At 39.8% G+C, this 143,502-nt stretch overlaps 4 protein-coding genes and 1 long non-coding RNA gene across 9 annotated transcripts; 4 read left to right on the top strand and 1 right to left on the bottom strand.

The window, feature by feature from the left end:
- Positions 1-3,624: 3,624 nt before the first annotated feature.
- Positions 3,625-37,402, top strand: LOC127477065 (putative threonine dehydratase). 4 transcript variants are annotated; one of them, XM_051800889.1, is made up of 12 exons: positions 3,625-4,023; positions 8,094-8,120; positions 11,357-11,699; positions 16,788-16,904; positions 17,807-18,048; positions 22,589-22,754; positions 23,209-23,305; positions 24,204-24,279; positions 24,987-25,112; positions 26,337-26,504; positions 26,810-26,867; positions 34,753-37,402. In XM_051800889.1, exons 1-12 carry the CDS (start codon positions 3,926-3,928, stop codon positions 34,849-34,851), a joined length of 1,617 nt encoding a protein of 538 aa, XP_051656849.1. In that variant the 5' UTR covers positions 3,625-3,925; the 3' UTR covers positions 34,852-37,402. The 4 variants fall into 4 exon arrangements, with proteins under 4 accessions (XP_051656849.1, XP_051656847.1, XP_051656850.1 ...); XM_051800887.1 differs by having other exon boundaries at positions 3,625-3,829; XM_051800890.1 differs by lacking the exon at positions 8,094-8,120.
- A 909-nt stretch (positions 37,403-38,311) lies between these two features.
- On the top strand, positions 38,312-49,103 carry LOC127477120 (uncharacterized). The gene is made up of 4 exons (XR_007906851.1): positions 38,312-40,844; positions 44,697-45,810; positions 47,084-47,145; positions 48,295-49,103. It is a non-coding gene; the product is annotated as an uncharacterized LOC127477120 (long non-coding RNA).
- TMEM254 (transmembrane protein 254) lies at positions 42,478-49,391 on the bottom strand. Its single transcript, XM_051801022.1, has 4 exons — positions 49,235-49,391; positions 47,651-47,754; positions 46,389-46,448; positions 42,478-44,015 (listed from the first exon to the last, which is right to left on the bottom strand). Exons 1-4 carry the CDS (start codon positions 49,328-49,330, stop codon positions 43,895-43,897), a joined length of 381 nt encoding a protein of 126 aa, XP_051656982.1. The 5' UTR covers positions 49,331-49,391; the 3' UTR covers positions 42,478-43,894.
- An 834-nt stretch (positions 49,392-50,225) lies between these two features.
- LOC127476576 (uncharacterized) lies at positions 50,226-63,871 on the top strand. The gene is made up of 5 exons (XM_051799595.1): positions 50,226-50,611; positions 51,783-51,897; positions 60,164-60,215; positions 61,307-61,695; positions 61,784-63,871. The coding sequence occupies exons 1-5, from the start codon at positions 50,226-50,228 to the stop codon at positions 62,723-62,725; spliced, it is 1,884 nt and encodes a 627-aa protein (XP_051655555.1). The 3' UTR covers positions 62,726-63,871.
- A 2,478-nt stretch (positions 63,872-66,349) lies between these two features.
- BMS1 (BMS1 ribosome biogenesis factor) lies at positions 66,350-90,045 on the top strand. 2 transcript variants are annotated; one of them, XM_051800850.1, is made up of 23 exons: positions 66,350-66,459; positions 66,896-67,138; positions 67,502-67,692; positions 69,093-69,172; positions 70,697-70,885; positions 71,386-71,528; positions 72,763-72,884; positions 73,421-73,617; positions 74,330-74,466; positions 75,022-75,851; positions 76,640-76,741; positions 77,696-77,853; positions 78,395-78,476; positions 79,432-79,508; positions 80,545-80,727; positions 82,260-82,448; positions 83,095-83,275; positions 83,797-83,855; positions 86,192-86,314; positions 87,341-87,488; positions 87,982-88,157; positions 88,644-88,805; positions 89,516-90,045. In XM_051800850.1, exons 2-23 carry the CDS (start codon positions 66,963-66,965, stop codon positions 89,750-89,752), a joined length of 3,942 nt encoding a protein of 1,313 aa, XP_051656810.1. In that variant the 5' UTR covers positions 66,350-66,459; positions 66,896-66,962; the 3' UTR covers positions 89,753-90,045. The 2 variants fall into 2 exon arrangements, with proteins under 2 accessions (XP_051656810.1, XP_051656811.1); XM_051800851.1 differs by having other exon boundaries at positions 66,375-66,459; positions 66,843-67,138.
- The last annotated feature ends 53,457 nt before the right edge of the window (positions 90,046-143,502 follow it).

Here is a 143,502-nt window from a genome sequence, read left to right on the forward strand (position 1 = left end):
TAGAATAGATTATTGGATACTTTCATGAATCTGCAATGCTAATCCACTGCCTCTGCATATATTAAAAATGTTATCCTACCACTTGAAACTAAGATAAGCAGATATCACAGAGCTAAATATCTCAAATAGCAACACAAAATGTTTTCATGGTCCTTATCAGTTATTTAGTCTCAGTAGTAGAGAATGAGGGTTTTTTGGTAAGAGAAAAACATAAGCTTTGTGCTGGAATTCCCAGTTTTTGCTCATCTGATGCTGTTGGTCCAGCATCTTAGAATTAGATCTCTTATGGATATAAATACTGATTTGAGGACATAATTTTTGGACCTCTAATGTAAACTTTTGCTCTTTGTCTCGAAAAGTATCTGCAAAATGTTTACCTGATAAACAGACACAGTCTGTCCCACATAGTAACTTTAGACAAAGCACACCCAGGCTTCCCTCTTCCCTTTTGCTCCAGCAAACATGTTCTTTGAATTGATGTGCCTGCCCTTTCTTTCAACCACTGCAAAATATAGCTTGAGGAAGCTAAATCTGTTTCCACTGATTTCAATCTACCTTGTCAACCTTTTCTCAGCTCCCTACAGATAACAAATGGAAATGTGAAATTCTGCTGCCATGGGTCAACTGCTATCTGACAAATACAAACACTGGAGGCTGAAACTCTGGTCTACTCTATAAATATTGATTTATGAAGAATCTGAGATGGAAGTTAAATTAGTATCCTAAATTAGAAGGAAATGTGAAGCTTTTTGGTGTCTATTCCTTTTTTCTTTTTTTTTTTTAATTGGCAATTCTTTATGAATTGTCTGTATTTATTTATCCATACTGATTATCATAGTGGTTTACCACTGCATTTACATCAATACATTGCATAATCCTAAATGATCATTTTGGTTTTCTGAGTTGCTCTTCTCTGAGCAACTTTTATTGCTTTCCTTGGCTTAACTGCAGACTGTCTCCACCCTCTTTCCTTCTGCAAATGATCAAATTCTGTAAAGAATTCTCTACTTTGGACAGACTATCGCTTCCCACCCATGCTGTTCTCACTGAGGTTGGAAATGTTATTAATCTAATTTAGTGTGGGGAAAAACTTGGCTAACCCTTCAAAATAGTCTTTCAAGTCCTGTAATTCAATAAAGTCCTTATTTACAATGGCAATAGCTATTTCTCCCAGTGCTGTCCAAGCTGAGTTCTCTCTTGTTACAAGAGAACGAAGCATTGTTTTCCATTTTCACAGCAAAATGGTGCTATTTTATTTTTCAGTTTGGGAAAAGTGCAGCATAACAGGTTTTCTAATGAAAGAAGCAGCTGTTATTTTCCACATTATGCTATCTTTTAACAGCTTTTGCACCAGGGACCAAGAGAGGAAGGCAGGCAGTCATATACAACCTGATGAGTGTAAAACTGTTATTCTGAAACTTGGATTTTCCACTCCTTTCCAGTTCTAATCATGCTTGTTCTTACACACCAACACTGAATTTCAGTTTTCTGCATTGATTAAAGTATGTGATTTATTTCTTTCTTTGGACTCAAAATTCTAAGTACAAGATAATGTTGTGTGATGATGTGGATAAAAGCTCTTCTCAAGAACTGCCATTTCAGATGTATACAGTGCTCCTGAGCAAGGGTGGTTTTACTGAGGTCTCTGTTAGGTATGTCTAAAGCTGATTTCCTTACGCAAACATGTAAAAGTGTGAGTAGTGGCAGTATGGAAGTTGTAAATGAAACTTTTGGAAAGCAATACAGCACTGAGGTGTTGACTGTCTTCCCTTAGGACCACCAAAGAGCAGGTGGGAGGAAGTAAGAAACTCTAGATTTGAAAAGAAATGTCATCTGGGGTGACCTGTAACTTAGTGTTGTCCTTGATGGTTTCATGGCAATTTTCTTGGATATCACTTGACCATACCAGCAATGCAATTATATCTTACCTATCCCCTCCTTCCCTCCATATAAGAGAAAATGTCAAAGCTGAAGGGTAGCTTTTCCTTCCTGTGGTGATTCTGGTGTTTTTCAAAGCACTGTGGACATGTTTGGAAGCGATAAGTGTTTGACATGGGCCTCAATCTGCAGCAGAAATTTCCAGATATCCTTTTTCCCTAGTGGGCTGCTTGTTTGGGGGTATTTTAGAAGGACAGCAATTCAGTGCTTCATATACTTCTGTCCTTCACCTACTTGGTGAATTTTTTACCAACTACTTGATGAAATGATCCCCAAAGTAATTTTCCTCATTCTGCATAGTCTGTGAGTGTCAATCACAGATCAGAGCCTCATTTGTGAGGAACTGAATTCATGTCAAGACTTGAGCACATTGGTCTGGACTCCCAGATACCCAAAATCTAGGCTCTACCATTTTCAGTGCTTTTAGGTTCCATTTCCTGCCCACCATTGCAGTTGTGACATTTATGAACAAAGTGGTAGCTCCACTCGCCTTCTCTCTGTGCTTCAAGGCACCAGTGACTTTGGCCTGAACTTAACTCAGGAGTGGGGCTGTAAGCACTGGCAGCAATGTGCTGCTGGGCTGGGGACATTTATAGTACATGGCATGACCACAACCTGTCCATCTACTGCCTGGAAAGGGAAGAATTAAAAGGGTTTTGGGTGGGAGAAAGTAGAAAAAATTGTCAATCTGGGGCTTCATCAGTACTGATGAAGTCAGGGGAACATGGGCCTGCCTCCCACATCAGCGTAGGGAAGGCTTCAGCAGCATAGCTCAGACTTTTCTAGAGATCCCAGAAGACTATTTGATCATTTATTCTGACTCCCCCATATAAATCAGATTATAGTATTTCTCACGATATCCTGTGGGGAGGGTTAGGTCACAGCTTGGGTTAGGTTTTATTACGTGTCTGTTCTCTGTCTTGGAGATTAAGATTTTGTACTGTACTGGCAGAAAGCAGAGGGTACTGAGGGTACACTCATTCCTGGAAAGGGACACCTGGTCCATCTTCAAGCAGCCTGGAGCCTGTGTTCCATCAGGACTATATTCTAGAGGAATAGTTACCACAGAAGGACCCCCTGCCCCACTCCCACTGCACAGCCATTCTGCATCTGGAATCGTGCCTTTTGCTAGTGCACTCTCAGGGCAATGAAAAACAGATTTAGATGGGGCTTTACATACATATATATACACACACACACACACACACACACACATATATATGTTGTTCCAGTCTTTTCCATAGATGGTCTTTTGTATCTGTATGATCTTGGTATCTACGTTTCTCTGCTACAAGGACCTGTGCCAAGAGAAGACCCAAAGGATTTAATCGGTTTCCTCTGTGCCTCAGTCATGAAGACCCGTGTCCCTTGGTGCTGCCTTACAGGATCCCTGCAGTGACTCAACCATCACAAACCTGGCATCCCTTTCCTGCCGCTTTGCCCGTCCCGGTGCCTGCTGCTCGGTCGCGGGCCCCGCGGCAGGTCGGGATCATGCTCCACAGCTAAGCAGTAAGTAACTAAAGCTTCAAGTGCCCTGCTAACAGAGCGTCACCCAAGCATAATCCAGGCCCTGACTCAAATCGACAAGGACAGGTTGGGCTCTGAAATAATCTCTTTAAATAGCAGCAGCCATGTCTTTCAAAGGCACTTCCCCCCCAGCCAGCGCTGAGAGCTGCTTACAGCACGTCACCTGCTATTTCCCACCCAGCCAGTGCAGGGCTGACACTTCTCACAGGCAAGTGTGTCCCCTGCCAGCAGTCTCCCAGCTTTGCTTTGCACCAGGAATTACAATGAATTTTGCAGCACAGTTTCTCTACTCCAGGGTGTTAAAAAACAGAAGTCCCAGGGAGCGCTTCAGGGAAGATGAAGACTACGACCCTTTCTGGCAAAGGTTGGAGAATATTGCTGTCTGACTTAGAGCTAGAGCTCTCCTTTATCCCCCTCAGGGGTCACGGTCAGCCCTTGGGGTCCACCCAGGGCCAGGCCAATGGACATGACAACCCCTGGACCCCTCCTGCCTCCTTATGGTGTCGTAGTTGGAGTTTTGCTTCGCCTCGTTGTTTATTTAGTCGCTCTGCTGTATAGGTAATGCTTTCTTTTTCCTTTCCTTACTTTCTAAAAAAAAGTAAAAAAAAAAAGCAAACAGGAAATTGTTTGTGATTTTCCAATATCTCCAAGGGTTCTGTGGGTATGAGTTGCTCTTGCAGTCATCCACTAGAAGAAGGGGAGATTTGAATACTTGTAGCCCATGGAGCTCAGCTTTTTTATTTCTTCATGAGCACAGTATCAGAAATAATCTTAGAGAGGCTAATGGACTGCTGAAAATTCATCTTGGGTTAGCCTGTGTCAGATCCTGTTATTACAGGTGTTCTGTGGTTGTCTTTGTTACGGTGCTTATGGTGGTCTTGAATTCCTGTTTTCAGGAGGATGCAGATGGAATTTAAGAGTCATTTAGTGCCCTTGTGTAGCATGAACTGAGGGTGTGCATCCACATGGCACGGTTGTGTTGTGCAAACTCATTCTTAACCTTTTCTGTAGTTGTTTTCTCACCCAATTTTATTATCTGGACATCACTAGCAAGATTACAACCTGCTTTTGCCAGATGTAGTACAGATAAGAGACAATTCTTGTTTCCTGCATCCTCCCAATAGTCACAGATGTTGCTAATATTTAGAACACAAATTGTTTCAGTGCTGTTAATAAACCCTCATGGAACACCAAATGGGAAGACAAGACCACATTTCTGCACTGCCAAAATGGCTTGCCCAAAGTTGCACATGATGTGACCTGTTCTGCAGTGAACTGAGAATCTTAAACCAGTCCTTTCAGCATAGGACCACTCTTTTCTCTAGTTTGATTTATGCTATTTGTTCTTTATTACAAGTGAATTATGGAGATGTGTTAGTCACCAGAAAAACCTCTAAACTCAGAACACATTCAGCTTAGGGAAAAAGTTTAATTGCTGCCAAACCTTAGCTGCCAAACAGCGTGCAGTGTTTGATAGTGATCATTTGACATTCACAGCTGTGAATGTCCTTTAAGAACTTTCAGGAGGGATGGGTCTGTGTGAGGGATAGTTGGTTACCTCTGCTTCACCACCTTCTATGAGGGGTGGCCTTCTGATTTGTTCTTGTTCAGATTACTTTTTCTAATGTTATGTATTTGGCAGCTGACACCCAGTTGCCATTGCCAGCAGTAAGCAATGACATTTATATAGAGTATACAGAAGACTAGCAATGGATTATGACCACAGATGAAGGCAAATACAGTGCTATACTCAGGCTCAGGCTCTGCTAAACCTGACAAACTAAGGAGAGATTTTATCAGAGGTGATAATGCAGCTTGGTTATTTCTTGCATGAGCCTGAGCTTGTTTTGTTGCTGGTGTAGCATCACATTGTTTTGTCAGACCTGTGTACAGGGAGTAGAGTTATAAAGGCCTGCTCAACCTCAAGGCTTGGTTATTATGCACCCATCTGTGCTGGATGGTCCCAGTGCACACACTTTTGTCATACAGGCTGGTTACTAAGCCCTGATCTCTTTGTCTTTAAGACACTCTAATAAGTCACCCTGCGGAAGTCTTAGGCAAGTCACTCGATCTGTCTGTGCCCCAGTTTCTGTCAATAAAGTTGAGCTAATGTTTGCTGAATTTGTCTCTCTGTTAGAGGAAGATGTTGGTGATTCCTGTGTGATTTAGGAACAACCACTTTGCACAGGATTTGGGGATATAAACGTCAGACATGCATTTTAAATTTCCATCCAGTTCGTGCCACTAGTTGGAGTGATGCAGCCTCGAATGGGTGTTTCTAAGTACTAGTGTTACACAAAATACTGATAATTCAAGGAAGTAATGTTTGAGTGCAGTGTTGCCTTTGATTTGTTTTAATTGTACTGTCAAAGAGAGATCTAGCATATTTCTTCCCTGTTCCTGCAGGGGTGTACTTGTCACCCTGTAGTGCTGTGGAGGGTACTCAGACACTATTCAGTGCAGTAACCTAGAATTCCTGGCAGTGAAGATGGTATCTGTTATGAAGCTCCTTGCCATTTTTATCTCAGCAAGCTTCAATTTTTCTACTGTTTCTCTTTCATAAAGTCCCACTTGCACAAGCTGCTGAGATGCTTCTAATAATTGCTGCTATTGCAGCATTTGAATGTGTTTGGGGACAGAGAGAAAGGTAGAAGTTAGTATGGAACACAAATGTTTAGGAGCTCTGGGGAAAGGGGATTGCAACAAACAAGGAAGGTACCAGAGGAGTGCTGGGACATGGAATTATAAGGATTAATGAAGCTGGGGAAGTTCTGGGTAAAAGGGATTTGGATGAGGGAAAGGGTCCTCTCTGTCATATCCTGGGATTACCTCTTCCTCACTCCTTTGAGAGGAGATCCCAGCTGCAGTCACATTGCAGTCATAAGCTGAGCAGGCTGCTACCTGCAGCAGGCTGCTCCCCCTGCCTCACCCCCCCTACATGACACACCTCTGCTCAACACTTTGAGGAAAGAACCAGAAGTGACTTTAAAGAGGTCACCTTTTGTTGTAATAAGTATTCTGAACTTGCAGGCATAAGACCTGAGCCCATTTATCCAGAAAGCAGATGACCAATATGTCTAAAACTGTATCTTACCAATGTCTGTTGGTCAGTGTGCTCCAGGAAGGTGTTCAGGGGGCCTGAAGATGACAGCAGCATATAGGTATGAGCTTAAGAAACTCCTACACTCAAAACATAAAAGAAGGAAATAAAAAATCCACGTATAGAGAACATGTGTATATGTGTGCTGATGAGTTAATTACAGGCTAGCCCCCGTTCATTGAGACAGTTTGAAGGGGTATTCAAGCTTAATATTTTGCCACTGACCAGCCCAAGCCAGGCATTGGAGTTAGAAATTCTTGTAATTGCAAATGGATATATACTTGTACCCTACTGTCAGTCCCTCTTAATGGTGAGTATCATTGTGAATGCAGATGATAAAAGTTGCTGGAGAAATGACAAAGAAATGCCAAGTTTTCAGTCTTACGCTAAAATTTGTTTCCTTTTGTGACAATTTCATTGCCATCTGCAAAGCAGTACAGTAGCATGAGAATGTATGTCCATAATTCCAGCTCCATGTCTGCCTGAAAATGTGTTGTTGTCTGAAAGAGGTACAGAGGCTGCCCAATGGGCCAAATGCTGATGTTGGGTTTATCTGCAGTCAAAATGGCAACACTGGTCAGGTCAAAGAGCAATCTACCTCTGTGTGTCCTCTAGTAGTGACCAGTAATGGGAGCTGGGAGAAAAACAAAAGCCACCTAAGATGCCTTCTCTCAGATGCTTTCGTGGAGTCTGCCAAGTGAGTGTTTAGGGGCTTCCTGACTCTCGGATTGATTCTTGAATGGTGTGTCTACTGGTCACTACTTCCATGTAGTTGCACAATTCTTTTAGGAGCCCATTTATATTGTTGTCCTTCATAGAATCCTCGGTCAATGAGTCCTGCGAGGTAATTATTTTCCCTAAGAAGGCAACTTTTAAGTCTTCTGCCTGATACCTTCAGGCATTCATATGATCTCCTCCCTAACATTTATATTGGGAGAAACAGTGACTAATCCTTCACATTTGTTATTCCCTGGACGACTGTGACTGCCAGTTTTTTGCTGCTTCAGTTTTAGAAGTTGAGGGGATCCAGTATATTAGTTTAACTTGTTTAGTCTGTGTCATGGATCCTGAGGAGGCAGTCTGCATGTGCTTTACTCAATGGGGACAAGTAACTGTCCCTCATTGCAGGATAACTGCTTGGACACTTCTTTCTCTGTATAACAAAGGCAAAGGTCTTTAGGTATAGCATGCACTACTGCTTTTTATCTTCCTGAATTATTTTTCCTGGGTTTATTATTTTCTTGATTTATTAATATTGTTATTTTTCAAAATTTGTTTTCCCTAGTGCTGTTTAACTTGATGAAAATTTTCAGTATGTTCAAAAAACCAAACTGGAAATAGAAAAATTATTCATTCTGAATTGTTGCTTTTTTTCATTCTAAGAGCACGTTCCAGTACACACTGTCTTTGCATTGACTTTGAGACTTTAAAATATATAAAGCTATCTGCTTAAACAAATGATATTTTTTCCTGTGCCTTAATTATTTATGGAATGTCAGCATTTGGATTGTCTCTTTTTTTTTTCCAGTTATGCTGAGCAGCTGTTCTCGAAAAAGTAGGTTTATAAACTGTATTTTCATGTTTGCTTTTACTAATCACTTTAAAGGTAAAATGTTGCAATTTATAACCATGTAACTAAGCTTACCAGCTGGGTATTTGTCTTATGGCTGGAAATAAACAGATTTTTTTAATGAAAACTTTCCTAGACAAACTCCAAAAAAGGAAAAGCTCCATTTGAAAGGAGCAATGTTTTATAACGCTGTGGTTTGTATTTATGTTGGCTCAGATCTTCATCTGGTGGGCATGATTGCTGGAATAGGGGCTATATTTTGTTACTGTGCATGAGAAGTCACATGCTGCCTTTTTGTGAGTACTTGCATGGTTTGCTGCCTGCTTTGGCTGTTCCTGCAAAAGAAATCCATACTGAGTTAATCTCTGCCAAATATATGAGCTGCTTTTGAGGCAAGAAATTCTTTTGACCCAACAGGAGTTTTAGGGCTCTAGGAAGATCTGTGGCAGAGCCAGGTGGGCTCAATATGGAAAACCACCATTTACTAATGTAAATGAAAGATATGGGTGTAGAAGGAGAATCAAAATTATTCTGAAATAAATACATACAATACCTACATATACAGTAGCATGATGATATTCCCTTGGTAAAGAGGCTGCTGACCTTTCAGATGCAAATAGATGAGGGTTTCCATATTAAATATTGAAATGGTAATATTTCAGATGTCCTTTAAACCCAGCTCAAGCTTGAGAAGCTGTTTGACTTTTGTTCTTCTTCTCCAGTGGTCATGAGGTGTTGTCCCCATCAAGGTCCTGAGCAGATACTTACTGTTCATGAGAGTGGTGCTGCAGATCAAAGACCAAGAATCTGATTTACTTCCCTCCTTTTTTAATACCAAAAAAAAAAAAAAAGAGAAAAAAAAAGAATTTCAAGAGTAGGACCAAAAAAAAAATCAATATCCCATTTTGGTCTTTCTTTTCACAGATAAAAATATTTGGTGGCACTAGGGTGGTGAGGCATTACCCTGTCGTTTGTACTTTCTTGTTTGTTTGAAGAATCCTGCTTCATCAGTAGAGCTATCGTGGTCATCTTTGGCTAGTGTTTTTAATGGGCTTTTCGTAGTTGTTGCAACAGATACAATGATAAAGTGAGACTTTTTCTCCCATCTCAAGTGCTAGTCAATAAAATTAAGAACTGACCCAGAAAAATCATGATTTTTTGATCTGCCTATTTTTTTTTACCCTACAAACAGCCTTTTAACCCATTTCCAGTGTAAGAAATATAATTCATTGCTAATGCTTGCTAAACATTTTAGATAAGATGTTCAGAAATAAGATGTATATTTTCTTCTTTTTTTGGAGTGGTTATGGGTTACTGTGATATGGAAAATGGGGTTTTTGGAGGGAGAGGTAGGGAATGAACTCTAACAGTGCTGTGGCCTCCTAGATGATGATGCTGTTGTTTATGCCAGGGGCTGTGCTGTAGCTGGTCTGTTACTTTACTGTGATCTTTACTGATCTTTACTGTGTAAAGCTGATCTGATTCTCAGCTTTGCATTAACCTGACTAATATGCACCAGAACTAACACTGGAAGCTTAACATCTTTATGAAATGTTTCAACCACCTAACCCCAGTGGAGCAGAAATGCAGAAAAGTATAGAGTATAGCTACTTGATAGTTATTTGTTTTGAAGATAGAATGCCTGCTGTTTGGGTGTGTCAGCTTGAAGATACAGTATGAAGAAAATATTTTAAATCACAAGTTGCAATATAAACAAGTTACGTGCATATACTTTATGTATCTAAGAATATTAGTGTTCTCATTAATTTTGGAGAGAGAAGACCTTGCCACGAATATTGTCTCCTGTGAGGGTATACAGAATGATTGATGCTACTTGGTATATTACAAAATAACAAAACATTTTATGCTGCCCATATTGTTATGTGAATTCCTCTGTCGAACAATTGGAAGTGTAATAGGAAGCACAGCTACTGGCACAGATTATTCAGACCATTAAGAAAATGTATGATACTGCCCAAAGTGGGGCAATTGCTCAAAACCCAGCTGTTTCTAAATATTTAAAAATTCTCTTTGGAATTATAACAAAGGATATTACAGTACTGATCGCTGCTGTAAAACTAGGATAGCATTTGCTTTAGCCAGCTCTGCTGATAAATTTAACTGCATAACTTAAACATAAATTATTTTATGAAGAAGGTAAATATTTTTCTGTGGGAGATAATGGTGAAATCTCTGACATAATTCAACATGTTTGTTTTTTAGAAAACACTTTCTACCAGGTGGATTAATACTGAGTCATGTAGAGGGGCTTATACCATCTGTGTAATCATAGCCACAGACCAACAGTGGTATCAGCTCTTCTTCAAATCAGTGATCTTCTGCTTAATACTCCTTTTTCTCCACATTATTCTCCAAATTCCAAGAATTCCTAGAAGTTCTACATTTATTTCTTAGTAAGGCTGCAATGTCCTGCACTACAGTATACTGTGCACTGTGGACCACAGAGTTAAGCATTGGAAGGTTGGAAAACTGGCAAGTTTTTGTAGCAGTGTTGTCTCTCCTAAGTTCCTTGGGGAAGGAGGTTTGTGTGGCATCACACTGCTGTCTTATCTACATGTGTTTTTATCTATGAAGTGTTAACTCAGAGATCAGGGCACCTTATTCTTCAGCTCTGTACTAGGATATAGCTGTTATCCCTTATCAAAGTGATTTCCTTCCTGCCATGAGGCGGCCGATGGCTGTCAAGAGTGTGCTCTGCAAGTATGCAAGGGCAGAGCAGCAGAACCTCTTGTGTACAATGTAGTGACATTTGTTACTGCTATTAATAGTTTATGGGAATGGTCTGCACAGCTATTTTGCCTTTTTTGAAAAAGATAGAGCTGCATACAGAAATTCCAGTTGGAATAATTCCAGTTATTCCAAAATTTCTGGAAGCACTGAACTAGGATCATTGCCAGTCGAGTGCTGAGTACTAAGGAAGGGTCTGGCTGCCCAGACAACACAGAATATATATTTGTTATTTTCTTGGGTATGACAGTTTCCCAGTTTGTCCACATGTCAGGTTATCTGTGGCTTTTCTAACAGCTGAAAAGTTACAGTAGCTTTCAGTGCACCCACAAGATAGGTAATATGACAGTAATAAATTCAGTCTATTTAAGGCTTGCAAAGAGCAACTGAGATGTATATCCTTCTTAAATGCTAAATTGTCAAGCCTTTAATCGTCCAAGCTGTCCTAACTAGTTTCTTTAATTTGTTTTTAGGGATGACAATAGAATAAAGAAACAAGATGTCCCAGGACTTTGTGATCTTCACCGCTGTAAGGATGGGTTGATGAGAAATGGCCTTATTGCACAGAAACCACCCTCTATCAACCCTGAGAGACTGAAGGATTTTGGTGAGGAGGATTACCTGAACGGGGATGTGAAGACCTGGGAAATGAAGATAGTGAGCCGAAATGAGGAGTTACTTACGGATACCCTTTCCCGCATCCCTCCGTCAAGCAGTACAACCATCCTGTCAAGCTGTAACAAGCTGATTCGATTTGAAGATATCAGTGCAGCAGCCTTCAAAATCCAGTGTGGTGTTCAAAAAACCCCCTGCATGGTAGGGAGTCTTTATGGCTTTGCATTCTCTCAGTGTTTCTTTTCTTGTTCCTTGTGAAAGCTGATCTGAAATGAAGGAAGAGCATGTGTGAGCTGCAGCAGATAGATCTGTGTAAGAAGACTCATGTTCATATTAGTTGTATTTAACTGTCAATTTTCTTTCTACCTGTTTACACTAACCTAAATCCTCAAAGATATCAACAACCTGTAAACAAAGGATAAACCACATTAGGCATAGACTTAATGCACTGTGGTATTATGCTCCCAGTGAAAAACTCCTGCTACAAGGAACCTGAGTCTGTGATGATGGACTACAGGTGTTTGGGTAAAGAGTCTTGTGGGAGGGTCTGCTTTGGAACCAGCCCTTATATTTGGAGATTTTGAAGGTACAGATTTCCCTTCTCGGCCTGGCCAACCTGGCGAGGCTGGATATGTTCTGTAATGAGGTGGTTCTGCCATCTGTGTCTTCAACAAAATAAGGGTGTGAAGATGGACACACACAAATGTGTGCACCTGGGATCAGTCTAGGAACAAAAATGACTGAGGCACTCCTATCAATGTAAAGCTTTTGCTAAGGCATAAGAGAAGTACAGTGGCAAGCTATATAATTCATAGTGTATTTCTACTATTGGGAGCTCTTCAGAAAATCTACTCTGGGCACTCTGTGGCTAATCTCCTCTGTTCCCTTTGGTGTGTGACAAGAGTGTCTTTGCCAAATGGCAATTCCTAGCAGCAGCCCCAGATCGCTCTCTCAAATGAATTCTTCTCTGTTGCTGACCAGGACACCCCACCAGCATCAAGAGCTGTGGATTGTTTTTCTGGCATGCACAGGGAAAGGACCTTGCAATCTTGGTCCCTGCCTGGGGTTAGCTGTCCCTGGAGTGAAGTGGTTGGGTCCTCAAGGTGCAGCAGTTTGCCCTGGTTCCCAGATAGTGCCTGCTGATCCAGAGATATCATAACTACTTTCAGTGTGATTTTTTTAGCCTAGAGTTCCCAAAATAAGGATAGCTGTGCTTTTTGTAGCACACTACTGAAGAAATGTGTCTTGTGACAAAGGACATGACACAAGACCATTTGGGACAGTAAGGTGGCATAAAAGGCTTGGCTGGAATGCAGGGAGTGAAAATGGAAGCATTTTGCATTCATATGCTGCCTGTTTAGAGTGACACGAGAGTAAACAGTCCTGCCAGCTGTACCTGGGTTTCGTTTCAGAGTGGAAAAGTTGGCTTGCTTGGGAATGCAGCAAGGTGAGCGAGCCAACATGTGCAGCAAAGGTGGTTGGGGGGGGTCAGTGCATGGGTGAACAGGGGGAGTGTACCAAACTCTTCATATTGCATCTTTTGTCACCAAAACTCTCACTGTCATGCTTGAGAGTAAGACAGAAGTGTCAGTCTTCTCTTTTTGTGGAGAGACTTCCCAGGAAGAGAAGATTTGAACTTATATTGCACTACCCTTCTCTGTATTTGGCAACTCTGGTCATATTTGTTAGATGGGTTTAATCATGCTGTAAAAAATTAGGTCTATGGGCAGGGAGTGGGAGAGTGTCATGGCTTAATTTGGAAAGCAGAACTATCTAACACTTTGCCCTTTGATAGCCATCTGTTCCCTGCACCTCATGGCATTGTGCACTTCTGCCAAGCAGTTACAGGATACTGCCTGTGTACATCTGCCAGTGTGAGACTGCAGCAGCCTTGGCCATGTGAACTGCTGAAGGACCACATTCACACCTTCAGCTCAGATGCATCACATCAATAGCTCAAAACTAGTAAAGTTTGTCTTGGCCCCATCCCTGAGCCATCTACTTGCTCCCAAGGTGTGACATGAAAATGGTTGGTATGAAAATTAACCAACCAACACATCCTAACGCAGGCAGGACTGCACCATAGAGTCCAGTCCATCAGGTGTCTGTGTAACATGAAACTTTTCATAAACTGATGGTGCTCCTGCTCACAAATAGTTAAGCTCACTTTGGCCAGTTCACACCGTTTGTTCTCAGACAGCTTTGCCCCTTGTGCTGGTTTTTGCATAGGGTAGAGTTCATTTTCTTCACAGTAGCTGGTATGGGACTGTGTTTCAGATTTTTGATGAAAATATTGTTGATAATTCAGGGATGTTTTTGTTACTGCTGAGCAGCTCTTACACAGAGTCAAGGCCTTTTTTGCTTCTCACCCCACCCCACCAGTGAGAAGGCTGGGGATGCACAAGGAGTTGGAGAGGACACAGCTGGAACAGCTGACTCCAACTGACTCCAGGGACATCCCATCCCATGTGACATTGTGCTCAGCGACAGAATTAGGGGGAAAATTTGCTGGGGGCCTGCTGCTTGGTGCCTGGCTGGTCATTGGTTGGTTGGTGGTGAGCAATTGTTTTCAATTGCATAAATTGTCTTTCTTGGATCTTATTTACCTCTCTTTGTTATTGCTTTTAATGACATTGTTGTTGTAGTTGCTAATACTGTTATTATTATTATTATTATTACTGATTTTATCTCAACCCAAGAGATTTCTCACTTTAACCCTTCCAATTCTCATCTCCCTAGCAGGATAGGGGGAGGGAAATGAGCAAGCAGCTGGATGGAGTTTAGTTGCTGTCTGGGTTTAAGCTGATGCCCCTCAATGTAAATAGTTCTTTTCTCTTGGGTGTCCCTGGCAAATTTATGCAACTCATTTGTATCCCCTTTCTGCATTAACTGTGCCAAGCTAAATAGGCTCACTTTCTTTAGTCTCTTTTTATGAATATTGTTTTCTAAAATTATCAGAATAGTGGAAAACATATATCCCCCCCTTATTTTATTGTGAAAATAGCCCATGACTGTTGTTATTCAAAGTAATGTTCCTGCAGAAGTCATTAGTGCATTTCATGCATTGATTCAAAAGCACAGAGTGGTGTCAAGAAAAACACAAATAACCTTTATTTTAACTCATCGTTGAGAAGTTAGAGCCCCTTTCAGGGACATTTGTTTAGATTAAAAAAGTGAGCATGACTCTAACCCATTCAGTTAATTGAATGGAGAAACACATTGCAGGGTGATTCCTAATCTATGGGTAAGACCATGGATGCAGCATCCTGGTTCCTTATGCAGGAGTTTGCCTGGAGATGAGATATGGCATCATGAGTGAATTGTAACATATCAAAGAGGTAGTGAGTATAGGAAAACAAGGAATTGACATTAATTTGGACACTTGGTTTGGTTACTGATTTAGGAACTTTAAGGGTTGTTTTATGTTAGCTTTGTGGATGCCAAATGGAGGGTGTGATGTGTGTTGTACCTTAGACATGGTGTCTGTAGTCCTTAGAAGATCACAGTGACAAAAGGGAGAACTTACAGGCTGGTTCAGTCAGTCTTACAAGGTCACACATGAGGTCAGTACAGCTGTAAATAGCACAGACACCTGATTTGTTAGAAGTGATTGCTATATTTAGGCTATATGAAAAAAAAGGCTCAGCTAAAGGAAGCAGAAAAGGATAACCTGAAGAGTTAAAACACTGAGTATCAAAATTAAAGAAAAATAACAATCTAAAGTACATCACCTCTGTGGTACAGAATGACTTAATGACATGATTTTAATTGTAGACTTAGCAACTTTACAAATTCACAGGATTCATCTTAAATCCTTTTTTCTTATAGTTCACTCTAGGATCCAAGATTCTGTACAAAAACAAGTACAGTATGTGAAGAACTAGTAGTGTTTCTTGTGTAGTGTTCTTGTTCTATTTTGCATAGGCATTCTCTGTAGATTAGGCTGTTTAGGATATAAACTATTATCCTATTAGTGTACTAAGCACTTTCCATTGTTTCAGTTCTGCAACCAGATCTGCAAAGGGGCAGCAAGTCGTAGCTCCTGCCAGGATTTTCAGAAGCAAAATAGAGAATTTGGCCCCACCTATGGGTGAGGAACTTAACACATGCTTGTAAATCCACTAAAAAGCCTTGAAACATTCACCTGAAATATTTAGTTTAACCGTATATTTTAAAGCAAATATCTGTTTCAGATATATTTAGTTTATATAAATTGACTTTGAAAGTCCCACAGTCTGAAAAATTTATTGGTACATATTACACTGTATGCCTGACACTGCCAGATACTGTTTGAGATAAATATTTTGTCATAGTGTCTTTTAATCTCTCTCTCTTTGTGACTTATCATAAATGAGTACTTGATCCTCTAAATCCCCAAGTCTTTGTTTGCTTTGGCAGCCAATAGAGGACATGGAGCCAATTAAGAAATAGAGATACAGTAAGCCCAGGGAGCTGGAACCCACAGGCTTACTGCAGCTCTATTTCATAAGTTATCTTGTTTAAAACTCTTGGCTTAGTGAATATGGTAATAGGAAATTAATATGTTGATGCAGTCTGGGAGTATCTTATTATAAAACTTAATAAATATTTACCATTAAAAAAAATATTTAAAAAATCATGCACTTGGGCACTGCTTCACATGTAATGTGCTTGCTAATTCCTCTCAGCTCGGGGATCCTTTCTGTTCCAAACAATAAGCTTTTTCAAACAGCTGCTGCTCACACTTGCAGTCCCGGGAAATAATTTTTTAATTATTTCCATCATTCTTTGGGTAAGAAATGTCTGTACTAATGTTGTACTGGCCTTAGTGTGCAAAATAGGCAACAAGCAGTAGTGCATCAGTGGCAGAAAACATAGCAGAGCCATAATGGGGTTCAAGGAGGAATTTTCTCATGGCTTTTCTATCTGTTAGATGACAACCTTATTTTTTTGAGTATTCAACATCCAGTTCTGGCAAGTGCTGGAAGCATGGGCTTTTAAATAATTGAAAATACTTATTTTAATATCTGTATTTGAACAATAAGACCAAAACAAGTGCTCTTTTCAGAATTCATAGTGGCACGTGGTCCATATTTCGCTGCTGTGAGTTTGAATATGACTTCCATAAGCCAGAAGAACCTGGTAGGTAACAACACACTGCCATGTATTTCTAAAGAAACAGATGACAAATTTTACTTTTTAGAGCTCACATATAGCTGTGGAATGCATGCCTCACCAGGCAGCTGATGAGGTGTGGAAGATTTTTCTTAATTTTAGCTACATTCCCATAATATTATTTATATCCTCCAGTATTCTAGGCTATCCAAGCAGTATGGAATGGACATCTACCTGAAGAAGGAGTACCTCCAATACACAGGATCTGTGAAGGAACGAGGTGTACTTTACCTTCTGACATCATTGCCTCAGGTATAACAAAATGCCAATGCTCAAAAAGAAATAGATTAGTTCTGCTTCACAAAAATGGAGCAGAGTTGAAGATAAATTTACCTGTAATCTCCATGGAATCACAACGTTTCTTGCCAGAAACCATTGTACTGAACACAGCATGTAAACACAGATAGATCTGCAAGTATCTGAATGTAAAATACTACTTTAGTTATGACTGGCCAATCTGCTGGAGAAATGTTGGAGAATACTTGAAAGAAAATCTTGCAAAAAGCAAACAGCAGCATTTTTCCGTGGCATTTATGTGTGGGTGTTTCTATGTGTACTGTGGTTCTGACATGCTGAAACCGCCAAACTCATGACTGATGATGAAATTGAGTTACAGTGAGTGATGTGAAGGATCTAGATCACCGATTGATTTTGTAATGAATTTCAGTATCATTACAGAAATAGCTTGTTTATCATTTGTCATAGGAGGTTATTGAGTCTCTGCAGCAATAATAGTCATAACTGGCATGATACAGCAGCCCAGAAAAGTGACTATTCCTGCACTTTTATAATAATATAAATGAAATCTTCTGTTAAAAGGAAACCTGAAATGAAATAATTTCATACAGGCAGGGAAGAGTTATCGGTTCTGAAGGGACCAGATATGAGCTCTTCTGTGATCAGCTGGATCAGCTATTCCCAACTGAACAAGAATTAAACCCAGAGGAATGCAGGAATGGGGATTGATGTTGTGCTATTTTAGCTTTGTGTGTAAATCTTGAAATCACACCTGACATGCACATAGTGTACCATAATATCGTGATTTGATCAGCTAGTAGAGGGGAAAAAAGGAAGTCAGATCATTAGAATGATCCATATTCATATGGGACAACTGCGTGACAATATGAAGTGCAACAAGCGACCCTCTTTTTTAGGATCAGCAAAGAAAAGGAGTGATCGTGGCTTCGGACAGTAACTTTTCCATGGCTGTTGCCTACCATGCCTCAGAGCTCCGCATTCCAGTCTTTGTCATCATGTCAACCAGCACATCTCCGGTCAGGGTGAAAATGTGCCGTGAGTACGGAGCCATGGTCATATCCTATGGGACCACAGCTAAGGACTCCCAGATACACGCAAGGAGGTTGGCCCAGGAGAATGGTTACCTCTACCTCGAAGAGTAAGTGGAAAGCCAGGCTGATTAGAATAGATTAGATGTTTGCACAGCTCTGCAAAAACAATTAGTTTTGTTAAACTGTGGTCACAGGTCATCAAAATGTTCCTATTACCAGGAATATAGACTGTTCCCAGGCACAAATCATGTGTCTTTCTGTTACAGCTGGGGATGGAAACCAAAATGAAACATTGTTCTCTTCCCCCAGATTAGGCAAACTTCCTTATTAGGAATTTCTATGGGCAAGTATGACAATGGATATATGTTAATTCTTTAGGAACTCTGTCAGAAAGCACTAAGGCTAGTGTTCATTTTTGGTCTCGCTGTTTGGAGTTAGGTGGGTAAAAGTTAATCTTTAATGCAAAGGGTTCAGTGGCATAATGTAGAGCAAGAGAAGGTTAATACTGTAAAATTTTCACATATCTGGTGTGAGAGACAAAACTGTGATTCTGCCTTTAGAAAATATGATTAAGAGGCTACTTCATACATATATATTTAAAGTAATTAAGGATGAGCATAAGGCTAAGTTTGAACTATTTGAGGCCAGTGCACAAGTCAGATCTAATAAAAGCATGATTAAAATGAGAGAAGACAGGCAAAAATATTTAGAACAGATAGATTTTCCCTTTTTTCTCTGCAGTCTCTTCTTCCTTTCCTTTTTCCTTTTTCCTTTTTCCTTTTTCCTTTTTCCTTTTTCCTTTTTTCCTTTTTCCTTTTTCCTTTTTCCTTTTTCCTTTTTCCTTTTTCCTTTTTCCTTTTTCCTTTTTCCTTTTTCCTTTTTCCTTTTTCCTTTTTCCTTTTTCCTTTTTCCTTTTTCCTTTTTCCTTTTTCCTTTTTCCTTTTTCCTTTTCCCTTTTCCCTTTTCCCTTTCTCCTTTTTCTTTTTTCTTTTTTCCTTTTTCTTTTTTCTTTTTTCCATTTTCCTTTTTCCTTTTTCCTTTTTCTTTTTTCCTTTTTTTCTTTTTTCCTTTTTTTCTTTTTCCTTTTTTTCTTTTTCCTTTTTTTCTTTTTCCTTTTTTTCTTTTTTCTTTTTTTCTTTTTCCTTTTTTTCTTTTTTCTTTTTTTTTCTTTTCTTTTTTTTATCTTCAAGTAAGACTTCCTAAAGCACAGAGGATTGAATCATTAACATGAGGTAGCCAGCAGCCTCTCTGATGCACTGAGCAGGGATGTTATTCTCCCCCCACCATCACCACCTCTGTGCAGGCTTCATCCACCCTCTCATGTCTGTACATCATCTCCTGCAGTGAGCACCCATTTCCCTTTGGCTCTTGGGCACTGCTGTCTTAAACATGGTGATAATGAGTAATGTTGCTTGGAAAGAGGATCCCAGAACGAGCAGAACAGAGGAAGTCCTCACTTCTTTCCCAGCTGATGTATTGGGAAGGCCATATTAAAACCTGTACTGCTCAAAAGGTGCTGTTAGCTCTGCCAGTGACACACGGGGCTGGTTCGTGTGCCCTGTCTGTCACCACGGGCACAACCTTGTCCCAGACTGGGACTTTCAAAGAAACACGTGAATGAGGTGTCCTAGATCCCAATTAATTTTATACCCTTTTAGGCTCCCTTGAAAACCACAGCTTTCCATAACTTTGTGATTTCCAAATTTCTCGCAGCCATTTTTCAATGTGTTAACTCCCAGCTGGCTTCCATCAGCTATCACATTTGCACATAAGAACTAAACTGTCTTGCTGTAACTTCATCTTCAATCTTTCCCTCCTCCCCAAATGATTATTTTTTACATAAGGTAGATATTCTTCAGTGTCCTGAAGCTCCAGGGGCAACACATGTGAAGGACTTCAACATCTAGCTCTGAGAAACTCTAAATGTACATGCTACCATTAATAATATTAAAGCACTATGATTTATTTCAGGTTTCAGATTGCAAGAAACAGAGTTATTCAGTCTGTTACTATGTTTAACTAAAACCTCTCAGATGCAATTTTTCACATTTTGGATTAAAAAAAAAATAAGAAAAAAAAATCCCACAACAACTGCAAGCCTTTTCATGATGGGATGTCTGAAATGTATTTTGTTCAGTGTAGACTGGGAGAGATGTCCCAGAAAAATGTATGCCTATATGCATGGCCAGTCTTCTTCAGTGTTTGTCTGACACACACACTTTGTCACTTGCCAAAGCTGTTTGTAAAACAACAGCTGATCTCCCATGCTTTAGAATGGAACTTCTGAAATGTCATTTTGTTTCAGTGTGATTCCAGCTTCCATAAAATCCCTAGCAATTTGGTCTCTGGATCTCCTTACCCAATAATTCATTCTTCCCTTCCTGAAGTAGACATTATGTGACTGTCCTTGGTTGTACCTGCATGGGCAATGCCCTCTAGCTGGGTGTGTCATTGTCAGTTCTTCCCATTTCTTGAGTGCAATTAAAACACTGTGTTATGCAAATCACATGCAGTAGTTCAGTTAGAGGTAGGGCACCTTGACTGCAACTTCCTGGGAAATTCCAGGAAGGGAATGTGATTTTTCAAACTGGAATTCAATCATTTAGTCTGCCTAATTGCTGCCTAGGTGACATGAAATTGTTCCTAAATATAGGGGTTCAGGACCTCATTATATGTGACTATAGCCAATAGGTAACTCAGTACCTCTGCAATGATGTGAGAAAGATTCCTTTGTGAATCAGAGAGGTAAGAGTGCTGCAGATTGAATCACACACCTTCCTTCCTTGAGAGCCCATTTTTTTCTTGTTTAAGTCCATATTCAAATGCTGATCAGACCTGATTATTTGTGATTTGGTTGGTCTGTTGCTCTACCCGATGGCTTCTGAGCCCTTTACTTGGAATGGATGGGAACACTGCCTTCTAGCTGCCACACCAAGATTTTATTGGGAAACTGAAGCCTGACAGCCTGTCTTTGATTGCTGATATATCACACGTTTCAGAAGACAAATATCCAAATTTCTAGCTCTGGCTCAAAATGCTTGTTTAAATTTACAACCTTTAGATTTATCTGCCCTTTTCCTTCATTTTGCTTCAATGGCATATGATACTCGAAGAGGTATGTTAGCTTTCACAAAACAAAAGTAATCAGCCACAGTGCAAAGAAAATCACCCATTTTATTATGAAAGCTGAAGGCTGATCAGTGAACTGGTGTTTTCACTGGATGTTCACAAGGAACACGTTGTTATCTGAAACATTGATTCAAACTGCTAATAGTGCTCCATGCCCAGAGCAGTCTCCTCCAGACAGTTTTCAGTTGTTAGAGAAGCTTTACTCCTAAATTGAATATCCCAGATCCTCATTCATTTTTGCAGGTCCCTGTGGCTTTCTATGTAACCACAGTAGAGGTAGCTCCACAAACTCGATTCTGAATCTTATTTGGGAATAAGACTCCAGAGTTGTTCAGGAAACCAGTGATATATTCTGTTACATACAAGAAGGAGGAGAGAACTTCTTCAGTATCTTCATAGAGGCAATGAATGCAAAGGTTCAGTTACCCATCCCACTACTATTTCTTGCCTTTGTCTTTAGCTGTGCTACAGGAGTGAAAGTTCTTTACTCCCATCCTTTCTTATGTAGTTATATAGTCTCTTGCCCTGAGGAATTTTCTGTGCTTTGATATATATGTGAGGTAACTTCGCAAGGGCCTTGGTCTCTACCTTGCAGACATTCTGTGCTCCTGAGCTGAGCCTCTCTGTACATGTCTAACAGTAATAAAAACACAGCTTCCTAGTACCCAAACATCCTTGGGTCAAATAAATCAAGTGAAGTCATTGGATCTATAATTCTGTTTGCATGTCTGTTTGCCTGAAAAAGCAGACCGTACAGAGAGCTCATATTTTTTTTCTCATATATCATTCTACATTTACATCATTGCTAACTTATAAATAAAATGCAAAACAGCTTTTAGAAATAGATCCAAGTCAGTTGTGTGACTGTATAGTGGAGTTTTCTTCAATCTTTTGACTCTGTCCCTGTTCTGCTCATGATAGTGTTTTACCAGTGAGTATTTTGGCACGACCAAATACTTCTCTTACCCTTCCACAGTCTTTCAGAGTAATGTGAAGATATCAGATACTTGCCCTGGACTGTGGAAAGACAACTCTAGCAATCTGTTTGGAATTTGTGAGGCTGAACACAGTGCTTAAATTTCATGAAAATGTCTATTTACCACAAACACTAAATGCACTGATAAATAAAGAGAACGAGATTTCCTTTTGGGACTTTGCTTTTAGTTTGGACTGCAACACTTAAAATTTGTGAAGCTGAAGGAAGTGACAGCAATGGAAACATGACTTCTGCCCACCAGCTCTGTAATCACCTGATGCTGGTAACAACAGAGTTAAGTGCTCTTCAGCCTGAACTCTATTCAAGGGACTTGTCAACAGCAGGAGTTTTCTCCCAGTAGGTAACAGCATGTGATGGTCCTTCTGATGGCACCTTTCTGTTGTATCCCCTCCTCCCCTCATGTGCTGGTGATTTACTTTCACATATGTGCTCTGCTGAACAATGTTTTGAAAGTGGTAGATTGAATTATTATTGCACTGACAACTGTGACCCCTGCTGATCTGTGCCCTTCCTTCCCCCAGGGAGGACAGTGCTGTGTACCTGTCAGGCCTGGGGACCGTGGGGCTGGAGGTGTATGAGCAGGTGCCAAAGCTGGATGCTGTGATTTTCCCTGCAGGAGGCCACTGTGGCTTGCTGGCAGGGTCGGCTGCTACACTCAAATACCTCAACCCACATATTTCTGTAATTGTAAGTTTCCTTTTACCTTTTAAGTGTTGCATTTGGGCAGCTTTCACCACAGATGCTTTCAAAAGGCAGTGGTATCTAGTGATACACTTGCAGAGACTGTGTATGTGGGAGACAGGAGCTATCTGATCTTGGGGGGGTTGCCTAGGAGAGCCTCTGAGAGCCAGGGAAGCTCCTGTCTCTTGGCTACTTGGTTTGATTTCAGAAAAAAAAAAATATGGAAAGATGTTTCCAAAACAAATGAAATCCAGCTCTGTGTTTTGAAATAATTTCTTACTGGAAAAATTTGGTCCTAAGTAAGCTATGGAAAAAGTTTATTGGTAGCACAGTTGTTATGCAACTTGAAATTAATTGTTAATTTGAAGAGGAAACTTTCTGTAGGTTTTGGTGTCTACTTTGGTGGTGACCTCTATTATAATCCATTCAATAAAAAAGTGACAATACTTGTCTTCCTCAGGGGGTTGAATCTGAAAGTTTCCCTGTATTGCAACATTCCCTAAAGGCTGGCCACCCAGCTGAAGACCAGGCCTGCAACAATCATCACTTTTATGGAGGTGAGAAAATGTGTTATTCTTTTGGAGGTAAAATAAAGGTTGTAATAGATTTCTTCAACTTTATTATTTTCTCCTTCAGATCAAACATATTTTAAGAGAAATCTCTGAAATCTCAGAATTTAGTTCAAGCTGTGAGAGCAACTTCTGCCACAGTTTCCCCACCACCTCCCTGGAGTACAATGCTATTTCCAGTGCACACGAACACTTAGAAATATGAGAGTATTTGTCTGACCATTGTGCTCACAAGCAGCATCTAAAACAGTGAAATCAATGAGAAAGCTCTTGTGCAAAAGATTGAGTTGTGAAAAGGCAGGAAAATGGAGTGCTTAAATATTTAGACACACAGAGCTGTTCTCAGAACAACAGTGTTTATAAATGACACAGTTTTTTCCACATCATTTGCTCAAAAAAATCTCAACTGTTAAGCAACTTAAGAACATTCTGTTTACCTGATGTTCAAATCTCTGGAAGTTCTGGGTTAAATGGGAATTTTATAAAAAACTTCTTATCCATCTTGGTAAGCTCTGCCTGTGTCTGCACCCCTTTGCTAACTGTCCTGCTGTAGCTAACAAGCCCAGTGCCATGCTTGGGTCTTCTCTCCTTCAAGCCTCATTGAACAGTGAAAAGCATTGGGCTGCAGGGTCACTATCACAGTGCAACAGAGCCAGTGAAGTAACAGAATTTTCTTGGAGGGATCCAAAATGGCAAAATCTTCCTGTAAGATTTGGTCTTTCATTACCAAATGAATTTTTGTCATATGAAAAAAAATCAAGCAACCTAAGGTCATCTAACAGCAGTGTGCTGCATTCATTAAGGGCACAAACCAGCCAGGACTCCAAAAAACCTTGAATATGTCTAAAGCAGCCAGCTTCATAGTTTTTTCTTTTGAAATCTGCAGATGTGAGTGGAGTTTGCTTTGGCAGCAATTCTTTGCAGCTGACTGGGAAACTTGTGGATAAAGTTGTTGCTGTGAGGTAGGTGAAGAAAAGCAGTGAAATGAATAGCATTAGATGAACATTGTTGTATATGAAAAATGCAGTGTACCACCAGGGTATGGTGGTTCTGCTTGGGCGGTGGAGAGCAGGTTGGCAGGACATGCCACCTTGCATACACTGTGAGAACATGGGAATGGGGTACCTTTCATTTCAAGAGGGGCACTGAAGACATTGAATCCAAACCCACATATCACAGAATCATAGAATATCTCATACTGGAAGATACCCATGAAGGATCATCAAATCCAACTCCCTGCTCCTCGCAGGATTACCTAAAACTAAATGATATGCTAAAAGCATTGTCCAGACTGGCCCTTTGGCCAACACTTCACCTGCTGCCAGTACCTGACCATGCTCTGGGTGTAAAACTTGTCCTTGTTGTGTTCTACAACACTTGAAGGCAGCCCTTGGCAAAACTCTTCGAAATCTTCACAGAAAGACCAAGTTTGTGGAATATACTTACTACTAGAATTTAGTTAATATTTATAGTAAAAAACCCATCCTGTCTTTCAGTTAATAATGATTCTGAGATGTACATTCACCCCCAGCAGCACAGTGTTCTGTAATGCTACCTTGAGGTCATATGTACCTGGGAAAATGGAAAGTACCTAGTTACACATAAATGTATTATCTTCTGATTTTGGTAGCTCTTCTGATTTGTTTTGACACAACTTTCCTGCTTTCAGGGAGGAGGATATCCTCATTTCCATGCTGAGATTGCTGGAGTATGAGCGAGCCACGGTTGATGCAGAAGGAGCCATTGGACTTGCAGCATTGGTGGCAGGGAAACTGCCTGAGTTGAAGGGTAAAAGGTACAGCAGCTGTTTCAAACAGGGAACCATGGCAGAAGCATGGGGCTGAGCACTTTGGTCCCAGGAAATGGTGAAAAGCTACTTGTTCTATGAGTGACAAGGCAGTTCCTGCCCCTGATCTGGCAATGGGCTTGTCAGTGGTGCATACTTCAGGCTGAATAGATCAGTCACAGGTCATAAGACTGTGCTGAAGAAGACAAATGTCAGCCAGGAGACCTGAAAAATCTTGTAGTTTTCCTCTATTTTCAAATGGCTGGAGGAAAGGCAGTTACACACAGCTCCACGAGGAATGGCTGCTCCTGCCAGGACAGTAACCTGCTCTTGTCAGCCTGTTGCCTCCCATTCCACTTGGGAAAACCAGCCCTGTCTGTGGTGAGACAGGAGCTAGGCTATCTTCTGCAGTCACCCAGTGGCATCTACCTTCCAGTCATGAGAACTGTCCACACAGTCAGAGGGATTATCCCTGTGCTTGGTGTTGAACATGTGGGTAAGTGCTGCCTTGCCTCTCAGCTTAAGGATTCAGCACTTAAGTGGATTGAGCCTTGTCTCAGGACATAGTCCAGAATGTATTCAAACATACATGCCCTCAAGACAAAATTTCCAGTGCACAGCATTGTACACTAAAATACTGCTGAGGCAATCCTTCAAAGAGGCTGACAGAGTACATAGAGCAGCAGTGCATTCCAATTCAGTACAGCTAAAATAAAAGGGAAAATGCAAAGATTCGGTTTTAAAGAGGTCAGGTTTGACTCTGCAGAGAGATTATCGTGGACTGACTATGTGGCTCTTCACTTGCTCTTCAAACATTTCTGCACTCATTTTTCAAGTCGAAGTGGATTTAATTAATGGGTACAGAAAGCCTTGACATATATGTTGTCTGATCATTAAGAGGCTGAAACTTAGAACTTCCAGGGGAAAATTATGTCAGACTTCAAAACTTGAAACAGACCTAGAATTCTCCAGCTAATTACCTCTAGCAAATGTCAGATCTTCAGGAAATGCAAAATGAAAACATTTCAGACCAACTAATGTAGCCAGTTTCTAGGCTCCCCCTGCCTGCTCACAGATGATACTGAGCACCAGCAGCCCCTCTGACTTATAACACATATTTATTGTGGTAGGTTCTAGCAGACCTTAAGCTGATATTGAATACAGTGTCTGTGATTTATGGTTCCTTTACAGACAAGTGCTAATCAAAACTCCTATTTTTCTCTCTGTTTTCAGAGTGGCAGTTGTTATATGCAGTGGAAACCTGGAATTACATTTGCTGCAACAGTGCATAGCTCGTGCCCTGACCCTTGACAACACAGTGTGCAGATTTTCCCTTGTGATTTCTGACTGCCCAGGAGACATGTCAAAGCTACTGGAAATTTTGGCTCGGGAAGAAGCAAGGTAAATCAGACTAGTAGTAGGGAAATCTAATCATACCACAAAGATTATTAAAGGTTTGGAAACCTTTCTAAATGTCTCTGAAGGTAAGTGTGTAAGTAACTAATTAATCAAAGGTTTTTTCTTGTTATATTTCAGAAAGGTTTTATTTCCTTCATTTTTGTTCTGACCTGAAAGCACCTTTGTAGCATTGAATTGTGTCTAATTCAGAAAGAAGCAAAGACAGTTGCTGTCTAAACACTTACAGAAGCTATTTTGCAGTGACAGGGGATTGTTGTGATCTCTGATTTGTCCTTTATTTGATCTAGAGTTTTGGATATCAAACAAGAACGCACATTTGTGACGTCTGAGCTCTTCACTGTTGAGGTAAGATGAGATGCAATTTCAGTTTCTTTAGTAGTACTGGCCTCCCCTAGTTTACTCTGTTTTCCTATGTCTCTTTATGCTATGTTGAAGGAGTCTCATACAGTGTGCACAGTGATTTGGCGAGCAGTGTGAGAGACAATTTCTTCTATGTTATACAGCACCCTGCCAAACACTTAGCAGGCATGTAAAGAACACAGGACCAGTTTTACCTGCTGTTGTGAAACACTCCAGCTGTCATATTGCAATGTTTCTCTTGCAAACCCTCCTTGCTGGTGTGGGCAGTGTGCCAGAGGTGGTGAGCAACCTGCAGCATCCGTCCAGAACCTGAAGAGCCAGCTATGTGGGCTGCTGTAATTGTCTGAGGTGTTCGCCTTAAAGTGATGTGGAGAACACCCTTACTCTTAAGGAACCCTCATTTTTAGCTAGGGCCTCAGTTTTATTCCTTATCCACAAAGAGCACAGAGCAAAATAATTATTCCTTTGTTGAGTGTTGGATATAGTAACAGTGAAGAGGTGTTAACTCGGCATCTCTTAAAAGGACCATTTTTCTCATGGCATATCTCTTACTTCAACTGGTTTGGCAAAGGTGTGGTCCTACTGATTTCATGCTACCCCTGTCCAAGTCCAACCTGACTCAGTTTGTGAAACCACAAGTCAAATCAAGGATCTTTGCTAAGCAGTCTCATAGCTGAGATGCATTAATGCTATTGAGTAAGCTAGTTCTTCGATTTTGGCCTTTATATCTAATTTCCTGCCTGGATACAGAAACCTGTTCTATATTTTCACTTGCAGATATAAAGAAGAGGTAGATTAAATTTCACTTTAAGAAGAGTACAATAAAGTTCATGAACATTTTTCAGAACATGATATCATCAGTTCTCTGAAGTTTTAATCCCAGACACTTGATTTTTCCCCAATATGCCATAATGACAGGCCAGCTTACAGCTTTGGGTAACTTGGGGATAGCATGACACTGCAGGGGTAGATAAATCCCTCTGAGTGACTGACTTAGCTCTGAAAACCCTTTTCACTCAAGGTGAGTTTCAACAAACTCTGTAACTCTTCTAAAAAGTTGTCAGTGCAAGTTTTTTGAAGTGAGGCTTGTAGTTTTTGTTACTGCTACTAAGTAAAATAAATGACATCCACTGTCTTGGTTTTCAACTGAGAATGTTAGAACAACTTTCCATTGCTCTTGCAACCTCTCCCAACGAGGCAATTGTATCAGAAGATGTAGTAAATACAGGCCCTGAATGAAAACAGTGCCATGTGCTATTCTCTGCCCTTTGAATACAGTGTGCTTTCACTGACTGTCCACTTTGAGAATCTAACAGTGTTGTACTACAGAAGGGTGAAAGGGAGGAATTTGTGTTCCTGAATATTTTAATTGGATGTTGGATTTGCATGATGTCTTTTAATCAGTCTGGGAGAGGCTATTGGATAATCAGATGTGAAGAACAAAGTAGTGACACAGACATACAGACCTCAGTGCCTTTGGAGGCAGCTTTATCTGGTGACACCTAGTGAACTGGAAGGCTTTTCTTTGAAATCTAAAACAAGTGTAATCAAAAAGGACAAAATACAGGATTTATCTTTCAGCATCAAAATGAATTTTCTCTAACCAGACATAGAAAAAATACTTATTTTCATAGTAAAACTAATACACATGAGGGAGGTTTTGCTTTTTTTTTGTTGTTTCTAAGAACCAAAGCCCTGTGTCATCAAAGCATTTTAAACATTTGTTACTAAAGCAAACCTGAAATGAACTTTAGCATTTTTATCAGTGTAAATCTCAGCACATAAAATTAAGCATGCATTAAAATCTGAACCAAGAATCAAAATGACCATATATTGAACTGGTGGTAATAATAAGGCATTACAGCTATACCCACTCCATTCTAACTTTAATGCATACTTTTGACTGTGGATATAGATAAAGTGTTTGACAGAACAGAGCAGTAAGTGTAGTTGCTTATTCGAAGCACTAAATCAGTCCTGTCAAGATTGTCATCTCAGTATTTAATAATTTTTTTAGATTTACCCCTTCATTTCCAAAGAAGAGAAACTTGGCTTCTAGTCACTGCTTATCAGGAAGATAGAGCTGCTGGTTTATTATTTTTTTTCTCATTCTAATGAAATGCCTTTCTCAGTTAGTGTTTATTCATCTAATGCATGCTTGGAACACTCTGTGGGAAGATCCTTGCTGATAGTCTGACTTCATGGAGGAGTAAGGACTTTCCAAATGAAACTTTATGTTCAAATTGCACTTCTGGAAAAATAACTTTTGAAATGTTTTACTGGCAAAAATAAGAGATTTTTTTATTAAAAAGAAAGGAAGGAATATGGCTATATTAGATTAAGCTGATTCTTAATGAAGTGCCTTATACAGTGGGATCAGCTGGTCATGTCCTTTGGAACAATATGATAGTTTCTGTAGGATTCTGCCTGCTCATTCCTCCAGTTTAGATTCTCTTCCCTTGTGACTTGTGCTGGATTTCTTCCTTGCAGAGGACTACACCCTACTTCACTCTTACCTGAGCAGTTAGGAAATTACTTTCAAAGTCCCTATATTGAAATAGATAACTCTTAGCAAATCATACAAATAATCAATCTGGTAGGCTTCACATTTTATAGCTATTGAAGCAGGTTAGATGACTGGGAATATCTAGACAGAAATAAAAATCAGAGCTAATGAAAAAAATCAGCTAGTGTCACCAGTTAACTGGATGCAGACGTCTAAAGGATTATCCAGTTCATGGGAGGAAGCTACAACTTGCCTCTGAGAACTTTCTCTATTCTCTATCAGTAATATTCCTCAGATTAAATTGGGACAATTTATCACTTAAATTGCTTCCATCTGTAAACCTCTTTATAACGATTTCAATTCCTTTAATTTCATATTATTATTATTGACTCAGAGAGAAGTCAATGAGAAAAATCAATAAACACCCTAATAAGGTAAGGACAGTCTTTGCTATGAAGCCATGCAAGGCTCTGCTGTAGATCAGCATCTTGCCTGCTTAAGGGGTGTCTCATTTTTGGATTCAGGCAACCCAGTTGAAATAAAATATCTTTGAGCTCATCAATTTTCTAGAAAAGTCTCCTTCTCACCACAGAAACTGTAGTGTAATCAGACTGGCAGGTACAGGAGCATCCTGGAACAGAGCAGTGAAGGCCTGCAGGGTCTTGAAGTGCCCCAGGAACTTTGTGGAGCAGCTTTGGTGGCAGTGCTCCCTCTGACCTCCCTTCTGTCTCATGCTGTGGGCTTGTCTGGTCTGTTCGCTTCAAACCTCTAGGGAGCATCACTCTGCCGTGGTTTTAAGTAACTCAGAAGAGATTAGTTGTAAAAAGAAGATCCATCACATCACTCCTCCCTCTGACTGGGCAAGAAAATTCTAATGCATAAATCAAATGTTACCTTTTCAGTAACATTGCTCATTATCCCAGTGGTGCTGAAGTTCCTGACTTGCTCTGTGTGGTGTAATACCTTTTCTTTCCACATAGTTTATTCACCTCAGGCCAGAACTCAGTAAATATTTTAGTCTGCTCTGGTCAATTTGAGTAAATTCCTTTGGGCCAACTTGTATTTTGTAAAAGGCTGGAGGGGAGTATTTTGGGCTAGAGTCCCCAGTTGCCAACATATTCCATGTTTTTGCCCTGTGAAGCAAATACAGAGGAGCAGGCAGCTGTACAGCTATGAGAAGAATGCTATCATTCCTGAAGCATTTCCTGCATGACCCTGGGCAAGGCTGTGTTTCCATGCTTCACTTCCCCAACTACGAACTGGAGACACTTGGAGTGGGAAGTTCAACAGTGCATTTCTTCTGAGGCCTCCAAAAGAATTCGGTCATGGTCTTTAATGGCATTCCAGAGCAGACTAACAAGGCACAGAATATCCTGCCCTAGTTGTAGAAATTAGAGCCCTGCTCTGGGGAGGGTAAGAGCAGACCTGTTGGATTATTATCTGACTTACGTAATGTGTCAGTCGCTGGTTCGTGCTCCTGCTCACCAACCCCACTGCACGAATATGCCAAAAGATAAGGGCTCAGGTTGCACAACCAAGTGACAGCTGTTACATTCTTTCTCAAGCGTTCCATCACTCTGACCTTGGGGACTATCTGGCAGCTGATCCCCAAACCATAAACCGAAGTGCTGTTACCAAATAATCTGTAATGTTCAGTAACCTACACTGGGTGTTTACTGAATAAATCAGAAAATCGCCCAGTTGCTAATTTTTTTAATAGAAATTAAACCCCTTGCTTTAAATATAAAACGGAAACTAGCCTATATAAATAAAGTTTTCATTCCTAACTCCAGTGATTTTCATTCAAACAAACCTATAATATTGCTAAATGTGGTGTATCATGAATATTAAGTTATGTGAATTCTCCAACAACAATATCTTAGAAAAAGATGATGAATATGGTGTCTAGGACTGAAGAAATTAAGGTTCAAAGGATGAGTCAAAGACATAAAGAACTGCACTAGCTAGTTAGGATCTACCTTTACATGGAGCCCAGAAAAGAACAAAAGACTGAAACCTCTTGACTCAGCAATACTGCTCACATTCTCTCTAATCTCTAACATTGGCTAAGTATGTCCACCCAAAATCTTTATTTGCACACACAGCCTACAGATAGGAGGCATCAGGGAGCCAAGAGGCATGCCCAAACTCTTTTTTAAAAAAAAGGCAAGGTGCCCCGATTATGAAACTCACAGTTAAAAGGAAGTAGAGGTGCCCACTATACTCAGCACAGAACTTTTCAAATTTCTTCCCCTTGTGAAGTTATGAACTTTCCTCTCTTTGAAATCAATTTAATTCCTATAAGTATGTGAATTTATACATCTGGACTTTGGTGTTGCACAGTAATAACTTGTGACCAATTTTTTGCTTTATCTTTTTTTTTTTTGCCTTTGTCCTACTCTCTCAATTATTCCCGGTCATTAAATAAAACCCACAAGCCATCAATATTCAGTGAAGTCTCTTCTGTCTTCAACTACTTGTAGGCTTGCTACAAAAAAATCCATCAGGCTACCTAAACCCTTAGGCTGGAATCAATCTTCAGATTACCTGACACAGGGAGCGGAACTCTAAATACAGTACAAGAACCATCTGGTTGGTTATTTTAGTGGTCTTACTGGACCAGACAATTTTATATTTATTTATTTAATCCAGCAGGGATATAATATATGGGAGAGAAATGCATAAAATGTACTCTGTTGTTGGTTTTGTGGGATTTTTTGATACACAGGAAAGAAAGGTCTACTGTGCATAGGTGGCCCTGCAGCCAATAAGAGCTCTGCAGGATCAAAAATCCCATGTATAGTTCTGAGGGCTACTGAGTTTGAAGTAAAAGTAAATTTTAAAGTAATTTTTTTCTCTACTTGTCATAGGTTATCTTGCCTGGAGTACAAGAAACATCAGGCAATAGGTTTTGTCATTTGTTCTTAAATAAGAGCGCTTTGGAGCACTTTTAGCTTGTCAACAGACAGACAACCTCCTGTAGCAAGTAGTACCTGGGTGACTCTTTATCCTAGATAGATATAAACTCATATACCTCCCCATGAATATGAGGATTGCCCTGTTGGTCACTCATGTAAATTATACGTCCCAGGTGAAGCAAGTAAGAGAGAGCAGTTCTGTGAAAATAAAACTGCAGTGTAAATTGGCTTAATCTGAGCAAGAAAATAAATTCTTGCCTTCCTTGCTGTTGAGATCTGTAGCTGCTGTGAGGTAGAGTGTGATTCTCTCTTCCCTCCTGCTGTGAGCAAATGTTCTCTGTTCCTCAATTTGACAAGTGTGAAAAATCAGGTAAATTTCTGGAGTTGTTTGTTGTCACTGCTCTTGCTCTTACTACTTTATGATACACTGCAAGATATTATCTCCCAGATCACATGTTGGATGCAATGCATGCACAGAACAAAAGGACAGTATTTGTCCAAACTGTTTACAAGGTCTCTGACTCTGATCTAGCCAAGGCTATCTGGCTTCAATCATTAGCAGAAAGGAAAGGGCAGAGAGGATAGTTAGTTCTATAAATCAAAATGCCTTCCCATGCTGGCACCCAGTGCAGAGCAACTGCTTGCTGCCAGACATTCAAGGTTGAACCTGGCAAGTTCAGACTGGTTCCAAGAGCAGCAATTGATTTACTCAGGACAAAGCAGGCATGATTGCTTTGGCAGAGGGAAAATGTTGCTTTTTTTAATTACAGACTCCATGAGAGATGAGTGTGTGCTCTTGAAGATATGGTTGCAAAGCTTTAGGGATTTTATGTGAACCAGGGAGTGGATAATGGGTATTGGTACATCGGTGCCTTTAGATATTTTTCCCGATCTTCGCGTTCTCTCATCTTCCCTCATTATTAATTGTCCTCTATGCCTGTCCTTCTCTTGAGACTAAATCCCACTTTTTTTGGAGGAGGAAGAAATTAGCATCCAATTTGCATTCCCAAGAACCAAAAGAATAGAACCATGTTCAGCACAAGAGGCAAAGAATTACAAGACCAGATCAGAAATGTGGCTTATTTCATGATGGATATTTAAGAAGCTGTAGCCAATTTTCTAATTTAGTGAGCTCATGGCTGTTTAGAACAACCTGGAGTGTTAGTGTTCTATCCTTTCATTCAACGGTTTTGCTAAAGATTTATTGTTATTTTAAGATCGTTCCAGGAAACATGAATTCACAAAGTTCTTATTTAGAAATCTGTTTGATCAGATAACATTTTGGTTTTTGCCTTGTTACTTTCTGAAAAGGATGCAGCTCTGACAGCAGCATTATACAGGGCATCTGTCTCTAGCAGCCCACCATCAGTTGTTTCTCTATTCTCAGTAGATTTGCCTGTTATAATGAACTCTCTGTACTTGCACCATGACTCATCTTGGATCTTTCCCTGCTAGATTTCCATGTTTCTGTGAGGTCTTTTTTGCCACATGGTACTTTCAACATCAGTGATAATTCCGGTAGGACCAGCTGTGATGGAAGTTAGCAGTCTAAAACTGTGAGGTATAATTTTCCTTCTGCACCTTCACATTGGTGCCGCATCTTTGGCAGCGCCCAGATTTTCAAGTGATGTGGCAGAGATGTGAGTATGTAGAAAAGAGAGATTATAGAAGAATTGAAAAAATGACATTGAAGTTATTATCTTCAGTGGCTGCATGACAGGATTGCCAACAGTATTTGTGGAGGCAAGTGAAGAATTAAATAAACTTTCAAGATTAGTTCTGCCTGAGATTAGTTTGAGTTAGCAGCAGAACACCCACAACAGAAAACTAGAGGTTTTCTGTAAGTAAGTAAGTAAGTAGTAAGCAAACAAAAATCAGAATAAAGCAAGAAGGTGCATGAGGAGATGAAACTAGTCAAAACACTGAAGAGATTAAAAAGTACAGGAGAATAACTCCATGAGTGAGAAGAGGAGGAGGAGGAGAATATAAAAAGCTTGAAGGATGGAGGTACTGACTAAAACAAATACTTCCTAGAAATATGGACATGTGGTGAGGTAAGAGTCAGAGGTGGTGAGGTGGCAGCAGTGCCACGTACATACCCCAGGGAACAGAAAAGAGAAGCTACTAACAGATGACTTCAGGGAGGCCAAGAGCAGACAAGCATTCTTGCCCAGGAGCCAGCAGAGGATCAGCCTGTCTTCTTTGAACTTTGAAGGCAATAAAGTAGGGCTTTTGGAAGGTTTTATGACCACGCAGAAGGACTGGATGAGCCCCAGATATCTGCAATGTCAGTTTTCTTACCTGCGTAGACAGGAGATGTGAGGTCCAGAGGTTTTATGTTGAACTGATTGTTGTGTTTTTACGACTGTATTTTAGGATTAAGTTGGAAATGCCTTTGTCTGAGATTGCTGCCATGCATCAGGAATGGTCCTAATTCTTTTTCCAGGTCATCTGCACTGTAGAGACCAGAGACAAGATCCACACGGCCCAGCTGAGGAATGCGCTCTTGGAACGCTACCCCACAACGACCTGGACTCAGCGGTGATGGGCACAGCCCAAGGGACAAGTATTTTACAGAGCCCTAATCTTGAGGCTTTCAGAACACATGTTATCTTTCAAAGCTGAACAGTTAGCAAATAGTTTCAGGATATTTATTTCCTGCTCAAAAGGTAGTGAACGTCTTTGGGAAAAAAAAGTTAAATGCAAGACTTTAGCTTAGCTAAGGGAAACTTCTAGTCTCTGCTGGTGTTGGAATTCAATAATTCTTTATCAGCTGGCTGGCTGGATTTTGGCTAGTGTGTAGAATCCAATGATACTCAGTAAATAAACAGGGAGAAGGCATTTCTCTTTACAGCTGAATATAGATCTCTCAAAGGTCTTCTGATTTTGATGCTCCTAGTTAAAGTAATACAGCTCCTTCTGCTGGACTTTGCCATACTGCTAGTACAGAAATTTTCTGTTTCCAAGCCAGAAGCAGTTTTCCATTTGATGAATCTGCTTCAGGAGGTATATACATGTGTGTTTGAACACACTTCTATTCTATCTTTGCTATCATGTGAGGAAAAATTATGCTAATAAAATGTGATTTAAACAAAAGCAAAAAAACTCATTGGAAGATAAAAGCCAATATTGTATTTTTTTTCCCAAGGGAAAATGATCCAATTTACAAAATAAGATTCCAAAATATGTTGCAGAAATAATAAAAAAAAAAAGTGTTCTGAATACAATTAGACCTGATACACAGAACACAAATGTAATTCTCTCCTCAATTTTTTGGAGACTCAGTATAAAAAATAGCATATAAAATGGCTTGTGTTTTTATATAAAAAGGGATCTCTCCACCCATGTGAATTTTGTAACTAGCATTCCACTGATCATCTTAGTCTGTCTAAAACAGACTCTATCCATCTCACCTGACAGATTAAGTACACAGTTAAGAGTGAAATATATTTAAAGACCACATGTTAATAGCCAGAGGCAGTGCTGGGAAAAGAGGAAGCCTAAGTCTTAGGCACATGGCTAATACAATTAACAAAGAACACATTGACCTAAATACCATTTCATCACTACAGGCAGAGACCTACTGATAATATAACAGAGTGGGATGGTAAGAAATGTAACAGAAATTCAGGCTCACTTCCAAATGTGTGTACAGTGGTTGCTTTTCCATTTGGGCAAAATTTTATTTAAGCCCAGCTACAACAGAGCAAATATGCTGAATTTAACTGGGATTTACCAAAATTTTGGGTATAGGCATTTTAATGAGAGATCTTAATCCTGCTTCTAGCATCAAGTTTATAAATAGGTATATAGAATAAATATTATGTATTTAGCAGTGCCCTAGCAAAAGCTCAGGGGAAAATCCAGCAGAGTGAACATCCTCACAGGCTGCAGGGGATCAATACTCTGTTCCTTCTTATTGTGGCTCATGAGGAAGCAGGAGTATAGAGTCTCGCAGTGGTGGACAAAAAATAGAAGTTCACTGATTTGGTCTGGATTTGGAAGAACCATATTGGTTTGCACATGAAACTGAAAAGTATTGATGCCCCAAAGGTTAGTTTTGTTCCCTTCTTGCCATCCAGTATGATGGGTATAGGCTTTGGTCCTGCAAATCAAAGCCTGTCAGACACAGCTCCTCTCTTCATGGTCAGAAGAGTTTAAGAAATCTGTATGGAAATAGATGACAGACTATATATTACATAATTGCTACTTCCATTGAAACAAGCAACGAACAACATCATCAAAAATGTAAAATCACTATAAATAAGGCTATAATTACCCCCTCATGTCTTTTGCAAAACTCTCAGGAAATTTTGAGGATGTCTCAGGTATCCACATGAGAAGAAAATGGGACTTAATAACCATTGTTCTCAGTAGTGGTTTCTGCTGTCTGAGTACTTGGTTTATGGTCTTGTATTATCCTGGACTCTTTTTTAGAAGCTCAGAGCATTAACGACTTCCTTTCTAATCAGTCTTCACAAAACTGGGGCGAGAAGATGTAGCAGACAGAGGAACCAAAAATCGATGCGCTCGAAATCACCACAGGATTTTGAAAGTGTGTTGGGGGGGGGGAAGAAAGGAAAGTGATGTCTAGAAGCTACTTAAAATGTCAAACTTGATATGTGCAGTTTGGTTTTATTTTTATTGTTTTAAGCATGAACATACATAAAAGTCTAAATCACTCTCCAGTGATAAACACTTTATATGTGAATATAATGAAACAGAATTGATTATCATTCTGTATTGCCTTTATTCAAGTCCATTGGCTTCAAAGATAAAATTAATATCTTCCAAGGGGAAAAAAATATCAAAATTAAATGTTTAAAGGAATGTATGCAATTGGAAAGAGTAATGAAATAGCTGTGCTACTAACCTTTTTGCATTATAAAATACGATAAGATCTGTGGCATTTCAAAGATCTAATAATGTGGTTTTGAATGTTTTATTTAAAGAATTTTTATAGAATGCTCTTATGTACCTTGAAAAATTAACTTTAATGGCTATGTAAACATTTCTCAAATTATTAAATCAGCAAAACATAAATATAAACATTGTATTTATTCGAAAAATAATTAAAATTGTGCTCTGCCACCTCAGCAAGGAAAGATTTGTCATTCTCTCATGGTACTGATAGCAGTCTCATATTAAAAAAATCAGAGTTATTTTTTTTTCCCATGTCTGTCCTTGACATTGACACAAAATCCCCATCGTTTGTGCATCGTTGAGCTCTGAGCTGCCAAGGAGGTGAGCACAGCTGGGCAGTGTGGCTGCTCTTGCCCTGTGGAGTGCGATGGGAGATTTCTGGGGTGCTCCCCAGCATGGCTAGGTAAGGATCTCTCCTCACTGGCTTGGAAGGAGGTTGTGTTTCATGTGTTAGCCCAGCTGCAAACACTGCCTCGCTTGTACCTGGCTATGTTCCTGGGCAATGTGTAGAGTCTGGGAGCAGAGGTGCCTTGGGCTGGGCTTGTGTGGGTGAGTGAAGTCTGTGATGTCTGGTGAACTGGGCCTCGGGGATACTTACAGTAAGTATCATGAACTTTGGTAAACCAGTTCCTCAATTTCAGGGTGCAGCAGACCACCAGCTAAAATGCATGTACTTATCTTCAGTGGAAGAAGATGCTTTCACCCAGGTAATTCCACCAGTGCTAAGCTTCTTAGCTTTGGGAGCTGCCCTATGCTTTCACAGTTTGCCAGAGGCACAGCATGACTTCTTCCAAGGACTGATGCAAACAAGGTGTACCTTTAATTGAAACAAAATCTCTTCCCACACTGATTCCTTAATTTCTTCAGCCAGGTCCTGTTAGCTCTGGATTAACATCTAAAGCTCTGCCAGTACGTTTGTGCAGCATCAGGAGCATTTCATCTCCCCATGCAGGTGGCATGTCCTCACAAGCAGCAACTTGCCTTCTAGAACACTGCTTATGGAAGATCCAGAAACATGTGTTAGATCTTCCCATCCTAAAATGCAGTAAGTGCATTTGAGGTGTTAGTATTGAACTTTTGCTAGACCCAAACCTAGGCATGTGGTTTAGTGACTGGAAAAGGAAACTGCAAGACTGTGAGGTTGGGCTGTAATTCCTGCCAGTCATTTATTTGATGGCCTTGGTTCTCCTGTCACCTTCTTTGCTGTTTGTTTAAAAGCAGTCTGCCATGTATGGGATATTGAAGTTTGCAGAGTTTCCTTCTATTACAAACCTTTGCTTTCATATGCTTCCAACTTTTTGCTACATCTCAATCGAGGGGGAATCCTTCTGAATGCTGTACCCCCCTGAGCGGGTGAATTTCCCGTGGTTCAAAAGCACTTATTTATTTTAAATAAAGCTACAGCAAAAATTGGTGGCTGTGGTTGGAAAATATTCTAACAAAATATGAATGTTTTGAAGTATGTCAACAGTGATCAACAGGGTCCCTAAGCCTGTACAGCTTTTCAGTCTGAAGAAAGGAAGAGTCCTTAAGGGGCAGAGCTGGATCAATCACACCTGAATGCATCCACCAAAAGGATACAAGGGGCTTGCCCTGTGCTGTTGATGTCTGAAAACTCTTCTAAATGCAGGTATTCTGGTTTACTTGTTTGTGGGGGGATTTTTGCAACTATGAAAAAACCCCTTTTTTTTCACACTTTTGAAATTTTGGAGAAGAATGTGGTTTTCCTTCTGATAAGAGGTCTGGAGAGTCTTTAGAAGGACATTTTATCTTGTATGGTTCTAGACTGGGTAAATTGGCTCCCTGTGTATTCCCTCAAGAGGCACCTAAGTGGTTTTTCTTTGTGAAATGGTCTCAAAGAACACTGATAAATGATACAATGATGTTCCTTATACCTCTTTTCCTTCTCTCCTCTCCTTCTTCCCAGTCATGCATGTGCTGTTTGGACTTGCAGAGGCTTTGTAAAGTCTAGTAGAGTATGTGAATTGTGCCATATTATTACTTCTCTTCTGAGGAGCAACAGTAAAGGAAATGTTGAGGGATTTTTTTGTTTCTTTTGCTTTCAACAAATGATGGTAATTCCTTGAGCTGTTCATGCAGGTCTTGCATACAGGCACCAGTCTGAATAAACATCTTGCTTACAAGGTCAATTGAATGTATAGGCTGTTGGCCATACAGCAAAAGTTTTCATTAAGTCCTCAAATGAGTGGAGTCACTAAAAAATCTCTAGAAATATCTCTTTATTTTGTATGTGAATATCACCTACTGGGAGGCTGGGGAATAATTTTTATTTGTACGAAAAAATTTCTTTTGATCACCAATGCAGGTCAAGCTTGTAATGAACAAGTAAAAAAGCAAAGCATTTTTTAACTGGGTAGCCTTGTAAATAATGAAGTGAGACTGACAGCCTTGTTAACGAGGGCTCATATACAGCAGTACTGTAATTAAAAAATGGAAATTGATGTTCCCCTCTCTTTATTCAAACATGCAGTATAAACAGAGAAGGAACCTACAGTTCAGATTCATTCATGGAAGCATTGCTGCATTGGTTAATTTTTTCTTTCTAAAGTTCATTTGCCTGGAAACCTTAAAATCAGTGAGCTAACAGTTGCTTTCCATAACTTTCCTCTAAAATCTATTGTATTTCTGTGGAAGGTTTGCAACTCTGACCCCCATCCCCTACCATCAAAGACATTGCCTATAGTGGTCAAATTTACTGCAGACTCTATGACAGTGACCATGGAGGCCCTTCCCTCAGCTTTAACTGGGCTCTGTTGCTCTTCAGGAGCCCAGTGCCTGGCCCCAGAGGAAATTAAATGTCCTTAACTAACCAACACTTGGGTATTTCCAAAGGCTGGGTCATTTGACTCCTGTTGTGTTTAGAAAAGTCTAGGTCAGCATGGAATAGAGGCAAAGCAAGATAACATATTGTGATTCTGAGAAAGATTCCATCAGTCCCTCACAAAAATGAGCTACAGCCCTGAAGGCTTTGGAAATAGTTCTTGAAAACAGGTGGGAAACCTCCTACTGTCTCTCTTCAGACTCAGCAAAGTTTCTGAGCTGATGCTGCCTATCCTGATCCAGATTCTCCTCAACAGAGCTTGATTTGAGCAGTGATTTGCCAAACATGCCGATCCGGATTACCTGCCTTACTTTAAGGAGTACATTACACTCATTTCCATATGTTCCCATATATTATGACTTAAGGGTGAAAAAGGACCTGGGTAGTTTCTTTGTGTTTTCTTCTTCAACAAAGCTACCAAGAAATCACAGCAGAAAAGTACTGTTTTAAGTGATGTGGTTATTTGTGACTTGTATGAAAAAAATTCTTTTGACCACCAATGCAGGTCAAATAAATAATGACCTTTTTTCTTATATATGTCTAGAAAAAACAGGCATGATTGTTTTAAATCTTTTTGGCATCTACTTTACATTATTAGTATAATGCATACCCGGTCTTGCACACAGACTTTCATAGCAAGAGTTGTTTTGTTGTTTTTTTTTTCTTGTTGCCAATTTGAAATGGATGTCTAAACAGTATTTATTTCCCTTTAGTGATGCCAACAGCCTAGCTGGCAGAAATACCCATTCTGAAAAACCTTCTGAAGCCCTTCTGTAAGTTTCCTTTCAGTGGGAAGTAATATTTTGAAATATTTTGTTAAGTACTTACGTTTGCAAGTGTTTTCTTTTGGCAAGCAGGGCGGGCTGGGTGTTGGTGTGGGTGGTCTGACACTCAGCCCAGCCTTTGGGAACACACTTCTGTTGCTCTGCCCCTCTGTTGTGGAAAGGGCATTTTGATTACAGTGGAAAGAGTTGCTCCATGTGATTAAGAGTAATCCTTTGTTGCTGCTATTAGGATAGCCTGGAGCTTAGCTTACACCTGGTGTAACCAGCACCGTTTTTCCAAAGAGCCCATCGTAGCCAGGCACGTTATGTCTCTCTGAGCTGTGGCAGGTGCTGACTCAATTCGTGCTTCTGCTGATTCTTTTTAACTAAAAAATTTTGTGAGGTGTTACGGTGTGTTTATCTTACTGTGATGCTAGAAACACTACAAACACCTATTCAGAAATGGTATCTCAATATTATTTTGAATCTTGTCATTCTGTGGGTTTCTTCCTTTTCCTCAAGGCCAGTCAGCATTGCTTATCCCCAGCTGCTCAGACATTCAGCTGGGGAATCTCGTCTTGGAACCTGAAAAACAGGCCTCTGGTCTGCTTAGGGCTCTGGGACAGAGAGTGAGAGTAAACACTGCTTGGTTTTGTTTGGTTTATTTTTTTACACAAGTGTGAAAACTGAACTGCTGCCAAGCAAGGGTTGGGAAGAGAAAGTGTCTGAAGGGTAGATAAATATCTAGTAGTTCTATTTCTAAAAAGTTTGATAAGCAATGCCCAAAAACCTCCATGCAGAAAGCTGCTGAAATCTGTCATGCTAAACAAAAATCCCAGAGAAGCTTAAAAAAAATGCTGCTGAAGTCAGCGTCTGGTTAAAACTTGTTCTAACTTGGACATACTTTTTAACCAAGGCAGTTATAAAATTTTTCTACTACAGCTTCCTTGGGCTCCACTGAAGAAGCTTTTGCCATTGCCACTCTCAAAGGAAGCCCTGCTAATTAAGTTGAGTCTAACAGCACGTAGACAACTTCTCAGAGCTGTGATTTACCTGCAGCCATTCCAGAGCCCAGGTGGAAGTGCTGGGAAGGTCAGCATGACAAGTGCTTGGTGTGCAGGCTGGTGGTGGGAGAGGAAGGTAGTGGAGTAGTTCTGACCTTATTTACAGCCTCACTGATGGAAAGTGAATAGTGGGAAACAAGAACAGACAAAAATACCTCTTGAGAAGAAAGAAGTATTTTGCCATTTTTCTTAAGTCTTGAACTTCCCCTCAGCATTATTGTTACACCTTTACCATTGTACAGGAACAATATCATGAAAATGCTAAACCAAAGTTACTTCTTTTATCCCTTCATATTCTTAAGTTAAGGCTCATTAAGAGTCAATTAGAATTCATCTTGAAACAAAGAATATTATACCAATACCGCTTTTAGTGCCATGGAAACTTTTTTTTGGTAGGGATAAGCCCCATCAACACCTTGCCCTGTTAGAAATGCTGGACTGGGGTGGGACTTACTCTGTAAAGCATAGAGCCAGCTGATCCTGTATGTTCCAGGTGTGGATACTGATATTTGCAGGTATAGAAATTATGTATTTAGTATAGGCATTTATTGCTAGGATAAATTAAAAAGAAAAACAACTTCTTCACTTTTTTTAAATCTTTATTGGGTCAGAGACTATGATAACAAGTTACACAGTAAAATGCAGCTCAGGCTTTTGACACTCCTGTTGGATTTCTAGGCACTAAACACGAGTTTCTACTTCTCTACAAAATGTTAACCAGTTTACCATTAAACAAGAAAAAAATCCCTGAAACAAACCACCATTTCAAACCCTTCAGCTCTTCATGCTTTCAGTATGCACTGAAAGCAAAAACTTTATGTACCTGTGCTTGAATAAGACTTCTTCATCAGAAGTGTTAGTCTGTAGGTACTGCACAAGGCACAAGGTTATTTGTTACTGCCTTGTGGAGCTCTTGGTTAGAGCAAGAACAACCTATTCTTATCCTTTTTTCCAGAACAGCAGCACAACAAGTGGCATGGTAAAACTTCTCCGACACCAGTTAATACTTTAAATAGTTATTACTTTTAAAAGTGCTAAACCTAGACAGGCTAAATTCTTGTTCAAATATCCAAAAGTAAAAGATAGTATGATAAAAGATTCACTACACATACAGGAAATACTCTGAGGGTGCTTAAGATGATCTCCCAACAATAGATTTCATAACACCAGCACCTAGGAAACAGTGGTATATGTTTATTCACTACACTTAATTTCATTCAGAAATATAAACTTTTCAGCTGGATTTTGGAATGATAATTTTTTTCCTTAGATAATAAATTTCTTCTCAAAAAAGCTGCCCTCCAAGCTACTTTATATTGTAATAGCTCATAGTTTAAAATCTTCATTCAAAAGATGAGGTCATGCTGCATGAATTTTAAGGCACATGTATTAAACCAAGTTAAAATGGTTTATGTATCCAAGCTCACTGCACCTCAGCCTGAGCTGAGACTTGGTCTTTTTGATGTGCTTGCAGCAATATAGTGGTCTGTCCTTTGTGGAATAAAATAAGTTGACAAAACAAAGTACAAAGACTGGGCTTTCACAACAGCAACGCCAGTACTGTAGAGGAAATATAGTAAACTTAAATCCTATTGCAAAACAGGTGCAAGTTGCCTTGTAGCTTCAATTAGCTGTAGAAGAAAAATCCTCCTCATGGAAAGGTAATTTATCAACCACTACTACCAGCTGTCAGTGACAGAGTATACAGCCTGTGTCACAAACTGCAGAGAAGCAACTTTTGCCTTATTGCATAATAAATAGGATTAAACTTTGGCAGTGCCAAGACTGAAGGGCTGAATTTCTACTTATCTATCCACAGGGGCCTGTGAATTTTAATTGTTTTGCTTAGTATGAGGAGAGTTGCTTGGGTAGAAGGGCACTGCATCATGCAGCAGGAATGTAAATTAGATAATTACAGCACCTAGACATGTAAGTGAGGATCTTTTCTGAAAAATGAGGATGAAGAATGTGAGAAGTGACGTCTTCCACTGTCTTCTAGTACTGCTTCTTGGCTGAAGGTTTGTAAGCCACCAGAAGACCAAAGGAAGCATACCCAAAAAAAAGGGTCTGAACGAACCATTGGAACTGAACTGATGGGTCAGTGATTCCTTTAGATCTGCAACATTAACAAAAGCAGAAAATGGGTCAAAAAACTTATGTTCCTGCAGACTAGACTGTGATACTCACAAAATGAGGTCAGATATCTCTACCCATCCTGGATATTCAGACTTGATTAGAACATTTCAACTTAGCATCATTAATTCCAATCTACTGAGACTTGTTTCCTGTGCTAACTAAACATACCAGTTCCTGTGACTTTAGTGGATTTTAAGCTACCTACAGAAAAAACTTCTTTCAGACATTTCATCCTTATAATTTCCTCAACAATATACAAATTGCAATCTCAGTGTATGCTATTTGAAATTACTTATCCTATAACAAATCCTATAAGAAACTGGAGTAGCTTAATCCTAATCTTAATACACAAGTCTGAATATAATTTCTTGTTGACTGTAGTCATTTAACTAATACACAGTAATTAAATATATATTTGCTTATTAATAAAACAATTACTACATAATAAATAAGTCAGTTAATACATACTACTGTATACAAGCAGGGCAGAGACCTGACAAATACTGTGCAATGCAGGATGGAGAAGCACTCTTATCTAAATTTGTGGCTAGAAAAATACAGGTAACAGGGCTGAAGACACCTGACTTAATTTATGAAGTAGAAGTTTTCCTATGTTAGTTAGTTTTAAGTTAACATGTATGAATTTTTTTGTCTTTTACAGAAAATGTCACTTTTTTCTCCACTTCATTGTTCTTGGGAAATACTACTACTGAAAGGAACACGTACAAATATAACAACAAAACCAAAGGATTTCACATTTCTAGTAAACAAACACATCAAGCATAGCTGTGCTCCAGCTCACCAGCTTACAGGGAGGCTCCCTCTACTGACCTTGTCCAGAACAGTTCAGCTGTCCATAGTACCAGAGCATCACACACACAAAATGATTGTCTAGCAAGTGTTAGCACAACATTTCTAGATGTTCATTCTTAAATTGTCTTACCAGATGTGAAAAACTTTTTTGTTTAGAATCACAGCTGCAGTGTTCCCAAATGAATGCAAAAACTGGAGAACTAAGGCTTAAGGAATTTACCTGTTTCTACAAAGCGAGCTTACTTGAATAGACCACATGCAGCAATACAGGCCAACAGCCAATGACAGTACTACTGTTGATTAACAAATTTGTATCTCCTTCCTCACTAGTTTTCCCTTCTGCCTCCTTTGTGATGTTGCCAAGTAGACATTACTTTTACATCAGTAAAAATGAATGGTGTTTGATGCTCACAGAAGTACAACTGCTGGTCATGTACAGCAGGGTGCCAGAAGAGACAATGATGGGCAGGCCATCTGTGCTCCTTCTTTCTTATGGGCTTTAACACTACTCTGTAAAACTTCATTAGTTAAACTAATTACAATACCCTGATGTGGTATGTTCACTGGTAGTCAAGTGTCCTCATACTTAAAAGAGTCACCTTAAGGCTTTATACCCATCTATCTGCAGAACTAGACTTTTAACTTCAAAGCTACATAACTTAAAACCAGAGCCTCATAAAAAAAATATTACTAACTCTCATTCTGAAGGTGGAAATCATTAATCCATATTCTACTATCTTGAGAACCACCTTAAACAGCGTTCTGTGAAACAAAATCCCTTTGCTTCCAAGAGCCATTACTGGAGAAGCCTGGGAGAGACAGCTGTGAACTGAACCACATGAAGTGGAAAACCACCATTTTTATGATGGCAAACAGACATTTTGCCTGCATTCTTCTGAAGTACTACAAACAAAATTCAAATGATCAGAAGGACCACGTGTTTGGACAGCACACCTTTCCAGGTAAATTGTTACCCTATTGTAAGAATTAGTTGGCCTTGCTTGTATAGTCTGATTGTTCCAAGTACTTTATCCCACAAACCTGCAGATACAAGTAGATCTTAAATAGTCCCAAATGGAAGTGTCCAATTGTATTCTTACAATATAGATGCAATTGTTAAAGTGTGTAATTAGCAGTATTGAAATTCTGATGAGGTAAGATCTGATAAAGTTGTAACACCCGAAGTTATCAGACTATTCCTACACTATCTATTGTTCCCTCTGCTCCCTGAGGAGCAGTGGTACCCCATGAACAGGGAGCTCAGAGGCAGACAGACAAGCTCTGGCAAACCTTGCTGCTGCCAGTTCTGCAAGTTGCCACCCCTTGGTTTTGCCTCCCTGTACAAAAGTAACCACTAGAAGAATCTGCAGTAACCAGTTGTGGAGGTCAGCAAACTATCACTGCAGCCAGAATTTTATCAGTATGCTCTGAATTCATACTGCTGCTGAGAACCACCAAAATCAGTCTATAGCTTCTGTCACTTGTACCAAAGATCCTTTTCAGAGAACCTATGTTGGAATCAAAGGAGGGAACAACTTACTGGCATAACTTAATACCGTAGAGGGCTTCTACTATGTGAATCAACCAGGATACCCAGAACCTAATGGAAAGAAAACATGTTTTATTTTGTTGAAAATGAGGGAAAAGATGGTTGTATCCAAGATGCATTATGCAGAGAATATAAACCTGGAAGCATAGAAGTGACATCTTACTTTAACGTAGAAAGGGAGGGGTATTTTTTATCTTAGAAAAAAATATGTGTGCACTTAAAAGAAACTCAAGTCCACTCAGAAAATCAGAGGAACTGTAGCTCATGTAATATCCCTCAACCTGCTATTTCAAGTATCCACTGCAGGCTTCCAAAACTTTCAGCACTTAGATTAAGCCAAAAAGACAAATGCTTAGTGAAAGCAGTACAAGTTAATCTTAGCTAAGCATGCAAAATCTATCCTTTTACTTACATGAGTATTTTTAGTGGTCCTAAGGAGCTACTTCAGTTTTTATAGATTTAGTTCTATGAAAACAACTGTGTGTATAGATTCAGAATATATAATATGACTCGATGAGTCAAACTCGGTCTACCAATTTTCACATGGAAACTTTTAAAAATAAAAAGTTACACAGGATATTCAGTTAAGCTCAATTCAATACATTGCTAAAGCAAAGATGAAGGTTTATCTTCTACATGATGCATGGTAAAAGAAGTGAGAAAGCCCTGCTGATTTGTCTTTACAGGAAGTCAGCAAGTGACAGACCTGCTCACAAGGAAATATTTTCCAGCTCTTATGTTAATTAAGGTAACGAAACCTAAGTTTTGTAACCCAGCAAAACTCAACGCTATGCAGTTTGTCCAGCAGGTTATTTCTCATGGGGACAGGATCAGGATAAGTGAGTATGAGGGTAGAAAATGTTCTTTAATTCAAGCTGGAAAAGAAGAATCCTAAAGAAAGAACTGGACTACTCAAGTAACAACTTGAGAAAAGAACCACTTTTAGGACGTGGTACAAATATAACTTTACAAATGGACAAACAACTGTTGTAAAAAGTAGTATCTTAACATTTTTTCCCTTTCTTGCTATAACATCACCGATGCCAAATTCTAAGCTGAATTTTTAAACTTTCATACTGGTCTTAGCCTATGTAGTCTTCTACATACTTTTTATCCCACATCCTTAATTATAATGAGCTTGAAAGGAGAGCTCTTTAAATCTAATTAACGATTGGGTTACAGGAAAGCTTGTTAACACAGACTAAGCACAAGAGACAGAGACAGGCAAAATAATACAGTCAAATATAACTTACATGTAGCATACCCACTTGTGGTGGTGTTCCACTAAATAATTAAGGAAGGTACCAAATATTCCCAAATAACTATAAGGTATAGTCGAAGGCCAAAGTGTTACCCACTAAAAAAAAAAAAAAAAATTTAGTTAGCTTACTTCAAAATAGAATTACTATCAATTTAACCTTTAATGAGCTTTCTTTTTGCTCTCCCCACCCCCTATGTCCATCAAACGTGGTTTAGGGCTTATTTATTCATAGTATTTAAACTCTTTCATTCCATTAACCTTGTCCAAGATCCATATTCTTCAACAAGGCAACTGGCCTTTGAAAGCACACTTACTTAAAAAGATTCAAACTATGAAATTTCTTTCTCTTGACATACAAGATGCCAAGGGATAAGCTTAAGGTTGCTGTCTGGGTACCAAGAGTGCGTCTGGACATTAAGTGGCATTTCAGTTGTAAGCTCATTACCCATTAGACATGGCAGCTGCAAAAAACACATTGTCTCTGTCCTGAAGAAGACAATTTGAGGAAACTGACCTGAAGAATTCAAACAATGACTAAACTGTTTAGTGGGAATAACTACCTAAAACTAGGGGATCAGTCTTTCTTCTTTCGTCCCTTAAAAAAGAAAATGCCAGATTTTCTTCTGTTTTGAACAGGGTGCAGAAGATGACTGCTGTCCCAAGACCCATGGTTTGCTTCCAGGTTTCTTTCCTGTCGCTGAGCTGTGTGCAGTGTTTGCCATTGTCCAGCTGCCTTTTACCAAGCCGTGGAGGAGAAGCAGGCGGTCAGGGAGCTGTGCCCTGCAGAGTCCACTGCGGATGTAAGGTGAACGCCAGGCTAGACCAAGGTTCACACTCTGGTATCAATGCTCCACTTTCTAACTACACTTAAACGTAGCTATGCCAAGGACGTGGCAAGATGATGCATTTAAACAGGGAATTTGCTTAAAGCGCATTCTGTTTCTTGAAACAGTCCAAAAGCTGTTCGGTGAGCTGCCTGGCCCACCTTGACCATCATTTTTTCAGCGGTGGTTCTTAGGTTTAGAAAACCCAAATAGAAGGAAAACATGTGAAAGGATGACTTTGATAAACTTGTCAGATATATCAAAACTGCCGTTAATATCCCTGCTCCAGCAATCCGACTTAGCTTAGTTGATGTCTGGTTTCAGAGACTCGCCAATTTTCCAACCACGCCGTCAGTTCGTACAGTCTGCAAATGCACTTTACGGACTGACGTGCCCCAGGGCTGTCCCGACCGAGCTGTGCCGATCCTCGGCGCGGTCACTTTTGGGAACGCCGGACCCCTCTCCCAGGGCACCGGCACCGCCAACCGCGCCCGGGATGTGGCCCCACCGCCGCAGCCAAGCCTCCCAGTCCCACTGCTTTCCCCCTCTGGGCTCCCTCCATGGCTCCCTCCAGCCTCCTCACTGCCTGGCCTGGCCAAAGTAGGACGCTTAGTTTCCTTTTTCTGCCGGCTTCTTTTCAGGAAGAGCCCTTCCCGCGGACACCGGCACGGCGCAGGGAGCCTGTCCCACGCACCGCGCGGCTTCCGACCGACGGCCCGCCCGCCCCGCTCGCTCCCCCCCCCGCTCCTTACGCCGAGGACGACCATGCCGAAGATGATGGCGACCATCCATATGAGGCGGGAGCGCTGGAAGTGGCAGCTGCCATCGCGTCCCCGCTCCGCCGCCATCGCTCGGTGCGTGCTCTGCCCCCGGCGCGGCCCCCGCGCTAAGGCCGCCGAGGGCGGGGCGGGGCCGGGCCGGGCCACCGCGGGCCGGGGGGGGCGGCCTCGTCCACCCCCGTTCGGGGAGGGGAGGAGGGACACGGTCCCTGCCGGGGGGGCCGCGGGTTCGGGGCTCGGCACCGCCATGTGCCAAGTGCCACACTTTGGGTACAATAGCCCCCTGCAGCGCTACAGGCTGGGGGCAGAGTGGCTCGAAAGTGGCCCAGTGGAGAAGGACCTGGGGGTGCTGGTCGACAGTGGCTGGATATGATCCAGCAGTGTGCCCAGGTGGCCAAGAAGGCATCCTGGCTTATATCAGGAACAGTGTGGCCAGCAGTACCAGGGCTGTGATTGTCCCCCTGTCCCACTGTTGAGTCCACATCTTGACTGCTATGTCCAGTTCTGGGCCCCTCACTGCAAGAAAAACACTGAGGTGCTGGAGTAAGTCCAGAGAGGGGAAATGAAGCTGGTGGAGGGTCTGGAACACAAGTCATGTAAAGAGCAGCTGAGGGAGCTGAGGTTGTTCAGCTTGGAGGAGACTCAGAGGTGACCTTAACTCTCCCTACAACTACCTGAAAGGAGGTTGTTGCCAGGTGGGGATCGGTCAGCCTCTTCTCCCAGGCAACAAGTTACAGGACAAGAGGACACAGTCTTAAGCTGCACCAGGAGAGGTTTAGGGTGATTAGACATTGGAACGGGCTGCCCAGGGAGATACTGGAGTCCAGCCCTGGAAGTTGAAGGAAAGACCAGACACAGTACTGAGTGCCATGGCCTAGTTGACATAGTGGTGTTCGGTCATAGGTTGGACATGATGATCTCAAGAGGTCTTTTCCAACCCAAGTGATTCTGTGCCGAACGCGGTATGGAACAGCACAGAAGCTGGAGAGAGCTTTCCAGCTTGACGCTTTGCCGCTTCACCGCAGCGCTCCGCTTAGGGGTGGAGGAAAAAGCAGGAAATGCAGGAAACGGGACAACCTCAGCAGGTGCGGCCCGAGATGCACCCGCTGGTGCGGGGCACCCCGCAGGGACCGGGCCGCCCTCTCGTGGCACCGGGAGCGACCGGCACCGGGCGGGATCGGGAGGTGCCTCCCGCGGGAGTCCGCGGGCCCGGGAGGGCGAGGGATTGTCCCTGGGGCGAGGGCACAGTGTCCCGGGGCTGTCCCTGCGACAAGGGCACGGTGTCCCCGCCGCAGCCCACCCGGGGGTCACAAACTGCAGCAGCGCTCGCTACGGGGCTAAAATAAACAGGTGTTGCCCTTCTACAACACTGAGCAGTTCAGTCATTATTTGGAACAGTACATAATACCTTTTTGAAAACTACCAATTCAGATTATATTAAATCCAGCATTTTCTACTCTATGCCCTTTTGGGACACTGGACTTGGAGATGAACTTGTCCAGAGAAGTCACCAGGACCTTGGGAAAGGTTCCCACGGGTAGAACTGTTGGTGGATGGGATGAGGGTTCATGCTTTCTTTTGAAGTTTGCTACCTTTTTGCTTGACAGTGACTTTGACAGTGTAGAGACATGTTGACTATGCTGTTCCCTCTCCTCGCCTGAAGCTAAACACCTGCTCTTTTAACTATGTGTTAATGACGTGCCTGTAAAGCTGTTCCCTGCAACAGCTAATGCAGCATGTCCTGACACATCCCCAGCATGAATCCTGTGTTTCAGAAAATGGTCACTATAGAAGGGTTAGTTTTGTTCTGTCCTGAGACTGTGCTGTTTCCCTGTCTCTATTTCATTCCAGGCTGTTCCTTCCCAGAGCACCGTACAGGGGTTTTCTTGTTTGTTTGTTTGTTTGTTTTTCTGGAGTGTTTTTTGGAGATTATAAGGGGGTTTGGTAAGAAATTCCTGCAGTGGTAAAACTGTTCCTGGGAGCCCATCTACAAAACTCAGTGAGGTTGGCTATGTGGAATTCCACCTGCTTAATAAATTTCCCTGGTTTGCTTTGCTGATGCAGGAGAGCAGAGTGTGTGGCCCCACTTACATCTTAGTATCTGGCAGAAATTTCTAAAATTCTATTATTTTTTTATATTTTTTTTTGTTCCTCTTTAGAACATTCTACACAGACTTCTGCCTGCCTGTAATTCCATGTCCAAAGGTTGTGCTGAGATCCTGAGATGGGCCGAGCTTTGTGGTAGAAGTGCCTCGGAGTGCCCCACACAAGGAGAACCCACCTTGCCGCGCACCAAACACCTCATCTAAGGAAGTAAGGCAAGTGTGCGAGAATGAAATCCAAAAGCAACTCAGTTGGCGAAGGGATGGATGTGCTGCTGCGCGGAGGTGACTGGAGAGGGCAGTCAATACACAGGAAAGATACAGGCTGTCAGCAACTGTGATATCGTGGGCGGAGGAGGGGGAGCTGGCCTCCTCTTCCTCCTCTGTTGCCAAAAATAATTGATTTATCTTTTATTAAGCGATATTCTTCCTGGGCTGGAAGAATGGTCACAAAACAGCTCCATGTGTGACAGCAGCCCCCACTCGCTGCCAGTGACACAGGCAGCTCCACCAGCCCTGGGCACGGACTTGAAAGTGAAATAGTTCATGAAGACAACCCCCTGCTCAGACCTTTTGTGGGGGTGGACTTCTGGAAGTTACATTTCAAATCCAGGACAATGGCTTTGACCTGACTTTTTTAAAAAGGCTCTTTCTTTTGACAAATATATGAGTCTTCAGAGTATTTAAGAAGCTGCATAGAGCTCCAGTTTTAAAAATTTAAAGCCAGAAGTCCTGTTGCATCAACTGGTCTGGCCAGCACAGGCCATTCAATTTTATCTTGTTTCTCTGAATTGACCTCAGTGAGTGACTTGCTTTTACTTAAAGCATACTTTTCAAGGGACATTTTATCTTACTTTGAAGGTGACAAAAGACAGAAAATCCACTGCTTTCAATGATTATTCTTTCTTGTGTTTCTTAGGTTAGATGTACCTAACAACTACTTTTGAGGGATTAATTTTCCAGAGTAGCTGAAAAGCTTGCTGTTTCATATTTTGCAAATATTTGCATTTCTGCCCTCATATTTTGGACAGACCAGCTATCTTTGTGGCTTCAACACTGGAAATCTTGTTTGTCAGTGAATTGCTTTTATTGGCAAGTATCATCTAAACTGGAAACTACAAATCCCAAACACTGTTACGTGAATTATTGAAAAAAATGCAGAACAAATTCACTTTGCCAAGTTTACAGGAAGTAAAACTGTTTTACCACAACTTCGGAGATTTCTACTTTGGTTTCCTTTCCTTTTCTCTTAATCAGTGCCAGAAAGTGACTGAATGAAGCCCTGGCATCCTGTTATGAATTGGCAGCATGCTACACACCAAAATATCACCTGAGCACAGACAGTGGGAAGCTCTGGCCGTGCTTACTAGAAGCCAGATTTAGATTAATAGTTTGGAACAGACATGTCAGTTGTGACAGGATAACCACAGCTCCATGTTCTTTCTCAGGCCTTTCCTGTGCTAGAGAACATGCAGATATTGGTAGCTATCAATTGGCACAGCTGCCATCATGGTGACAGAGCTCTGTAAGCATTTGAAGAAGATGAGCTATCCTAGCTTTGCCTGGCTTCAGGCTGCACAGATTGCTAAACTGAGTCTATTTTGACAGTAGTCAAGGCCATAGAAAAGAGGGAAAGCATAATCTTAAAAACAAGCTTGAAAGGAAAAAAGCATATTCCCTCATAATTTCATACAAACATTTTTCTTTCATTTGCATCACTTGGTTTAGATTTCAAATTAGTTTGGTATTAAATCCATGAGTACTTATTAAGAATCTAAGATTAAAAGACATGTTTGCTACAAGATCAGCAGATAAGGTTACTAACCATATGATACCATGAGAATGGGACATGTGATCCTCTTTGACATTTCAAAGACAGCTACATTAATTTTTAAAAATGTTTTTTTCACTGAAGCTCTGTCCATAGGGTCCTGAGGTCTCCATGGTGACTGGGTGTGTACACTGAGGTGGGTTAGTTCTGCTGAAAACAATCGAATGGACCTGTGTATTCTTTCTGCCTAATCCCTGAGAAACAGCTACCTCATTTCCTATGATGTGTATATCAATAGATCACTCTCTTCAATTTTCAAATACTAAAGTTTCTGCTGCACCTAGTGGTGGAGAAAACTTGTTCCCTCTTCGGTTTAGAAGCATTTGCTATCTCTAACTTAGAGATATTGACTATCTCACTTTCATTGGGAAGTACAAAGGGTATTTGCCAGGTAGTCTGCCTCTTTTGTTTGGTGTTCCTGGTAGATGCCAGAGACGAGATAGAGACATGTTAGCTCTTCCCTGTCTTTTAAAATTCCTTAAAATAAAGGGGGAGGGAGGATTAGTCAAATTCAGACCAAATTTTAGGGTGTGAGTCATTGTACTGGAGTCAGTGAGGTGACTTCTTTAAACAGCAACTTTCTTTATAGGTAAGGATTAAGGGACTGGGCTTTTTTAGGAAGTTACTTGAAAATGAACTGCAGCCAGTTTTAAACTGGATTTGAAGCTGGTATAAAAGAGATGAGATGCATTCAGTTACCTAAGTTACCTAAGGACATGGAATTATCAACAGGGCTTTTTATTATCAGGGTTAAATGACAAAATACTATAATGAAACTAATGCAAGTAATGTCTGATTCCTAATGTAACTAGTTAACATGGCTGTTCCTCTATAATTTTTAATTTTTAATGGGGACTTAAAATTGTATCACCTTAATCTTTTAGTTCTAAGACCAGAGAAGCTAAGGAAAAGTATGGTCTTTAAAAGTATTTCATGTTGCAGTTTGACAGGCATTACACCTTTGAGTTAATGGTCGAGATGCAAAAAAAAATGTGAAGTGTAATGAGATGTGCATTAGAAGAAACAATGTAGTGTGGTAATTCTGCTTCTTCTTGTAGTGAATAGTCTTTGCAACATGGAAGTATGTGTCCTTCTCATTTGTAGTTGGATTCCTTGGATGTTTGATAAAACTAGTTCTCTTCTAACACACTTATTACATAATTGTAAGCATAATTCAAGCACTGGAAATTGTCAGCTATAAAGGTTCCAGACAAATACTTTATTCTTTGTAAGGACTAAGAACTAGGTAACACTTACAAAGGTATGAATTTCTCATTGATTTTACTACAAATCCAGTCTGTACATTTTAGAGGCAAATTTTTGTCAGAGTTCCATATGCTCATCCTAAAAATATCACTGTAGCAGTTTTTTTGTTATTAAAATGGAAGAGAAAGGTGAAACAGCTGCTTTTGTCATTACAAGCTTTGGCCAATGTTGTATTAATAAGCCTTTGTAAATAGACAGCCAAGACTCACAAGTTTGAAGTCTGGGTTGCACAGAGATCTTCAGTTTTGGGCAGCTGTGCACTTTACAGTTCTGTATTTGTTTTTACCAATATCTGCTGGAAGTCAGTAACTCGAGTCCTACTGGACTATCTGGGAGATGAGAAGCAATAGGACTGACAAGGGAGGTTAGAGAAATAGTTCTTTGAACAGGGAGGAGAAGACTCCAGACAACTTGTCTCCAGTCCTAGCAGACTAGCCTTAAGGCCAAATTCACTCATCTTTAGGCAACTAGTTATCATAATCAGGTTCAGCAAGCCATGATGTTGTGGTTTGTTGTATTTCTATGGTATCATGTGGGTGCTTGTATTCTGTCAGCACAAGAAAAAGATAGTCCTTTTCCTAAAATGTCTGCAGTTCAGAGATCTGATCCTCTCAGAGTCCACAAGTGTTTCTGGAGCTGATCAGTCATTGAGTATATGGTGACAGACACTTTCTTACAAAGGAAGGGAGACAGGGAAGGAGATGGCAGAGATCATGAGGAAAAGTATTACCATAAAGTAACATAGACTGTGAACCTGACTCTACTGGGCATGAAATACTGCTACATTTAAATGAAATCATATTTATCTCAGTGGTGCTGGAGCAAGAAACAACTTGCCAGACTTAACTGAACTCAGTAATCCTCTGGAGGCCTAGGCTAGATATCTGGAGGATATTTTATACACTATTTTATGTTTCTTGAGGCAGAATTTTAGTGGCCACAGGTTTTCTACTGCATGAGTTCCTGTGTGGCTTTCCTACTCTGTGCTCAAAGAGGTCAAGAATACTCATAATCTGTTCATTAGGCTTATTAAAAATAGAAATCCTACTCCAGGCTGTTCCTGCACTGGTGTGGACTTTGCTCTGCTAATTTGCCCTTCCCTGTGGTCATCCTAATCCTTCATAGGCTCAGGCTCAGCCTGTCCAAACTCCAGATCAGTGCTCTGTGTGGCTGTGTGAGGCGGGTCTGTCTCACAGAACAGAGGTGTCCCTCCACCAGAGTAGGAGACATTGTATTGCATGAGACTGGGGGCACATCACTACCTTCCCAGCTATCTTACTTCCATCTCCTAAGACTTTTTTTCCACTGCCTAGAAAAAAATGACTAGTGTTGAGCACCACCAGGCTACCACTTAATAAAGACAAAATGTTTGCAAATACTTTGGCTTCAGTTTTACCTGGGGTCTTATTTTCTTTAAAAATTAAGGCAGCCTTCTCTTTGAAAGGGATGACAATTTCTTTCAGGATTGTCACAGGACTAAAAAAACTCACCAGTAGGCAGCATAGTGACAGTACAAATAAGGAACTACTCTCAGGTTTCACAATAGATTACCATTACAACTCAAAAATGAGATCTTGGAGTTTGACAGATAATTCTATGAGAATGCAAGCTCAGTGAGCGTCAAAAAGACAAAGCAAGTGTTAGGAGCTAATAGGAAAGCAAAGGAAAAAAACCTGCACCTTATCTTCATAATAGTTAAAGCACCATGATTCCTTTCCATCTTAAATTCTGGCAGTCATTCTATCTTCTTGTCTCAGGAAGGACACTGTACCACTGGAAAAAGCTCTGAAAAGGGCAATGTGAATGATCAAAGGCATGGAGCAGTTACCATAGGGTGAGTAATCATGGACCAGCTACCACAAGTAAGATGGGAAAGAGGTGGTTGAATGTAGAAAGTGATGGGGTTTGGCTAAAAAATGGGCAGTGTGAACTGCTGGAGTCAGTGAAAGTCACTCACATCTTGTGTGGGAGGCAGTGAGCACAAATGATTTTAGCAGGTTACATGTTCAGAACACATAAAGGTAAGCATTGTTTCATGTAAACCATGGTTAAGTCCTAGTTAGAGGATGATTAGGAAGCTAAAATTTTACATACGTTCAGAAAAAGACTGAATAAATTCACAAAACAGAGACTCTCATCCATGTCAGGAAATCTCTGGGGCCAAAATGACCAAGGTCATCATCATAATTACTAAGTAAAAGTACCACTACGTCACTTACTGAACTGGTTATAGATCCTAGACTGGCATCTATTTTTGGTTATCACTGAAGAGTTAAATATCAGGCTAGTAGACATTTAGTCTTAGCAAGTATGACCCTTTTTTACCACTTCTCTGGATTTTAGATAATTACAATCAGTTCAATGGATTATTTTAAGAGTTAAATTAAGAAACACTTAAGTGTGAGACTATTCCAAGTTATGTGAAACTAGTCTAATGCCTTTTTCACCTTGAAATCTACAGATTTTAGTGGGAACTAAGTCAGAGCAAGACTGGTAGGTCTCAAAAGTGAATGGTGTTTTCAGCAATATTGTTTTCCTCCACCCTGAAGTGTTAGAAACAACATTCATTTCACATAGGGGAAAAGGCTAGAGCAATGCTTTGACATAATAAAGATGTTTACTGTAAGGGAAAGCTCAGTGCAGGTGATAGCTCTCTCAAGAGCCAGTTTTGAACTGGGGAATGAATTCTCTTGGAAAGCAAAGATTATCATAAATTTCACCCTCTTTTTGCTCAAGGTCCAAAATATGCCTCTACCCTGCTTTTCCTGATGACATATCATGGAAGTGTGCCTGTCTGTACATTGAATTGTTTTTCAAAACAAGAGAGGCTGCTGTAAATGCCCCTTTCCCCAAAGAGCAGGTGAGAACACAACATCACTTGTCTGCTCATGTTCTCTGGAGGGTTCCTGGACACATCTGGCCGTGACAGTACTGAGCATAGGGTGAAATCTTTGTGGATGAGAACCCATGTTGCTTTGCTGAATTCTACCATTTTCCATTTGAACATGAAATCTCTTTGCAGTTCTCCGGGGTTGTTTTGTAGCATTTTTATTTCAGTAAGAGCTGCTTTTTACTGCCAAGCCCATAATTAAAGCAGTGGTAAGTAATGGGCTGCAAAAGGTGTACCAAAAGATAATTGAAGATGCACTGCAGAGCATGAGCATCCTTTTTATGAGGTGTTAATGTCTGAAGACCAAGTAGTGAAATTGATTTTGCCTCCTTCAGGATGAAAGTTCTGCTCAAACATCAATAGCACTGTACTGCCCTAGAAAACGTTTGATGTAGGAATTTCCTAAAGGGTGTTTGTCCTAAGACTCCCCAGGCAGGCGCCTGTGACAGCCCATGCTGCACTGGGTAATTCGGCATCCCATTCATGCTAGCAGGATTTTGGGGTCACCTTTGCAACTCCTAACTCAAGAAGGGCTGCTCTGGAGGGAGACAAGTGAGGTTCTCCCAATGCCCTGGATTAAATAGATGCAACCCTTTTTTTTTGAGAACCATTTTAAAGAGCACTGTGACTAGTCATTGTCTAACAATGATGTTGTCTCTCCCAAATGCACTTTACACACATATCTTCCATTTCTGTTCTATTTTGAGTATATCCCACATGTGATTTGGACTCCTCTGTAGATGTACTTATACCACAACTGGCATAAAGGAACCTTGACAGAGTGGGTTTCCACACTTGGACTCTACTTCAATCTATAGCAAAATGCCATGGATTTTTGTGGAATTCTGAAGACAATCTATGAACTAAAGAGACACTGGTTTTGTTAAGCATGCTGCTTTGGGTATACCTATTTCTTTCCCCACACTCATCCCATTCCCATATTTGTGAAATGAATCAAAAATAGGTGGCAGAATACTATTTTTCCAATAGAGTTTAGAGAGGAGATGCAAGAGCTCACAAACAGTTGTTTTGATTATCACTGACATGCAGCAGCACAACGATGCCAAGGGAACTCGGGCAGCAAGAGCTGGTCCGTGTTGTTGCCTGGATTAGTGTTTGTGGCAGAAATTAGCTCTTGTGTTAGGCCAAGTCCATAGGTCTCAGCAGAAGAGGGTCGAGAGGAGGGGGAGGAAAAGATTGCTATCTTCTTTCCTGGAATGCCACTTAATAACAAAACTCGCAATCTCTCAATTAGCATTGCAAAGAAAATCTTTGAAAATGATGGGTGCAAAGAGGCTGCCTGGCAGAATGCCTGAAACAATAACTCCGGGAAGTGTGAACTGCTCTCCATAGCTAGAGGATGTTAACAAAAGCCTAGTCTATTTGACCCGAGCTAATAGTCGTGGACAGTCACTGTTAGCAAGCAGTGCAAGTCGGTACAAGTCTCTGCTGGCTCCTTCTTATCTCTTCTGCACTGGTTGTGTCTATAAGGTGTGTATGTGTGAGTGGGAGGAGATGATTTCCCTGTTCTTTTGAGATCGGTATTGCAGGCTGCCTGCAGGGGCAGTTTTATGTTGTAGTTATCTCCATGACATGATGTTCTCTGCTGTGAAAATTAAAAATCCAGAAAGAAAACTGAAGATATTTTTTCTAGTTTTCCTTGTGGCCAGACTGAATGAGTGAAGTATCTTTGTACCCTGGAAATACCCTTGGTATCCTTGATCCAGTTTATCAGGCACCCCATGGACAGAATTGCAGAGAGATGGAAAAGTCATATGCAATTCCATACTTTATTGTGCCAATTCAAATTGAGGCTCCCCCATTCTCTCTTACCCTCTGCTCCTCCATCCCATGCTGGTGCTTGCCAAAAACTACACTGACCAAAAAGAAAACCGTTGTCTTTTTTTTTTTTTTCTTTATGCAATGGGCAGCTCTGTGAGCTCTTGGCTCATTTCTAGGCAAATGTACACTGAAGATGGTATGTGCAGGATTGTGTGCAAAGCCATGTGGAGGCTTAAAGATAGGTAGAGTTGAACTCTGCATGCTCAGAAAAAGAAGCAATAGCTGAAGTTGGCTTTGCTGTAGAGAAGACTGTCAAAAAAACTATGCCTCCAAGCTTTATGTCTGCTCGTTGTGTCTGAGCCTTTGTCTACACATGTCTCTCAATAATAAAAGTGAAATAAAGCCAAAGGACTAGTAGCACATCTTGACTCTACCTACAGCTGCTGAACCACTTTGTCACCCGACACTTTTCTCCTTTCTCCCACATAACAATGCTCACTTAAATACAAATTTTACCTTCTATATGGACAGGAAAAACTCCAAACTATCCTGGAGCTCTGGAGGAGAAAAGAAATCTTGTGGGATGTATCTGTGCTATGACAGTTCAGGCTTATGGGGATACTATGGTAGAAGAAAGGGGAGAAGTACTGAGAAATTGCTTCAAGCTGTTGTTTCCAGATGTTTTGGACTACTTGGTGCTATCATCCCTCTGGAATTCTCACTGTCTTCACATGCACTTCTGCTTGAAAATATTATTAAGGTAAAGTGATTTCTGAGGGCATTTACCTTGCCTTATGGATAGAGTTGCTAAAGGAATCCAGTCTCTGAAGTACTAGATTGACAGGGGCTGACTGTCATCCCTGTCTGGAAGGTCATTAATTTTTTGTTGTGAAGCACTGCAGTGGTGTGGGTAATGTTAAAACCCTTGTGCAGCTCAACCCAAAGTGGCTGCATGGATGGTGGATACACTGGTCCCTGCAGAACGCAAACAGTATGTAACAGCTCACAGACTTTGTCCCTGTACCCTTTAGCTTCAGAGCAAGCTGGACAAGGTCCCAAATCTGAAAAATGAATGGGGACATGGTGAGATGAAAAACATATGAAGTAATGATGCTGCTGTTCTTGAACACCTTCAGTGATAGCCATTAATGGCCTCATTTGACAAATTATTACACTGACTGATTTGCTGCTGTTCTGACATCTAATCCTTTGCAGCGTTGCAACTGTTGCTCCCTGTAAGTCCTTTATGTCACTCTTGGCTCTCTTAAACAATATTTCTGGACTCTCTTTTAGATTAATATGTCCGTCATGATTTCACCTTGGGCTGATAGCACAGACCTTGCTTGTTCTGTACCTGACTTGGATGAGCAGAGCTGTCTAGAGAGAAAAAAAAAGCTGCCATAGGAAAGGAAAACCTTGTGCTGAGCTCTTCAGCATGCACTTGGGAAGGAGCCTGCTCCATCTCCCCTGGGTGATCCCCGAGTGTGCTGGGGGAGGGCTTTGTCCTTTATTGTGAACAGCGGGTGTTAATGCAATGTCTAGTAAAGCCACCAGCATTTTATTTACTGCAGTTAAGTCGATGAGAAATGTCCCATGGATGGAAATAGGAGCAGGGTAACCAAACGGGGAAGACAAGGACTTGTCACCCGGGTGTAGTAAGAGCTGGGATGGTTTCCCGTTGGGAGAAGGGCAGTGTGGAGGCCTCCCTGCATCTGGAGGAGTACTGGGTTTCCAGCAGAGCCCCGGGCCCGCGGTACAGAGAGAAGGGGAAAGGGGAGCACTCTTAGAGTGCTTAGAGAGCTGAAGCAAAGGTGAAAGATTCTTTCATTGAATTATCCACTCTCCATTTGAATTAAAAAAAGGTGGAGAGGCTGATGGTGACAGCGGGGGCTTCGCTGGGAGACGCTTTGGCTCCTTGTATGGGGCGAGCCCTTATTATGTGTATTTTGGTGATGGGGTGACAATGGAGGTGTGGGAGACGGCTCTGAGTCACCCGCGGAGCCCCGGCGGCTCCGGCTCTTTGGCGGGGCCGGGCCGGGTGGGTGGGGGTCGCTCAGGGCGGAGGTGAAGGGCTCATAAGGCGCGGAGCGGCCAGAGGCGCCCCACCGCCCGCACTCCTCGGCCCCATGGAGCTCGCCAGCCTGACCCCCGCCAGCCCCGGACTTGGCGGTGAGCAGCCCTGGGGCGCGCAGAGCAGGCGGGCGGGCGGCCGTGGGCTTGGTGGCGGTGTTGGTGGTGGTGTTGGTGGCTGTGTTTGTGTCGGTGTCGTTGGTGTTGGTGCCTGTGTTTGTGTCGGTGTCGGTGGCTGTGCCGGGGCCGTTGGGGCAGAGATCCGCCGCCCGGCCCCGCTGACCGCCTCTCCCCGCTGTCTCCCCCAGGAGAGCCCCGGGCGCGCCCCGCCGGTCCCGGCGCGGGGCGAGAGGGAGGCCGGCGCAAGAGAACCACGTTCAGCAAGGCACAGCTGGAGCTGCTGGTCCGCGCCTTCGAGAAGGAGCCATACCCCGGCATCGCCCTGCGGGAGCAGCTCTCCGACCTCACTGAGATCCCCGAGTCCCGGATCCAGGTGAGAGGGGCGGGCCGGGAGGACGGGCGGGCGGGCAGCGGGGTGGCTTCCCGGTGGTCCGGGCACTTAGTCTCTGCCGGTCCCGCAGGTGTGGTTCCAGAACAGGAGAGCCCGGCAGCTGAACCACAAGAAGAGCGAAGCCGCCGCCTACCCCAGGCCGGGCAAGGCAAAGCCGGCTCGGTGCGGCGGCCAAGAGCGGCCACGGGCGCCGCAGGGTCCTGGAGCGGAGCGGAGCCTCCTGTGCCCGCAGCCAGGCCTGCCAGGAGGGAGCCAGAACTACTGCGGACAGCCGCCGTCTTACTCGGGACAGCCGTACTCAAGGCTCGACACGCATTTCAGGAGCTTGGATAACACTTTTGGAGCTCAGGGTCAGACCTCAGCTCACTTCGGTTTGGACTGTGTGGGAAAAGGGGTCCCACTAGGTGCGGAAAGCATGGGGAGTCCCCCTCAGTTCTCGCTCCCTGTGCAGCAGGCACAGGACTATCCGCACCTGAAGAAATCTTTCCCTGAAAACTACTACTCAGATGCGGATGTTTTCCAGATTTGTCTAGAAGATCACCAGTACCTGGCAGCTAAAGAGAACGTGTACAGGAGGCCTCTCTTTAACTACATCAGTGCTAACCAGGGCCTGGGTGTTGAGAACTATTCATGTATCAAGTCAAACACTTCTCCCTTTGCAAAGGGCTTCGCTTTCAGTTATGATGAAGGGGAACCTAAGCTTGAGCCAGAGCAGATGAGACACAGTTCGCCTCTGTTTGAGGCTAGTAATGCTTGTCCTCCTTTGATACTTCCAAAACATGAAGGGGGGTATCAAGGGACATTTGCCACTCCAGCCACATCATATGGGCAGCAGGTGCTGGAGACAGTAAATGACTACGACTCTCATTGGCTGGGGATGAGAAATGAAATTTTGGGAACAGGGTTAGATTCACTGTTTGAGAATGAGCAAAATGCAGAGCAAGATGAGCAAAAAAGTTTCCTTTTTGCTTTTGGTGGCCAGAGTTCAACCTGTCATTTGAGTCACACATGAAACTGGCATGCTTGCCTGATGAAGAATTAATGTGATTTTTTTGTTCAATTGGCAGTGTTGTCCTAAGTGACTAGAGGTTTTGCAGGTCTAAGTGTGGAGTGCTTGCTCTGAGTTTTGTGCCCTGTCTGGAAGGGAAAGAAAGCTAAGCCATATTTGTAAGGGCTACAGGGGAATAAACTGCCAAATGTGTCCCATCCCAGGGGAACTGTCACCAAGCTGCTTGCAGTATTCCTGCACGTTTGGTTATTGGCAGCCTCATGTTAACTTGCATGCACAGACTGATCTTCACAAGTATGTCAGTACTGAAGATTTTTCTGTGTTCAGACTGTGCTGGATTAATTCTGCCAGGAGGATTGGGACTATGGTGTTGCTTTTGTGGCCTTACTGCACTGAGTTTTGTTTCTATTCTGGTCATAATTCACTTACTTTAACTTAAGAAATCTGTAGAAAACAGACATTTATAGCTTTTAGTGGAGAAAGCATTAACACGAGAAGGGAACAAGCATGGGAAAAACAGCACTGGTGGTGGCAGGGGATGGCTCACTGGGTGTGTCTGCATTTTAGGTGTGCTCCTGATAGAGAACACAGATGTTTTTCCTGGATACTTAATGTGTAGTGTTTTCATTTAAAAATGACCACACGTGTAGCCTTTTAAAGGGCAATATTTTTGTGACTTCCTTTTGTATAATTTGTTTGCAGGTTGTATTCTTTTTTTTTTGGTTGTTTTCAAATTGTAATTTTCTATTTGCCAAATGAAGGTTTTCTGCCTTCATGAACTTGTAGAATTGCACTCAGAGAAGAGAAAAAAAAATTAATTTCATCTTTGCATTTGCACATTGAGCCTGTTTTTAGAACTCTCAAGATCCATGGCTGTCTGGAAGAGCACTGTAATCATGGAAGTGTTCTTCACATGTGTCTCGGGAGACTGCCATGGTTACATGTTAAAGCAATGTCAGACCTACAATGCTGAAAACTCTACGGGTAAATCCTTTTTTGTGTTTAAAATGTGGCTCTTTTATATTTGAAGTATGCCTAGATCTAAATACATATGTTATTAACTTAATTACTTTGTTTATAGAACAAAAGAAACAATGAAAATAAAACTTAACCACAGACCATTATTTTATTAATAAAGTTGATATCCCTGAAGAACCTGTCTAAGGAGATGTGTATACAAGAAGTCCAGAAAATTAGGTCTGACTTTTGTCAGTAGTTTTTAGCTGTGCCTGTAACTTTTCTGCCTTGACCTGAAGGAATGTGGCACACTCGTGTATCACAAAAGAACCATGGCTTCAGACAATAGCTGCAAGGCACAAGAAATTGCATCTGAGAGCAAAGGCTAAAGAGGTGTTTATATTTATGATTGTATATATGACTCCTTTAGTTAACTTCTTGAAAAAAAATTTCATTCAGACTCATTTCTTTATTTACATATACCCTCTCCCTCATAAGACCTTCTTAATGAGAAGGCACAGACAGAAAAGTAGTAATTTTACCCATGAAAAAGACAAGAAAGTGGTGCTCAAAACTGTGTAGCAAAACAGCCTTACTTCATGAAGGGTGAGGTAAAGAGGAAGAGAAAAAAGCACATCTGAAAGAATAAGGCTGGGATTTGGTTCCTCTCTGGGGTCAGTGGGCACCTGGCAGGTAGCACAGGGTCTTCCCATGGTATCCTCCCTGCTGATCTCAATGTGTGGTAACCAGCACCCTCTTATCTCATGGGGTCTCAGGCAAGGAATGGGAAGGTCACTGTTACAGGTCTCAGGTGAGGCTGGTCCCTGCAGTGCATCCAGCTGTTTCCCTGTCACTCTGTAGGCATCCTATTCTGTCAAAGCTGCACTGAGGCAGCTGTGGTAGGTGTTTGGTGTTGAGCTGTCAATCCTGGCTGCTCTAATAATACTGGGTATTCCATTATAACCCCTTCATCTGGTATTCACCTTCCCTTATTAGCAAACCCACATTTCTACCGCTGAAGTCAAACACACTCTGAACACTTCCTGTGAGCAAGTACTACAACAAAAAAAATCATTTTTCATCACAGAGCTACCTACTGCTCAGAGTAGAGCTCTTCTGTAAACTACTGGTTTTCTTTATTTTGTTACAAGTTGCTTTTAGCACACCTACCCAGCATATATTTCACAAAGAAGTAAAAACTGTGCAGAGTCATTGGATGCTATACTCTTGTGATGTTCCTGTATACTTTCTCTCCTTGCTGTGAGGTAGAGAATGCCAGAACAGAAATTATATGCTTATTCAACACATAGGAGGCACTGTCACAACAATGGTATCAGTACCTTCCCCTGGACTTGCATGCCAACAGCATCTCTGCTGTCATGTTAGTATGTGATGCTAAGGAAGAGGTGGAGCAGGAACCAGGTGTGTTCAGTATTGGACTACTCTTCTGCCTGCAAACCACTCCTGTTTATATGAGAAGAGAGGATTTTGCATGCTAAATATTGAAAACTGTATTTTCTTCCATATAACTTATCAAAAAGAGATATTGAGGACCCAAATTCACCAATGTGGTTTACAGTCAGCCTGGGCCCTACCCCACTGCTGGGTGTTCCGAGTTCCTCATGATTCAGGATTCTGCAAATCACATTCCCTTCTTCTCCAGCAGCAGGACCAATGTGACAGCAGCAAGTCCTCACTGGAAGCCACCTGCCTGGGAGACAGGATCAGGCCAGCATCACAGAAGGAGCAGTTCACGACCTGGACACCTCTTTAGCAGACCTGAGCCTTGCTGCTGGTTCATGCCATCTGGCAAATCACCCCAGAGAAGGCTCTTCACTTCATTAAGCAGGGTCTGTACCTATAATTATCTTCAGGGGGACTCACCTTCAGGCATGGGCACAGACCTGAGATAAAACAATGACCCACTTCTCACCCAGGGTACCTTGCCCCGGCATGTCTGGTCCTGTCCCTGTGGGTGGAGGGCTTAATGCCTGCAAAAAGCCCTCATCCAAGTGCGTTAGTGATAGGATGAGAGAATGTAAGCTGCACTAGGAGAAGTTTAGGCTGGATATAAGGAAGAATTCCTTAGCAGAAGGCATGATAAGGCACAGGCATGGGCTGCCCAGGGAGGTGTGGATGCCACCCATGTTTATACCAATTTAAGGACAGACTGGACGTGGCACTGAGTGCCCTGGTCAAGGTTGTCAAGGTGGTGTTCGGTCACAGGCTGGATTCCATGACCTGAGAGCTCTCTTCCATCCAGCCTGGATGTTTCTGTGATTCTGTGGCTGCGTTCGAGTTCACCGCACTTAAAAGCCTTTCATAGGCTTTTACCCTCTGACCTGTTTGCCCTCCCACGGCCCTTGGCAAGCATCCGTTTTTTTATCTTTTTCACACGCATTGCTGGGGCCACACCAGCCGCTTCACACGGGGGCTGCCCCGAAACCCGGGGGAGCAGTGGACGGGGCCCCCACGCCTCGGTGCTGTGGGGCCGGCCCCGCCGGGCAGCTACCCCGGGCTTGCGGGGAAGTCATTTATTCACAAACAAGCGAAGAGGGGCCGGTTCCCATGGCTGATTCCCTGTCCCCTGTTCCCGGCTCCCGGGGCCGGAGGGACACCGTGTGCGCCGGTAATAGCGCTCCGCCGCCGCCGCCGCGCCCGGAACTCGGCGCGCAGCCGCTGTTTCCGGGGGAGCTCTGGAACGGGCCGGTCGGTGGGAGCACACGTGGAGCGGGCGGCGGGACCGGAGCGGACCCGGCCCGGGCTGACCCCACAGCGGTGTGAGTGCGACGGCATTGCACAGCGGTGCGGGTGGGACACCACTGCACAGCGGCGTGGGGGGGGGACGCCATTGCCCAGGGGTGTGGGTGGGACAGCACTGCAGCCGGCAGGTGTGCGGTGGCAGCTCGTGGGCAGCGGCCCCGTGGGAGGACCCGATCCCACACTCAGGGCCCGCGGTGTGCCCGGCATCCCCGTGCCGCGGGTACGGGCCGTGCCCTTCGCCCGCCGCCCCGCCGGGGCACTGCGGCCTGCCCGGAGCCCCGCGGCCCCGGCGCGGAGGGCCCCGGTGCTGCCGTGCGCTCTCGAGGCCGCGCAGTGCGAGAACGAGCTCCTTTCCCGAGCTGGTCAGGTGGCGCTGGCACGACGAGCCCTTCTCCCGCAGGTGTGTTTTGCGCGTGTGCTCTGTGTGCTCACTGCCCGGTCTTCCGGTGCCAGCTGAGCCCAGAACCGCACAGAGGAAATCTGCGTCTTATCGGTTGTAAACAACTGCTGGAAGAGTGAGATGGAGGAAAAAGAGAAGAAGAAGCATCGTGCGAAGCACAGCGGGCCAAAGGCAGAGAAGAAAAGGAAGCGTTATCTCAACGACCTGGGAATAGGAGATGAGGAGGATGCACGGAAGAGAAACCCCAAAGCCTTTACGGTGCAGTCTGCTGTGCGGATGGCCAGGACCTTCCATCGGTAGGAAGTGGGAATTGGTTATAGAGGATGCAGGGTCAGCTGGATGGACAGGTGTTGGCTGGGGTTACTTTGTTGCTTTGTCTGGAAGCCATTCTAATTCTAATTCACCAGGTTGTGTTGTAGTCTATGCCTGTGTCAGAAGCATGATGCTTTCTCCATCTGTGTTACATGGTACAGCTGTGTTGATCAGTGATAAAAAAAGGTGTAGCTCCTTAGACTCCATTGGAGTTCCACATACATTTCAGTATCTGGGCTGAGGGTGAACCTTTGTTTCCAAGATTTTGCAAATACTGAAGGCTTTCAAAGAATAAACATTGCTGTTTATTACATTCCTCTATTTATTTATTACAAATTTCTTCTCAGAACTCAGGACTTGAAGACTAAAAAACATCACATTCCTGTGGTTGATCGCACTCCTTTGGAGCCACCTCCAGTGGTCGTGGTTGTAGTCGGCCCTCCCAAGGTTGGGAAGAGCACTGTGATAAAATGTCTCATTAAGAACTTCACAAGGCAAAAGCTGGTTGAAATCCGGGGTCCTGTTACAATTGTTTCAGGTGAGAACAAAGAAATGGAAGTGTGTATTTTGTCTTACTTTTAGAGCTAGGATGTGTCCATGTCCTTGTAATTTTTGGTCATTTTGAAAAAATCATTTGGATGTGTGATCAGGCATACTTACTAACAGTAAGTTATTACTTACTTACATACTTATTAACAGTAAGAGTGAGATTTGGGCGGACTTGTCACTCTGAGCTTGATTTTCATTCTGCTGGAATCCCAGTTCTCTTTTGTTTTTTTTGGTTTTTGTTTCTACCTTTCTGACTTTTTTCCCAGTTTCTTCCACCCCCCAAACCTTTCACAACTTTGCCTTTTCTAGTGGTTTCTGTTTTCCCTTTTGAACTGTTTTTCTCTGGCTTCATTTTAAGCTCTATATGTTTCATATACTTTCAGTTTCGCTGTCCTTGTATACCTTTCTTTCTTAAGCCAAGGATTACTTTGCCTAACCAGTTCCACTTACATTTCTCCACCTCACCTCTTGTCAGTTCCTTCTCCTTTTTGTTAAATTTTCAGTCCCAGTTTCCATTTGTCTTGGTTTGTTCCCTTCATGTGTTTCCCTAAATGTTACCAAAGGGATCACTGAGGTTCTATGCACAGCCCACAGCACTCAAGGCACAAATTTGTAAGGGAGATCTTGCTTGAAGACAGATAACTGTATGTTTGGTGCAGGTAGACTCTTCAGAGACTTTAACTAACAAGTCTTGTTTTTGCAAGGAATGATTGACAAAAATGGGAAAGAAAAAATGGAAAGAAAATTCACGTTTCATTTGATTTCCTAATTGGTCTACTGGATCTCAAGTGTTGAATTTTTCAATTGAAAAGATTAAGAAATAACCCATGATACCTGTTGTCTGTGGTTGCTTGAAGTTGTTACTAATGTTGTCTTAAGTTCAATTACCTGACTTAAGTTAGTCAAGCCAAGTTATCAGTGGGTACTTTTTTTCTCGTTTGAATACATGTTAATAAATTTTTTGCTGTGTTAATCCTCTCTTTTTTTTAAAGGCTAGAACAGATTTTTTCCTAATAATATCCAAAGAGCAAAAATATATGGTAAAATAAAATTCACAGTGTTAAGTGGGGTGCTAAAGACAAAAGAAGCAGAGATTTTTTTTCCCAAAGGTAAAAAACCCCATTTTTTTGCTATTAGTGTTGTTTTTGGGAAAGCCCAAACAACTCATTTAAAACCATCAGGTTGAGTACATATTTTCAAACAAAAAATTGTAATTTAGCAAAATTAAAAGCTTGTAAAACCAATTCTACAGTGGTGCATGTTGGACGATCTACATGTTAGACAAGAATTTGAGTTCCAGATACCCTTCAGGAATGTGACCATTGAAAACAATGTCCTAATTGGTTTGCTCCCTCTGTTTCAGTTTTTGATTCTTAATTCTGTTTTCAGGTAAAAAACGCAGACTAACTATTATTGAATGTGGATGTGACATCAACACAATGATTGACCTGGCTAAAGTTGCTGATTTGGTAAGTTAGTATTGCCACGTGATTTTTACTATAATTATATTGAATATACTACTTTTGAGTGAACTGCACCAATGTCTGATTTCTCTACCTGTTGCTATCAAAGGCATAGCTGTTTTTGGTTTCAGAGGAACAGGACTTAAGCTTGTTGACAAACCTAATATTCTGGAACAACGCCTAGGACTTTCCTCATCCTGGGAGTGGGGGAAAATAAAGTGTGTGTGGTGATGGGGAGCATGTGAAAAAAGGGAAATGCAGCTGAACTTCATTGCTAATGCAACTGTTAAACTTTTAATGGAAGATCTTATAATGAGCCAAGGTCATACAGTGACTTTTCAGTAAGGGATTTGGTTAAACCATATAAATCTGAAAATTATTTTTAGTCAAGAAGTTTTCAACTAATGTCTAAAGCAATATGTGTTAGTTTTCTAGTTGGTTTTGGTATTTTTATGCACTCCAATGTCCCCATAGTTAAAGATCACTGTGTGGCAAAACAACTGATTTCAGTGCAGTGTGGTCACCATCGTAATTTACTTATAACTTTTGGGTCAGGGGATTACATCAACTGATCTTGGGGATCCAGGGCACAATCCTTAGAATTTTACTTTATGTGTGGATTTGGAGTGTATTACTGATAGCTGATAGGGGTTTGGGATCCTTGTCTGAGTATTAACTGTATTAATATCTAAATACATGTGCACACTGATCTAGATATTGTTCTACTTACATGTTTTCTGCCTGAGTAAGGGAGATGCATTAATGCAAATGCAAAATTTTTCTGTTAGTAGATGTGACAGATGTTTGAGGTTCTGTGTGCACATGGTGATGCTGAGACTCTATTTAGTTTTATTGTTGGGGGGCTGAGATTACACAGTTGCTTGAAGATCTCTGTCATCAGTTTCCCTGTGTTTTAGTTCTTTATTGTTGAGACCGTGATACGACTTTGCTTCCACTTTCATGTGATTGTTGGTTGCTGTTTTCCTGTGTCAGTGCATTTTAGTGATGCTTAACAGTAATTGCAAGGTGTGAAGTTAGTTTGTCTCATTTTACCAAAAGAGCCTAAAGGGCATTGGTGCATCCAAGACAGAGATATAAGAATTTTATTAATTTTCTAAGATGTTCCTGAATATATTGGAAGATACTCAATTTTGCATATTTTAAATTTACAAGGGAAACACTTCTTCAGATCTTATTACAATACTGTATGTTATTGCATTCCTAGACCAGCCATATTCTTCTATATTTTTTTTTAGAGACAATGAGCAAATCAAGTCTATATAAAGGAGATTTGATTGACTGGGAGAAGAGATTTGATTTCCTAAGCCTCATTAACTTCTAAAGCAGCTAAAATCCATACTTTAATTAAAAACCAAAGTGAGTTTTCAGGTTATATGAAAATAAAATACAAAACCTATTGCAAGATTTTGGTTCCCAAGAAGCTTATGACTTTAAAGGTGTGGTCTTTGAAATTGGCTCATGTGGGCCCCATGGAACTTCTGTAGTGAAATGTGGATGTTGTGTTTTCAGGTTCTAATGCTTATTGATGCCAGCTTTGGATTTGAGATGGAAACATTTGAATTCCTGAACATTTGTCAGGTACATGGATTTCCCAAAATTATGGGAGTTCTTACCCACTTGGATACATTCAAGAACAACAAACAGTTAAAGAAGACTAAGAAGAAGTTAAAGCACAGATTCTGGACTGAAGTGTACCCGGTAGGACGTTTAACATTAATTTTTTCATATATTTTGCTTTATGGAAGCTAAATTAAAAATGGGGCAGTACTTAAGGGTTTATTATGTTCTTATATTTTTTAAATAATACCGTCAGTGAACAATGTGGGTATTGTATCAGAGTATGTCATCTTTCTTCTATTTGCAGAAAGACTTGTGTGATTATTCTTTATCCCAGTGTGGTAAGCTACTAAATATGCTGCCAGTGAAAGGTCTGTTACACAGGTGCTGTGCAAGAAGGATCTGCTTGTAGGTCTGTACGAGGTCTTCTGGATGTGAATGGTTTTTTCCTAAGATTTAGGGGGCAATTTTCCTGTTGAAGTAAACTAGTCAGTTTGATCTCTAGAACCAGTTGTAACCTGCAATATCCAACTATGCTTTACAAATTAGAATTGGTTTTTTTGGTTTTTTTGTTTGGTTTTTTTAGTTTATTAGGTATTAAACAGATGTTTAACCTTTTTATGCCTTTTTAATGTGTTTAGGGTGCTAAGTTGTTTTATTTGTCTGGGATGGTTCACGGAGAATATCAAAAGCAGGAAATTCACAACTTGGGGCGTTTTATCTCGGTTATGAAATTCCGACCTCTTACTTGGCAGACGTCTCACCCGTACGTTCTCGCAGACAGGTGTGTCCTTTTCTCTCTCTTCTTCAACCTCAGTGCAGGTAGCACCTGCTGTTTGAAAAAAAACTGTAATATTAGACCTCAGCTCTGTGGGTGAATGGGTGTTTAGTGTTATCTGGGTGGCTTTGGGAAGTGAAAGCCTCCTCTGCAGGTTTGTGCCGTTAGCTTTAGCCGTTCAACTTTCACTTGTGTCAGACCATGTATATATCTCTGGCACATTGTAAATACTTTTGAAACACAAAACCAAAAGTTAAAATAATCCTACTTGTTGATGATTATATTGAATGTATGTGGAAAAGGAACAGCATTCCAGCAATTAAACAACAGCTGGCGAATTAGTCCCTTCTACTTCATCTCCACGTCTGGTATTTAATTCACAGTCTCTTTGGAATGTGAAACTAATCTTTGATGGTGGCTGTGGCTATTTGGGACATTACCTCACCTTTCATGTTTTGTTACCAGAATGCTTACAATTATGACTAAACTCCCACGAGAATCCAAGGAGTCTAGAATGAGCCTCTTTCAAAGCTCTAATTCTTTCGGAAGAATTGTCATGAAAAGGTCCTGCAAAATGCACAAAGCAAAGTGAGGGAAAACATAAAAAAACAAAAATTGGGTGGTTTTCCAGTAACACTGTTTTAGGCTGTGTAACTGTTACAGTTATTATGATTGTTGGGTTAGTTTACAGCTGATCTACAGCCAGGACGCCTGTCCCATTCTCTTCCTTGACTGTGTGTTTGTGTTGCCTCCCTTTTGCAGTGTTGGAAGGAGTTTCCCCCTCATCTGCCTGCAAACAGTCATTTTCTGTGGTAGCTTTTGTGTTGCTCACTGATATTATTAGGGAAAAGAAGATATTGGGTGGCTGCAGGGAATGTGACATTCAGCTGTTTGACCTCTAATGACAGAATTAATTTGAGGAGAGTTGTGTGTGCAAAGTATATGAACAGTAGTTAAAATGTGCTAAGAAAGCAGTGCACCTTTAGTGAAATGTCAGTAAATCTTCTGGAAATACGTTATTGAACATGATTGTACAACTTCTAAAATACAATTTTAGAAAGCTTTTGGAAGATCTTTTTCCGTGAATTTTTTTTCTTTTTTGATTATGATCATTCTATTTTGATTACTGGAGTCTGCAGGGCATGCAGTGGCAGCTGTTCTCTTTTCTTAAATTACCTTTTTTCAAAAGTTACTGTTGCAACTGCTGGATATTTTAACTTTCGTTTTTGATGTTGGGTAGAATGGAAGAGTTGACAAACCCAGAAGATGTTCGAATCAATCCCAAATGTGACAGGAAGATATCACTTTATGGATACTTGAGAGGAGCACATCTGAAAAACAAAAGTCAAATCCATATGCCAGGTAATTTATCAGATTCTAAAAACTCTTTCTATACTGATCTATGAATAACAACATGAAATGATTTGTATCTTTAAACTGTATGTTGTAAAATAGATTTTCCACATTTCTAAATATGTTATGCTCTTGGAAATTATTTTTCATAATACGAGTTTTTGTGAAAATAAATCTTGTAATTAGGTTTGCTTTTAATTGGGCAGTTTTGTTGCAGTGTTAAACACAGTATTCACAGTGTTTAAAGCTTTTCAGAAAAGTGAATTGCTGGTTTTCTCATTTAAAAACAAGGAAACAAACAAACCCAAAACTTGGCAGGATTCTGGCAAATTTATGTATGCTTCTCTAAGTTCAGTAGTAAGACAGAAGAGTTGGGTGTTTGGTACAGAGCTTGCTATTGATAAATTACTGAATGCCACAGTGTTTTTGTTTTGGTTTGTTGGTTTTTGTTTGTTTGTTTGTTTAATCTCTTCATGGTGAGTTGCACATATTTCAGAATTAAAACTTTGTGCAAACCTTGTTACTTCCTTTGTCTGTTGCCCCAGGTGTTGGAGACTTTACTGTGAGTGATGTGAGTTTCCTACCAGACCCCTGTGCTCTCCCTGAGCAGCAGAAGAAACGTTCTTTAAATGAGAAAGAGAAACTCGTCTATGCCCCTCTTTCAGGAGTTGGGGGCATTGTATATGATAAAGATGCTGTTTATATTGACCTTGGTGGAAGCCATGCTCATGAAAAAGAAGAGGTAAGAGAACGCTGGTGGTGACTTGAATTCTTGTGCAAAAGGTAGTTTTTAATCCTTAGAGTCAAAGTAAGTGTCTAAAAATAAACTGCTTTAAAATAATCAATCCTTATCTATCCATAGTGGGTAATTACTTTTTTTTTCCTCCAAGGATTTCAGAGAAGGGATATTTCAATTATCTGCTATTGTGCAAAACATTTGGAAGATGGGTTAATAATAAGTACTAAAGTTTGTGTAATAACTTTCCAAACATTGACATAAGATATATGAAAACTCCTGGTACTGGGGTATTATCACCCAGGGCATGGTGATTGTGGGAGAACACTTAGAGGCTTTGGCTGGTCAAAGGGAGAGATGGAAAACATTTACCTACAAACAAATTGAATTCAGCTTTTTTTTTTTTTCCTGTATTCTGCTAAATGTTAAATACCTTTGGGTCTGTGATAATGTGTGCTTGCTGTATTTACTGTAGTGGTTGCATACTGTGAAGGAGAGTCCCTCTTTAATTTTTCCTGATCTGGTATTGTATATATTCTTGAAATGTGAAGCGGAGAAGGGAGACCTTGCTAGTCTGAGAAAATGTTTATATAAAATGCTCTGCATTCTTTTCTTACATATGCATATTTCTGCTGGTGTAGGCAGATAGACTCATAGCTGTTTTTTAGACATTTGTTTATTCATTTTAATTGAGAAGTAAAAAATCTTGGCTTTCCAGGAGGAAGTGAGACCAAATCACGAACTCGTTCAGAGCCTCATCTCCACACATTCAGCCATTGATGTTAAGATGGCATCAAGCAAGGTCTCTCTCTTCATGGACTCTAGACCCTTAGGTTCAGAAGATGTAGGACAAGAGTAAGTTTTGAATGCTGAGCAGTGTTTGAGTGTGAACGAATCTCTAATTTCAGGCTCTAGTTTAGGAAAAATTCTCAATAGAACATAGTTAATAGAATGGCATATTGTCTAATTCTTCCTCTTCTGAGATTACTCATATGCTACATGTGTATTTTGAGATAGAAATAATTGGTACTAGAAAGTTTTACAAGCAATATAGTCCTGCCTTCCAAGAATTTCTTGCTGATGTAGCCCAAGTAGCATATTTCTGTTTTTCTTCAGAGTTTTAGAGAATGTCAGTCATAATCTTCAGTAAAATTAATTGTATAACCTATTTTCATTCCATGGAAAATGAAGAAATTTCCTGGAATTATTTATGGCTACAGCACAGGGTGTATTCTTGAATTAAGAGGCACTCTTACTTAAAAAACACCATTGCCTTTCTGAATGTTCTCCATCACCTCGCTTTGTTTGAAAAAAAAACCCTAAAATTGTACAATTATTTAAAAATACCGTATCATTAACATTTTATTGTACTTTACCATCTTACTCCAAATGTGATCTTTGGGAAAACAGGTTTGTGATGCCAAAAGAAGAGAGGCAGCTTGATTTGAAGACTGGAAGAGTACGTCGAAAGGCCGTATTTGAAGAAGAGGAGAAAGAAAATGATGATGCAGTAAGTGATGAGGAAGATGACCAAGAAGAAGAAGAAGCAGCAATGTCTGAGGATGGAAGTGACGGTGATGATGAAAATGATACTGAGGAAGAAAGTGAGAGAGAGCTGTTAAGGGAAGAGATGACCATTAGGAGAGCCAAACGTATGAAAACAGAGGTGCCCAAGGAAGAAGCTGTGAATGAACTGCCAGCATTTGCAGACAGTGATGATGATCTTGAGATGAGTTCTGAAGAAGAAAGAAAAACTGCCCCTGAAGGCAGTGAGATAGAGGAAGAAGAAGATGATGATGAGGAGGAGGATGATGAACAAAGGACTTGCAAAGATGAAAGCTCAGATAGTGAATTTGAGGCTGCAAAAAAAAGAGCTAAATCCAAGCAGTATGATGTAAATAGTGGACATACAGAAACAAAATCACAGACCTCAGATCACAGTCTGAAAAGAAAAGCAGTGCTCACTACAGATTCAGGAAACTGCACAGCAGAAGAGGCATCAGAATCTGAGGTTGAAAGCTCTTCCCTTGATGAGGGTGATGGTGAAGGAGGATCACATGATGAATTAGAAGTTGAAGAGTCAAATAGCGATGGGTTTCAGCACAGTCAAGCAAAGAAAGCTCATAATGTTAGACAGACTAAACTTAAAGCTGTAGAAGCTGAGGATGATGATGTGGAGAACCTCCTGAGAGAGGAAGAGGAGTATGAAGAAAAAATAGATCTTTCTGCTGACACAATAGGTAAACTATAAATGTTCAATTTTTACAGTCCATTTTTAATTGTATCAGTTGGAATTAGTTGTTAGTAAATACTATATAATCTTGGCTCTCATATATATATATATATATATATTTACAGTTGTTAAGTGGCAAATGTCGAGTTAGGAAAACTGGGAATATCTGTTAGTAAGCCTTTCACTTGTAATGTAGTGTGCAGGTCTGAGGTTTCCTTTCTCTAAAACAGAGGTGATTCATTTTATAAACTTCATTGATTTTGCATATACTTCTCTTTATAACTGTGTGTGTAAAACAAATTAGGATGGTCTATTACATCTAGAAAGATTAAAATATTCTGGGAGGGGTGTTACTAAAATACATTAACAACTCATTGAACACTGGAACAGGTTGCCCAGAGAAGTTGTGGAATCTCTATCTTTGGAGATACTCAAAAACCATCTTGACATAGTGCTGAGCAACCTGCTGTAGGTGACACTGCTTGAGCAGTGGAGCTGGACAAGATGACCTCCAGAAATCCCTTCCAGTCTCAACCATCCTGTGAAGAAGATGTGTATCATCATAAACATAATCAAATCTGTCACTATTGCCAATAAATTCTTAAAATTTTGTCCTAAAATTAGGACTTGTCATAAAAAAAATCAGTGATTTAATTTGCTAGCCACAATTTATGTTTTTGTGTATATATGGAGTATGAGAAAAAGAAACTGTGGGTTGTGTCTACACTCCCTAAACCTTTTGTCATATCCTTATTTAAATTATTTTTGTAGCTCCTAATTCTTGTTTTTATTCAGGTGCACTTAAGTGGAAGGAGGACCTTACACAGAAGGCAGCTGAGGCCTTTCTAAGACAGCAACGTTCAACCCCCAATCTTCGTAAACTTGTATATGGAACAGGTACAAATCTGTTTGGAAACTTGTCTTCATATATGGTTACTTTTTAGCTGTTTCCAAGTTTTCAAGTCTGAATATTTGAGCACTGTGTTTTGGTGAGAGGCTTGAGGAGAGTTAATTGACTTTTTAATTGTAGACACTAGTAATTGAAATAAAGACAGTTTTTTACTTTTCCAATAAAAAAACATTTTGAGCTCATTTTCCAGACTATTCAGTTATTACTCATGTTTTCTGCTACAGTTATTTCAGTTTTACAGTTATTTCTGCTACAGAAGTGTGATCATTTATATAATTGTCTGCTAGATACTGTGCAAATCCATTGTGGTAATTGTGTTTCATAAAGGGATATTGTTTGTTGGCTGTTTTCAGGAATTTCTGTCTCACAGTGACTGGAATATTCTCTTAGGCATGACTTAGTATTATCATATTGCTAATGAGGTGTTTGCCAAGGAAAAAAATAGCTAGCTGGCTTAAAAGGAAGAGAAAATGACTATTTATGTGATTTGTCCAGTTTAATGCACAACTTTTCCTGTCATTGTATGAGTGTACAAATCTCGTTATGCAAAACCTTGTAGATCACAATGAGAATTTGGCTTTTTTAAATCTTCCCTGGTACAGGAGTAGGAAGATTTTCTGACAGATTCTTGATTTACAGACAAGCTTAATGTCCTTGCTCTTCACAGATAATTTTGGTATTGTTCCTATTTATGATATTGAACAAACATCCTGTGTTGACTTACTAGGCAATGTTTTTTTCAGATGATTCCAGTTATGCAAATAACTGGATCAGTGTACCTTTTTCTTCGGGCTTTTATAATTAAAATTATTTTTAGTTTGCATCTTTTATTTCCTCAAACTACTGCAGGTGTTGTGAAACATAAGACAGAAGAGAAGTGGTTAAAGAATGTAATGCATGTGCTGTGGGGGAAACCATCACAGGTTATATGTTTGATTTAGTTGTAGAGGATGAGGATCATGAGAGCGAGGACGCAGACGATGAACTTGGAGGTTTGTTTCGTGTCAGCCGTCCAGACAAAGAATCCAAACAGAAGGCTAATGCTCTTGACTGCTCCAAATTTCTGATAGAAAAGCCGCAGGATTGGGATTTAGAAGAGGTAATACCATTGGATAATTGTTTCTGCATATCCTGTGGTGGTTATGTCCTGGCTGTATCTCATGAAGTACTGCTGAGTTGTCATTGAAACAGACCTATGGGAGCTATGGCCAGAGAGTCTTATATTACGCTATTTGCTGTCATTAGGAGTAACAGATTCCAAGGTCTGTGCTTACAGGAGTGGAAAGTTGCAATAAATCAATTCAGTGCTTGGCTGTCTTGAATATTTAGTGGATCACAGTTTGCTGTGTATGTACCAAAAAGTAAAGAGCAGAGGAATCCTGAGTGAAAATTCAGTGTAGGGTAGAGACCTTGTTAGTGTAAAGACCTTTGTGCAAGAGTTAAGTTGGTTTCATATTCCTGCTTTTGCTGAGGCATTGTGTAGTTTTGGTAGTGGTGTCTTGGTGTGGAGCTGCATGTGAGAATAACAGATTGTCTCAGAGGTGGTATCTCTGATGGGGAAGTGGGGAATGTATATTGGAGAAGGTTTCAGCTGGTGACAAGCTGTAGCTGTGCAAGGCAATGACACTGTTATTTTGCAGGTTATGAGCAGTATTCGCGACTGCTTTGTTACTGGAAAGTGGGAAGATGATAAAGATGCAGCAAAACTGTTGGAGGAAGATGGTATGTGTAAGACTTCTAAAACTGATTCATAAATACAGGATTTTTAAGGAAAGTATGACTTTTTACTTAGGTATGTAGAGTATTTTGCCTTAGCGATATACTTGCAAATCTCTTTCAAACTATTATATAAATTATTACACAGATACTAATATAATTACACATTGCTGTAAATCTCTGTATAAACAAGTGGCAAGTACCACATTCTGAAAATTTACTTTCTGAAAAATAGAGTATATAATTTCAATTATGAAATGGAGTCCTCGGTCAACACTTGGATTCGCCAACTTTGAATTATGTGTCTGAGTTAAGCAATTGATCCTCCATGTATATTTTATTCTTTTGGATAGTCATGGTAGAAATAAACAAATTTTTCTTTAATGGGAAGACAAACTTGCCATTCACGTTTGGCTGAAAAGTGAGATCTATCTTCAGATGTTTTATAGGTGGTTTTTTTGTGTTTTGTTTTTTAAATTAGGAAATATTTAGAAAATTTTAATAATGTGGCTGTATCTTGCATGCAACATAATTGTGATTAGACAGGTTTTTGTAAGCATTTGTTTTTAACCTAAGAATTGTCAGCTATATTGATTTTTTTTTTTAATTAAACAGGAAACTCAGTTGCTCTGCTGGTGTCTTATGTCATTAGAGTGCTAACTAATGTGCTGTGTGGTCCTTTGGGATGATCTAAACTTTATTTACATTTTTTAAATCATAGAAGTATTGAAAGGAAACAGGAGGCAGCACTGGAGTTCAGCTGAGAGCTTTCAGCTGAAGCTCTAGAGAGGGCAGAACAGACTTATAAAACTGTTGATGGGAAGAAAAAATATGTGTACTGAAACTAATTTACCGAGCAGTACTGAGAAATACACAAGACTGAAAATATGAGAAATGGTATGGAACAACAAAACAGAATGGCTAACTAACAGTCAGATGTCTTGGGTGTTTATTGTTGCAGAAGAACTGTATGGAGACTTTGAAGATCTTGAAACCGGTGTTGTGCACAAAGGAAAGGGTGCTGCTGAAGGAGATGAGGTCTGACCTGCATTTTTATGTTCTTTAGCAACATACACATGTATGAGTTTCTGATCAAGTGATAGGCATCCTATGTAATAAATTCAGTTTTCATAGAATCAATAGGAAAGAAATCAGTGGTAACGAGGAAGAAAAGATGAGTATTACCAACTTTGGAACTTATAAATATCTAGAATGGCAAGTTTCTAGTCTGAGTCAGAATTTTTGTTTAAAGTTAATTATGTAGGAGAAGTCACCTCACTTACTTAACAGTAGGTGTCAGGCTTAATCAAGAGCTGGAGGATCTGGAGGCATGAGAGAAGTATTTTAAAACCAAATGTAATCATAACTGTTTGTACTGTGTCATTTCATCTGATGCAGAAGATTATAGCACTCTCTTTAAACACAAAATTGTGGGAACTTGACACAATTTCCTAGTCATTCCTCTTATCTGCATAAAGGAGGCTGGTGGAAGCAATTTTATACTGTGGCTTGGATATCTTCCAAGAACAGAGCTGTAGTTGTCTGTGAAAATACAAACTGAAAAATCAATTTTTTTTGGACTGAACAACTTGATGGCTTTGCATTTAATTGTAAAATTAAGGGTAATGGCATCATTTTGGCAGTTTTCAAATGGTCTGTGAACAGACTTCCTCCTCTCTGGCCTCTAGAGTGCTGCCTTCCAGCACAGTATTACTCAATGCTATCAACAATTATTTTTGATTCTCTTGCACTATGTATGCTTATATTAGCTGTAGAATAAGAGGTAGGTCAGTTCTAGGGTCTGTTCCCTTATGTTAAAATGAATGTTAAGTCGAAAAATTTTTCTCAGTGAAAAGGGATAAAATTAGATCATGAGATCTTTTGGTCACTGCTGAAGTTACGTCTCCTTGTATGACTAGCTTACTAATTTCTGTCTCAAATGGAAATATTTTTCAAGTGCCTAATAATTTGCATTATGAAGAAGTATTGCTTAATAGTGTATATTTAACTGTTGATCAGAATGGGTTGTTTTCTCTGAACCATGTCACGTGTTTGACAATTTACTGTTGTTTAGTCTGGAAGTGAAGAAGAGGAAGAAGATGAAAAAATGTCCAAACCAGAACCGGAGGAGGAGGAAAAGAAGAAGGAGCGCATGGACAAGAAACGGAAACTGAAAGAAATGTTTGATGCAGAGTATGATGAAGGGGACGCCACATACTTTGATGATCTTAAAGAAGAAATGCATAAACAAGCACAGGTACAAGGTGTTAACTTGACAATTTATGTGGCTATATGTCTTCAGAAATACCCCGGAGAGTTTGCCCTCCAGAGGTTTTTTTCGTGGAGACACATGTGACGCTACTTCAGAAAGTACACACAAAGAAATACTTGCTAGTGATTTTTTTATGCTTGAACTTTTTGATTCTGTTAGCTGGAAAGAAAAGCCAAACAACTGGAAGCTTAATTTAAACTGAGGGCAGTAGTTAAATCACTGAATAAACCAGGATGTGTCATCTAAACTTCATCTACTTTAAAAGTTTGCAAGTAAAAAAGAAAAGGCATCCTTTTTTGTGTAGGAAGGTGAAAATCTTTCCAATACTAATTTGTGCCATGTATTTTCCTGGTATTATTTTTAGTGTGATTTTTTGCAACGTTATTAGTGGATAAGTAAGTTCTGTGTAACAGTCTTTTTCCTCCAACTGTCAAGTTATTTTGAGGAAAAAATAATTATGACTATTGCTCTGTTCGTGTGGTAGAAGTTGTCAGTGTAACTGCATCCAGAATTTGAGGTGTTGATGTTGTTCCAGGCCTTTCTTTTTTTAGATAAGAACTTGCAACCTTAAAAGTAGCTTCTTTCTTTGACTGACTTGGAAGAACATTGCCTTCTATTGCTAATAACTTCAGTGTCTTCTCTGCTGGCAAAATTTTGCCCTAAATAGTCATTAAATGGATTGTTACCTTCTTGCATTAGCCTCTGTCATAAGTGATCATATGAGCTCTGGTATGCAGATTTACTAAGAGCTTTGAAAGCATAAATAAGGACATTCCAGTTGAAGAATAAAAGAATTTACAACTGTTCACTTGAGGTCTGTTACAGAAATGCATATCAGCAATACTCCTGCTGTGAGATGGAAGGGCAAGGATCTCAAAACTGAGGATATGCAAAGGCTTCTAGAAAAATAAACTTGAACAAATTTGTGCTGTATCTCAATACCTTGAAAAGGGAAATCAGTAGTTATTTTGCTGAAATATGGTGTCTTATTGGTATCTGGGCATCAGAAGCTAGAACCTCCTTGTTATTCACGATATCTACATTTGTATGGTACAGAAGAGCTTTTGATGATGCACAGTGTGAGGGTGCACAAAAATATTTTTAAGCTGCTGAGTAAGGTAGGAGCCCAGCCTCCTCATAAAGTGACACCCTAAAGATGAGGACATGATCTTTAAAAGGTACTTGGGCTCCTAAATAAAAAATGTACCTTTGGCAGCTGTATTTTTAAAACCCAAAGTCATCGTTATGAAAGGTATAACAGAAGTCACTCAATCATTTGCTTCTCTTGGGTACTGTCTTTCAAGTAGACTTAACAGGCCCACTTGGGATTTCAAATTGGAAGGAATTCATGGTGGCAGAGATCTTGCTCTGAATAAAAAGTCACAAAACGTATCAGATCTTTCCCAAAAAGATTTATATAAATGTTAGCATGTTTTAAATAGAACTGGCACTTCATGAACGAGTTGTTAATACTGGAATTTTGTGAAACACATGGTGACTTTCTCTTTGTCACATAGCTTAATCGAGCAGAATTTGAAGATCAAGACGATGAGACCAGAGTGCAGTATGAGGGCTTCCGGCCCGGGATGTATGTTCGAATAGAGATTGAGAATGTGCCATGTGAATTTGTCCTGAATTTTGACCCTCATTATCCTATTATCCTGGGTGGTTTAGGCAACAGTGAAGGAAATGTCGGATATGTGCAGGTATGTAGCCAAAGATGTGAGTGCATTTTGTATCAAAACAGGTGTGCTTCAGAGTGTCTGGAGTTACTATTTTCTGTTTATTAAAAATACAGTAAACCCTGAGAGAAACTTTGATCTGTGTCTCTCAAATAGGGGATTTGCTTTTGACACAGACTGTAACTCTACAGTAGCAGATACTGGATTTTTACAGGCTTAATTGGATAGCCGGAAAGGATTACTGTTGTTTAATGTTAATCTGCAGAGGTGTCTCAGGACTAAGGTCTGATACTGTGATTAATGTTCATCTGCAGAGGTGTCTCAGGACTGATACTGTGATTGTTAAATTGCAAACATAAATTGTACTCTGAGCTTCATAGTCTATATATAAGTGACTATAGAAAAGTTACTAGGATATTTATAGATATATTTTTTTAATACAATAATTCCTTATATGCATACAAACATGACTTCAAAGTGAGTGAAAAACTGATTAATCTTTCCAGTCAACCCAGTGTTAGTGAGAATGTTTGAAGATAGAAGGCCTACTGAATAAAAAATTCTAGTGTAGATAGAAGTTGCTTTCAGTCATTGCTGAAAATGAAGGCTTGAATCTCAGAATTCATGTTGCCATCCTGTACTAGGATTGTTCATCTTTTCTTCTAACTAGCTGCGCCTGAAGAAGCACCGATGGTATAAGAAGATACTGAAGACACGCGATCCCTTAATCCTCTCACTGGGGTGGAGGCGCTTCCAGACGATCCCCATGTTCTACATCGAGGATCACAACGGGCGTCACCGGCTCCTGAAGTACACACCACAGCACATGCACTGCGGGGCAGCCTTCTGGGGTGAGGGCATGCTGGGGTTACTGCCCTGTGTCACTTCATCACTGTCAATGGCTCAAGCTTACGGGATGTATCAGGAAATACAACCAGTAGCTTTTGGAATAGGAAGTCTTTAAGTTTCCCCATGGAACATAAAGTGACACCAAATAGTATGGGAAAATAGGCAGTTGCCTAATATTTGTGAGTTATTTCAGTGATTTGTGAATTATTTGGCTTTTAATCAAATTCTGAGCGTTCTCCTAAGTTGTATCATATCAAAGAGGATCCTGAATTGTTGGCTGTGTGCAGAGAAACACTTGCTCACATTCAGGGCCCAGCCATTGCATGAGTAACTTCGTGTTAACCATTCCTTTCACTTTCATGGGACTTCATATGTAAGTAATACTTTGAATGCTTTAAACTTTTCTTTGGTTTTATTTATTGAGAATCTTTGACACGTATTTCTAAGTTTTCTGACTTTAAATAGAGGCTAGATGTTGTGTAATAAAACTTTTCAGAGGTTTTTTAATTTAATTTTCTTGCAGGGCCCATCACTCCTCAGGGGACAGGATTTTTGGCAGTTCAGTCTGTCAGTGGCACAACGGTATGTTTGTTATCACAAAATGCTGGTTACTGCTGTCTCTGGGTATTTGGGTAAAATACAGATTTGGGGAAGAAGGTTTACATGTGGTAGAGCAGTGTAGTTGTAGGAACTGAGAAAGTAGGTGGACTCAAGCTTTTGAAAGGTGTATTGTGATAAGATGGGACACTGTATGGAGAGGGGTTTTTTAAACAATTTTCATCTGCTACACTGAAAGAAATATTGCTTTATTATTTTCTGTGGAAGGATTTATACCTACTTGGTTTTAAGGTATACTGTTGAAAAAGTTTGTCCTCGGTGGGATTTCTCTGCGTCCTGTGAAAATGTTTGTAGATACCTGAATAAAGCTTGTGAGGGACTTCTTAAGAGACCATGTACTCACTAGATCAAGGGCTAATGGCCTCAAACTGGAAGAGAGTAGGTTTGGATTAGAATTTAGGAAGAAATCATTTAGTCTGAGGGTGCTGAGACACTGGCACAGGTTGCCCAGAGAAGGTGTGGGTGCCCCATCCCCAGAAGTGTTCAGGACCAGGTTGGATGGGGCCCTGAGCAACCTGATGTCATGGAAGGTGTCCCTGCCCACGGCAGAGGTTTTGAAACTAGATGATCTTTGAGGTCCCTTCAAACCCAAACCATTCTATAATTCCAATTTAAATAGTGTTAAAGCAGTATTTGCCAGGTGCAATCTTTGTTGCATATATGTTACTCAAAGGAGATTTATGTTTGCAGGCAATATAATAATGAAAGCTTTGCATGGCATTGTAATGAGCTTGACAGTAATCAGAGTGGTGATTAGTATCTCCTTCCTAAACTATGCCTTGTCCTATTGCACAGCCATTATGTTATATGTATTAAAAGGCTGTTTTCACCATGTGTCCGCAGCATAATCTAGTGACTTAGAGCAGTGCAGAAAGCACTTCCCCTTTGAGACTTTCTGTCTGAGTAAGATTCTGTTTCATAAAGAGAACTCAGTGAGATAGATAACAAGGATTCTTAGATTGCTTCCAAGGTAATTAGAATGGCAGTTCTGAAAATCTCATTAGTGAATGATAGGAATGTTATGTCAGCAGCACCTCAACTAGTCAGTACTAGTCAATTTACATTTTTCATGCTGCTGTACTCCTGTAAAGGTTAGAAATTCTGAACTCTTAAAAGCAGTTAAATATGGAGTGCAGGTCCCCCACAACATTCTTATCTCTAAGCTGGAGAGATACTCATTTGAGGGGTGGACTGTTTAGCTGATGAGGAGTTGTTTGAATGGCTGTATCTGGAGGGTAGTGGTCAACAGCTCAGTTTCCTGACGTACATTGGTGACAAATGGTGTCCCAGTACTGGGACCAGCACTGTTTGATGTCTCCATCAGTGACATAAACAGGCGGATTGAGTGCACCCTCAGCGAGGTTGCAGCCAACACCAAGCTGAGTGGTACAGTTGACATGCCAAAGGGATGGAATGCCATCCAGAGGGACCTTGAGAAGTGGTCCTATGGGAACCTTGTAAGGTTCAACAAGACCAAGTGCAAGGTCCTGCATCTGAGCTGGGGCAACTCCCAGTGTCAGTTCAGCCTGGGGGATGAAGGAATTGAGAGCAGCCCTGCTGAGAAGGACTTAAGGATGTTGGTGGATAAAAAGTTGGACATGAGCTGTCAATGTGCACTTGCAGCCCAGAAGGCCAACTGCATCCTGGGCCCCATCAAAAGCAGCATGACCAACAGGCCAAGGGAGGTGATTCTCCCCTTCTATTGTGCTCTCATAAGACCCCACCTGGAGCACTGCATCCAGCTTTGGGGCCCCCAGCACAGGAAAGACAGGAACTTGTTGGAGTGAGTCTGGAGGGGGGCCACCAGGATGACTGGAGGGATGGAATACCTCTCCTCTGAGGAAAGGCTGAGAGAATTGAGGTTGTTCGTCACAAAGAAGAGAAGACTCTGGGGAGACCTGATTGCAGTACCTAAAGGGGGCTTATAAGAAAGATGGGGGTAAACTTCTTAGCAGGGTCTGTTGTGCCAGACGAGGGGGAATGGCTTTAAACTAAGAGAGTTGATTTATACTAGATCCAGGGAAGAAGTTTTTTATAACAAGGATGGTTAAACACTGGAATAGGTTCACCAGAGAGGTGGTGGACATTCCATCCCTGGAAACATTCAGAGGATTGGGAGGGCTCTGAGCAACGTGATTTAGTGGAAGATGTCCCTGCTCGTTGCACAGCTACGTGACCTTTAAAGATTATCTAGGTGACCTTCCAGTCCCAACTATTTTATGATTTTGTGATTCTAAATGGTTTCTTCACTTTGTGATAAATACACACTCAGCAGTGTCTTTCATCTCTGCATGTTTCAGCCTGACTTCCGGATTGCTGCCACAGGAGTTGTGCTCGATTTAGATAAATCCATAACTATTGTAAAGAAATTAAAACTAACCGGTTTTCCGTTCAAAATTTATAAGAACACTTGTTTTATTAAGGTAGGTATGTAGGTATGTATACTGCAAAACCACATGTACTGATGTTAGAAAGGAATGAAACTGGGATTGTCTTTCCTGAGGCAGAAGTTCTGCATTATTATTATTGCATGCTGTTCTGGATCTCAGTAGCCCTTCAGTGTGGTCTCTAAAGATACTGATTGTTAGTCAAGCAATATGAATTATTATGAACCAAACAAAAATTCTGCAACAGTCACCTGGTTCACATTCAGTGTGATTTTTTTTTTCCTTCCCCACTCCTGCTTCATTCCTAAAACCCACTGATTAGCTTCCCACAGTGGCAGATACCTCTGGAGGATGTGAACCTGTCCCTGGCATCATTCAGGCAGATTGATCCCACTAAATTTCAGCTCTGGAATCAAAGATGATTTCTAGCAGTGCTTAAGACTTCTCAGTTACAGTTACAAAAGTGTTTGGGTAGGAAGTGTTGCAGAAATGAATGTTCATTGACCTTCCAGCTGTCCTTGGGCTTTCAGGCTCAGGAAGAAGTTAGGTTATTCTTCATTTGGGGCAGCAAGTAAGTAAGCAGTGACCCAACAGTGAAGCACTCAAGTATTCACACTAGGCATAGACAGATTTTTTTCCTTGATTTCCTTGTGATTTTTGAAAAAAGCACAAACCTTGGAGAGCTGTATTGTATTAGAGTCTCACAGTTAGCAACTTCAGGCAGCTTCCTTGCTTTTAAGGTATTCTGTGTTCCAGCAAGTTACTGTAAAGAACTGTAAAGCTTCTCCTAGAAGTGTTCTGGTGTTCTAGAATTTTAGGTGTATGTATTTAATGCTTAGAAACCTTGCCTGTGATACGTGACTCTAAGTAGATTACTTCCAGTAGCTTACCTTAAAGTCAGCTCAGTGTGTTTTTGGTATGATCAGCACTCTTAGTCTAAACACAATGTTATGTTCCTGTTTCTTTATAAGATATGCTTGTAGGACTTAGTTTTTGTGGCCTGTGTTGGTCACAGAGAAAAACTTAGCCTCTTGAATGATGGTGGGTAATTCACATTTTCAGGGGATGTTTAACTCTCAGTTGGAAGTGGCTAAATTTGAAGGAGCAGCGATCCGTACTGTGAGCGGTATCCGAGGGCAGATCAAAAAGGCCCTCCGAACTCCCGTGGGTGCTTTCAGAGCAACATTTGAAGACAAGTTGCTGATGAGTGGTAAGTTGCACTTTCCATGTAAGTTATCACACAACTTTCATCCTTCTTCACAGGTTGGAAAGCCGTGTCTCACAATTCTGGAATCTGATAATTAAGATGTGAATTCAGAGAATGGGAAATATCTGGTGACACGCACAATGAAATTAAAAAGAAATGCGTTTTATGTTATGGAAAAGAAAATTTTTTTTGTCAAGAACTGTACAGGCACATATACATATATGAACTCTTACTAGTTCTTGAATATGAATAGTGAATAGGGTGGTATTCAGCTGCCTGCTCTTCAGGAATATGTGCTGTTCATGCCTTTATGAGGTTTTGCAGAATCCAACTGTACAAATAGTTGCATTGCTTTTACCAAAAGTTGAAAACATTTGGTATATATACCAAACCATATACTAGCACATGGTCTAGGTATCTGTTCTATTCAGGCAATCTTTGTGTGGATGTGATGAACTGTTGTTTTAGAGCCAAGTAATGTTTCCTTTTCTTTCAGATATTGTCTTTGTGAGGACTTGGTATCCTGTTTCTATCCCAACGTTTTATAACCCTGTAACATCCTTGCTGAAGCCAGCAGGTGAGAAAGATACTTGGAGTGGAATGAAGACAACAGGCCAGCTGAGGTATGAGCGAGGCATCAAACTGAAACAAAACAAGGATTCTCTCTATAAGGTATATGTCTGTTTTGTTTGGGTTTTTTTTTAACTAGTGATTGTAGTCAAATTTGTACTGTCTCAGACCTGTGCAAACTTAGAGCAGTGTAAATACATGTTCATACATATGCATGTGTGATTTCATATTTTTATCCACGAGGCACAGTCCTGGCATGACATGGGAATAAAACAGTGGAGAGCAGATTGTTGTGGGTCAATGAAAGTTTATCAAGTAATCTGCAGGGTAGAAGTCTTTTCCAGAAGCTTATTGAGTCTTACTAGTAATTGGAGTGAACATACCATTCACAAATCAGTGCAAGGATGTTGGAAAATAGGGTTTGGGTTTTGGTTTGGGGTTTGTTTGTTTGTTTTGGTGGTTTGTTTGTTTGTTTTGAGGGGTGCTGTTTCTTTCTGGTTTGTGGTGTTTTGTGGGGTTTCCCCCCCTGAAAGATGGAAGCTTTTAAAGATCAACAATCTTATATATGTTCTATATTCATTCTTTTAGCCTATTGTGAGGGAGAAGAGACATTTCAATAAGCTGCACATTCCTAAAGCGCTGCAGAAGGCACTGCCTTTTAAGAACAAGCCTAAGAATCTTGAGAAGAAAGGCAAGGCTCCAAAAGACCAGTGGAGACCAGCTGTTATCAGGGAGCCTCATGAAAAGAAGGTAATTATCACTCATTCTGAAACAAGGACTCGTGAAGGGTAGATGTGTTGTTTAAAACATTTCTAACTTTTGTTTGGCACTTCAATCTACTGCTAGTGCTCAAGATATATATGCTCCTAGTGAAAAACTATCACCTGCAATTTGTTCTGTTCCTCTTTGGCACACAGTGTGTATATGGAACTGTCACTGAGTGGATGGTGTCTATTTTTTAGACTAGTCGGTCACCTGAAGCCTAAATATGACTTTTGTCCTTGTCACAGCACTTGCAAGGTATTTCACTTGGATTTAGTGCTCTCATATTATGGGTGACACAAATTGGCAGCTGCAGTTTTTTATTTGACTTGTCATTGCCATGTATTATTAACACAGGCAGGATTTGAAGCAAATACTCTGCTCTGAAAATTGAGAATTAGAGCGCTTGCAAAGGCAAGAAGATCCAAACTGCAGTTTAAGTGTTCTACAGTAGCAATTAGGCATAGCCTTTTAAAAGGTATCTAACCAAAATCAGGGTTCACAAAAATTAAAGCTCTTATTAACTTCCTAACAAGATAACTAATTAAACCATTTTGAAAACTGGGTAACAGGTGCAGAGATGATTAGGAACTTGCCTTGAATCTCTGTTTCATTATATATGTCTCTGCTGAGGTTAAACTGTTTCTTACTCACCAAACTGATCTATGTCTATATTGATTGTCTGTTTTCTATTTTAGATATCAGCCCTACTCAGTGCTCTGAGTACAGTGAATAATTACAAGATAAGTAAAGCCAAAGTAAAACATCGGGAACAGCTTAAAGAATATCTCAAAGTTAAGCAGAAGGAGGATGAACAGAAATTCAAGAGGCAAAAGGAGGCTAAGAAAAAAGTCTATCGCATACTGGGACAAAGGGAGAAAAAGAGGCAGAAGTCAAGCTTGAAAGGATCTAGCAAGAAAGAGAAGAGTATGTAAAATTTCATCAGATTTCAGGCCAAATGAGGAAATAGAGTAGCTGTGCAATTTTCTGTTGAAGAAACAAAAAGGCCTTGGACTACACTAAGTGTGCTTTCAAGACAAGGAAGAACTGCAAATATGACCTTGTTCACACTCTTGAATACATTTGGCAATGTATATAAATAAGATGTAGAAGTATGGATTGTGGGTTTTATACATGAATATTCTGGAGGACTTTGTATTTCAGAGTATTTCTATGCATACTGCATATTCTATCTAACCAATAAAGTATTTTAATGTCAATTACAGAATATTGCTTGTTTGTGTTTTGTCTTAGTACTAGTGGACTTCTGTGGGAGATTGTCTCCAAATATGTTCCTGTGTTGGCAGTACTTTATGCCATTTTGCCCTTGGCAAATCTTTTATTAAAAGGTGTGAAGATAACTGTTACTGGGTAGGAGTTTTGGAAATTCTCTATCTTTGATGTGCTGGCAAATGCCCTCAGAGTAGCTCGCTCCTGTGCTTAGATCATCAGGTCCTGCATGAAAGCATCTCAGTTTTTTCCACTTCTCACTAGGTATGCAGCAGATCTTCAAAAAGTGTTCCATCCAGATCTTCTGTTACTTGGCCAGTTTTAGCACACTGAGGCTGTCAGTAGATCCCTCAATGACTGCAGCTTTCTGGACAAACAATATCAGACCTTTCCTAATTGTGTGTAGCTACTCTGATTTTCTGTGGGGGTAGCGCAGACAGAGTAATTTGCTTCCTTTGGGAACATCTTCCTAGGTCCAGCCAACTTGGTTTGATAATACAGTATTAGACTTAAGATGAATGGAGAGAAGTAGTAGTTGGTTTCAATCCTGTTAACTGAGAGTTGAAGTCTTTTTTTGCATGACAGAAAGCTTTAAACAGTCATTCTATTGGAAGAGCAGAGGAATTTATCTTTTTTATGCCATATGTGGTATCAAGAAGTTACTGTAATGTACCTATTTTTAATACTTCATCCTCAAACAGGCAGTGGGTCAGATAACATCAGTAATTTCTTGGTCCCCTTCCTGAATGAGTTTACTCTTTGTCATCAAGCTGAAATTCATTATTATTACACTGCAGTAATATGTGCTATCTCAGATGTAAGATCCCATGTGGTGTCAGGCTGCCTCACACAAAAGCTTTTGGTTGAATGGGTTTGTAGACTTTTTTTGTGATCATTTAGTATTTTGGGTTTTCTTTAATTAATCTCATAATGTTCTGTGTACTGATATTGAAATTCTAATGCATCCAACTTTGTCTATACGATATTAGGGTGACACCTGACTCAAATTAATTTGTCAGTAATTTTTTTTCCCCTGTGAGATTCAGATGAGGTCATGTGAATATGAAAACATGATTTATGTTTGAATAATTGAAGAGTCTCTGCTGAATAGACAACTGCTGTCTTCAGAGATTTACAACAAAGCTGTTGGCATTTTGCCCCACAGAGGAGCATAGGATGGTTCACCATGACAGGGTTGTTTCCTCTTCTGTTATAGTGTGCTTGGCTAGGTTGTATCTAAACCATCAGAGAAGTGTTTGCTATTAATCCCACTTTTATGCTATTGTGAGCAAACTTCCACCTGAGTTGCTATTTGCATCTTCCATGTATTCACATGTGACAAGTTTTTATGAGTGCCTGAGAAGTTGCCACTGCACATTTGCTATATATATGTAATGAAAAATAATTTAGATCTAGTTTGTCCAGAGACAAAACTGGGGAGATGGTGGACTTTAATCTTGTTTTCCTTGTGGAGAGAACCACTCAGCAAATAAAGCATGAAAATGGTTCACCTGCAAAGACTCTACAAGATACTTGTTCTGGATTATACTTATTTTTGGGGTTTTTTTGTACGGCTTAGGTGACCTTCTTCAGTTGGAGAGAAAATATTGTGATTTCCCATCAGTGGGATGGGGAGCCCTGACCAGGGCCCCTGTATCTGCTGACTGCTCCTGGTTCAGGGATGTTTAGCACTGCAGGGAAGTGCACCCCTGTGCTTTTGGCTTGCTTTTGGCATGGACTCTTTCGGCTGTGCCCCCAGGACCAGGAAGGGCAGTGGTTAGTGTGGAGGGGGCCGTGCTGGGCTGAGCACTCAACACCCCCTGACTGTTCTGGGGAGAGCGAGGGCCTTGCACTGCCTGAGGAACACCCAAAGCTCCTCAAACCCCCAGTGCCTGCACCCTGTCCACAGACACGTGTTTTGTACCACTGGGCCTTGAGCAGAGGGTTGGTCAGTGCCTGCCCCGCATCCCGTATCCCTCACCACAGCCTCCAAGTAAAACTGCTGGCTAGGAAAATAGGAACAATATTTACTGCTCCTCTTCAGCTGCTAAACCAGCCTGGGTTATTGGAGGGAATCGCTGGCAACAGTCCTGCACTGGCAGGTGGTGAAATAAGGGGCTGAACTGTTCTTATCTTGGATAAACCCAGTCAGCGCTGCAGGAGGTGCAAATAATTAGCAGTTGTGTTTGTGATTAAGCCTGAGGCAAACATGAAAACCTGTAACAAAAGCAAAGTCTTTAGTACAGTGATTTCCATGTTAAAGTTAAAAAAAAAGTAATCTGCTGGTAGAAAGTACCATACAGGTCATCCATGTGGGGTAATACAAAATGAACTGTATGCCAAAGTATTTCACCTAGAATAATATGCTGACTAATTGCCTGTGAGCAAGGAGATTTCAACAGCAACAGTTCACCCTATAAGGCTGCAGAAACCTGTAACTTGGAAGAGAAACTGAAATTGCAAAGAAATAGGCATTAGAATTAAAAATAGAGAGATGTGAGGGGTTGATGGGCAGCCAAGAGGGCAGTTGAGTTGCTGATGTTACCCTCTATCTGTGCAAGGGGTTAGCAAAGGCTAATGCCAGGTGAAGGGTAACTGAGCGCTGGCTTTGAAATAAAACCTTTACTAGGAAGCATAAAGCTAGATGAAGAGTATTTTCCATTTTGGGATAACTACCCAGATTCACTTTACCAGGATTAGACGTCATTCCTCCTAACTCAGTGCTGATTCAGTATGATTTCAAGCTGGAATTGATGATACATCTACTGGAGCAGATGCAGTCTCTGCCCTGTCCTAGGGGCTGGGTTATGGTGTGGGTGTGTGTCAAATGCACAGTCCAGCAGTTTGCAATGTGTCTGTTGGGCATCCTCATACCCTGGCTCCAGTTGCTCACTGTGTGTTTGGGTCACATTGTCAGGTCACCTTGTTCTTCAGCTGTGGCAGAAAACTTCTCTCTGATTGACTTAAGAAGTGATATAAAATACATGTGAAGGTAACTGTATAGCTGTGGGAGGAGACAGAAATCATACCAAGGCTAACCAGCTTTGAGAGAATTATTTTATACTGTTTGCTATTTTTAAATGGAATTACATCTTTGTAATGGTTTGCGAATAAAAACTCTATTCACATTGTATTTCAAACTAAGTTAATGTGATATTGTGTCATGGCTATTGGATTCAATTGATATAATTAAAATAAATATGTTAGACTATCAAAATACTTTTGTGTTGTGTGTAATGCAGTGTTGCTTATACAAATCTAAGGTCAGACTTCATTGCTCAGACTAGGTTGTGTCTGTGCTAGGTGATGCCACTAAATACAGAGGTCCTGTTTTTTCCACAGCCATTGTTGACCCACAGCTCTGAGTCCATTGGCATCAGCAAATGTTCATTGCCACTTCACATCAGGACTGTAATTTGTTCCTGGCCACCAACAAACTGCAAAGAGTCTCAGAATGTTGTAGCATTGGCACAAACTAATGCAATTAGACATATTAGATATGGGTTTCTCTGCAACCAATTTTAAACAGCGTCCTTGCTGTAACTTTAAAGGTCAGTCTTGATGGGGTCTCAAATTCACAAACACCAAGCTTAATTTGTTGTCTATTTTAATGTATTGTCCTGAAGTTATTGGGTTTTGAGAACATAGAATCTATTAAGATGCTTAATAGAGCAGCTCATTCCAATTATAAGAAATGTATTGGTGGAGAAAATGGAAATGCATGGAAGATCAATGTATTAAGCAGTTGCTTGAATGGAGGAAATAGAGGAAATAGATGAAAATTAACTCTCTTTAGTACAAAAAAAATATTTGCTTCTATACAGTACTAAAAATGTTGGGTTGCTTGTATTGTAGGGGATGATAAAGCATTTCTATGCTGACTGTGTAAAATCAGATAAAGAACTATCCTCAACTTTTTCTTTCATTCATTTCTTTTCCTGCAAGGTGTTACTGGGTATAATTGGATTTGTTTTGTCTTCAATTTTTTTTTTCTTCCCTCTGGGTTATGTTTTCCTCTTTTGGACGTTCCTAAATTCCTACAGTAGAAGATTGTTGTGTTGAAAACTTACTGGGCAGCGAGATAATTTAGCAGTGAACCTGAGATGGGTCATGTGTGACGATGCAGTCTGGAGCAACTGGCTCTTTGGCTTCGAATTTCTGTTGTTAAATGCCAGGTTTCCAGAGTGCAAAATCAGGGTTTCAGAGTATGGCCTAAGGATGTGGGCATTTGGATAGTCATCCCAAGTGAATGCTGCCAGTGTAGTCGGTGTCTAAAGGAAAAAACACAGGGGAGATATTTTTGACTCGGATCAATTCTCTGCTCCAGTTTACCATGTAGCACAGCTTGGTGTGTCAGCTGCTTTGGCAAAAACTCATGGAGGCAGGAAAGGGGGAAAATTCTTGAGCTAGTTTTTGGTTTTACTACCTCATTAAACTGACTGTAGCCCCTCTTGCTCAGTACAGTTACCACTGAAACACACGTTTGAAGAATGCTATTGTAATTATTTTTTACTTAGTATTAAGGACAGGTTTCATAGAAACTATGAAACAAACCTGTGTTACATAGAAATTAAATATTAAAAGCTAGTTGAATTATTTACAGTATTATTTGTTTACTAATTTCACCTCTTCGGGTATAAACAGGTTGCCATTTACGCCTCATTTTAAATTATCTGTGGATAATATCTGTGAAGGAGTTCTGAGGTTTTTTAAATAGGAGAAGATCATAGCCTGAATGTAAGCAAAACTAGGTAAAGACTGGCTAACTCAAAAGTTAACTCAAACACAAATTATGTATTTGCAGTAGGTTTTCACTTTGAATTGTCTGAACAAATATTTGTCTTGTTTCCCCATGAGAAGAAAAATGCCAAAGAAAAAGAAAACTATGTTACAGGAATTCTCTTTTATGCTCAAGTTTTCAGCTTGTGTTTTTAGTATTGTATGCTCTTTCAAAAATCATCAAGAGAGGCTGCAAATTTTACAAGACTGCAGACTGCTAAAGATTCAGAGGTCTTTGGATCATGTGATAGTTTCTAGGGCACATTGTTCATTACAGACAGTCATCAACACAGGGAACGAGATGGATTATTGAGGATCTTGATAGATGACTCCGTGTTCTGACACTGGTCATAGACTGAAAAGAAAGATTGAGATCTTTATTCCTGAAAATAATAAAACCCCGACTTTGAGAGGATTGCTTGTATGATTTAAATGAAAATCACTTTTTTGGAAGAGAATTAATTTCCAGCCTACTGGAATGTGTGCATTTTTAAATTATTTAATCCAAATTTTCCTGCTTGTTCATCTGTTTTGAACATTCATTGTTTAGGCAATTTTAAAAAATCTAATTGTCAATAAGTTGTTTATCCCAGAATTATATGAAGCAATTTAATTCACTTGGATTTACAAAAAGGCTTTTTACAAAGTTCATTACAAAAACTCTTCAGGAAACAAACAGATCATGAGTTTAGCTCTCCTCTGCCCATGATGCTCCATCTGTCTAGACTGTGTCTATTCTAGACACGTAATAACCTTTGCTCATATTCAGGAAGGAACAGACTTTAAAAAATTACTCCCAGAGTTGAACTGCATATGTTCTTGGGTAGTTTTATATTCTATAAGTTGTCCTTTCTGACAAAAATGTGGTGAAAACATATGTAGATGTGTCAGGAAGATTAAAAAAATATAATTTGTGTTGCAGAATTCCATTTACAAATACTGGACATTGTGCTGCTTTTGACCCTACTTGTGTTGGAGCTTTTGGTTAATGGGGGCTGGTCCCTCAGGACAGTGTGTTTTGAGACAAGTAACATCTGCTATGTCTCTTCTGTCTCTTGAGAGGCGGTCTCTGCAAATCCCACAAAAATCAGAGCTTGGCTTAAAAGGCACCTTTCCAGAATGCAAAACTGTTTTGTACAGTTTCAGCATCAGTGTTTAGGAAGGAACAGCACACAGCTGATCACTGAGTTTTGCCTTGCCCTGGTTGGGAGAACATAAAACTGTTTGCACCTGTGCCAATTTGGTAGCCCACATAGATGAGAGCCCTCCTCCCACCTGTCCTGCAGAGGTGGTGAGTGGTACCAGTGTCTTCCTTGCAGATAGGCAGGAACAAGGTCTGGTGAGGCCATAACTGTACTGATACTTCCCAAAGCCTCAGCCCTGCTCTGACTTTGCCACCTTGTCTTGTACTTCGACAGTTATGAAACAGTTACAACCTGGGGGCTGTAAAGCAGATGCTGCAATATCCCTGAGTGTGCCAGAGGCTTTACCACACGTCCAGGCTGCTAGTCTGATCGGGCTGGGCTCAGACATGGAAAAAATACATGATACACTGGTTGAGGTGTTTTTTTTTTTAATCTTTCTGTTGAAGAACTTGCTCTTGCTGTTTACACCAGCAGCAGGACTTCTTTTCAATTCTAGCTGTTCCAAAAATATGGGAAGTAACTCTGTAAAGAGGTCAGCAGCAAATTAATTGCTTCCTCACCCACACAAGCAGAAGTTTGCAGCTGCTGGTCTCAGATCATCATTCCTGATTCTTGTTATTAATTCTGCCTGAGATAACTATGCTATAAAATATTATTTTGCTGAGATATTAATGAGTCCTGTAGAGTTTTCATACTGCAAAAGGGAATGCTTATATTTTGGGGAAAAAAGGGAGGAGGGCTAATGGCCAGACCTCAGAGAATTATTGCTGCTTTGGAAGCTAAATCCAAAGGACCTACTTTTCTGCCAAGAGTCAGGTTTTAATTCTGTCATTCACTTTTTTTCTGCTGTTAGCTCAGTTTTCCTTTCTGTGAGTCTGATGTTGGACTATATCTGCATGCACAAATCTGCATTGTCATGACTCTGCTTTGCCTCACTTGCACTCCTAATGCAGGGCTGGAGGGCGGGAGGTGCTGCTCAGCTCTGTCAGTGCAGGCTGATGCTAATGAGGATGAGGCACTGACATGCACTGTGGTGCTTGCCTACCTCCACATCTGTTGTGAAGCTTTATGCACTTTTGCAAAGTGCTTTAGGAGTTGTGGATGAGAGCTGGTCACTCTTGGAGGGACAGCATGAAGGCCATAACTGACCTACCAGTGGCATTGCCAAACTGTAACAGCAGGTGTAGAAAAGCACAAATCCTTGGGCAGTGTAGGCAAGCCTTGTCCTAAGCTGAAGCAATTCTAAATTCAGATATTTGAAAGGTCCCATGGTACTTTATAAACCCTGTAGAGCACTCTCCAAAATCTGAAACTCTGTCTCCTCTTGCTTTGAAGCCAAGAACACTTAGAGCTAATTCTCTCTTCTTTGCCCTTGCCATTGACCTCATTTATGGAGATGAAAGAAGGAAAAACAATTAGCTCACCGGGAAATTCTATTATGTGGAAGGGAGGTGGATGTTTGATCAATACTCTTGGGTTATGGTCTCAGCTGGAAGGGCAGATTTTTGTCTCCCAGATGGAGTGATGCCTGTTAGTCCCTGAGGCTTTGCAAGTGGGAAAGATGGTGATCCAGCCTTTCACTTCTGGAAAACTAAAATATGCCACTTTAATCCTCTCAACAAGTGAACTGGAACATATATTGGAAACAATTCATCCTGTTGTTTTAAGGGTAAAAGGGCTCATTAGGGAAATGTACCTTTATTTAACCATGCCTGATTTTGTAAAGCAGAACCCACCCCAGCCTCTTGCTCTCCCAGCCCAGAAGTGATTTCTCTTTGACTTTCACAGGATCAAGTAACTTAATCCATTCAAACCTGTAAGACATTCTCTGAGATCCTTCCTTGTTCCTTCACCTTGCTGACATGAGTGGGGCCCTGGTGTGTGGTGTCCACTGGACAGGAGTACATCCCGTGTCACGCCGAGTGCAGCCTGTGCAATGGGCTTTCAGCTGGGAACTCCAAAGCAAACTCTCTGCTAAACCAGAGCAGGTGAAGCAGACCTGGTTGCTCTTGAGTGTTACTGTTCTCGTTGGAACAAATGAGCACATATTAGGAGAGGCAAGGATAAGTGGACTTTTGCCTTGGAAGGATGATTTGAATCAGTGTTTTTTCCTAACCACTACAGAAAAGTACTAGTTCATCTCATTTAAGGTGTGTTATTATGTAAAGACAGATATGTCAATATTTGGGAGTTCAAGGTTTAATTTCTAGTGAGAGAGGTGTTGATAAGCTTTAGATGGATAAGTATGGATAATTTGCTGTAAACTTAAAAGCTTAAACTAGCACTATAATGGTTGGGAATTGTTGCACATCTGCTAATGTGCTCTAACATACACTTAATATTTTCATGCTACAACTTGCCTTTTGGAATGGATAATTTGCCATACTTAGTAAAGCAATTAGTCTGCTGAACCTCCTATTTTTCTTCCAGCCATAGCTAATACGGAAAGTTGGTATATTTTGCATTTTTATTCTACCTCCACTCTAAGAGTCTCAATGGGTTTTACTTGTGTAAGTGTAAGAAGCCTCTAAGCTACTTTGATAGCAGAGAGATCATAAATTATCTCTTTTTGCCAAGGTGGGAAACAGAGCAATGGCATGAGAATGTCCTTTAGTGTTCCTGGTACTGGATTTAGAACATTGTAGCTGAGTCACAAAGCAGTAATTCCATATATAGTCTTTATCCTGTAAGTTAAAATGTGGGGTATTTTTTAAAAAAAATGATTTAACTTCATTTTCACAGGTTTTATTCCAGTTCATGTATATTTTTATTTTTTTCCCCCAATATTCTAGGGAATTTTCTAGGGTTCTGTGATCTAACAGATGAGACACAGGCTTTTCTGATTAAGAAGAGTGATAATTGATTTGCTACACCTTGTTTTTCAGGTGTTTCGGTATCAAAGCTACTCAGTGTCAGGTGGCTGAAGTTGGTTCATATAAAGGTTGGACAGAGTCAGGAAAGCTGCTGCACTTGGAAGATGGTGATGGAACCAGGTAAGAAGGAACGGTCTGTTGTACTACTGGTTCATTATTGTTGCTGGAAATCTTAAAAGCTAATATAAGGAAAAGACTTTCTAAGCCAAGTATGTTGTTGTTTTAATGAATTTTCTATCTATACTTGCTATGTGCAGTGCAAGGAGATGGATGGGCTGGGCTGATTTTTTTTGAATGGTGCTGCTTGCTTAGCACTGTGGTCTAGTATGGGGTCAGCTGGTTGTTGTGTCCCTGGGGCTGGCAAGGGCTGGAGCACCAGGTACTGCGTGCTGTGTTTCTGTAAGCACTCCTCAAGAAGTCTCAGCTCAGGCTTGCAGCCTCTGTCCATTTTTTTCAGCCCTTGCCCCTGGAGTTTTTTGCTGTCAGTTTTAAAGAAGATAGATAGCAATGCCTGTGTGCAACAATAGTGGTGATTTGTTCCTGCTAAAAGTGAGGTTTCTGTTGGGAATCTGGTCTCAACCCTGGTATGATTTCCCTCTGCTCATCAATGTACATTAGGCATGTGACCTCTCCTGCTCTACAGTTGATTATTTCATTATTGTTTGGACTTAAAAAATTATCTGTCACTAAATATAGCAACAGATCCTTCCCTGGGTGGTTTCTGGAGTAGGAAATTTGTCTGTTTACACTTAAGAAGTTCTGCTTCTTGGTCAGATGATACAGCACAAGATGCTCTCAACCCAGCAATAGTAGGGCTTTCTAAAGTGTGCTCTGGGCATGTCTGGGCATGCTTTTCTTCATGGTCTGGCCCCATCTGTGACCAGGAAATGGAGGTGAGCTGTTATGCAAACTAGCTCAACAGGGGGGAAAAAAGAAGTGGTCCATAAAGGTTATAGTGTTCAGCTGTGAGGGTACAATGACTGCCCTCTCCTCTTTTCTGGTGGGGAATCGATGCTCAGTGCATCGGTTACTGTATGCAGTGATGTTAACACAGCAAGGAGAAGCTGATCTGGGCAGAAGCCTGCCCATGGTTTTGGAGTGTGGGTGCTCATTGTGGATAACATCAAGGAGGAGTACAGCTGCCTTCCATGAGCAAAATGGGCATGAGAAAGTAGTTATGGTCATGGGCTGCAGTGCAGTGACGGGAGCACTGGTCAGACAGCAGGCTGAAATGGTGTATGAGTTCTTACAGTGCTGAGTTGCAAATAAAGGTCTGATCCAGCCAAGCAGCCTTTCTTGCAAGACTGTTTCTAGGAAATGTAGGTGACCTTGGAAACAGAAGGGCCCTCTCTCTCCAAGAGGGCTGCTCAGAAAGCCTTGCAGTATTGCAGAAGAGGCATTTTGCAATGCACCAGGTGGTGGGGACCAGCACAGGCTGCAATCAGGACAATCTGGAATACCAGGTGGCATGCTGAAGCCTGGTGCCAGCACAGGCTTGCTATCGTTCTCATCAAATAATTCATTGGTGATCTTGCTAATTTGAAATCCAATCTGTGTTTTGTATTGACTTAAATATCTTCTGCCAAATGAGTGGTAGTGTGAAAATCTAGCACTAATTGTTTGTCAAGATGCAGCTGAAGTAACAGTCAAAATGAGTATGACTCACTTGAAAGAAATGTTTTTCACCTTTATTTCCCCTCTTCCTCCCTCGGTGTTTACCCTATCACCCTTGAGAGCTACGCAAATGTACTGCTCAGGCTGCTGGAGCTACTGAAATACTCTGAGTAGCAGATGACAGGTTTTCCGTCACTGCTGCATTTCTGGTGCTTGGGATCTTTTACTGGATGTTTACAGTGGCATTTCACAGTGCAGTGAGATTCAGTGACCTTTTGATGGGTCATCAGCATGGCGTTTATTCTCGCTTTTCCCACAGTTGTGAAGCAAACGCTGCTGGCACAGTTTGCAGGTAAGACTGCACTGCAGATGAATTTGATGTGATGGGACTGCTGCAGTCCAAATGTACAGCAGCCTCTAAAGCCAGGTAACTTCTCAAGTCTGGCTTGTGATATGGCAAAACAAGGTGAGATGTTTTTGGGTGCTTATTTTCAATGAGTCGAGTATTTTGTCTTCTTGCTACAACATTTTGAATCTATTTCAGGGGAAAATAAATAACTTTAAAAATGTGGGTCTATCTATGGCAGAAGTAGCACTGAATAGAAACAGTGTGAAGAAAAGAGTAGTGTTTGCAAGCTGTCAGAGAAACTTTCCTCCTGATTGATCCTCTGGGTTAGCAGAATGTGACAACCTATAGCAACAAAAGTGAACAAGCATGGAATAAAATACAAGGTCTGATTAAAAATTTATTAAGTTGAACTCCAAAACCTCAGAAGGGTATTTGTGTTGGGATTTTTTTTTTTCTTAGCAGTGTTTCTAAACAATCTGGAGTGAATTAGGCCCCTACAATTGGAAATGTAATTTGGGGTCATCTTTAAATGAACTCTAAAAGCATTAGACTCTGCTTGGCCAGGATCTCTGCTTTGGGCCTAAGCCCAGCATGTCATCTCCAAATCAATTCCAAGGTCCCTTTCCAGCCCAAGCTACTATTGATTATTTCTCTTTCCTTTTAACAAAAAGTCATCTCCACAGTGATCACATTATATATCTTCGTCAGTAAATCAGTGGAGGCAATTTCAGGCTGAAGGAAGCTGCTGCATGAGGAAGCACCATGCCTTGTCTTTGGTGCGTGTTCCTGGGCTGGCTCTGCACTCCCAGCCAGGACACACCTCGGGCTCACGGGGCTGCAGCTCCTCAGGAGTCGTGCAAAAAGCAGCGTGTACATACCTTAGGCATCTGCTCTTCTCTGTCTGGGGTCTTGGAAGCAGTTTTACCTTTTGATTCACTTTGGAAGTGGAGTACAGTCCTGGAGAAAGAGAGCTGCAGTTTGGTGGGTTTTGCTTCAGATGAGCTGGTGCATATCAGAAGTGTTGTGGGGAAGTGCTGTGTCACCTGGGTAGTGACAGGCTGTGACACACGTGGCAGGAAGTCTCACTCTTGACCCAGCTGTGGTTGTTCCTCTGTTGTATTTTGACAGAAGATCGAGAATGTAAAACGGTGCTACAATAGGGTTGGAAGACTAAAGGTGTTTGTGTAGTATGAGTTTTTATAGGCTTAATTCAAATTTTTTAAGCAACAGTTTGGTGTTGGGGGGGTTTTTTCCAGGTGAAAATACTTATTTTTAGTGTAAGTTGTCATTGGAATCCTGTGTGAAAATAACTGTAAATAAGGGATTGATGTGAATACAGTTTAAGTCAAGGCATATGAAATTAGAATAAATCTCTTAAAATAAAGGCCAGGTGGCAATACAAGCCGGAGCAATGATGCCTTGTGTGCTACTAACTTTGTTAGTGCAGTTACCAATAATTACCACATCCTTAAATGACCATATTGTGTTCAGTAGTGTCAGTAAGGTCAACTCACAGTCATAGGATGAAAGGGGACACTCCAATAACTCTTAATGTGCATCAAAATGAGAAGATTGATATTGACAAGGTGACCTCAGCTCCAAAGGGGCAGTTTATTTTGAATGCCTGTAGATTTTTTTTGTTTATGATTGACAACCTAAGTGGCATGATTACTTTCTTTCTTTCCTTTTTACCTTGTCTTGAAGGAGCATGACAGTTCATACTAGCTATTCCATATAGCACAGCTATAGTGCAAATAAGTAAAGACTAGTGTAAGATTTTATGTAAAGAGTTGCTGCACCCCAGTGCCCACTGTCCCCCAAGTGCCCTTTGGTGGTTCTCTGGATGACCCCGGCTCTGTGTTAATGTCTGGCATGCAGTTCCGCAATTAAAATGTGGCCTGACATCAGTTCCGAATTTGTCACTCCTTCAATTTTTCATGTCCACCCAATTCATTCTCTTGTCCTCTTAACCTTCTCTGTGTCAGATAACTGTGTGTCTTATGCTTCAGTTGCCATCAGTGGGAAATTTGCTGCAATTTACTTTATCATTTATCATATTTTTCTCTTTTTGTGTTGAGTTTTTTACTTAATTGATGTTCTGTAAATTTTGGAACCACCAACACTCTTCTGTCTACTCCATAATGTTTTTACTCCCAAGTAAAGTGATTAAAAATACATTAAAGTTTTGGAGGAAGAACTGCATGTTCTCCTTCTTTGCCTGCAAACACCTAGGTACATGCAAATTTGTAAGCTTAGTTAGGTAAATGTAGGCCTTGAAGACTGTTCTCTGATTATACCAGGCAATTAAAAGTTCAGGCTTAGCAAACACTGTTGCTATCAGCAGAACAAGAAAGCATTTTAAATAAACACAGTGAACATCTCTAGGATTTGACTGTTTGACAGTGTTGGATATGGAGGGAGGTTATGCTGTTATTGCTTAAGTAATCAGTGCAACTGTTCCAAGACACATGCAGGAGAAACAGAAGTTTTGAGGTGCAGCAAACTTGTGAGAAAACACAACTTTCAGTAGAGGGCTCTTTAACCTCAGCTTCCTTGGATATTAAGAATATTTGTACTGCATTTCCTCCTGCAGAACATGGTGCTGCAACTGTAGAAAACACTATGCACTGGGTAAAATAAATTGTACAAACTGAAGGATACACCCTCTCACCCTGCCCACCCCCCAGGCTCTTGGTTTGTTATAACACAGTGTAAGATATATTGTAAGAGTCAAGGATGAGTATTTCTTTTTTTGGTCTGTTTTACAAATGTGATGCAGCTCTGAAGCCACTTCTGGTGCAGGAGTTGCTGCATTTGCCTTATGTGAATGAATGGCAGAGGGAGACAGAACAGGCAGACAGACCTTCTATATTTGTTTTTTTTTCTGCTCTCTTCTTTATCTGTTTGATGTCACACCAAAACTGGTGATCCCTGAGCAGGAGCAAAGGGTGGCTGGTGCTTCTTGCCTGAGTGTTGGGGCATCAATGATGCCTGATGTGGTATAGGAAATGCTGTGGCTTATATTTGTTTTTTCATAAGTATCCATGTTGCTGTGAGTCCAAGTCCATAAAAATTTGGAATGAATATTGCTAATAGTAAATAGCAAGAAAATGTAATTCTTTTTTCTTGGTATATAATAATATTGTTAATTTTTGTTAAATTTTTTTTGATATCCAGGAAATATTTTGCCGTACTAAAGCTTTTATGTCAGGAAGAAGAAGGTACTTTTTAAACTAATTTTTACTGTCTTCTCTGACTTCCTATTAGTCGAATCACTGGGGTGAAAACAGGAAACAAAAACCAAGAAAAAAATCTTGATACTTTGACTAACTTATTTTTATAAGTTATTAAATTGTGAATTTGTAATATTTTTACATTGGTTAATTTTTTTTCATAGATATTAAGATTTATTCTCCCTGGAGCGTAATAAATCTGAGGTGGAAACAGGCCAGCGTACGTTCATCTGTTGCCTCTGGAAAATGGCATTTGCAGAGCAATGGTTGGCCTGGAGACTCAGCTCCTGTGTGGGTTAAGAAGTGTGAGAGCAGAGCTAAGTCAGGGACTCTAAAGTGAGCCACCTGCCTAGCCGAGTGGAAGTATTTTTTGTCAAATACTTTAAGAAATGGTTCTGACTTCAGTGAGGGATTTTGACTGAGTAGGTTAACATTACTGAGCCCAGTAATGCTATGTGCTATCCCTGTGTAAGGAACTGTTTGTATTTAGCTGGACAATGAAGGTTTGCTAAAATATTTTTTCAAGCTGATGGCTGTTATAAACCATTTTTTATCCCCAACGCCCTGTGTGATCTCTGTTGGAGCTTTTTAATTTGGACATTGAAGCAGTTTGTTTCCATGTGTTCCAGTTTTCAGTGGACTCCTGTTCTGCTCTCTGGCTTTTGAGCAAAGCTCTGGTTAAGCATCTGGGCTTGCCTGGGGACTCTTTTTCTGTGTAACAGACTGGAAGCCTCAACCGGTTTTACACATTCCCTAAAAAATGCTTGAGAGCTGAATTGCAGCTGCTTTATTACTGATTGTTACTTTGCTAGATTTTTGTGTGAACTGCTTTAAATCTTCTTCCTAAATTATCTCCATTACAAATTTTAGCACAAATAGATGTGATACAGCTAAAATCTATGGTTTGATGTAGGACACAGTATTAAGCATTGTTTATGATATTCAGTCATGCTGGTGATAACACATAATTTCTGCTAAAAGATGTTTACTCTTAGCAGTATTTCATTAATGAAAAGAAATTAAGATGTTGAATCTTCTCTTCTGTTATGAAGTCTTCTATTGGAAGCACAAGAAAAGGGCCCCAAGAGGCAAAGGGCCTATATTTTTCAGTGAAGTTGTTCAGTAATTGCTGAAGTCTTACTGTGATGTCAGACTGCTTTCTTGATCTGAGGACAGAGAGGAGGAGTGTGATGACAAGGCAAATGTGTTCTCTTTCTCCCTTCTGTGTTAAGAAAGGGGGGATATTTTGTTGACATACTTAATTTTTTTTGTTTTGTTTTTTGTGTTTTGTTTGTTTGTTTGTTTGTTTTGTCTTGAATTGGTAGCTGAAGTCTCAAAGGTCTGCTTCCCTGCTACCCACCCTGCAACTGGGAGCAGTAGGCTGTCGGGTCACTGGGTGTATACACAGTAGGTAAGCAGCATTAGTTTGCTTGTTGCTGCTCCTAACCTCTAACCTCCTGTCAGGATGTTGTGAACAGCAAAAAGGACCCATTGGAGGTCACTTACAAATGCTAGTTTAAGCTCCTACACAGAAGAATTTAAGCTAATTACTCTTGTATTGAACAAGCTGCTCTTTGCCAAGTAACGTAATAAAGCGGTGCCTTATTGAAGGGAGGAAAGGACAGGACATCAGGAAGGAAATCAGGTTTGTACACACTTAAGCAGGCTACTTCTTTCCCCAGGTACTGCTGTTATGTGAATCTTCCTTCTCTGGTGTCTGAGGAGGCATCAGGCAGCTGCTGCCCATCCTGCAGCAGGGGATACTGGCATCCCAGGATTCCCAGAGGCTCTTTGGCCATTGCTACATGTGGGGTGTTATTAAACCACCAAGAGAGGTCAGCTTCTGCTGCACAGCCCTCAGCAGGGTTGGAGCTCTTACCTGTAAGACAGACTGTTATGGGTCCTTTTGTGGCTCCTGTTTCCTGGTCCTGTGATCCAGCCTTCAAGGCAACAAGAGAAGACAGGCTGGTTTCTTGCTGTGGGATGGATGAGCCAGTTTTTATTCCATGTGTAACTTTACATATTAAGCTTGTTGCTGTTTTTTGTTTTGCTTACTTGAGAAGCATGAAACCGGAGTTATCTGCCTGTTGAAGTGTGTCCCTGGTCAGCTGGATTACAGGGAGCAACTTCTTGTTCTGTGTTCTGGGAAGGAACCTCATGCCAAAGGCAGGAAGGGCAGCTTCCTATGCCACAGGCAAGCAAGCCCTTGGTTGTGGGGATCTACTGGTTTCCACCTTGTGACATTTGCTCTCACTGGCTTCAGTCACTGTACCAGGATGCTTTGTGTTTTACTGATTATGGTTTATTTTTTTCATGTTACTGGAGAAGTGGTAGAGATTTACATAATTCTTGCAAATACTACTGAATAATATAGGACTGGAGAATTCCTCTTGTCTAAAACATGCTGGTGGTTACACTGAAGATAGTAAAAAGCACACGTTATCCATCACTTTTAGCATCTTCTTAATGTGCTTCTCTTGTATTGAGACAGGGGGTTTAACCTTTCTGGCTTGTTGGAAAAGCCAGACTGATTTCTTTCAACAAAGTTTGTGCAAATATAGGCAGGAAAGACAGGAAAAGTATAAAACACTTCACGTTCATTTGCACAAAAAATAATTGCAATATTTCAGTCTTTAGAAACTATTATAATTCTACTTGATTGCAGAAATAAAATATGTCTCTTCTAAACATAATCTTTGTTCTCCCAGTTTTTCAATAACTTTGTATGGAGTAAGGTTGTGTGTTGGCAATGAATATTACAAAAGGAATGGAAAAAAAATTTGTGCTTATACTGCCAACCAAATATGAGATTTCTAAAAATTCATAGTTTAAGTACATTATATGTGTAATTGTTCCTGAATGGTATAAAAAATAATGGTTTTTCATTTAGCTGAGCAATCAGATGTTACTGGACTGGAGCTTAAAACCCTGTACAAGGGTATTCTCCTCATGCTGCTGGAATTTAAGCTAACGTTTTGTAGGTGTCGAAGCTGATGATGTGTTTCTAGAGAAGGGGGCTTCAAACCACAAGGTTTTTGCCTTTGATCTTAAGGTGCACAGGGCTAACCCGTTCTGAGTGTAGGGTAGCTTTTATGAGAAATATTAAATACAATTTTTTTTATTTTTAAATATAGATATTACTAAAAATTAGTCATTGTCTAAATATCATAGCTGGGATATTTTCCTTCATTTTCAGAAGACACCTGAGGTTTCATTTTTGAGCTTATGTTTCAAAACTGATAAAACTCAGAGGGTTTTTCTTGCAGCAGTATTAATTTCACTTATGAAGAAAGCCAAGAGATCAAATATTGACCTGACTCAGGGAAAATATTGACAGTATAACTAGAAATTTTACTGGTTAAGGTGTAGGTTGAGAGCAGAAATCTCTTACCCAGGGTGCACGGACAGTGTAGAGGCAGCTTGAAGCTGATGTGAAGGGACAGGTTGTCAGGCTGGGGAAAGACTCTGCAAAACCAGAAGGGAAGAGGATGTAGAATGCCTTTCTAAATTGTATTAGACTTTGGGATCTGTCTCTGTTTTGTAATGTATAGCAAAGTGATTTATAGTCTTGTAATAAGGGAGTATTTAGAGGATTAATAATCCTTTTCCCCTTTCAAACTTTAAGCCACCTCTGTTGCTTTCAGAAGCCAACATATGACCTGTTGTGTGTACAATTTTTTATATTTCACTGATTTCCTTAAATATGCTTGATATTGTGAACAGCAAAGTCTTAGACAATTTTGTGACTTTACTTATTGAGCTTGTGTGTTAAAATATTTGATGATTTACATGGTTTTTTTATTTTAAAAAAAAGTCACTCTTCCACTTTTTTTTGTAGTACTGATAATTGGCAATTTTGTGTTGCTTTGAACTGGTCTTAAAAAGAAAGTAATAGGCACCTATTAGACCAAGTAGGAGGCAATGGTAGTTGCTGCTTGTCATTTGTCCTTGTAAAGGATTAAACAGGTAGTGAACAACCTTGGGCATCAGTTGTGATGCTACAGAAACAGCACCAGTAAGGAGGGCTTCCTAGCCCAGTGAAAGTGGAAATGCCTGAAAATAGGATGATCTGGATGCTATTCCTTTCTTGGCCAGTATTTCTAGAGCAATCTTGCTTCTTGGATTTCTTTGTCACTTGCTGTCTGCCTGTTGATATTTTGCTCCACACTGTGCATGTGTGGCACCCTGCAAACCAGGTCCTGGGGTTTTCCCTTCTCTTTCCACTTTGTCTTTTCAGAAGGGCTGAGACATCTTCTATCTCATTTGCTACTAAACTGAAAGCAACCTAAAATGACTAACAGTACTGTGTGAGTATTGCATTACAAGATTTTTTGGCTACCAATTACTTGTAGTGTGTAGTGCAGTAATTATTAAGTAAAACTGATCTGCTTGGGGTCAAAAAGCCAGGAATAGAGCACATCTCTCCTGACTCCTGATCCAGTGATGCAGCTGCTAATTCACACAGTTTCTGCTTGGGTTCATTAAAAACCTTCTCCCACAGCTCTGCCTCCCTCAGCAGCCAAAAATTCTCCTTTTAATAGAAGAAAGGAACTTCCTTTGGGACTGTAATTCCCCCCACAGTGAAAAACTTATCCAGCTGAGAGTATGCACTACCTTTTGAAGTATTGGTAGCCTTTCTGACCTGAGAAACGAGAGGGGAACTAAACTCTTATATCTAAGCTTGGAAAGCACATCTAATACAGTCAGGGCATGTGTGCTAGACACTTCCTTTCATGTCTGAGTGATGTAGATAATGCTTTAAAAGTTCTCTGAGATGAAAACTCAATTTACTATAACAAAGATGATAGTCATTCCCCTTCCTAAGCCAATTAAACTCTTAAATAGAACTACAGAAAGGGAAAATGAGTCAGGTGTGTATGTGGTTTTGGTGATACTTTTGTTTATTTGTTTGTATCTTGTTTCTGTGGTGTGGTGGTTTTGTTGTGGTATTTATTTTTAATTTTGAGGAATAGATTTTGAGGACAGGAGGGATCATTTTGGTCTAATCTGCTGTAGAAGTCTGGTACAGACCTTCATTCTGTGATTTCTTCATTGAGCCTATAATATGTGCATCAGCATATTTTTTTAGGTGGATATCCATTCTTGATCTATTTAAATTAGTCCCATATGAGGACTAACTTACCTTTTCACATGCCAAGTTGTTCCAACTCTTGAATAGCTTTAACTTTAATGGCTAAGAAATGAAGGTGTATGTACCTTCAGAAGAGAGCAAACAAACTTCACTACAACCAGGATGCTCAGAACATGAGCTAGCATGCCATTTGGTAGCAAACTAGATTATACTTATATCTCACTTCAGATAATGAACTAGTTTAGAATGACTTAAATTAGAGTTTCATTATATTAATTCACTTCCAAGCCTGCAATGCTTCAAAAATAATTTTGGGGAGTGTTGGGGCTATTGGGAAGTTGTTTCATCAAACACTGTTATTCAGAGAAGATGAATCCTATAGGTTTCTGGATGAAGCCCTATGCATGTTTTTAAAACAGTATTTAAACACTTTTAAAATAGATCTTTTTCCAGTGTAACATGTTAGTTATGCAAACATAGAGAAGATTCAGACTTAGTGTTCTCAATTATGTATAACAATGCTTACAGTGGAAACTGATGTTACATGTATTTAGCTTGACTTTGGTCCCACTTGGGACTTTGATTTTATATTCTGTGACCTTCTCCAAAGCTATAATTTCAAGTGAAAACTAGTCACTTACATATTATAAAATCTTATGTGGGTGCTTTTCCTTACTCCTTGGGATCAAAAGAAAAACTTCCTTTTTCTATGAGTTCTCAGTGTAATGCTTTGAAAAGCTGTGATAGCAGCTTAGTGTTATGAGCTAAATAAAACTAAATAACTAGGACTTTCTGCTGTGAGATTAAATTGGTACTGTTGTATGGCATACACAAGACATCACAAGAGTTTGTAGTTGTAAGTGGCCAAGAAGTGAGAAAAAGGAAAGGGGAAAGAAGAGTAAATGCCCTCATTTCTGCAGATGTTTGAGCTATTGGAGACAGCAGCACTGTGACATACTGTTCTTCCCCTCTGTGCCAGGAGCAAAGCCAGTACTTGCAGGAACAGGAAATTTGGCAGTTGCAGTTGTCTCTTCATTAGTGAGCTGTGTCTGTTAAACTTTGTCTCACCTACCTCAGAGAGCACCAGAATGGGGGAGTTCATCAGAAGTTAAGGACTACTTTTTATATATATATATATGTTTTTATTTCTGTATTACCTCAAAGGTGCTTTGCTACTTTGCCATTTGACTTCATAACACAAATTATTAAGGAATTTTGATTTTACAAAAGGATAGTCCTTTGAAAAGTCATCTTAAGCTGCCAAGATATGTATTGCTGCCATGCTTTGCTTGAGTGTGGCTTTTTTTTTTTTAATATCTATACAGATACCTGTAGCTAGATAGATACAGCTATATAAAATCAAACAATATATAGTTGCTCACAGGCAGAGAATGATGTTTATATAGCAATGTATCACAAATTTATCAGTGAAAAGGAGAAAGTGAGGTGATCCTACCTCCAGGCTCTACTCTTTTCATGAGGGAACTGTCAGTCACTTTTTGATCCCTCCTGTCTAATTATGCCAAAGAGTTTGTATCCCATTTCTGCCAGTGAAAGGATGAAAACTGTTAGTTTTTCTATAAATATGTACACATTAAAAAAGAAACAGCCTAACTTATGAGGATTATTTTCTGGTTTTCTTCTTTTTCTTCCTTGACATGTTCAGAGATTTCTATCAATCTCTGTTCTGAGGTGTTAAATACTGAAAATCAGCAAGTATAGAACAATAGGCCTCAAAATTTTTCAAAAATAAAATAACCATATGGACAATGTAATTATTCTCATTTTAAAGATCAGAAAGTTGTAGCTTAACGATTATGGATTTTACCTAATCCATACCTAGGGAATGCTGACTGAGCTTGGAACTAAATGCAGGTCTTGTGTGTCCTGTTCTAATGCCTTAACTATGAAACGATGTTTACTTTTAATTGACTACTTGTACAATGCACTGTGGTTTGAGTAACATGATTGTTGTGTCTGTACATGGTTTTTAACACTGTACAGTAATAGGTTGGGAAAGGCACATCAGAAAATGTGTGTGTAGGGGGGAGGAAGAAGAGAAGAGACGTCTCCGTCTGTTGCAATGATACAGCACCTAGGATGATGTGCATTACTCGGGAAAAAAATCCATTAAGAATAGCAAACTTGAAAGCCAAAACAAATGACAGGATATATGAAGGATTAGTTGGATAGAGAATCTGTTATTAATACTGAACAGTACTTTCTGAAAACAAATGTGAAGCATTAGCACGGTGGTGAGAATTAATTTTAATGCTTTTCCATGAACAAAGTATGAATTATAGTCATGCTCTTCTTTATTTAGAAGTAATGTTTTCATTTCTTGCTTTATCTGAAGTCTGAATGCAAATTTAATTCTAAGTGGTGAAGTGATGCCTGGCATCCTGGCTCTTCCTGATCCTCTAGAGCACAGCACTTCTGGTACAGCACAGCAGATCCCTTCTTTTAGGGGGAGTTAACTACATGCTTGAGCAAGCAAAGGCAGACTGGCTAATGTTCATTTATTGAGTGATAAGCAATGGAAAATTAGCAAGAAACTGTGCACGTTTTGAGGGATTTATTGATCCAGTTTCCCTGCAAAACTGTTTTCTCCATGAAAGCAATCTACCTGCTCTCAGGACCCGAGGCATATACACTTCAAGTATAATTGAGTCTGGCAATCATGATAAATACAGATTGTTTTCAGGAGTTGTTCTCAGGTGGCACCAAAGGACAAATGCACCATATTATGACTACTGCTTTTCCGTAGCAGACTGGGATTTGAAGGATTTCTGGAGTACTTTTCTTTAAAATCTGCAATAATGATCCATTCCTTTTTAGTTAGAATTCATTTGACAGTTGACAGTGATAGTTGTGGATACCACTGTTTATAACTGTAGTGAACACTGAAGGTTCACCACATTTCATGCTGAGGTCTGTGCCATTTTCCCTTGAGTACAAACGCAAGTTTACCAACTTGGAATCATGTAACTTCATCAACTTGTGACCATGTTCAGAAAGGTTCAAGCTTAGCTGTACACGATAGAGCTGTTTGTTGCTACAGCCTGTACTCAGATGACTCTTTATTCAGCTTTATTCAAGCAACAGCTTTTTCATAGACCCCAACGAATAAGCATATTTTATAAGTATACTTGAGTATATTTATTATTTATAAATACAAGCTGTGCTATCTATTGAATACACTGCAATACTTCCAGCCTTTTTATCTGTTTTGGACATGCAGTGAGAGGGTGAAAGGATATATCTCAGCATGAACACCAGAGACTGGCTTTCACTTTTTATTGTGTCAAGAACCTTGGTTGCTTCCCTTCCTTTCTTTCTCAGTTCTGTTTAGACTGAAAACTGGCACTAAGGAGGAAAGGTGCCTTTCTGTGTGCTAATACTGACTAAGGAGCAACAGGGACTTATGGAATTTACAACATAAGACTTTTCTGCTAAAAAAAAAAAAACTAATAAAAACCCATCTTTCTGCTTAATTTTATGCCTTCCATTATTGCAAATGCACTTGTAGATCACATATTTGCTCAAGTCTCTGTCCTTCTGTGAAGTGAGCAGCAATTCTAACTTGTTAACTTGCAAGTGGAAAGGTCACTTGTCTGTTTCTGATTAGATGGCAGGTAAATGGGAAAGATGGATTGTTGGTGTGTGACAGGAAAGACCAAGTAGCACATCTTAGCTGCTAATAGGCAGGCAGATACATATGCAGAGTTACTGACTATATTGCCTGGGTTTAGGCATATTGCTTCTGGTTCTTGCAACATGGTGAATTCTCTGTTGCATTGAAGTCCCTGGCTATATGAACCTAAATGAATTTGATGTTGTACTTGACAAAATTAATTCCAATAGTTTTAAGTCATATTAATATGAGCAACTACATAGAAAATATTATGTTCTTCATGATCTAAAAATTCTTTTCTGAAGAGAGAAAATCCCTAAAGAATTGATTTTTAAAGTATCATAAATACCTCCTGAGGTTCTCTCTTTCCAATGTGTCATTCCAAGTAGTATGTTTCCTGGTTCCAGCTGTCTTGTGGCAAGGTGCAGTGCTTGCATTACCCTGGTGCCTGAGGTCCTGAGTTAGGCTTTTGCTGAACCTCACCCAGAAGGTCAAGAACCTTTTACATGGCACTGTAGTCTTTGTGAGTCCTACTGCAGCTGGATTAATTGATGGTGAGGAAAGTTTGTCTATTGATTATCTGTTTATTGTTTGTTTCTTACGTGAGTAATTTGGGCATATGATTTGAAAGACTTCATGAGGATGTATGTATGAGTGCTCTGCTAGTTAAAACTCTATTAGTTGAAATCTAGGCTGGCTCAAGCCTAGATATGCATATTGCACCTATGACCAGATTTTCTTAAGCAAAAGCACTAATGTTTTCTGGTGTTCTGTAGAGCAGAGAGCAGGTAGTAGTAGAAAATTAGTCCTTTTTCTAGCACAACTGTGTTACACTTGGAGCTTTTTGAAGGGTGAGACTGTATAACTAATTTTTCAAAGCAGAAGTCACCACTATTGTTTCCCTAATGTCCCCTTTAAGTGTGTGTCCCCTTCAGTAGTCTGGGATTTTTTTGACACTGTTTACAGAGCTTGTTCCTGTAAATCTTAATGTTTCCACTGACTTCACTAGGGTGCTCTGCATGGGAGCTTTGTAGAATTGCACCCTTTATATCTGTTGAATTATAAATGAAGCAAATTGAAAATAGCATTCTTGCTTTTAAGCATTTCTCACACACTAATTTTTCCTTTTGGCTACTACTTGTGGTTAATTTTGCCATCAATTAAGAAATAAATGCAGGCAGCTACTGTCAGATCACTTATACAAAGAGGGATGTAAAAGCTGATTATTTCAGGATACATGTAGCAATTCAGCTAGTGTACTCATGTTTTATATTGTAATGACTAGAACAAAGTTATTGTAAAGACATGTAAAGAAAGAATAATTTCCTGTTTCAAAGAACTCTATGTAAGAGGGTTGTGTGTTACTTTCTGAACTTCTCCATAATGTTCTGTTGTTCAGTGTTTATTGTCTTGAAGTCCTAAGAAGTGTTTCCCTGTGAATTTTTCTCCTTGTGAATATGTTTGAATAAACTTGGTTTATCTGCACCTCAGCTTTTGGTGCATGGACTTTACAGCCCACATAGACCTGACGAGATATTTTTATCACTGCATAGATTTTGATTGAGTCTTGAAGAACTAGGGATTTGAATCAGCAGGACAAAGTACATCTTTAATTTTCTATTCCCTAACTTAAATTTTTTCAAGCAAAAGCCTAAAAGCTTCTTTTTAAGTAACACATGTAGAGGGCAGTTGAGTGTGCTTGTGCAAGATTTTTGTGAGGCAAAGCCACTACTTTCCCAGCTGGGATCTGCTTTCAAAATATAAATATATCAGAGACACACAAGAAAGCATTTCTTGTTTGACAGCAGTAGCAAGCAGGGGGTCTCAGACCATTTGCTGGTGAACAAGATTACATATCATAAAGTTGTCATGAGTTGGCACTAATTTGACAGTTTGTTGGCTCAAGAGACTCCAGCACTGTGAATGCAAGGGATAGAAATGTCTCTGTGATGCCATGAGGTTCACGTGGAGGGCATTGATGAATGGCAGACAAATTGGATTCTTAAGTAAAGTTGTCTTGTGTTGGGGATGGGGGAAACATGTTAAACCTGACAAATTTTGGTTGAAAAATGTGTAATGGAAGACAGTGGAAGAATGAAGATTCCTTAGAAGTTGAAATATCTGGATTTTTGTTATTCTGTATCTCTTTGGTGGGCCAATTTTAAATATTTTAACCTTGATTTAGTCTGCGTACTTTCTGCCAGAACTTGGAGTCTTTTATATCAGTGAAACTTATTGGCAATAAGCTGATAAGTTTGGGCAATATGCAGGCTGCCTTTTGTGTCTCAGAATAAATGAAGAGAGAGGGATTGTCCAGGAAAGAAAGTACATGAATGGAGATTAAGGAGTCTATTCTGGGGAAAAAATGAATGGGTAGACAACAAGGGGGAAAAATAGGAGGGGAAAATGTTCATGGACAAACCTTTAAAAAACAAAACTTTTTTTGTCAGAACTGTGTTTTCAAGAAATATCACTAGAATATTTCAAAAGCCATTTCACCATGCTTTCCTGACCATTAGTGAAATAACCACTAAAATATTTGCTAATGTATTTGTTGCACTTTACTGCAAAGTGCCTCATTCATGGTACTCTTGGGCTTATTCTCAGCCTTGCTTACTAATCCGTATGGAATACTAGGAACATTCAATGTGAATTTCTCATTCTTTTTAAGGTGCATACAGAACTGGAGCTTATTTTTGAAAACAAACAATCCAAAACAAGCTCAAAAAAAATTCTATAGTTTTTGTGCACCTTAGCTGAAGTTAGTCAGGTGATATTTTCACAGATAACATTTTCTTTGTGACCCACACACTTGAAATTGTGTGTAATTTAAGCTTAACATGGCTGGAGACTTATATCTAGTAAGCACTGGAGATAGTGCTCATTCACAGTTTGGTCATTTCTCTTTGCATGTATTTTATTTGTTATTTTTTTTTTTGTTAGTTGTTCAGCCAGACAAGCGATAAATGAAACTATCTGTTTTTAAAGAGATGATATTTGTATTAGTTTTCTACTGTCTTCATTTCATGCTGTGCTATTTTGTACATAATTTGCCTTCAGCCATTGAACAAATAATCAGTCTGCTCTGCACTGTGGTCTGCTTTAAATTAAATATTGACTGGATGTGCTAGTTTAAGAGCATAAGCTTGCTCTGAGAACAAAACAATTTCATTTGCACACTAAAACTCACTCTCACATAGTTTAAGGCACCTGCATAGAGTGTAGTAACATATATGGACTTATTTTTGGCTCAAATATTCCATGTACACCCTAAACAAGTTTGTCAGGCAACGTAATTCTAAGCTAAGACACAGGTTTAGGTATGGGAGTTGTTCTAGTGACCATATCTTGATAAAATATTTATTTTCATCTCTTAGAGAATTATCTAGAATTATTGGTGAGCTATTTCAAGGTCAGTGATTGTGCTCACTTTCAAACACAGTCAGTGTGAGCAACTGAATTTCTATAGTAAATCCATATGTTATTTTAAGGGTGGTGATGTAACTGAAGCAAATGGAAAAATTGCTGAGTGACTGGAGAGGTCTAATGCAGATGCAGGGAAAGTTCACCTCCACTGAAGCTGCAGAATCTTCTCTCCTAGCAGCCTGAAATTGCATAAAAAATGCAGACTGTGAGGTTTGTAAGAGAGAAAAGATGAAGGAAGCTTAAAAAAGTCTATTTAATCAGGTTTAGGAGCAAAGTATTTTGCCCAGTTTTATCTGTCCATATCTATTCATAATGAAATGGAGACTGCCTAGGCTAGTCTCAGGAAACCAAGCTTGGGGTATGGTCATTGGGACCTCTCAATCCTTAGGAAGATTGCTTTTCAAAGTGTTGGGGAGTTACAGATCTCTATGTGGGTGAAGGTCTCAGCCTGACACTTGAATTGGAAGGAAACTTCCAGCCCAGGCACGTGTGTAGGTTGCCTACATTCATCAGGAAAGTTATATGCAGTTGTTATTGATTTCTCTATTGCTTTCAGTGTCTGATTTGCTGCCATGAGGAACACAAAAAGGGAAAGTGTTCGTGCCTGTTCAGTGCCTAAGCAAATCTGTGTCAAAGGTGTGTTGAGTTGCTACCGAGATTAAGAAATAATGGAAGTTAAAAATCAATATTTTGCTTAATTTAAATTCCCCCAGCTTCCTCTGAATCACTGAAGTGAAGGAAGGGACTGCTCTCCCACCAAGGGTGGTTGCTCACTTGAACTTTTCCCATACTTTTCTCATCAGTCTTCGCTGGGTGCTTGGTTTAGCTAATCATAAGGTGAAGTTAGCAGTTACAATACAACTATTTAGTAATGCTATAGGCATAAATTTATGATTTGGTGTGTAAATAATTATTAGAAAAAGGCTAAAATGTAGCCTGTATTCTGAGGCACTTGAACTCCTTTCAGAGTGAAGGAAAAACACAGAGCAGAGCCTCTTTCTGTTCTTGCTAGAGACAGATGTAGCTAACCTTAAAAACAATTTTGGTTCAAATGCCTCTAGGTTTAAACTTGAACAACAAAACCTCCAGCCTGTAACAATAGAACAGTTCAGAACTATGAGTTACAAGAGAAAAGACAAAAGTTATATTAATTTTTCCTAAGAGAGTCCTGAAAAGCATTGATTGATTTTTTTTTTTTTTTTTTTTTTTTTTGGTAATTTTATTTTTTCTTATTATTCTTTTTAGTCCCACTACAGGATGTCTTGGGCCAAAATTATTTCACTAAGAAAAATCACTTATTATGGGAAGTGAAACAATAGGTGTAAACTACCAAAGGCAGGCTGCTGCTTATTTGCCCACATGTTTGTATCTCCTTGTTTGTCTGTGTCGTAAAATAGTTGAGCTTCAAATGGAAAACCACAGTAGTTTCTAGGCAACAGCTTAAGTAAACATGGCTACATGCTGACAATTGGTCACTTGGTAGTAATAGGATATGAATGACACCCTGTGGAAAATGCTCTGTTATTTAGTTAGCTAAATGTTGCAGATAATGCATGGGAAGTGACATTCCTTTGGAAACAATTAAAGATAAAAATCCTCTTTACTCCTGAAAGGTGCAGGGCTGGGATCAGGAGTGTTTGCCACCTTGGCAAGCCTGGCTTTGGGCTCTACCTTCTGCAGAACTGCAGATCTGCAACCAGATACTGAAACTGCTTCCAGGTGGAGGCAGTTATTTTAACACCATCTGTTTGTTCAAGTATCAAGCTTGAATATCCAGTTTTGAAAGCTGTCCCTGTCTTGAATGTAGGCATACAGGTCACAGCCCCAGTGCCTTTGTGAGAGGAGATACACAATTACTGAGAACAAATTGAGAGATGAGGATTCAAATACATGTTGCTTTGGCCCTTCTTTTCCTACGAGGAAAATTTAGAGTCCAAACCTTTCCATGCAAACTTAGAGAAGAGACCTTGGTTTCTCAGCAAGACACACAAAATTCAACAGATGGAGATGGGTGCTTACTGAGCAACTCTATGAAGGGACTTAGTAAGCCAAATGAGCTATACAAACAAACACTAAAACTTGTTTCTCTCCCAGAAGAAGCCCAATCCACATGGGATTTTTTTTTTTTTTAACTGGGAATCCTGCAGTGATTTAAAACAAACAAAATAACGATGACAAAAAAACCCCCACCAACATAATGAAATATGTTAGTTAACAGTTGTCTTTTGTGAAACAGGATTGATTAGAGGTGTCCACAATATGCAGGTTAGTAGTGTTGTTCTCCTTGCCTCTGTTTGACGAGGACTCTGCCCCCATCCTCCCTGTAGCTGTGCCCTGTGTGACTAGAGGCTATTGTGTGGAGGTATTACCTGTCTCTCCTGTTGAAATCGGTCTGTTTCCTGGGGACTTCAAAAGGATCTCTCAGGATTCAAATAGGGTAAATTGAAAAGGAAGGGAAAGACTTTCCTGTGCTGTAGGAGAAAATCTGTCCTTGTGGTGATGAGTCTCATAAAGTCACTTCTGAATAGAAAGTATTAAGAACAAGAGCTTTTTTTCTTTCCTATGTGAGTGCTCTCATCACTAGGATTGGCTTGTAAAAGAATGAATGAAGCATGTCACTGGGGTTGAAGTTGATAGTAAACCTTTCTTATATTAAGGAGTTAAGCTTGCTCAGTGTACTGTGGGAATGCCTGCTAGATCACCCCTCAGTTAAAATATATGTGGAAGTAATTTGCTTTATGTTTGTTAACAAGATACAGATGCAAAGTTCTGGATTCTTCAGTCTTTCTCACCTGCCTGACATGCATGTGCAGAAGCCAAGCTCTAGGCAGATGGGGAATTTGAAATGTTGAAAACTAACCTATAGGAGGAATTTAGGCAGTAAGTGAACATAATTCTATGATTATAATTTTGGCTTAGGTTCCTACACTGCAGTAACTCCAGCTTTCAAAGCAAAAATCATTCTTGGGTCTCGGACTTGGTTTGTTTTGTACTTCACTTTCCTGTGCACAGAAGATGCAGATTTCATGGTGGTCAAAGCCATGCTAGAAAGAATGTGTGATAAGTATGAACATTTTGGCTGAAGAATTTTAAATGATAGATGGGAATGGATTTTACATGTTATCTATAATGGTAAAATTTTTGTAAAGTCTTTGAGACAATAGGGAAAGGTTAATTCTGTTATGTCCATCTAATGGAAACCAAAAATGAAGTCATAGAATGACAGCAGTAGCAACACATCATTAAAATAAACTTTGGGCCAACTGGTGACTTGCAACACAACTTTTAAATTATATTTGTTACCTGGTTCCTTTGTGATTGAGTAAAAATCTTCACTGGCTCTGAGATGCAGTTAGTGTTTAGAAGGAGCAGGGAATTATGCCATTATTAGAAAAAAAATGCAAGGGTGGGGTATCAGAAGGAAGCAATTTTTTTATTCTACTGATTATATTCTCCTCCACTTGTCAGCACGTAAACACGCAGCTCGCTGCCCCCCTCGCTGTTCCTAGTTAGTCAGCTCTGCTTGCATCTGTGCTTGGTGTTAAATGTCTATTATGGCTGTTATCTTCTCTTAGGCTGCACAGGATCAAACCTTGAAAGTTCAAGGCATTCCATCTGCCTTCTGTTAATTACCAGTTTTATTCCTTATGATTCTGCTTCCTTCTAGGGGAGGTTTTTTAATATTGGTTCTAAAGGACAATTTTCTCTAGTAAGATATGTAAGCACAAGGCATGTATTGATCTTTTCATGACCTTTTCTAGTAATATCGTGTAAGATGTACTGCTGCCTTCAAAGAACAGAGTGCATCTTCTTGATATCACGGAAGATTAAATATTGCAGTGTGAAATGTGTAGTTCATTTAAAGGCATGTAAATAAAATATTCTTTATAGAACTTAAGAAGTTTAGACAGAGATCTGGGAGTGGGAAATAAAAAGGAAACATCATAAATTTGAAAAAAAAAACCCAAACAAATCCAGCTGTGACAAACCAATAAAACAATCCAACCAAAACCTCAACCCCCATCATTTACAGCACAGTTTTAAATAATTGTGCTTGCTGATAAAATCCAACAGTAATGTTAATAAACTGAGTACTACCAAAAATACATGCATATTTTTACTTATTACCCACAGCTCTCTTTTAAGAAAACCAGGCACAGGCAAGGGAAGTGGCAGGCTAATGTCACTCATTAAGTCTCCTGGGTTGCAGTTCAGGGGGCTCTGTAAAGGCAGCACGAACCCCTCACTGTATCTTCTCCCCACACCTAATTGCTTTATTTCTATTACTGATGACTTCCCTGCGCTGATGTTCAGCAGTGAATGGTATATGACAAGACAACTGTGGCCTTACAGCAGGATTGGAAGCTCCCTGTGGGAAGTTAGGGACGTGCCTGTGCTGTGGATTTGCTGACGTGCTCTGCTGTGTGCTGGCGATGCTCCAGAACTAGACCAAAACTGTGGGTTGTTGCAGGAGCACTGTGTTCATCCCAGAAATCTGGTCTGAACAGCTGAGCACTTCACCCAGCAACTATCATCTGAATTTCTTTGCTTTAGCAGTGATGCAGCTCATCTTTCTGCTTGGATTTGTTAGCTCCAATCACACAAGTGTTATAGATGCAGCTAGGCAGGAGCAAAGAGTAGACTTAAGATTTGTAATTCTCCCCCATGTCTGTTCTTCCTTGCTCTTTGCACCTGATTTTCATGTTTTTCCAGCAACCAGCTGAATGGATGAATTCAGAACTTGGAGCAGTGATCCAGCAGGGAAGGTACAGCTCCTTAGAGACGGGTCTGGACTTTAAGAGTGTTCTGTGAAAACTCAAATCTCCATGTGTGCAGGAAGGGAGGGGACAGCGCCTTCAGAAGAGGAAACCTCTAAACACAATTTGCATTCTACTGCACTACTTCTAATCACACCCTGCAATGTGTTAAGCCCTTAGAAAGCCAAGTATTGTCTTACCCTGATTTGCATCTGGTTTCTCTTCAGGCTATTGACCAGAAAAAATGCTAAAATTTCTCACATGATGAAATACATCTCTGAGCCTCAGCACTTTGAGCTTCCTCTGAAAATAAACTAGGGAGAGCTGTCTTGGTGAGCAGAACTACTTGCACAATAGTCACTGCTGAAGATATAGATCTAATTAGGATGTAGTTGTAATTAGAATGCATTGGAAAAAGTTGACCATATGGTGATAAAGATGGATAAATTGTGAAACCTTCTTGCCTAGTATAGAAAAACACACTGGGTTATTATTTTTTTAAACAATCTTTAGGGATTCATGGCTGCCAAAGACCTTTTTTTGATTAGAAACCTGAGAAAGTACCACATTTTAAAGCTGAGGACAGGCAGTACTTTGGAACAGAGTGGCTGCTGCCTGCCCTGGAATAGATGTGCTCTGTTACAAAGCAAAGTTGAGGAAATTGTAGAAAGGTTAGTTTTTGTTTTGTTTCTAAGAGTTGCTGTAACTGTCTGCTCTTAACAACACAGAACCTGGAACCAGTTTAGGTACAATCATGATAAAGCTCCCCCCACACTATGCATGCACATGTAAGTATTTAAAAGAAAAATATTTTAAAGGAACCACAGCTTTGGAATTCTGATTTTCAGTTATTTTGCACCTACCACGCCCCTTCATCTTTCCATGTGAGTTATCTGCTTTGAAAAGTCACAGTCTACGTGTGAGTATATTCATGTCCACAATGCTTTGCTTCTCTTAAAGCAGAAGTAGCAGTGCAGTGAAACCTTGACTAATGTAAAGATTAACGCAGGTGTTTCCTAGGAATTATTATTTCTGTTATCTGGTCTAGGATGAGCCCTAATTTTCTTGAGACACAGCTATAAATAGTCCAATAAAAAATAATAGCCAGAAATACACAGAGAGGAATTACAGTGTTTCACATTTGCCACTGGAGAGCTGGAAGCAACTTCAGACAGACTGATTTTGTCCCCTCAGCTGCCTGCTGGCTGTTAGCTTTGAGAGTACCCTTGTTACAGAAAATGTGGGTAACTGTCCTGAGACTGAGTTCATTTACTGCACTCATTAAACTGCAGTAGAAAAGTTGCACTGTACAGGCTATTAGAGAGGCTTATGTCAGATCTTCTGCTTGGTTGTCTTGATCTCAAAGGACAGAAAGGAGCAATACAAGTGAAAAACAGCATTTGGTTTTTGTATCATTCTTAGTATCTACGAGATAGAGACATAATTTTTTGTGGTTGTAAAGATATTGTTATGTCAAGGCAAGCTTTAGATGGTTGCTTGAGTTAGTCTCATAGTCTCTGTGTGAAATAATGGTATTTTAATCAGAATAATTTTCCTGACAAGCAAAACAAAGGGCTAATGTTTAGTTGAGGTGCCCCATCATCATGCCCAGGATCCCCACAGAATGGCTGTGATATGAACAAAATTGATTGCTCAAGAGTTCTAAGTGAGCATCCAAGTGCTCATTCATAACCCAGGTGCTTGTCTAGTATGATTTGCTTGTCTTCCCCCTGCCACCCTCCCTTCTTTCAGTACTTTAACTTTTATTAGGTATTTGATGCAACTACAAAAAGCAATAATTTCCAATTATTCATTGTAGGTTTGGGGATATTTTATACAAGTATTCAGTATTTGTGAAGATAAATATGCCAGTGAACTTTATAAAATTGTTTTTTGGCTGTCCTTCTGCATTACTAATAACATTTAAAAAAAAAAAAAAGAGAAATGTTAATTGCCTAATTTACCCTACCTCTAGACTTGCTGGACTAATGATTAAAATTGTCATTTTCATTCACTTTGCTAGTCTACTTTGAGTCTCCTGGGCTAGTACCATGCTTATGTATCTTACTTTTCATTCCTTTAACGACACACTTAATGAAAATGAAAATATAGCCCATGCATTTACATTTTGTAAAACCATTCTCCCCGTTTTTCTTTTAAAACAATCATAAACATGACTGAACTATTTGAGTTTCCTTCTGTAGTAAATTAAGAAAAATAAATATCTGGCAAAGACTGACCCAAATTCATCTCTTCAAATTCACCTCTTCATACTCACTTCAATGACATTATTTCAGGAATGACAGTGATGTCCCTAGAAATTCACATGATGGTTCAGTTATGGAATTTTTCTAATATATTCTCTTTAGACCTGTATTAGTTTTGTTTCAAATACATGTATGAATAAAATTCTGTTATTAAATATAGACTAGCATTTAAAATAAATATTAACCACTTGATTATTCATTTTAATGCCAGACAAGTTTCTAAAAATCCTTTCTAATGTCATTGCTTAAACTCTAGCCAAGAACAGACAGTATCAGTCTTTTGACTAATGTCTCTGAGAGTCCTTCAGAGGTTTCTTTTCTCTTGCCAAAAAACTGAGGAAAATATATGATGACAATAATTCAAACCCTTCTGTGGTCTAGATAGCTTAGGCAAACATTTAATTTGTAATGCAGACAGGATAGCTGATGCACAGTTAATCTTGTTTGTGGACATGAGCTGTTGCTTGAGTTTTGGCTTTCTGTAGGTGCTTATGCACTTACTTATTCTGCTCTATTCTGAGTTATGTTCTCACCTTCCAGTAGCCTTCACTTGCTTTATACTCATGGATCCTTTTCTTATTTAATATATCTATGAATAAATGGAGAATATAAGGTAATGTGAGTTTCTGGAGAAGAGGTCTGTACCATGAGTGTATACATACATACCCTGGGTATAGGCTTCCAGATACATCTGTCTGAGTGTGGAACAGTGCAGACTGAGGACCTGACATTAGCAGAATGCTTTGAATGTTGAAGTCAGTTGATATTTGCAAACTATGTTGTATATGATATTGCTTTGAAGGCTTCCCTTTTTCCTGCACGTCCTCAATTGAGTTCAAAGGGCTTCTACTAAAGGGTAAATACGTTTTTCATTTGAAAACTTCAGATACTCCTGACTCGGAAAACAAGCAGGAATATAATGATGAGAAGACCCGCCATTAACTTATTTGCCAGGCACACAACCCAAAACTAAACTCTTCTGCCAAGGAGATGGTTTTTGTAGGAACATAGGTCCTGTGTTCAGCAGTTTTACTTAGACTAATTTAAAACTTATTGTTAATCACAACTGACTTGACTGAGTCAAGTGTTTTATGCCAACCTTTTCCCTGTAGCTTTCTCAGTTCTTGTCCAGGTCTCCCCTGTTAAAACATACAAATAAATAAACAAAAAAAGCAAAGAAACCTCTTTTGTTCCAATTCACTTCTTGTACCGTACTGAAGATGCAAGAAAGGGTTGCTTTTTCTGTTTTTATGTGCTGCAGAAAGTGTTTTTTCTATGAGGAAACTGAACTTTAAAAGAATTGGAGACTGCTGCTTCATAATGGAGTTGTAGTTTGTGGAGAGGAGTTGGTTAATGGAAATGATCCGTCTCAGCTCACTCAACCTTTCCATTATGAAACTTTTTATTAAATGCTTGTAATGTTGATTGATAGTAAATATTGGGTCTCTGTTCGCTGATTCGATGCAAGGCTGCAGCATGGGATTTCTCCTGCAGCAGGCAATTAACAGGAAAACTCCAGCTCCTTTTCAATTATTTTAACCTGTCAGTCTCTGATTCACCACATTGCACTTCAAATTATCTCGCCTCTCTGAAATTTTAGTGAAGATAAACAAGCTCCTGTCTGGAAAAATTTCAATAGAGCTCTTAAACATTATACTCCCTTTTGGTACCAATGATTTCCCTTTTAGCCCTGGGGACAAAACCAAGTGATGGTCCCATGATTTCAACAAGAGAGGTTCCCGGTACCATTTGAAATTCAAAGGTCCTATAAATGCCTTTAGGAAGATGACAGAGCTGATATCAGATGCCAAACAGCCCTGTAGCTGAAGAAAAAGAGAGGGTGCTAAGGAAAACAAGGTGGAGAACATTGTGCTTTGAAAGGGCCCTCAAAGATTTTAGCCTTTTCCTAAAGAAGTTGAGAAATCTGAGAAGGTCTGTGCTTTTGAGTCATGGGTGGTGTGCTGACTGTGCAGAAGAGAGAAGTTTTTTCATGGGTTTTGAAGATGCTAGTATGCTAATCAACAAATTCTGTGATTTTCCTATGTACATTCAAAACAAGGAAAATCGTGTGTAATTAGTATTGAAATTCTAGTTATTCTGTTTACTACCTCCCTGTATGTAGAGGAATGATGACTACCAAGTCTGGTCTATTGCAGATTTGCCAGATGATGGTTAGAGATGGTTTATTTTCTGACTGAAAATAAAAGAATGAAGCCATTTTGGGGGGGGCTGAATGGGAATAGTAGGACCTGAAATATCTCACAAGACAAGAACATCATATTTTTCAAAATACTTCACATAGCTGAAATGTTTTCCCTGGATTCATTTACTTTTAAATGTGTCTAGTTTCACATTCATATAGTCATATATTCAGCGATTCATATTGGATTATTTAAAAAAACATAAGATATATACGTTTAAATAGATTGAATTTAAATTATCCATGACATTTTTAATTTCTTTCTTACATTTTTGTTTCCAATTTCTCAAAATTTAACTCCAATAACCCACAGAGTTGGTTGAAAAATGAAAGTTCCTCTCAGAAGCAGCTTACTTGGCAACAACACAGCTATATAGATCAACTTTATTTTGGTGAATATTGAGAATTAGAGCTGAATTAATATGTTAAAGAGTTCAAGGCAACCACTTGCTTTCCAAAGGTACTCTTTATTGACTATTGCCCTACTGACCTATTCTGTGGCAGGAAAAATGAGTGATCCTTTGCAGTAAAATATGGTGAAAATACCTGCAATCCTCCTGTTCAATTTCCCTTGGCCTTCTTACCAAGACTGTGCTTTCATGCTACATTAATTCTGAACTTAATTGAGTGCTGTCATCGCTGTGCCATTTCACTGCAGGGACTGAGCCTGGAAAAAAGAAAAGCTTTATTGATGGAGTAGGGGAACGTGTTGGCAATTACTTCTTGAAATGAAGAAGTATGCCTCTGTAACAAGTGTGCCCATGTGCTACCTGATCAGACTAATTGTGAAAGTTGAAGTAAAAGCAACTAAAACAATCTCGTATTGTTAATTCAGCCATGCCATTAAGCTCTCAAAGTATTAACTCACGTTACATGTAAAAGCATTTGTAAGGCACATTTATCTGAATTTCCAGATGCTGTTCTGTCTCTTTTAATATACTAATTGTAAAAATCAAATTGTCGGGTGCCGAGTAACACATATATAAAACATGAGCATTTTGGATCCTGAGTTGTGGATTTTGCTTAGGTTTTGTTTTTATTTCTTGTGGTTTGTCATTTTCTTTCTTTGTCCTGAGAATGTGTAAACTGAATGTGTGTGTGTGTGTGTGTGTGTGTGTGTGTATTCTTTCTGAGTGTTGAGAAAGCTGAAGGGTAACTTTAGGCAGTGGTTCCCAAAACAATGGTTCCTAACAATGTTCTGTTTGAGAGCTGCTGTGGAGCTTGTTGCAGAAAAGGCTCCTGTCATACCTGGTATGCTCAGTCACCCAGGGGAGCTCTCTTTGTTCACATGATGCGTTTGTGAACTCCTGGTTGGGAAGTAGGAAGCATTTTATTACCTTGGCTAGCAGGTGCAAATATATATAAGCCTGTCAAATGTGGCAGACTGTTGCTTCTGTGCTACTGTGAACTTCAAAAGTTTCACTTAAATCACACTGAAGCCATGGTGAAACTCCTCTTGTATAATGCAGATATCACTTGTCTTCCTTGCCTGTATATATAATGTGTTACAGGAATCAACACATCAACAAACAAGGCCTTTTTGCTGTTGTCTTATTTTAAAAAAAAGGGGACTTTCAGCAATGAGCTCACATTTTCTAGGGCATAGATTGTTGTCAGTGTTAAAAGGGCATAGTAATTTTCTTTTGATTGCAAAATTTATTGTATTCATTGCTAGGAATTACTAGTTAATAAGTTGGCAAATTGTGCCCTCAATGCAGATAAGTAAGCTAGTGTCATTCTGGTTTTCTAGAATAGTCTGAAATGTAAGAATTTGTTATTTTTTGTCACTACCTGAAAAGCTGCATGTTTTAATAAGTCACTAATGTTAGCATGCCTTTTAAAAGATACCTTTTGTTTAAGTGAAGTTAAAGGTAGAGATACAGTTTGTCTGTTATTTAGTTTAATATCATTTTATAAAATGGATCTCCTAATCATGATTTAAATATATATCTCACATGAGGAATTATAGAGTATTTTCATTGAAGTACCTATGTTTAATGCACTTACTGTAGTATATGACACTGGATATTCTGAAAAAGTTCTGTTCTGAGCAAGAGCAAAATATGTCACCTGATAACATAGATGTGTTTTCACAAGGAGATTAATTTTTATGCACCTATAATATTTTTATTCTGAGCTTACTGATTTATTGCAATCCCTCTAGTTGCACCACCTGCTGACCGATGCCAAACCCATCTCAGAGCCGTGACCAGCTCCCCCTTCTGGGTAACTCCCCCCAGTTTGTATACTGGGCACAATGCTCTGTAGTATGGACTATCCCTTTGGCCAGTTCAGGTCAGCTGTCCAGCTCTTTCCCAGCTTTTTGTGCACCTCCTTGCTGGCAGAGCAGGAGAAACTGCAAAGTCCTTTAGCCATTTAGCAATAACCAAAATGTCAGTGTGTTATCAACATTATTTTCACACTGAATCCAACACAAAGCACTGTACCAGCTATTAGGAAGAAAATCGAACCTATCTCAGCCAAAACCAGGACAGGTTTTTGAGTGTGGTAATTATGGTTTTCCTTAGGCTAATGAGAATAAATTTAGGGATCAACCAAGCACAGTATTGTAGGGCAGAATACTTAGATTGGTTCCTCTCTGTATTTATTTAGTTATTTCTAAGCTCCTTCCTTTTACTTGAAATAAAACTGCCCTTGGCATTATTTCTCATCTGCCTTCTATCAAGACAGACCATAACTCCAAAGACTTGCAATGTTGCCACCTTTGCTACAGCAGAGTCCAGCCTGAAATCAATCTCAGTGACAAAAGTAGAGTTTCTGTTGGTGAGTTTCATTTTCTAGTGAGCAAAACTTACAGAGACAGTGGCTTAAAATTCATCATTGTAGAGCACAGTTTGGTTCCAGAAAGAACAGAATTATTTCTCCATTTCAATTCCAGCTGGAATTTTCAGCAGAGAAGAAACTGTCCCTCTTAGTTACATGAACACTATCTCCCAGAATAGATTCTGCCAGCCCTTTTTAGGGATTGCAAGTTTTATAGGCTTGGAATAGGTAATTTTTCCTTTCGTTTGTACCCAACAGAGCAGAAAATGCTGTAAAGCTGTTGAATTAATAGGTTATATAACAGCCTTTGTATGCTTCTTAAACTCTGTTCTCATCCATGGTCATTGAGCATTGCCTGCTTTCTGATTTCTATACACCCTTGGGACATGCACTTCAATCCAAGAGCTTGTAACAGAGAATCCTTTACTGGTAAGACTCATGATACTCTTAAAGAAACAAAAGAAAACAGAATAATACCCCCCATCCTTTTTTCATGGGGAGTGCCACTAAAGTTAATTTTGGTTTTGAAGGCAATATTTCAGCATGGTAGAGAGGGCCCAGGGAGGCAATTTTGGGTTTTATAAATTATAAGGAAAGAAACCCCAAAAACCCCTCCCCTGGAAACTTTCAGCTTTTTGATGCAGAAAGGTACCAGTAAAAATGTTGTAATATGCTTTTGTTAAGTTTAGGGGGTTTTTCACCATGAAGGGAGACAGACAGGAGGCTTTGCAAATTCGGGTGAGTGGATGTAAAAACTCTGTGCTCATGCCTCTTGCTCTGAGGAATGCAAACTGATGGGAACTGAGTATTTTTCTTGCTTTTCCTTGATTTCTCTTCAGTTACCAGATTCTCCTCTTTTCTGTTATGGTTGTGGGAATACAAAACAACGTTACTGGTCAACAACACAGGCTGTGGTCTCCTTTGTGCTGCCTTAAGGCAAGACTGACTGGCTGCTCAGTTAACAAACCAAAGAATAACCACCAGAGCCTGGGGCAATCAGTGTGTTGCACTGATTATCTAAAGGATAAATGGGAGGATGGGTGACAGAGCACATTCAGAGAAATGTGCCACATGAGATTATTTTCAGAGCAGTATCAGGCTAAACAATACTTTTCAATAGGAGAATAGACTTCCATAATTCACTTGAAGGTGAAAGAATTTTGGAATTAGTGCATGTGGATAGTTGAGACTCTCTTCAGATTCCTCTCTTAAATCAGCTTTAGTATTTAAGAATATGTCTTATTCATACACAGCATGTGCAACTGTAACACTTGTATGCCTGTAAACTGCCTTGAAACCTCTCACATAGCTTGTCCATATGCCAGCATCTCTTTTGAGGAATTAAATGGTGATAGTCCTCCCTTTTCTTTAGAGATTAGATTTTAGAGAGGTTCCTGCTTGACTACTGCTACAATACAGCAATGAACAGTGTTCTCTGAGACCTGTTATTTTAAAAGTCCTCTGTGATGTGAATTGCTTTTATTTTTCATATGGTGTTATGGATGTGCTCAAAGTAGCTATATTATGGGAACCCCCTGTCTCATGCTGATGCCTTCTTCCTCTTCTCCCTTATCCTTTGCTCCTTCTGAGTGATAGGAATTAGTTAAATTTTTTATGTATTTGTTGCTAGAAAAACTTGTTTTCTCATAGTTCAACTTGCCATGTGCTTTCCCACTGTAGAAGACAAAATGAGCTTTCTTTTATATATCTAGACTTGATCTTATATTTATACAGAAGGATTAGTCACAGTAAAGAAACTTAAATGCAAGAAATAAATGTGTTTAATGTCTGAATAATATCTATTCCCTTTCCAAGTGTATTTCCTTTAGAAAGTTATGGGTATTGTATGAGCATGTCTATAATGTGGCCTTCATAATACAATCTAATGACTAATCCTATTGCAGGGATTGTTCTGAGTTATTGGATTCTGCATAAATGTCACTTTAAGGCATGGAGAGCTTCCTTAGAGAGGTATTATATCCATTGTTTTCCGTGTTAAAATTTTGCTTATCAGTTCTTCCCACACAGATTGTTAAACAATCCCGGGGGAGGAGGAGGAAAAAAGTCAATAAAACATTAAAACAAGTAAACTCCAAACCCTGCCTCTTGCAGAGTCTTTTGTGCATGGAATTGATAGTAACTGTTGAAATCTACTGGAAGATTAATCATTTCTACTTTTTGTAGCAAAGGGGATCAGATACTGTGGGACAACCAGCATCTCCAGATTCTATGTATGTGCTTGTAAAAAACACACAAAAAGGGACAATCTAGATATGTTGGGGTTACTGACTTTACAGTGTTTGTATTATAAGTCTTTTATTCCATTTTCTAAAACTTTCTACAAAGACTGTGAAATAAAAAGGATCCAACTACTTTCCTTTTTATAAACATCTTCAATTGAGCCTTCTCATAGCAAAATGAGATAAAAGCAGATGAAACTTATTTGGGAGGAGGGAAAGGCTGCAGAATCGTGGTTGATTAGGCATCACTGATAAATCAGTTTTTGGGAATTCTGGGAGGACTTAGTGACTATGTGGATAATTTTATCCTAATGGGCTGAAAGTCAGATGTTGTATGTGGCAGTAATTAAAATATTATGTTACAGTTCTGAGAATAGCAATCTGTTTTTCTAATCAATAAACAGTGTCAAACAGCTGAAGCGCTGCAAGTTACAATTCCCCAGTCACATGTATGGGGTTATTACATTGCAACTGCATAGTTAATCAATTGTCTAACATCTGTGAAATGTCTCTGCTGTTAGGTGCTGGAAGTTTTTCTATTGGATAAATTCCTGGATAAGACTGAAGGCTGGTAAGCTTCAGTAACGCTCTGAAAAGTGCTGATACAGTTTCTGTTTTTTACTGGTTTGAAATTAGAGTTGAACCAGTGTCTGAATTGGTGTTGTTTTCTTGAGGCCAGTGTTTTGTGGATGGGATCTGGATTTCTCTAGGAGTGGCATGCACCAATGTAGGTAAAGAGGAGAGGAAAATTATAATATTGAACTGTTTCATGGTTTTTTTTCATGAAGGGTACGGCCAAGTGTTTGTATCATTTGCATTACTGCATATTACTTGGGAATACAACATTGTGACTCAGTAACCAATGTTTTTAAAATACATGGCAGAAGAGATTCACCTTCCAACATGTTCCCTTAGACAAAGTGAAGGAAAATCTTCCACCGATTCATTAATTAAGATATTTACATGGTAGGTGCTGAATTGCTCAGAGGCATTTATATTCTCCAGTTGAATTACCTAAAGTCAACTAAGATACTTTATGGTAAAAAGTCTGTTCTTGTGGTGTAGCTGCTGGCTGATAGAAAAAAGCCAGTTAGAGCCAAAGAGTGTGATAATTGGAAAGAGAGATCTGTTAAGGGTGTTGGTAGCTCTACTTTCTCCAAAAAGTAGAACACACAATGGATGTAAAATAGATGCAGGTAAAGGTCATGGTTAAAGTGTCTGAGAAATCAGCAAGGAATTGCTTTAGGAGTTTAAAAAAAATAAAATCAGTATTTACAAAGGAATAAGTTGTATCTTATTGTCTATGAATATTATAAGGTCAGATGAACTAAAATGCCTTAAGGGGGTGGTGGGTACTGCCTTGATGAAGTAGGCATTTTAGGAGCATGAGGAATGCTGGAAAACCAATGGTATCCTGTTACAGCTGGATCACAAGATGCCTTGAGTGAAAGGTGCTTTCTACAAGGCCATTAAGATGCTTTTTAGAAATGGAAATCACTGTTCAGCTGGCTAGATTCTAGACTGTAAGAAAGTTTATTTTCAGAGTAGTAGTGCCACATAGAAAGTAATATGGGGGTTGGGTTGGGGTAGGAATGCAGGGCTCATGCTGCCAAATCCATTGTTTTGTGGAGGATTGTGTTCAATCTTATGGCTTTATTTGCTTTGTAAGTATTTGGATTAGCAGGTTTTTTAAATGTTCTAGTTAAACAGCTGCTCTCTGCTGCTGGAGGCAAAATGTGCTCCAGCTCACTTGAAGCAGTGGAGCTTAAGCCCCTGCAGAGCAAGCACCCAGTGCTGGGTCAGAGAGAGAGCCTGAACCATGGAGGGCTCTTCCACTGCTCCTCAATACCTGTTCCAGCAACACCAGTGATTGCTTTTAGTGAATATTGGCTTTACACGGAGGAAATATCTCAGCAGAAAGTATCACCTGACTGAAAGAGGCTTGGGAAATAGATTTTAGCACCAAATTAGGATGAAGGGCTTTTTAGATCTATTTGCAATTAGTTCAGCAGCATATTGTCCTTGTACTATGATGCTTTCTGTTTCATATAGACTCCTGAGAACATCTTGCATTGAATTTTTAATTAAATTAACCAATATATTATTCTGAAACTGACTCAACAGCTGCAAGGTATCTGAGAATGTTTTGGGCAGAAACTAAGCATGGTACAGTATCACTATGAGTGCAGAGAGGATTGTCTCATGGTTGGCATTAAAAGTCCTTTCTAATAATCTGGCTATACTAGATGGCTTTACAGTTAATAATCCAGTTCAGATAACTAACTGTGATGTGCATAAACTTGAAAAGTCAAATCATGAAGACAGCATGGTGTCTGAGGTCATATTTTGTTTAAAAAGTGGATGTCTCTCAAAGTTGGTGGCTCTTTTTTTTTTTTTTTTTTAACTGTCTCACAGATCATCTGAAGAGTATTTATCCTGCCCTGTACACTAGGACAGAATACAGTGAATTTTGTAGCTGACAGTCCCACCAAAACTGTCCTCACTATTTTTTTTTGTAAGGAAGAGATGCACATGGCCTCATTATCTTCTGTCAGCTGCATCACTTCAAAACATGAAATAATAATAAACCAAGAAATTAAAGGGTGATTGTGCAGGCTGGCACAGAGGATAGAGGTGGAAGTTTTTTCTCCTCAAACATTCTTTCCCGCTTTGGAAAATCATTTAGGCCTGATTTTCAAAAGGACAAAATGCCTGAGCCCCCGTGATTTAGTAATCAATAATCACTATGCCCCTAGATACTTTCAGGTCTGGACTTTAGTCTCTCCTTGTGTTTGTTCCTCACATTATCTTACTGGGTTGTTAAATGCTCAAGGCACCCTGAGGCACTGTGACAATCAGGGAAAAGTTGCTAATGCTACAGGAAAACGAACCTCACCATCTGCTGTCCCACAGCTCACATGGAAAGACTATTTGTTCATTTTCTGGTAATCTTCTGTCCATGTAGCACATGTTGTATATGTATTGTGTGCTTCTCAGAGTTACTTTGTATTTTGGGGAGCAGTGTACTCTACACCTTTAAACTGGTTCTTAGAATAACTTGATTTCCATCAAACTACGTTTATATTATGAATTATTTATGAATACTTGAAACCTGATCCAATACAGGCATTCACAAAGGAAAAGACCTGATACTGATATTTTAAGGTCCTGTTGGATGGGCCTCAAAATGAATGAAATCTTGTCTTTTAGTGCATCTCCAGTACTCCTTAGGTGATTACAGAAAAGGGTATTACTAAGATGGCATGTTTGCTGGCAATTGCCTTAATATAATGAAATCTTATTTTGATTTTTTTAATGTGGAATTTTTTTTTTCCTTTTCCTCTGAAATTCTGTGTATTGAGTTAAAGCAACATTGCAAGGTCTCGATACTTTTTCTTTGGCATATAGTGCATGTACTGGTTAATCAAGGTCAGCTTCAAGAAGTAAAGTGAAGTCTGACAAAGGCAATATTTATGAATGGACTTTCACTCTGCTGTAATTGAAATTAATGTTGAGTCATTCTTTCCAGTAACTTCACTAACAGACAAATGTGAGTTGACAGAAGGATAAGAGGCTGTCCAAGAGATAGCTCAAAAAGTGGCCAGGGTTATATATTACTTCCTGAAATGATAATACAAATGCTAATTGATCTAGAGACTCTCCTGGAAGTCATGTAGCAAAAGCATGTCTTCATTTTTATCAGGAACTGCAGAGAGTGAGTCAAAGAAAGCAGTTTTAGGGTACTTATTTCAAGGTTAAAGTGCACTTCCCATTAAAGTATACAGTACCTGTATTTTCCTCATACAAAAGGTGAAAGCTGTGCTTGAATATTATCTGCAATAGGTCTTATGTGTTATCTACATTTTCTTGTTATATTGAGTTACTAATTCATGGTATTTAGTCATGTTTTGTGAGATCTGTTTGCAGTAGATCTCAGCAAAATATCTGCACTCTCCCAGGATAAAGCAGAATCATAAGGGATTAGGGAATACACAGGAATGGAACATGTAACATTTTGGCCATGGAAATAATCTAAAGGAGAAGCTTTTGGATGCATTTTAATCCATTTAGTTCTACACAGATTCTATGTAAAACAAGAAAGGAGAAAATCAGATAAATGCTGGGAACTTAAGATCCTTAGTGGTGTGGGATTTTGTTTATTTTGTTTCGGTGTTTGGGTTTGCTTTTTTTTTTCCTTGTAACCAGTAGGAATTCCAGACATCTAGATTTGTTGAAACCTGGTAAACTTATATTGTTAATTGGAGCTAATTTTAAATGATTGAAAAACTGATTTTCACTAAGAAATAACAATAATGGTCTACAACTACTTTTTTCTTATTTCTGAGGCATGAAGTACACAGAAAATTTCTATTTGTTAAGGCATTGGTGTGAAGCACACTGGTAAATAGATACTCATCAAATAAACATAATAATTCCAGAAGATCTTGAAGTTCAACTTTACTTTCAATTCCTTTCATTTTTTTCTTGGTCAGCTGATGTTTTTTTATCAGTGGGGTGTCTGGATTTATTTGGAGTTTTCAGAGAAATATTTCTTGTTATATTTTCAGTTTTATTGAATGTCTCTTTGTTCCTGAACAAATGCTACGAAATACAAAGACTAATATTTGCAGTTACTCTGACTAAGGCATGCCAGAAATCTGTTGAAGCAGCATGAGGACTTAGCATTAGGAGACCATAATAATAATAATAATTTTCTGTTCTCCAGAACTTGATATTCTAGTCTTATTTTCTTATTTGTAATACTGCTTACTTTTCTTCTTGATCATCTCTGGATACAGAAGAAAGGCTTTTACTGAGCTATCAGTCTGCTGTTATATCACTTTTGGATGTTAAAGCAGAAACCAGTAAGGTACTTGGAACTGGAAAAGAGCTGGTGTCCTCTCAGTTCTGGCAGCTGGGCATGCATCAACAATACATTTTGCCTGCTATTTTCTTAGGAGCCTCTTGTTAGTCCTTCTGAGCTCCTTGAGGCTTTTCTGATTTAAAATTTGTGTCCCCTGCTCTCTTCTGTGGTTCACAGTCAAATACCACCACTGTTGATGGCCAGGATTTAACCTCTTATTTCCCCCTTGCTTTTCTGCCACTGGTAACTGTAGGCTACCAGTTATCTTGTAGCTGCTCAATTATCTTTAGAATGCTTTTTGGTGAATTCTCCTCTAACTCTGCCCATTACTCCTGGTATGCCCTAACATTCTTGGAGGAGCACTGTTTCCTTCATGGGCTGACATGTCTTTCTACCTTATGACCTTACTTGGTGATGCCTTTCCTAACAGAGGATCTTCCTGGATCTTCCCAGGCTGCAAACGAGTGTCTGCTTCTCCACTTCTTGTGTCTTATCTGCAGCTTCTTTGGAATTTGGCACTAGGCAGATATGAAATGCAACTGTGCCAAGAGCATTTATGCCTGTGTTGCAAGATGATGTTTAATAGCATTGTTAGCATGTTTTATAGCTCTGGTAAAGAGCCTGTCATCAGATGCTACGTAGTGGGGGTTTTTTTGTAGCCAGTAGAAATTCCAGACATCTAGGTTTGTTGAAACCTGGTAAACTTATATTGTTAATTTGAGCTAATTTTAAGTGATTAAAAAACTGATTTTCACTAAGAAATAACAGTAATGGTCTGCAACTACTTTTTTCTTATTTCTGAGGCATGAAGTACACAGACAATTTCTATTTGTTAAGGCATTGGTGTGAAGCATACTGGTAAATAGATGTGGACAGGCTGAATCAAACTATCTTATCATACAAGAGTAGTATTTCTACCATTGTACTTTTCCCCTGTTTTTTCCTTTGCCTGTAGGTTAGATTGTTAGATTGAATCAAAATGTGTAGTTAAAAGTATAGGGTTTTTTGCAGTTTTAGCTTTTCCCTATAGAAATTTGGGTTCTTAAGCTAATACATGGAAAATGATGAGGCAGAATATTATACTGTCATGTCTCTGATAACTATTTATACATATGATTGTTTCAAAAGCGTATATGTTCCTGTAAATTCCTCAAAGGAAATATTTGGTTACAACCAGCCCTGTGTAGTTTTTAGGCTTGTAATAATTTTTTCCCTATCTGGAAAAGAAGATATGAATAGTATATTTTTCTTTTCCTGTGCCCTGTGTTATCAAATACTTTGCAAATAAATTTTATAGATGAAGTAGGAAGTATGTTTTTAAAGATTAGTAAGAGTCACGTCAACCAAAGGGATAAAAACCTTAATTATTAGCTGTGGAATTGAAATTGGCACGCAGACTAATTTTTAAGAAATCTGAACAATTGCATGTGTATTTATTTCCTGTCAGTGCTGAATTTACTTATTCATTACTAATTTATTGTTGCATTGTTTTCATTAGCACATAGGTGTCCTCTTAGGAATTTAGACAGTACATCAATTTGCTGAAACTGAAGATCTTGGACCTGTGAATGTCACAGACTTTGAACTCTTATGGTGTGAGACAGGGCCATAAGTGAATGATCATATTTTTCATTTGCAGTGAGTAACACAGACTACAGGCAACCTGTGTGGAGATTTTGAAGTAATTTTTTTAATGAAGTATTTTGGAGGTGTGGTAATTTAGATGCTAATATTTTCAAAGCTCATTGCAAATATACACTTGTAGTGACACACAAGTTTTGATCTACTCTATATGGATAGAATATGTATAAATTAGTCCTTTGATTAGCAAGATTATTGTGTGCTGCCTCAGTAAGTGGGTATAAATATATATCCGTAATGAGTGATGTATTTGAACATACATTTATTATTTAAGGAAAAGGGGTTATAAGTTTGCCTATGTTGTCATTGGCTCTGGCTGTTTCTATCTGTGTGTGACATGAGCTGCCTGACGCTCCTTGCTTTGTTTGGGCTGCATCAAAATTTGATGTTTGCAAAATGTTTGGTTGTGTGCAATGTAATCTGTGATTCTCCTTTGGGGGACCCAGACTATCAGTGCAAAACCAAAAGCACTCCAGAAGCTGAGGATGCATGAGTCTCAGTTGAGAGTATAATTAGAAACCTTTCTATCTGGTGGGAAGTGCCCCAAGAAATAATAGCAACCTTTAAATATGAACGTGATTGCACAGCTTTCTATTTGACTTCAGCATTTTCTGCATCCTGGATCAAGACTTGCATTGTAAGAGATGTGATTTTGGACAAAAATAGATGTGAACACTTCAGTTTTCCACTTTACTTTTATGTGAATTCAGCTTAATTCTAAGAATAAGCCACCAACAGTTATTTTTCAGAAAACAAAACAAAACAAAAAAACAAACCCAAAAAATCCCAACCTCCTCAAAGTTATGCAGTGTTATGCAGGACTTGCTAGTTAAGTCCAAAGCTGTCTTTGGGGGCTTATATTTATTTTGAGACCCATAGTGTAGTAAGCTGTGTACAATATGTGCCTGCCCCATGTGCTGTGCTGTTGTCCATAATAACTGGTTTTCACTTTTGCCATACAGGCACTATTCCTGATACAAGAAACGTCTGACTCAGCTGCACTAGCACAACCTTTGTCTCTCTGTATCAGAGGCACACATACACTTTTGTTTCCACATTTTATCAGAGCTACACATGCAGTTGTTTCCACCTGAAAATGTGTTGCTACTGATTTTTGCAGTGTGTCTTCTTCAGGTAGCTGAAGTCTGGCATCTGTACCAAGTATTAGCCAGGCCAATGCTTCCTTATCTCAAGTCATAGAATCGTTCTTATCTGAACTGAGCATGAATGATATGAAAACTGCATTACTGTCCATTGCAAAATGGTGATTTTCTGTCCCTAGATGCAGAAATGACCAGACTGAATGCAGCTTTATTGCATTGTGAGGATGCTTGTTTGCGTAATGAATCTTTATCGTCCTTCCACGGGATCATGGTAATTAAGGGCAGATTTATGGATTGTGTATGAATTTTAATTGTATAACAAAAAGACTTTCTGATATTGATTCGATTTGGATTGACAAGAGCCGTTTTACCCATTTTCATAGAGTTCTTCATCCTACCTGTTTAAGATTTTTAGGTCTTACCTATTTACCAGCTGTATGAGTTTGTGTTTCTTCATCTCCTTAGGCACTATGCTTTTGCATTCAGCTGCAAAGTGCAAAGTAGATGTAGAACATCCCTCCTTAGAGCTGAAGGACGTATGGTCAGCTCAGCACAGATGCAAACAGTTGCACCAATGCTCAAAACCTACTGATGTCCATCATTCAGTGGGGATATCAAGCCTCAGGTTGCATTGTATGGAAAAAGGGAGGTCCTTTCCACTGAATATCACTGTTTCTGTTGGTGCAGTACAGGGATTTGCTCCGGCTTTAATTACAGAAAGGAAAGAAAGAAAGGCCCATTTCAGGAACTGTATGTGTTCAATGTCCTCATTTAAATCTGCCACTCTCATAGAGGCAAACTGTGTGACAGTCAGCAGCAAATGACAAGGAAATTCATTGCCATACTGTCTAAGGACTTTGCCAGAAGTATTTGTCTCTTAACTAATAATTTATAAAGGGCAATAAAACTGTGTTGGAGAACTCTGTGGCTGTGATGTGTTGTAGTTCCACAGAACTAAAGAAGATTTACTCCACTTGTCATTCTGGAGTGCTGCTATGATATATTACCCGAGTTGCTGCTACCACATACATAAGCCCCTACATCATATAGGGAGGTGTAATTACAGTATGTAACTTCTGGAAGCATCTGTGCAATTATAGACTGAACTAAGGTCCAGTCTTCGTTCCCAACTTTTTATTAAATTCACCTGTTGGCACTGCAAGGCTTGAGAGTTGGAATCTTGGCTATGCAGTGATGGTTTAAGAAAAAAACTTTGTGCTCAGGTCCTGTGCCCTTCAGCCTACTGGCTACCATGTGCTTTCATGGGGGACTTTAGCTTTGCTAAAAGTTGTCCAGTGACATGTGTGGTTGTGCATGATGCAGTTGATGAACAGACATTGCTCACTAATAGTAAAACTCTGCAGCTGATCATCTTTGTCCTCAGCCTGCAGAGACAGGAAATGGTTGCATATGACTTTCTTGAATAAAAAGAAAATTAGACCCTCAAGTTATAAATGAACAAAGTTCAAAGCACCCACAAAACTATCAAATAGAAAAATAGCAGTATTTGGTTCAGGTCAAAACAAAACAACAAGATGATGATAGTTTATTTGGTGAGATCTTCCAAAGTGTGTACTGTTGTTGTTTGCTGCCTAGCAACAAGGCCAGCTTTAAGAGTAGGAAAGTACGTGCCTGCCTGATCTATCAAGAGTAATTCTCTACAGAAAACTGAAATAATTACTACCCTTAGTAATAAATTATTGATGGATATTAATTATTGTAATAAATTGCTTTCTGTTAATATTGGCAAATTGACAAATGGTGAAGCCTACCCAGGAAGAGTAGCAAAAAGTTTACCTTATTTTCTAGTAAAGGCAAGGAAAGTTGCCTGGAAACATGCAGTCCCATACTGAGTAGGATTAATATACTGCCATAATACACACAAGGTACATGTCACTCTACCCCTGAATGTGGAAGATGCTCTTTTTATAATCAGCTTACATCACAGGTTATGTTACTAAAGAAACGTAACATCATCTAGTTTCGTACTACAGTATTTCTTGCACAAGGGTGCAGGGTTATAGTTGCAATTGAAAAACTCAGATGTCTGTGAATATTCAGATTAGACAATCCAAAACTAAAATGTTGCTTGATCTTAAAGATGCACTTAATGCTCAACATTCTGTATTTTATTTCATGTCATTAGAGGTAGGAGAAGGTTTTTACTTTAATGTATTAGTAATTCCCTGTGTGCAGTTCCATATTGCAGTTCCTGGAATTTCTTCTCTCACAAAGGAAATGCTCATTTCTGAGTTTTCAAGCTGCAGCTACATACATCAGATGGAGCCAAATACCGGGATTTGTCTGAAGACTTGTGGTACCTTCTAAAATTTTCCTTGTGAGTCAGTTCCACATAAGTTTCATAGCAGACTGATAATTTGGGCAACTGAGCACAGATATGGGTGGCTAACTGTAGATGTTCACATTTGACTGTGTTAGTGATGATAAAGAACACTGTTTTAAGCATATGTGTTTGCTAGGCTGTGCTGACAGGAGAGAGCTGCCATTTTTTCCAATCCAAATGCTTAATTTTCCTTTTTAATCATGTAAATATAATAGCCGGGAAACCTAAAAACTGCACTTCTTATTTCCACAGATTTTTTCAGTGGTAAATTTTAACACTGCAGTATTGCTGCAAGTAAACAGAAGGCTTTTCCTGATAACAGATGGGGAGGATCTTGACCTATCCTTTGTCAAATATCACATGAGTCAGGCTACCTGATTGCCATCAGGCTGCGTGCCTGGGTGGGCGCCAGGGTGGTCAGGTAGGGTGTAACAATAGCCATTCATCACACCCAGCCTGTCTCTCCCCTCTGTCACTAAGATAAAATGATCTAATATAATCAACTCTACAGGAGACACAAGGCTTGCTGGTGTTTTGTTCTTGGTGGAGAACCTTGTAAAAACAAGCATGCACAACTACAAACAGGCCAGGAAACCTCCCACAGCATTTCCAGTCTGGTAACTGATAGCAGTCATATTCATTGACTAAATTGTTTTGGGGCACTTCTGTGTTTTTTTTGCTTCCCTCTGTAGAGATTTTGTTAAAAAAAGAAAAACAAAGCAGGGATGTTTGTTTGTTTATTACTGTATTTCTGCTGCAACAGATAATGACATGACAATGGTGCCACATGGCTTCTGCCATTGATGGTGACAGAAATTAATAGAAACAAGGGCAAGTAAGAGTGAAATTACGTAAGATAATAAGGGCCTAGACTAATTCTAGAAAGATTACTGTTTGGATTAAATAGGCTCTGAATATTTTTCTCTGTGGGGTTTCTGTGGCAAATTTTTCATTAGGTGTTTTCCATCTGTTATGTTTATTTTGCACATGCTTGATTTTGTTCCCTAAAGTTTTTTGTCAAAGAACTACAGTCAGCTCACGGGGACTTGTAGCACCCACATTTGGTGCTCCATGTCCAGTCACTCTAACAGGAACTTGCATTTATTGTTTGAAATGAGGAAGTTTAACGTAACCACACCTTATCCTAGTAGTCACAGTTTGATGCCCAGAAGCCCTGGACAGTCCTTCAGGCCTTATCCTACCATGTGAACAGATCTTTTCATAGAGAGAGACTGTGAGAGAAAAGCTGCCATGGAAGATTTGTAATCCATGCAGACAGTCAAAGGAAGGAAATCATTATCTTCCACGTTTTCCACACAGGACTGTCAGGTTTAGTGAGTTCAGCAGCACTGGTTTAAGGTGTTACCCTCCCCAGCTGTTTGCCACATGACTAAGTACCACACAGTGGCCTGGATGGCAAAGCAGGATTTTTCTGCTTTGAGTGGTGGGACACACAAATAATTTGTTGAAGGACTTATTATTAGCTATATGTAAAAAATGTGAGCAGTTAAAAGGCTCTTTTTGTCCTATGCTTTTATTTGTAGGACATGTATGAACTCTGCTCTAGTTTTTTTAAAAAACTCAATTCATTATTATGCCACATTTAATCTTTATACTGTCAAAATAAAACGGGCTAAACTTGGTTCATTTGAGATATCTTATAGAACACAGTACCTTGTACTGTAGATTTTCATTTAAATGGAAAACATTCAGAAAGCACTATAGCATTATATATGTAAAATACATATGTATATGTATGCATTAGATAATTATGTATTTCATATAACATTGCCATATGAAAAGTGTATGTCCTGGCTGTGTATATCAGTGTGGTTTCTTTGGCTTTTGTGAAGCTTTGGCCATTTAGGGCATCCAAGAAGTATTTGTTTGCTGTGTCTAAATTGAATTTCCAAGACTTTGACTGCAATTCTTATCTCTTCATAATCTTTTAATAAATGCAAGTGTTTTAAGGCCAGTAGGTACCACTGTGATAATCTGTTATAATTTTCCACATAACAGCTGCCAGATAATGTTATCTACATCAAGTCTATAATTTCTAATTTTGTTCAGCTCTAGGCTTGTTCCTGTTGAAATTAAAGAAAAAAAATTGCCCCTGATTTGAGAACATCATCTGGATGAAAGATGATGTTCTCAACCTGAGCCTTGCTCTCCTTCTGTAGAGCTGTAAAAGTACAGAGTACATCTGAGAGTCTCCTATGCTTCCTCTGTTTCTGTTAATCAGTTTTGGTTTACTTTGCTACCCAGATCATATTTGGATCAACACCCAACATTAAGGTATTTTCTATATTTTTGATGATGTGTTTATGAGAAATCATCTCATAACAGTACACAGGAAGTTGAAAATGTTGGTTGAATGGTGGGGGGGAGGATAAAGAATAATTCTTGGCCAAATATACTGCAAATAAACCCTCCTCAATACGTAGAAAATTATCATTTGGGAATCTTTGTCAGTGAAACATTTTTTACATTTATATGAAAGGATTTAAAATACAATGAAAACTAATAGGGTATTTATTTCAAATATTTAATCAAAACCTGAATATTTTATATTATTTTCATTTTCAAATGTTTAAACAAGTAAATTTGGCCTCAAAACAATGCATCAGTTTTTATTTTGAAAATATTGTAGCAGACTATTGACATCTTGCCCTTTTTTCTTCCCTTTTTGAATCAAAATAATTTGCCAAAGTAGATGCAAATTTGAAGAATGCTGATAAAAATTGATTTTTTTCCCCCAACATAAAAATCCATCTGCATTTGTTTGACTACCTGAATTTTTTCTGAAAAAATTTTAATGATATGACTTTGCAGCCTGCAATCAACATTGCAATGTATATTTAAGGTACTAGTATATGAAGTGATCTCTTTAAGAAGACCATAATTTGAACTATACTGATATCTAACTCTGAATTTTAATTCTGGGATTATGTTTTTAACTTTTTTTTTATTTATTTATTTTTTGTCTTTCAGGATTTTAAGGTTTTAGTTAGATATGTTGCTCTTTGAACACAGGATGCACTCAGTTTATGTGCTTTTCAGTGGAGCTGCAGTTAGATTTCTCTCTGGGGTGTTAATAACATTTTTGTTGG

This window comes from Manacus candei, unplaced genomic scaffold, assembly GCF_025592945.1.
Source record: "Manacus candei isolate 608988 ecotype Guabito, Panama unplaced genomic scaffold, ASM2559294v1 h1tg000050l, whole genome shotgun sequence".
NCBI classification, from domain to species: Eukaryota; Metazoa; Chordata; class Aves; order Passeriformes; family Pipridae; genus Manacus; species Manacus candei.

What these genes read in the sequence shown, in the direction of transcription:
- LOC127477065 (XM_051800887.1), top strand. Translation starts at nt 3,729, where the DNA reads ATGAATTTTGCAGCACAGTTTCTCTACTCCAGGGTGTTAAAAAACAGA. An exon ending in TTCAAAAAACCCCCTGCATG is followed by an intron (nt 11,700 to 16,787) that starts GTAGGGAGTCTT and finishes TATATCCTCCAG; the next exon opens with TATTCTAGGCTATCCAAGCA. An exon ending in TTGGCTCGGGAAGAAGCAAG is followed by an intron (nt 26,505 to 26,809) that starts GTAAATCAGACT and finishes TATTTGATCTAG; the next exon opens with AGTTTTGGATATCAAACAAG.
- TMEM254 (XM_051801022.1), bottom strand. Translation starts at nt 49,330, where the DNA reads ATGGCGGCGGAGCGGGGACGCGATGGCAGCTGCCACTTCCAGCGCTCC. An exon ending in TCGGCATGGTCGTCCTCGGC is followed by an intron (nt 47,755 to 49,234) that starts GTAAGGAGCGGG and finishes TTTTTTTTTTAG; the next exon opens with TGGGTAACACTTTGGCCTTC. An exon ending in TACGGTATTAAGTTATGCCA is followed by an intron (nt 44,016 to 46,388) that starts GTAAGTTGTTCC and finishes TTAATGTTGCAG; the next exon opens with ATCTAAAGGAATCACTGACC.
- LOC127476576 (XM_051799595.1), top strand. Translation starts at nt 50,226, where the DNA reads ATGGAACAGCACAGAAGCTGGAGAGAGCTTTCCAGCTTGACGCTTTGC. An exon ending in TACGGGGCTAAAATAAACAG is followed by an intron (nt 50,612 to 51,782) that starts GTGTTGCCCTTC and finishes TCTTTTATTAAG; the next exon opens with CGATATTCTTCCTGGGCTGG. An exon ending in GAAAAATGAATGGGGACATG is followed by an intron (nt 60,216 to 61,306) that starts GTGAGATGAAAA and finishes CTTGGCGGTGAG; the next exon opens with CAGCCCTGGGGCGCGCAGAG.
- BMS1 (XM_051800850.1), top strand. Translation starts at nt 66,963, where the DNA reads ATGGAGGAAAAAGAGAAGAAGAAGCATCGTGCGAAGCACAGCGGGCCA. An exon ending in TCTGGACTGAAGTGTACCCG is followed by an intron (nt 70,886 to 71,385) that starts GTAGGACGTTTA and finishes TAATGTGTTTAG; the next exon opens with GGTGCTAAGTTGTTTTATTT. An exon ending in AAATGCATAAACAAGCACAG is followed by an intron (nt 80,728 to 82,259) that starts GTACAAGGTGTT and finishes TTTGTCACATAG; the next exon opens with CTTAATCGAGCAGAATTTGA.